The 115573-nt window shown below is 50.9% G+C and overlaps 25 protein-coding genes across 26 annotated transcripts; 11 read left to right on the top strand and 14 right to left on the bottom strand.

Moving 5' to 3' along the window:
* Window positions 1-6002: 6002 nt before the first annotated feature.
* LOC100904277 (sialin) lies at window positions 6003-7661 on the top strand. Its single transcript, XM_003743687.2, has one exon. It carries the CDS (start codon window positions 6120-6122, stop codon window positions 7659-7661), a length of 1542 nt encoding a protein of 513 aa, XP_003743735.1. The 5' UTR covers window positions 6003-6119.
* A 1913-nt stretch (window positions 7662-9574) lies between these two features.
* Window positions 9575-20102, bottom strand: LOC100904135 (uncharacterized). The gene is made up of 5 exons (XM_029111558.1): window positions 19964-20102; window positions 11887-12074; window positions 11056-11197; window positions 10669-10961; window positions 9575-9841 (listed from the first exon to the last, which is right to left on the bottom strand). Exons 1-5 carry the CDS (start codon window positions 20100-20102, stop codon window positions 9767-9769), a joined length of 837 nt encoding a protein of 278 aa, XP_028967391.1. The 3' UTR covers window positions 9575-9766.
* On the bottom strand, window positions 14425-15317 carry mRpL49 (mitochondrial ribosomal protein L49). Its single transcript, XM_003743625.2, has 2 exons — window positions 14909-15317; window positions 14425-14757 (listed from the first exon to the last, which is right to left on the bottom strand). Exons 1-2 carry the CDS (start codon window positions 15152-15154, stop codon window positions 14485-14487), a joined length of 519 nt encoding a protein of 172 aa, XP_003743673.1. The 5' UTR covers window positions 15155-15317; the 3' UTR covers window positions 14425-14484.
* A 3371-nt stretch (window positions 20103-23473) lies between the features above and the next one.
* Nox (NADPH oxidase) lies at window positions 23474-25918 on the bottom strand. The gene has a single exon (XM_018639649.1). It carries the CDS (start codon window positions 25916-25918, stop codon window positions 23474-23476), a length of 2445 nt encoding a protein of 814 aa, XP_018495165.1.
* A 3735-nt stretch (window positions 25919-29653) lies between these two features.
* On the top strand, window positions 29654-30988 carry Dhrs4 (Dehydrogenase/reductase 4). The gene is made up of 4 exons (XM_003743624.1): window positions 29654-29894; window positions 29978-30380; window positions 30479-30669; window positions 30829-30988. Exons 1-4 carry the CDS (start codon window positions 29791-29793, stop codon window positions 30941-30943), a joined length of 813 nt encoding a protein of 270 aa, XP_003743672.1. The 5' UTR covers window positions 29654-29790; the 3' UTR covers window positions 30944-30988.
* A 1337-nt stretch (window positions 30989-32325) lies between these two features.
* On the bottom strand, window positions 32326-33495 carry LOC100903988 (transcriptional repressor CTCF). Its single transcript, XM_003743685.1, has one exon. It carries the CDS (start codon window positions 33493-33495, stop codon window positions 32455-32457), a length of 1041 nt encoding a protein of 346 aa, XP_003743733.1. The 3' UTR covers window positions 32326-32454.
* A 625-nt stretch (window positions 33496-34120) lies between these two features.
* PAPLA1 (Phosphatidic Acid Phospholipase A1) lies at window positions 34121-38637 on the bottom strand. The gene is made up of 11 exons (XM_029111570.1): window positions 38616-38637; window positions 37379-37588; window positions 37073-37266; window positions 36834-36977; window positions 36405-36706; window positions 36097-36305; window positions 35685-36011; window positions 35397-35575; window positions 35008-35220; window positions 34713-34858; window positions 34121-34598 (listed from the first exon to the last, which is right to left on the bottom strand). The coding sequence occupies exons 1-11, from the start codon at window positions 38635-38637 to the stop codon at window positions 34343-34345; spliced, it is 2202 nt and encodes a 733-aa protein (XP_028967403.1). The 3' UTR covers window positions 34121-34342.
* A 634-nt stretch (window positions 38638-39271) lies between these two features.
* Window positions 39272-42463, top strand: LOC100907087 (ubiquitin domain-containing protein 1). The gene is made up of 3 exons (XM_003743623.2): window positions 39272-39365; window positions 40853-41122; window positions 41414-42463. The coding sequence occupies exons 1-3, from the start codon at window positions 39284-39286 to the stop codon at window positions 41767-41769; spliced, it is 708 nt and encodes a 235-aa protein (XP_003743671.1). The 5' UTR covers window positions 39272-39283; the 3' UTR covers window positions 41770-42463.
* Window positions 42464-43067: 604 nt separating this feature from the next.
* Window positions 43068-50294, bottom strand: LOC100906939 (astakine). Its single transcript, XM_003743622.1, has 4 exons — window positions 50217-50294; window positions 45021-45171; window positions 43595-43750; window positions 43068-43436 (listed from the first exon to the last, which is right to left on the bottom strand). The coding sequence occupies exons 2-4, from the start codon at window positions 45157-45159 to the stop codon at window positions 43291-43293; spliced, it is 441 nt and encodes a 146-aa protein (XP_003743670.1). The 5' UTR covers window positions 45160-45171; window positions 50217-50294; the 3' UTR covers window positions 43068-43290.
* A 1569-nt stretch (window positions 50295-51863) lies between these two features.
* Window positions 51864-52713, bottom strand: MED9 (mediator complex subunit 9). The gene is made up of 3 exons (XM_003743621.1): window positions 52546-52713; window positions 52195-52333; window positions 51864-52071 (listed from the first exon to the last, which is right to left on the bottom strand). The coding sequence occupies exons 1-3, from the start codon at window positions 52626-52628 to the stop codon at window positions 51967-51969; spliced, it is 327 nt and encodes a 108-aa protein (XP_003743669.1). The 5' UTR covers window positions 52629-52713; the 3' UTR covers window positions 51864-51966.
* A 393-nt stretch (window positions 52714-53106) lies between these two features.
* Window positions 53107-55941, top strand: LOC100906647 (uncharacterized). Its single transcript, XM_003743620.1, has 10 exons — window positions 53107-53220; window positions 53469-53580; window positions 53706-53802; window positions 53905-53984; window positions 54279-54462; window positions 54622-54740; window positions 54840-54966; window positions 55059-55187; window positions 55342-55455; window positions 55534-55941. Exons 1-10 carry the CDS (start codon window positions 53202-53204, stop codon window positions 55612-55614), a joined length of 1062 nt encoding a protein of 353 aa, XP_003743668.1. The 5' UTR covers window positions 53107-53201; the 3' UTR covers window positions 55615-55941.
* A 394-nt stretch (window positions 55942-56335) lies between these two features.
* Window positions 56336-58822, top strand: D2hgdh (D-2-hydroxyglutaric acid dehydrogenase). The gene is made up of 4 exons (XM_003743619.2): window positions 56336-56385; window positions 56952-57148; window positions 57265-57462; window positions 57567-58822. The coding sequence occupies exons 2-4, from the start codon at window positions 56953-56955 to the stop codon at window positions 58631-58633; spliced, it is 1461 nt and encodes a 486-aa protein (XP_003743667.1). The 5' UTR covers window positions 56336-56385; window position 56952; the 3' UTR covers window positions 58634-58822.
* Window positions 58823-59225: 403 nt separating this feature from the next.
* Window positions 59226-60053, top strand: prel (preli-like). Its single transcript, XM_003743683.1, has 3 exons — window positions 59226-59361; window positions 59494-59621; window positions 59724-60053. The coding sequence occupies exons 1-3, from the start codon at window positions 59226-59228 to the stop codon at window positions 60051-60053; spliced, it is 594 nt and encodes a 197-aa protein (XP_003743731.1).
* Window positions 60054-61725: 1672 nt separating this feature from the next.
* Window positions 61726-65633, top strand: LOC100903560 (receptor-type guanylate cyclase gcy-3). The gene is made up of 2 exons (XM_018639647.1): window positions 61726-61896; window positions 62061-65633. The coding sequence occupies exons 1-2, from the start codon at window positions 61884-61886 to the stop codon at window positions 65615-65617; spliced, it is 3570 nt and encodes a 1189-aa protein (XP_018495163.1). The 5' UTR covers window positions 61726-61883; the 3' UTR covers window positions 65618-65633.
* Window positions 65634-65652: 19 nt separating this feature from the next.
* LOC100906356 (uncharacterized) lies at window positions 65653-67389 on the bottom strand. Its single transcript, XM_003743618.2, has 3 exons — window positions 67197-67389; window positions 66700-66859; window positions 65653-66592 (listed from the first exon to the last, which is right to left on the bottom strand). The coding sequence occupies exons 1-3, from the start codon at window positions 67350-67352 to the stop codon at window positions 66396-66398; spliced, it is 513 nt and encodes a 170-aa protein (XP_003743666.1). The 5' UTR covers window positions 67353-67389; the 3' UTR covers window positions 65653-66395.
* Window positions 67390-68247: 858 nt separating this feature from the next.
* On the top strand, window positions 68248-70057 carry LOC100903417 (xyloside xylosyltransferase 1-like). Its single transcript, XM_003743681.2, is given in 6 exon segments — window positions 68248-68631; window positions 68848-69027; window positions 69139-69413; window positions 69518-69561; window positions 69564-69764; window positions 69867-70057. Coding segments are annotated over 6 exon segments (1107 nt in total). The 5' UTR covers window positions 68248-68415.
* Window positions 70058-70685: 628 nt separating this feature from the next.
* LOC100903128 (xyloside xylosyltransferase 1) lies at window positions 70686-73205 on the top strand. Its single transcript, XM_018639664.1, has 6 exons — window positions 70686-70922; window positions 71147-71311; window positions 71445-71624; window positions 71712-71986; window positions 72185-72432; window positions 72616-73205. Exons 2-6 carry the CDS (start codon window positions 71150-71152, stop codon window positions 72846-72848), a joined length of 1098 nt encoding a protein of 365 aa, XP_018495180.1. The 5' UTR covers window positions 70686-70922; window positions 71147-71149; the 3' UTR covers window positions 72849-73205.
* Xpc (DNA repair protein complementing XP-C cells homolog) lies at window positions 73085-81242 on the bottom strand. Its single transcript, XM_003743678.3, has 8 exons — window positions 79995-81242; window positions 78972-79855; window positions 78643-78834; window positions 77138-77211; window positions 76027-76943; window positions 74728-75933; window positions 73701-74584; window positions 73085-73583 (listed from the first exon to the last, which is right to left on the bottom strand). The coding sequence occupies exons 1-8, from the start codon at window positions 81132-81134 to the stop codon at window positions 73394-73396; spliced, it is 5487 nt and encodes a 1828-aa protein (XP_003743726.2). The 5' UTR covers window positions 81135-81242; the 3' UTR covers window positions 73085-73393.
* A 6-nt stretch (window positions 81243-81248) lies between these two features.
* Window positions 81249-82566, bottom strand: LOC100902841 (transcriptional regulator ATRX homolog; the record flags this gene model as incomplete). The annotated part of the gene is made up of 2 exons (XM_029111556.1): window positions 82344-82566; window positions 81249-82144 (listed from the first exon to the last, which is right to left on the bottom strand). Coding segments are annotated over exons 1-2 (972 nt in total), but the record flags the coding sequence as incomplete, so codon positions are not given.
* Window positions 82567-84797: 2231 nt separating this feature from the next.
* Window positions 84798-88067, bottom strand: LOC100902696 (uncharacterized). Its single transcript, XM_003743676.2, has 10 exons — window positions 87546-88067; window positions 86823-87312; window positions 86632-86714; window positions 86375-86472; window positions 86121-86270; window positions 85929-86003; window positions 85719-85834; window positions 85388-85609; window positions 85131-85232; window positions 84798-84918 (listed from the first exon to the last, which is right to left on the bottom strand). The coding sequence occupies exons 1-10, from the start codon at window positions 87832-87834 to the stop codon at window positions 84798-84800; spliced, it is 1746 nt and encodes a 581-aa protein (XP_003743724.1). The 5' UTR covers window positions 87835-88067.
* Window positions 88068-88088: 21 nt separating this feature from the next.
* Window positions 88089-91357, top strand: LOC100905974 (HIG1 domain family member 2A, mitochondrial). 2 transcript variants are annotated; one of them, XM_003743616.2, is made up of 3 exons: window positions 88089-88244; window positions 90829-90953; window positions 91050-91357. In XM_003743616.2, exons 2-3 carry the CDS (start codon window positions 90830-90832, stop codon window positions 91247-91249), a joined length of 324 nt encoding a protein of 107 aa, XP_003743664.1. In that variant the 5' UTR covers window positions 88089-88244; window position 90829; the 3' UTR covers window positions 91250-91357. The 2 variants fall into 2 exon arrangements, with proteins under 2 accessions (XP_003743664.1, XP_003743663.1); XM_003743615.2 differs by lacking the exon at window positions 88089-88244 and adding an exon at window positions 89377-89529.
* Window positions 91358-91584: 227 nt separating this feature from the next.
* LOC100902552 (DNA polymerase subunit gamma-1-like) lies at window positions 91585-94881 on the bottom strand. The gene has a single exon (XM_003743675.2). The coding sequence runs from the start codon at window positions 94879-94881 to the stop codon at window positions 91681-91683; it is 3201 nt and encodes a 1066-aa protein (XP_003743723.1). The 3' UTR covers window positions 91585-91680.
* A 1255-nt stretch (window positions 94882-96136) lies between these two features.
* On the bottom strand, window positions 96137-100500 carry LOC100902412 (zinc finger protein 271). Its single transcript, XM_018639644.2, has 18 exons — window positions 100414-100500; window positions 100106-100328; window positions 99913-100003; window positions 99722-99798; window positions 99365-99603; window positions 99118-99267; window positions 98885-98998; window positions 98669-98787; window positions 98484-98577; window positions 98297-98411; window positions 98119-98186; window positions 97909-98006; window positions 97652-97789; window positions 97426-97554; window positions 97039-97242; window positions 96786-96953; window positions 96459-96686; window positions 96137-96304 (listed from the first exon to the last, which is right to left on the bottom strand). Exons 2-18 carry the CDS (start codon window positions 100270-100272, stop codon window positions 96137-96139), a joined length of 2367 nt encoding a protein of 788 aa, XP_018495160.1. The 5' UTR covers window positions 100273-100328; window positions 100414-100500.
* A 2562-nt stretch (window positions 100501-103062) lies between these two features.
* On the top strand, window positions 103063-105505 carry LOC100905679 (zinc finger protein 513). Its single transcript, XM_003743614.2, has 3 exons — window positions 103063-103302; window positions 103438-103568; window positions 104424-105505. The coding sequence occupies exons 1-3, from the start codon at window positions 103144-103146 to the stop codon at window positions 104632-104634; spliced, it is 501 nt and encodes a 166-aa protein (XP_003743662.1). The 5' UTR covers window positions 103063-103143; the 3' UTR covers window positions 104635-105505.
* Window positions 105506-108943: 3438 nt separating this feature from the next.
* On the bottom strand, window positions 108944-110522 carry LOC100905534 (uncharacterized). Its single transcript, XM_003743613.2, has 4 exons — window positions 110383-110522; window positions 109869-110185; window positions 109616-109762; window positions 108944-109467 (listed from the first exon to the last, which is right to left on the bottom strand). Exons 2-4 carry the CDS (start codon window positions 110037-110039, stop codon window positions 109258-109260), a joined length of 528 nt encoding a protein of 175 aa, XP_003743661.1. The 5' UTR covers window positions 110040-110185; window positions 110383-110522; the 3' UTR covers window positions 108944-109257.
* Window positions 110523-115573: the final 5051 nt, after the last annotated feature.

The raw sequence follows: 115573 nt of genomic DNA, 5'->3' as shown, positions 1-115573 counted from the left end.
GGAACCGGTCTGCGAACTTATCAACATTCGAGTGTCTGCTCCCGGAGCAGAAACATCGTTCCAAGAAGAATTGGGCAGAGCTCGCCATATCCCAGACCTCGCTCGCGTCCGGACTCCGAACTCACGATCCGTGTTCTCGAAAATATTTTCCAGGAGCATTCCATGCCTGTGATGTGACATTCTAGATTCTAGAAGATACTTGGAGGAATGGCCCATTGAATTTCAGTTCCGTTTCCATGAGTCTTCGAGTTCAGGATAAATTCGATACTTGCGGTCGCGGGAGACGGCCGTGCTCGTTAAGTTGCCTGACTTCGATAAGGTAAGCGACCTTCGACGAGCGTCAACCGAGTCCAAGTATGTAGGAGCTCGAGTGTCCGTATGACTCGTCGTGCGTCTAGACGCCGTGCTGCCGTCTTCTTTAGCGAATGAACTTATGGATAGTCCTGAAAATCGATTGTAGCGCTTGGGATGACTTCTCTATAAATGGCAGATGTCCTTTTCAATTCACCGACCCGCAATGACGGTCTATGACGTGATGGTCACGTTGGACAAAGGCAAAGCGTGAAAACTTTCGATTACCCACTGCCCACAATGAGAGCGAGCCGACCGAAAATCTCCGATTCCGGAGAGTTGCTTCTCTTTCGGTCGAAGCACTCTTCCATGACGATCGTTGAAGGCAGCGTCCGTATGCCGGCAGAGTATTCTCTCAATTTATCCGTCCGATGGGGTCGATCAGGACCTTGAACTCGTCTGTGTCCCCTCTGGGATTTTGGCGAAACGAGACTCATAGAGAGACATCTTCAGCTAGCTCAGGATCCAGGTTGTTGTTGTTGAGTTTAGCCTGTAATCCAAGGCTTTACGGGTGACTTTTGACGACATACGTGTCACTTATCCTCCACTAATCTATCTTCTCCTGTGATTACCGGTGGATAGAGGCGTCGTAAAAGTTTTATAGTTCATGGACTTTACAAGTCAGCGCCACCGAGAAGCTTAACGAGAAAATATTATTAATCCGAGCGACAAACAAAGACGGTCCGAGAGGAAAAAGAGCTGCCAAAAAATTGTTCCGCGTACCGCATGCATTCATCGATCTACAAGGTTTATGCGTCTGCCCTTTACTTTTCTCAGCCCCGCAGAGGAAGAAGGAGAAGCCGCGATGCCAGTCGCGTTTCAAGAGCAAACAATGCGACAAGGCGGCTGAGAAGCGCAAAGCACATGTCGGAACATCCATGACCGACCGACACGCTCCTGCTCGCCATCGATCGCACGAGAAAAGCCCCGCTAGTATCCGATTCTACGTCCTCCATAGATGTTATCGCAAGAATGGAGAAAGACGCTCAGACATAGGCAGATCGGAGGCTCAGATACAGCGTCGAAGATTCCGAGCCGCTTCGAATCTGCACGCACATGGCATGCATTATGTCTCATTCGACTCCGAAGTCCCGTAGGATCCTAGTTCGAGATCTCGAAGCGAATGGGAGGTCCGGCTCGGCGACGCACGTCCCTACTCAATTACTTGGCGCGCAATCCTCGGGCACCGATGCTGAAGTCTCCTGAGAGAGTCTCAAGCGACCTGACACGGTCTCAAGGACGTCTCATGCGAAGCTACCGATCCAGCCTTGCGTAGCCGTTCATCAGTTTCTGGAGTCCTCCTCTCCGCGAGCTGAAAGACAAGATGAGAGAAATCGGGATTCTGAATCCCATCTGATCGACTTTTCTCGTCCGACCAAAACTTCAGGGGTGATAAGTCCGACGCCCACTGACGCAGATACGGCGCAGTCGCTGACAGAGTCCTAGCAATGAGGTTTCCTGTGTCTCCGAATATCTCTGGACACGGGGGAAAGTCGCCGGGTAATTTTCCTTCGGGACGGTATCCGGGTGAGATTCCAAGGGCATCGGAATTCGCGTCCGGAATGATAGCGTCGTGGATCGTGACATTATCGAAGTCTCGCGTGTCCATCGATGACGAAGGAATTCGAAGAAATCTTTTGGAGTCGAATAAGAAAGATTGCGTCGAGCGGGGGGCGGCGCGGCACCATGAAAGAGATGCTTTCGTCGGATGTGATTCGATCGACGATTCATCCTCCAATTTTCACCTCGGTGTATTTTCTTTGCGGTGGTTTGGCCGAATATGGCATCAAACGCGATGTCGGCTCTTGCATTTGATTGAAACGACATGCGTGGGGAGAGGGGCTGTCACCCCGCGATAATTTAGCTCCCGATCCCGTGAGGGAAGCATCGGAATTTCTCCCCGATATTCAAAATCAAGTTCAGAAAGCTCTAGATCTACGCAAGATGAATATTTCTGGAGATCAGTGCCAGTCTTCCGTATCGGAACTCAGAGCGCTGAATATGATCTGCTGTGACGTCATTGAAAGCGTCGCGTCGGCGAAGCGCCCACCCCTCCGTTTCAGAATTGATGACACTACGATAACTTAGTCTGCTAGTCGGGAGACTTCCCTTAACGAGGAGAGCCGTGAAGTGGATTGGAATTTCGCGTGTCCATCGATTGTGTTGGCCCGGCGGCCGCTGTCGAAATTGTCAGAGAGCGTACCGGCCTTCCGACGCGTATGCCGATGTCCTGCCGCCTTCCAGAGAATTATTATGTCCCGGAGGAGTCGGTACGACAATCCATTCCAGCGAGGGGATTACCAGCGGTTCGAAGCCTCGCGATCGGGACACGATACAAAGTCGAAGTCCGTCGAGCTCATTTCCGTTGGCCTTCGACGATGAATAGTTGAGTGGCAACTTTCACAAAAGAAGACATTTGCCCGTCCCGCCCCGATTATCGTTTTCGCTTGACGGGCGGACCCCGAGGATTCCTTTTTGGCATGATTGCCACGGATAGAATGAAATTGCGCGATTCGCAAGGGTAGCGCCCGCAATCGGTTATCTTAGACTCCCATGGAAATATAATGATTATTTTACTTGGGCCGGAGCAACAGACGGATTGGTAAAAACTAGGATTGGGAGCGAAAAGTGCTTGTCTGTGACGTTCGGAGCAGAAAGTAGTGTCGTAGCGTCGTAAAGCTGCTTACGCTAGAACAGCGACGTCACCTCATTCAAAACAGACCCGGTAGCTATCGTACCCTCCTGGTCAATGGGTATTTCGAGAGAGTAAACACATCCGATACTGTGAGTCCGAATGATCTGTGGAGTCGGTGAGCTCATTCCGATCTCAAAGGAATGTGAACTCGATCTTGAAAGCAGAATGACGTTTCTGAGCGACAGCCTCGCAGACGATGAAGTCGGCCATCCCTCTACAGTGTGTTGGGCACTGACGGGAGTCCGCTCTCTCATGTTTTTGAGCTGCCATACCGTCTCGTCGAAATGCCCAACCGCTTCCCGAATCAGTACTGACATTGGTCGTCGGATCAACTAGAGGGTTCCCGGCGATCCGGTCCCCGGTCACCCTCGGATCCGAGGACTTCCACCAGGGGATGTGGACAGGGGTCTTGAGCAGAACTCTGAAATCGACGATACATTCTTCCTAGACGGCAGTAAATACCGTAATTCCACGAGCTGTGCTGGGAGCTCTTGCGGACGCTCGTTGTTCCGATGGGATTTTACTGCGGCGATGAATGATCTCCAGCGTTCTGGGAAAACCTCAATGCGAACGGTATTCACAGCGATACCGTCGAATATCCTCGGCGAGCAGCTCGAAATGCTCCCGATGCTAGTCTCTCAATCACCAATCATGAGTTGAGGGATAGTCACCATCCTCCATCGAAGTTCCGCGATATCGAAGCCGGTCCCCTTGAGAGCCTGCGACATTTCCTGCCGTCGCGGCAATGCTTTGCGAGCACTCAGAGTTGCTGCTGTGTCTACACGAATACTCGGGAAGTTTACATTTGGATAGATGAATGCGTCTGGATGTCGCGAGGGACGCCCTCCCGTGAATCAGCCTGCCACTGTCGACCGGCATTTGAGCAACCCTCGCCAGAGCCGCGAGGAGATTCGCTCCATTGCAAGGAGAGAACAGAGATTGTGTGATTTCGAGTCGTCTACTATGTATCGCCGTTGAGGGGTTCGGAAGCGGTCATTCCCGAGTAGTCGTAACTGCCTTGGCTGCGGTGACCAAGTCGTAGACCACCGACGAACTTTGCCATCAAGGTCGAGATGAAATTTAGGGAGTTTCCGATCCAGAGAAAATAAGAGAAACGGCGTCAAGAGGGAACAGTGGGACAGATGGCCCTCAAGAGGGGTCGAGCTCGGGACACGTTAACCGAACACGAAATCAGAGAGGGGCGGCCATCGCGTTGCGCGGTAAGCCACCGGTTCGACAATGAGGTGTCATCGCTGAGCTGGGCTGGTTAGATCATGGAGCATGATCGACCTTTCTCACGAATCCCTCCGATTTTCTGTGAGAAAGTCGCATAAGGTACACATCCTGTATTTGACTTTCAAATCCGCAGTAATTTGACTCTTCTTAAGCGGCAGGTGCATAGGCGCAAGCTACTTCTCAAGATATCGATGGGAGCCGAGCCTTCATATGCCTACAAATGGGGGCCTTGAGTTTTTAATGCCACGAGCTCGGTAACCGTGAGCCTTGATCCAAATTAAGCCCGTGGCGGCTCGTACGGAGACCTTTCGTAGCTCAAAAAGTCGATAAACGAGATATATTATCACTGAATAATAATATCTCTAAGAGGGAGGGCGGAATGCAGGGAGAAACGGTCGATCGACCTTCCTCACTCGACGGACCGATGGAGGCGCGGGTCCGGCTCATTGAATTGAAGGGAAGGTGTCTCTTCTCCATAGCATCAATACTGAGCGCGGACGACTCATCCTCTGCTGACCGCAAGCCCACTCGGGAAAACTTACACCCTTAGCGCTCTCGGAGAACGCTCATAGGAGATCATGGGAAGTCGTCATCGATGGAGAAGGTGTTCGGACTTTCTGATGCGATGAGAATATTAATTCTTCTTGGTTTCGATGTAGGTAATTGATTGGTGGAATAAAGGAAGAATCTCTATCTTGGCTGTTCTCCCGAGGGATTTGAGATCGACTGTTTCTGGCCACAATGGATGAAGGAGTCGACCCGAAGTACGTTGGTTGTTTCAGACGGCTGAGCTTTCCGAACTCTCTCAAGCTCCGATCTTCAACTCCCCATCAAGAGTGGGAGGTTGATGAATGGAACGTACCTATCAGTCTCGAATCCATCTTCCTGACACGGAAACTCCTCGACGATTTCAATGGAATAAGATAGAGGAGCGAGTGGCTAGGAGAATTCTTTAGCCCTAATACAGAGAAAATCTCCCAGGGGAGGATGCCCCGCCCATCACTTTTGCTGCAATTTCTTCACACGCGGACATTGGGTCATTCGGGGAAGATCGACCACTGGAGCCGGAATTTGCAACGCTTCCCGACATTCAGCTCTAAACCGAACGCAGCGAGTGGTTTTTTTCGAGTCGACGTTGTGATGAAATTGATAGGAATCGTGACGAATATCGTGTGGCTTCAGCTGTTCCACCGAGAAGTTTGCTGCCAAATAGCCGCTAGGCAAACCACAGCACATTCTGTCGATTAGTTGCATCATTCAAATCGCTCCAACTCGAGATCTTTTCGAGATAACGTCGGACCAAGACCGCCAGCCTTGACTTTTCACCAGAAGACGACTCCCGCGCTTCCTCTGCGTCGGCTTCGCTTGGAGAAGTGACACACTCCCGTGGACGACAATCTCGAAACACCTCCGATTCCCGCGATCAGGAGCCGGTGACAACGGACGAGCCTGTGGGTGATTTGACAGAACGGCGACTGTGGAAATAAAATCAGCTACAACGTCGCGAGGTGTTACGCGTTCCCCGCCCGGAAATCATATCAGAGCGTGCTCCCGCCGGGTCGTGCAAGCGTGGCCCGAGAGATGATGTGTTTGTTATTGGAACGTAACTTCTTCTTGGAGAGAAGGAAACACCATGAATCCGTCGCGGCTCTCTCAAAAAGCTCATGAGTTGTGACTCTTGATGTGTTCTAAAATCCAAACATTCGACCTCATTGCCGTCAACCATCGAAAACCTTCATGACAATCCTGGAACAACGGAGAGGGACCCATGCAGATCTCCAGAGGTGAAACACCGTGAATCATTCAGAGAACTCACCATCGAGTTTCCCGCTGCAAAATGAAATGTTCCGCTACCCAGACCGAAAAACCGTCAGTCAGCGAGGGTTCTTCCGTGCAGTACAGGAGAGTTCTCATCGTCCTCGCATTTTTCGGTGCGGTTTGTGTTTACGCGATGCGTGTCAATATGAACGTGGTCATCGTGTCGATGGTAAATCACGAAGCGGTACGAATGGACACAAAAATGAGCGATTGCAAGTTGGCGTCGACCAATTCCGAAAGCGCAGGATTCTCGCCAAGAAATTCAACTTTCCTGAGGAACGGACCATTCGCTTGGAGTCCGAAGACCCAGGGTGTGATCCTCGGGGCATTCTTCTGGGGATACGTAATCACGCCGATCCCAGGAGGATTCATGGCCGAAAGATACGGCGGAAAATGGCTTTTCGGTTTGGGAGTTGTGCTGACCGGGATCCTGGGCATGCTGATACCGATCGTGACCACGAAATTCGGTCACGAAGGTCTCATCGGCATCCGAGCTCTTCAAGGTTTCTGTGAAGGTGTTACCTATCCCGCCCTGGAAGCACAACTAGCTTTTTGGATTCCAAAGAGTGAAAGATGCACGGCGATAACTTGCGTCCATCAAGGAGGCTTCATGGGCGTCGTTATCGGGATGTTGGTTTCAGGAAAACTGGCAGCATCGGATTTCCTCGGGGGCTGGCCCTCGGTATTCTACCTTTTCGGCGGCGTCACGATCGTTTGGTTCGTATTGTGGGTGTTGTTGACATCGGATAAGCCGGAGGATCACCGCTTCATCACAGGAAGGGAGATCGAAAAAATTCGGAACGGACTCAGCCGACAGAAAAGCGAATCCCGCCGACCGCGCCTCCCCTTGAAGAGCATCCTCTTATCCGCTCCGGTTTGGGCTTATGTTTGCACGACATTCGGTTTCTTGTACCTGCAGTACACGTTGATAACCGAGCTGCCTACTTACCTGGGCACCGTACTGCATTTCGATATCGGGAACAACGGAGTTTACTCGTCCCTGCCATATTTCGGCGCGATCGTGACGTCCGCTGTCGCAGCGATGATTTCAGATTTCTTGGTCAAACGAAGTTTACTTCGAGTGACCACAGTGCGCAAACTCTTCAACTCGATAGCCATGTTTGGCTCCTCGATTGTCCTCATGTTGGTCGTGACGGTCGCCGGTTGCGACGGCCAAATGAGTCTGATTCTATTCCTGATTGCGGGCGCAATCCGAGGTCTGGCGGAGTCCTCGACAGGACCGATCGCGATCGATATGGCCCCCGATTTCGCAGGGACGATTTTCGGCCTCACTGTTACCGTCGGAAGTTTCAGCGGTATCATCGTTCCGTATGTAAGCGGTCTTCTAACGAACGAAGTGAACTCCACTACGAATTGGTCGTATAGTTTCTACGTGGCCGGAGCTGTCGGTATTTTGAGCGGGATCGTTTTCTTGGTATTCGGTAGCGCAGACCTCCAACCATGGGCTGTCGAGCAAAACTCATCGGAGGAATGTAGAGCGGCAGAGAACGACCTTAGCCTGAGGTCTATCGGGACCGCCGAAGGAGGAGATAAAAAGTAAGCAACGAAAATCTTCCGGAGGACACTTGTTTCCAAGACATGACTCCAGAGCCACAATATCCGCCGAAGTTCCTGGGAGAAGATTCTCAAGGGCATCGAATAAGAAATTAAAAACCTGTTGCCCACGACCGGAGCTCGTGGGAAACGTCAGTTCGAAGAACCGCTGGCTTGTTGAATAAAAATGACGTCATATCGGATTTCGTGTCATTTAGTGAGCTCCCTCTGCTCAGGGCCGGAGTTTGGGGACCGCCATAGATTCTCCATATAGAACCCCGCACGCTCTCATGATGGTCCACACGAGACATTCTCGCTCTTTTCCAATGGCGCAGTCAAGTCTGGAGTTTTCTGCAAAAAGTGATCCGAGCGGGTCCCGTCGAGAAATATTTACCGATCACCGTTGCGAGGAACAGGCGGAACTTGGACTTTGTGGTTCGACCTCGTCGGCGGCGTGGATAGTTGCATAAGCCCTGCCTAGAGGCATCGATCAAGCCCAACTCGACCCCGAGATGGCCTCGGAGCCATGACAACCTTTGAATGATTGACATCAGAAGGACCAATAGGGTAACTCTCCGAGGCAGGAGAACTTCCCTCAAAAAGTTTCCGAGTATTTCCGAATCGGATCGATCTATATAATGACTCCAGTTTCAGATACCGAGAGCCTCCGTTCCCCCAAAACTCTCCTCAACATACAGCTGGGCAACCTCCGTAGGAACTGAGAAATCGGTCCCGGGTGACTCGGTCTCATAGGATGCAAAACTCGCGGTTTCAATTCGGCTAGATGAAGATGAGATAATTTCCTCGAATCCCCAACTCCTACCGCGAGCCTGACTCCGAGTATCTCGCAATCTGAGGACTCTGTGAACTGTATCCGCCGGGGCTAGGAGTCAGCTCATTCCCTCCGAAAATCCCGGAGCACTTCTCGCTGAGGCTTACCCCGAGAGCCACTCGAAGCCTTTCCCGTCACCATCCGATGCCTGGAGATGATCTCTCCGGAATGAACGTGACATCGCAAATAAGGACGGGTACCGTCCCGGATTCCCGATTCCGTCATGCTCGATTCCGAAATGTCGATTCCCAGAGGTCAGGTTGGGGGAAAAACGGGCAAACATGACCATGAGGCGACCTAAACCATACCGAAATCGGGCCGAGACACGTAAATTGGGTTAGGCCGCGATGGTCCGTTATCGATGTACCTACCGACGTCACTCGTTTCTCATTTGCGATGGCCTCGGAGGACCTTGAATACAATTACGACAACCCTAGCCTACTCTGCGGGGATCGATTTTTGATCGCTCGAGATCAAAGAGGTTTTCGGACGATTGCCGCCGACTAATTTTTCCGGTTATCCCCGCAGTTCTCTACACCGAGCATCTGTCGACTGTAAGCGCATCATCCGCACAAATTTTACGCAGATTTCGCGCGGAGCCCTCATGCATCGTCTCGGTGTCACAAGACTTCGACTGGTCTTTTTGCATGTGTACTGGCCGTTCCAACGATAGATTGACTCGCTGTAGAGTGGATTTTCGCGTGCTCATCGATTGCGGAAGCGTGCGCCCGGGGGACGTTGTAACGCCACCATTGAAATTTGCTGCTCTGATCCTGAGGCGTACGCGAATATTCGATCGAGGCCCCGACAAAAGACATCTCAAGGTAGATTCCTTCATCTGAAAGACAAGGACGCCACAGTATTCCTGCTCTGCCCTCCGATCAGGCCTCGATGGACGTTGCGGAAGATCACTGATTGAGTCTCGATAGAACTTTCGCAGCCTGTCGCGTGTACGGGGGAAGCAAATGCCCCGCTAGGCCAGACGAGAGACGAATTCTTAGCTACCTAGGAGCGGCCCGGACTACACAGATGAGGGCTTTCGATTCTGCCTACCGGAAAAGAACTGGGAATGAATTCGACCCGAAGTATCATAGACATAAATATTCATTTACCAACACGCAACACCGGTATAAACTCTTCTGAATAGAAATCTCGCGTCTCAACAACAATTACTCGCATCTTCCATCACGCTCGAATACCTCCGACGTGTGCCGATTGTACATATTCACAAACAATTATTAGACTCGCTGGTCCTCATAAACTGACTGAGCTTCGTGATTTCAAGTTATCGTCCAAACGGGTCCACTGAATTTCCGCTCAGGCACATTATTCGTCGACGTCTCGGGTGCACCGTTCTGAAATTTCAAGGGAATAATTGCCTTATCCATCCAGTCATCGCGTCTGTCCTTCTGGGTACCGAGATCGTGATCGACTACAGCATGTCCTCCCGATTGATTATCAGATCCGGAGATCCGCTCCTTCTCTTCAATCGCCTATCCATAATAATCCGCGAGTCGATATTATACAAAGCTGTTTCACCATCGAACTGATAGGGTCGAGGCTCCGACCTGAGGCCGAGACGACCTGGTGCCAACGTCCCCAAAAAAGTTAGAATACGGGATACAGTGAAATCTCCTAATAACGAACAGCGTTGCAGCGAACTTCCATTAGAAAGTATACTCTTCCCTCTCCACTTCGCTGGCTTGCCATAGAGATAATGATGGAAAACATTCGTTACAGCGACCTTTCATTGGAACGGCGAGGTTCGTTGTAACGGGATCATAGCCCTGCATATTCGGTTTGAAATGCAGGAGATCGTCGGCACATGCTATTCGACAGAGGCGCGGTTGAAGAACAAGTCGTCAGCTCAAAATGGATATCTATCGCGGGAGAATCCTATGCGCATGATATCGGGAGGAGCCACGCTCGATCATGCATTCTGTCTTACGACGAATAGAATTCCACCGCTCGATCAAGCTTCCATTACAGCAGCGAAAGTTTAATTAGCCGGGTTCTCGGAGACGCCGCGGCGCCGTATTCGTGGGTCGACTCGTCGGACCCCTAGATAGTCCCGGACCTTGAGCGTGACCTTTCGATGTTGCCTTCATGCCAGACGATATACCTATTCTCCCCGCGCTCATAAACAGTTTCAGGTCCTTAGAAAGTCTAAGAGAATGCTCACCTTCATAGAGCCGTTCATGTGAATCCCATTCCCGTTCTGAATTTGTTCGAGTATTGGGTGAACTTTCTTGCCGACGCTTGGCATCATCTTACCAGAACCCGGCACTTTCGGTGCGTCGCCCGCTCCCGAGCGACAACAGGAGCAATTCATCGGACGCGATCGGCAGAAAAACAATCGAAGTAAGCAGAAAAGGAATCCGACGCCTATCAGTGGTGGTCCGAGACCCAGGATCAGTGGTCTCGTTTCAGGACTAGTGAAGTTTCCGTAACTGGCGAATAACGTCACGGCCGAGCCTGTTAGGACGGTAAACGATGAAAATGAATAGGAAATAGAAAAATCGACCTTGCTTCAGGGGGAATCGATTCGATCCCATGGTATCGAACGTACCAGCAAATGCAAGAAGAGTGCCGACCATGATGAGGATGTCTGCACCGAATGTGTTGCGTATCAACTTGGCGGGATTGACCATGCCTTTGCTCGGATTGGTATGATTGTACCCCGATGGCAATCGCGGCACATTTATCGCTACCTGAAAAGTCAATCATCAAGCTCGAGATCAAGGAACATTATCTTCGGATGTAACTCGAGACGAAGCTGAGTGAAATGCTTGAAGCAGATCTCAAGTCCCTCGGAGTGGTGGTCGCGGCGAACGCCTGCGGGTATTTGCGGGCGAATCTGACTTTGTCTGTGATCTCATGACTTCAGAGGCTGAGCATTCACGATTCGCCACCGGGACTTGTCGTCTGATCCGAAAACTACGAAATCGCAATATCGGAGAAAGAACTTCTGGCTTCTTGAGTCGAAAGTTGTAGTTGCTTTCTCGATGGCAAGGAACAATCGGGCAAGAGGACCGTCACGTCTCGACTAGAAGCACGCGAAGTCGCACTGCTTTCGTGCTGCCAAGCCTTGTCGATCTCAATCACCACATCTATGTGGGACGCACTGTTTCCGCGCGTAACTTTCTGGAGCCATGAATTAAAAGGGATCTAGAGCAATCATGCATCGCCGATTTATCATGGACCGATTCTCCATCGGAAAGATGTATCCATGTGGCGGAAAGATGTATCCGCAATATCTTGCAGGTTTCACGAACCAAGAAATTCTTCCGCCCATGCTCGGTCGGAGAGGCCCTTCTCCGATACCTCTCTCGAACCTCTATCGAAATCGTGGGCCTCGATGGATACTCTCCGATCCGACTCCCTCATCTAGTATTCTCACCTCCGTCCAATCGCTGTTGTTGAGAGCGTCGAGGTTGACCGCGGGTGGATAGACTGGATATCTTTGCACCATAACATCTCGTAATCGTCTGGCCACCGGGGTGAGCGCACTACGGCGCATCGTCCGGAAGGACTTGACTGCCAGTTGGACGGTTGGGTTGTTGCGGAGCTTCTCTGCGTATTCCGGATCTGGAAGAAAATTGTGCGATTTGAGAACGACAACTCGAACCGTGACTGCTCGTAACGACCCGTATCTGTACAGCTGATCTGCACCGAGTTGACATTCGCTGTGCTGATATTGACGCGAATGAGGTCGAACCTTCATCTAGAGAGAAGCACTCCGGAGTCTTGGAATTTCTCAGGCTTGCTCCGCCATATCTGAGTTCCGAGAGTTTAGGAGCACTGTCTTAGCGGAATCAGCGAAAACTGACAATAAGTCTATCGGCTCCACTCTCTCATCGAGCAGGGTCCCGTTCGCTTCTTCACGGTTCCAGCGACCGCTCGGCGTGGGTCGAGATCGGTTCCACGTGAGCGAAAATTTTGTTCGAAGGATAGTTTCAGTCGTTGATATCCTCGGAGCTGTTGCAATTCAGCAGCTCGGGCCACGCGAGGAAGGCCCTCCGGATTCTTGTACTAGATGCTTCGCACCACAGGAAAGCGAGTTGTTTCTTCACTCGAGGCGACAACTGTGCAGCATGGCTCCATCGTTAGATACACAGCATTATCATCTGCGGAAAACCCACGAAGCACTGGCGGAGAATCTCTCGCGGACAGGCGCTGTCCCAACAAGAGCAAATAGCTGCGGTCGATACAGTCTTTCCAGCTGTCCTCTTTCCCTCGGTGACTGAAGTCGAGTGCGGATAGAGAATGGAGATCGCTTGTCACGTATATCACGAAGAGTCGCGAATTCATTTGGAGCAGCAGCTCGATTGCGATCCGAGCAACTTCCGTCACGTATCAGGTAGACCACGAAGCGTCGCCGCTTTTACGTTTCCGAGACGTTTGAAAGACCGCGCTGAACTAGAGAGTCACATTTTGATTCACGTGAAACCCTTGAAGGTGAAGTCCGGTCCTGAGCTGTCTGCGCCGTGCACGTAGCTCGACGGAGCGAGAATACGATCGACTTGTGACGGCTCCTTCGCGTGAACTAGCGTCCTCCATCGATCGCTTCTTGGGCTCCTGAAAGCGGCTCATGCCGGCCCGCCTCTTGGGGCCTTGACCTTGTGGCTCCTCGCCGAACCGCTCCTACACAAATAGGAACGAAGGCTTCTGGTCCCCCGCAGGGATACACGTAATTTCACCACCGGGAGGCTCTGGGGCTGCCAGCGGAGTCGAGCCAGGATAGCCAGTATCGGTGGACCGTATGGAACGAATGCTTTACTGGATGGATGAGGTGAAGTATCGGAAATCCATTTCAAGCCATAGATCATGCATCAGAGGATCTGAACGGAAATGCCGCGTGAAGTGAGCACTTGACGCGATCGAGAAAGGCACGATCGGAATCGGAGCAAGGTCCTTCTGGCCCAAACTTACTCCTGAGCGAAACGATTAGACTTGGGAATAAGAACTAGAGCGACCTCGTGCTTCTTTCGTTTCTCTGAGCGACAGATTTCTGAAGCGCCGATCCGGAAGCGAAGTCAGAGGGGCCGTTGGGAGAACAGAGAAATGAGTGCGCAGGCATGCTAATTCAAGAATTCTAATCCTTCATGTAGAAATGATAGTCAAGCCCGGAACGAAACTCCGGTCCTGCTCTAAAGTTCGGACTCGGTTTCGATGTTCATCAATCTGTCAGCCTCCCTTCCTGCGGGAGAATGCTCGACGTAAGAGCCGGGACGATTGGAGGATCAGGCGCCTGGATCACCTTAGGTACATCCTTGGAGTGCTCTATTGAACAACTTTCCGAGAGCACGTATTCAGTTGCCGAAAACGAGTCCGTGAGATACGCATCAACCTCGAATGATCCGCTAAAGTGAAAAATGAGATATTCGGCTGGAGTAGCTCTTGTCGCGATTGAAGCGGATCGAAATGATGGGTAGAGCCGCTGCGCTGCCATCGACCGACAACCTTTCGCGCATTCCGGGGACGATCTCATTCCTGGAACCTGAGAGAGTTTCGATCGACACTCCGGGGTCGGTCTCTCCGCATGATTCCATGACTTCGGGGTTGACTATTCCGCGGGATTTTGGCGTTCGTCATGGGCTCCTCATCGAAAATGCAATCCTCCCACCAGAGGAAACATCGATAATTCAACGCAATGACCGATCGACAGGTTCATCGTCCCCGAAACATACATAGAATTTTCCCCTGCGAACAGATGGCTGATCATGGAAATCCCCTGCGGCAGTCTCTCATCATATCGGATCTGATATGTCTGGTTCAATGAATCCCCTGATTGAGTTGGGAATCGAGAGCCAACAAGCTCGGGTATTTCGAGACGGGCGTGAGTGTCGGGCATCCAAGTTTGGATGAACTGCGTCCCGATAAGTCACAATTCACTTGCATTTCCCTCGATTAGATTCTGCGATGAGTAGAAAAGACGTACCAACGACTCATTTATTTGTAGCTAGCATATAATTACAAAAGAAGGTTTCAGTAAAGTCTAGAAGCCCTTCATAATCAGGAAGTCCTTCACTTCCTCCACGAGCTGTCCTTTGATGCCCACCGTTTGTGTGAGCTCATTGACCATCGTCGTGACGTCATCAGTTCCCCTAATTTGTTTGATGTGCTCTTTCAGCGCATTCCTCAGAGCCCAGGGATCGCCTTGGACTTTGCGAACGACCGTAACGTAACGCGGTCCACGGATATCGACCCTCTGGTATACCGGCAGCATATGGTTCCGCGTCCGTTGAACAAAATAAGGGAGCTCCCTTGCCTGCGAACAATAAAAGTTCTCACGGGACGTCGGAGGCGCGAATCGAAGGCTCCCTCGGGGAGATGTTCTGATAGAATACCGAAGGGAGCGTCTGAAACGATCGCTATGGCGCCGGAAAACGTGAGAGAAAATCCTGACCAAGATTCCTTACCTCTTCTCTCGTGAGCCGAACGGGCGTCCAGCCGGAAGGCCCTCCTTCTGTAGGAGATGGCGGGACTATTTTCTTCGGCATCAAACGCTCTACATGACTCCAAACATCTGGGTCGCTGACGACCTCAAACTTCGTGTAATTCGGATTATCGACATCGAATTTGTCGAGATGCTTTTCAGGGATATCCGTCGACGAAAGACGTTGTCCTGCTCTACCCAAGAACGGGAGAGCGACTCGCCTTAGCATCCTTGCCGCAGACGGTGACCGTAAATTCAGGAGTTGGAGTTTTCTGATCCGGAGGGTTGAGGAACGCCTTCCGAAATACGGGGAATAGCACGCGATCTCTTTGCTCTGAGCCGTCGGTGAGTGTTGTGAAAGAGCAAAACACCATGTGTTTACGAGAATGGTGGTCGCCATGTTTGTCGGCTTCCGTCGCCATGGGAACCGCGCACAAACCCTGGTAGCACCGAAGCGCGCCTGCGCGCGAACGGATGCGGGCGAAATCGACGCGGAAGGCGATCTTTCGCTGATTCGATTCCGTAAAATTTTAGGACTCCAAATTCTCAAGAATCTCTTTGTCACGAAAGCTGGCCTGATTATGGACGGCGAGCTCATATCGCTCCTGCGCGGCCATCGCGAACGCTTCAATGTATGTAGCCATCTCGATGAGACGATCGATTCCCCATCGGGGGAGCGGTGCACCTAGTCCAGATTGCGAACACGAGAGATCTCATGTTCAACCTGAGCAAGAGTTCAGTTATGATATTCAACGCAGAGAGGCTTGGCGAGGTAGCCCCCTGTGGAATTCAGGGGCGAGACATTGAATTTAGAGATAGTTACAAAAATCTTGGGATCCCCCTCTGTGATAAGCCGAACTACCTACCCCAACAGGAATTGAACTGGAGGAGGGAGGCGAGGAGGGCCCAACAAGAATTGCAGGCTCAATGCCTATAGACCTTCAATAGATTCGAGTTCACACGTATACAATGGAAGGCAACGGGAGTACCGAGACTCACATACGCGGATGCGGTACTAGCGTCTCGGGCTTCGAACCAAATGACGGCTGAATTCGAGAAAACTCAGACCGCAGTTGGAAAACGGGAAATGGGAATAAACGAGTATAAGGTTGCGAGCGAGCTCGAACAAGGCGACCTCGGATGGTCAACCTTCGAGTCGAGAGAAGCGCAGAGTAAAACGCGATATTTCGATATCTCGTGAGAATAAGCGCGATGGAGCCCGAACGATTGCCACGCATGATACTTTCCATGACGGCCACAACGAGGATAACAACAGCAGCGCTCAGAAGAATGCGCCACCTCAGCGACAAATACTCCTGCGAGAATAAGCTGCTGGTATACACGGAGGACCTCCAACCGAGAATGATTCTTTTCAATAGTGTTATGAAGAAAGCCATCAGAAAAAAGGTGGAAGAGCTGTGGAGAGAGGGAATAGACTCTAAACCCATCCTCGAGCTATACAGCAAGTACCTAAAGGAATGCACACAACATACGGACTATATAGAAATAGTCGAGGAAGCGCTCTGTTAGCCCCAGAAAGAGCAGGGATGCTGCCGACGAGGTCGCATAGAGCGAAATATCAACAGATCGAGCCGCACTGTATAAAATGTGGCGTAGAAGACGAGACCACTCCTCACATCATGACGGAATGGACCCCTCGCCACTTCGGCATTGGCTAGAAGATTGGGTTTAACTGAACAAAATGACGAAAATCTCATGAAAATTCGAGAAGACTGCATGAGGAATGGAGGGAAACCCGAAGGATCTGCTGAGAAATCGCCCCTGAAACAGGGTCTCATGCCTATATGTGCATATAGGACTCGAGGATCGCAATGAATACCATTACCATAACCATTACGACGAAGACCCGGAAAGGCACTCGGAGTGACGCCTTCTCCGTTTGGTAGAGCCAGAGCGTGGACATGATGCCAGCATCTTCTCCGACACGTCTCTTCAATAAATGTTTCTTATCTAACATATGACGCAGGATCCCATGATACCCCATTCGCAAGTCATGAGTTATGAATCCACATCGTGAAATTCATCGAGGAGCCATCTAGAATGGAATCGAAATCATGCCGATTGCGAGCTCCGTCCTACATGCCGATAAGGGGAATGAAGCTCCGGTATCCTCGAAAGCAAAGTCGAGATCAATGCTCGTCGGAGTCGGCTTGAGTTCCGCGAGCACCCTCTCGAAATTCACAAGGGCGAAGATCCGTCAGTTCCGAGTCGGTGCACGAAGCAAGATATAAGGGACCCGTCTGACCGAAGTTGAGGAAAAACTGGGATTCTGCCGAGCGAAGCTCAGCCAGCGCCATAAGATAGCACTCCTCGGACTAAAAGAGAATATGCTGGGTTGCCTTGAGAATCGCAGAGGAGACGTCATATCCTTCTTACCCTGCAATCGAGGCGTCCCGGTCCCTCTCGAGCCTTGGACCCTTGGAGAATGGAGCTCCTGGGAAAACTCAGGACTCACCGAATAATAGATCTATGATTCAGGTCCACGAGTCGGTGGGATCACCGGTCCGACGTCCGGAGAACGTCTGCCTCCATAGTAAGAAGAGTTCATCACCTCCTCTCGGCGAGTATGGCCGAAACGAGAGCGGAGCCGTCTTTGAACGATGAGGTGCAAATCCTGAACACTTCAATGAGCTGAGCGTAAGCCTGAGCTGATGCTATGGTTCTCAAGCGGCTGGAAATTTCGGGGTCCGATTCTGCGCCCCCGAAGTTTCCACGGAAACTTGACCATTTCTCGCTCAATCCGATTCGCCGCTGCATTGGAAAGTCCAGCATGAGGAATTTCCCGAACCTTATCGCTCCCAAGCTTCGGATCAGTTGTTCATGGATAATCAAAACTGGACAAGAGATGGGAGCTTCGCTGGAAGCGAAGACTCCGCGATCGGAGGCTCACTAATCCACCTCACTGTCGGCTCGATCGGAAAACTGTATACAAGGGACGAGTCGGACTCTTGATGTCCTGCAAGTTTTACTTCTAACTCTTACGCTCGGTGGCGTAGCGAGGGAGCAGGGAGCATACCCGGGCATTTCAACTTGGTGCGTGTTCCGGTGGACGAAATTTTCGTCTTTGACACCGACGAAAATTCAATTATTCCTAAGGGAGATTCCCGTCTCGCGGCGCTAGTCGGGTGGAATGAATCTGAAAAGGCGAGGAATCTCGGGGAACAAGGGCGCCAACTTATGTCAGAGAGGGCCGAACTTTCGGGGAAGCTCCCGTTGTGGCGTCGTTTCTCGAACACGCCAAGGGCGCCGCTCCGGCTGGGTACGCCATTGCTCACGCTCCTTCTCATTCGATGCGGATGGCCCGCGCCCGAGCGGGAGGAACGATCGCAGAGCCGACCCGAGCATTCTCTAGACTCTAGATGGTCTCTCCGGCTCCTGTTTCTAATAATCTTGATCGAAATTTTCGATGGCGTCAATCACGAATAACGACCGATTTGAGACCACATTGTACGTGTTGAAGATAACACCTCAGAGCCAGTCAAATCATGACCAACCAGCTCCGAGTCATCGATTTAATCCGCAATACTTATGGATGCTAAAAACTTCTATTAAAAACCCACTTGATGACCGACGGGATTCACCGGATGTCGCGCTGCTGCCATTTCCCCGCGATGGAATCGAACTCTCATCTGTTTCCCTGATACTGTCGAGATCGGATCTGTCTTCTACCTCTTCGGATTCGTAGAATTGCGAGAAGCCGAAGCGATTCCGATAGGATGAAATCAACTTCCGGGAGGCGATCACATCGCGCTCCGGGTAGGATCCGGATCGGCCAGAGTTTCCGTTGAAACCTCTTCTCGATGAAACTCGTACCATGGTGGCATTTCAAAGTTTATTTACAAGTCACACGTGATTCTCCGATAATGGAGCACTTGGAATGGATATCCTGCGACCACGAGGCCGGTACACCACGAATCCAGCAGCGTCAGGCAGAGCCGCACACTACAGAGGCACCGAGATGCCCTTCACCGTTTTCCGTGGAGCTCGGAGCTGCGACAGCTCCGTGAGTCTTCGGTCAACTCAAAAGCTTTCCGCAACATTGATCGCAGTTTCCGCTCCGGGTACAGGAAGTCGTTCCGTGGACCCGGAAGACGAGTCCAATGAACTAGGAGCCTGATCAAGAGGCCTGCTGAAGTCACATCGAGCTCCGAGGAATCGTGACACTAAGAGCTTCCACTGTCTTAGACAGAGCTTTGAGGGAGCGCGTCGGATCATCGATTTCCAATTACGGATCGCTCGATGCGTCGATGTCGCCGTTCTCCGTCGTGTTGTATACGAGAGTGTTGACACGACACTCCAACGAACACACGACAATGAAGGATTCCGGTTCGATAAGACGACATTCATCTCTGCATTTGTGATCACATCACGTACATTTGAAATGGAAGTTTCGGGGATTTTTTTTCGCGGATAGATGGATCATTAGATATGGCATTTCGGTGGCTGGCCGCGGGCCTGAATCCGGCACCCTACATATTCAAATCAGAGCAGCATCGATCCGGTCTGTATATGATCGGAATCATTGTCAGAGCGTACCAATGAGGGCGAAGTCTCAATGAGTCACAGTCGAGGAACGGATGAAGCATGATTTCCTGGTGGCCTATCTGGTATATTGATGTTTTTTTAAGCGTACCGTAGTCGAATACCGTAGCCATACTCTATTCGTTATCATGATCGAGGTTTCGAGTCCTCTCCGGATGTGGAGGAGATAAACTCTGCTGATCGGGCATGGTCTCAATTTCTACGTACGCAAGCCATGAAATCCTAATCGAGAGGCGAATTCTTTGTTTCTCGAAGGGGATCACATACATAGATGTATCATTTCATTAGATATAGAAATGACGAGAATCTCCGAAATCGCTGAAGAGTGTCGGGGATTGCGGTCTCCACGAATTCCGTACCCGTCTCGGTAAATCTACAGCGCTGGCGAGGATCCCCACGGAGGATAATCTCGCCCCATTGCACTAATGTCGGTCGCCTGTTGTGAGTTGGGATAGAAATAAAGCTTCGAACTCACCGAAATCATCGTCATACTTGTTGACGGGGGATTTTAAAGGTGACATCCTCGGTGACGGTAATGAACTTGCATGTGTATACGGTGAAGGTGCTGCGGTTGAAAGAGATCTCTTCGGAGAGGAGACCATCTCCGGAGGCATTTTCCTCAAGTCGTCTTCTGAAAAAAAGAGCTCACTTGACAACCGACCTTATTCGAAGCTAATGAGTTTGTATTGGTCTTGCGAGCTCGATGAGGACGAGACTTTCTTTTTCAGCTCTCCGCTTGTCACACAGCCGCATGATCATGATTCCTGAATATTTCCAGACTACATCGAGATCTTGTTCTCAACCCCCGGCTCATTTCGAAAGCCCCCGATTATAAGGCGGTGGGGACCCACACAAGTTCTGTGAATCGTGACCGCAACATAATTCCGCAAGCAGCATGAATTCATCTTGGTTTGTAGAATGAGTCCACTCGACACTGTGCTCTTGACGGATAGGGGACGATGCATAAAGCTCGTTGGGGGAGTAGGTAATCAATTTACTCAATGGATCATTTACGGGCAGTCTGAGCGCTCGCTCGCTGAGCTGGATCGATTAGCCTGACTCCCGATTTGAGTTCTGGAGGGCTGCAAACTCGACGCGACTTTTACGGAGACACATTCTGAAGATTCCGTCAAATGATGTATCGTGTTGTATCGAGTTGGAGAGTATTCGCAGGCTGGAATGAGGGGAGGATTTTCACGATCGATCAATGGTGATAGACGAAGGGCTCGTCGCAAGATGCCCCACGTCGGAACTGATGAAGAACGAGGGATCTGCCTCGGGACAGTGTCCCGCGCGTATTTTCTTCCCTGGAGATATCGTCGTCCGACGGGCATCGATTTCGAACCGATTCCACTGCTGTATCTTCCACTGTATCGATTCGGAGTCGCGAGCGTTCAAGGTCAAGGACGGCTGGGAATCGCTGTCTGAATACCGTGTGGACAGACATTCGAATAAAACAGTATAGACCCGTTTCCCGGCCGAGCAGAGAAATGGGTACGGAAGTGAAGTGCTTCTAATATTGTTCAGATCGAAAAACTTCTGCTATTCGGTAGAATGAATGCGGTCCACATGGCGGCTCGGCAGGAAGGAAGAACGATCTAGGGAAGTTTTCGTCTACCCTCCAGTGCGTTCCGATTATTTATCAGTGATCGGAAAATTGATCTCCTGTTTCGACCGGGATCTATCGAAGGGATCGGCCGAGGGCGACTGCGATCAAGGTGCATCTGCGATCTGCATGTCGTGGTCGCACTCTGGGCAAAACCCTCATTTCTTCGCAATCAGCATCGCAATCAGCTCGATGTGTATCATTCAGTCGGTTCGGAAACCCTCAAATGGGAAATCATTCCTGGGGAGTCTCGGAGTGCTCTCGGAACTCTTTATCCGATTATCTGCTCACACGGCCAACGCCGACGTGCGAAATGATTGACGTTTGAGGGGGAACATTTTCCCTGGATCGGAGGGAGGGGGTAGGCGCATCTAATCATCGCTTCATTACCTTCTCCCGCGTTCTTGAAAACATTTTGAGCCGCGTTCCGAATGAGACATCAGAGGCGAAAAAATCTTCGATGAGGTGTGGAACTGCTCCCCATTGACCCACCCTTATGGATGATTGAGTTATGCTCGGACGCACGGAGAGAAAAGTAGGGAATTATCCCGCATTGATCCTGGAGGGTAGGGGGAGAGACTGGCATCCGATCAAAAACAAATGCTCTTCGTGCTCGAAACATTGTCAAAGATCGGCGGAGTACTGCGATTTCAACTTTACAAGAAATCTGCCATATGCTGCTCGCCCTTCCATATACCCGTGGCAGCTGGAATCACATAATCAGGCATGCTATCGGTCCTTCCGGCTCCCTAGCTCGACAGCGAGGTTTCCGTCCTCTAAGATTTCCAAATGTCGTTTTATCTCGGGCGCTTCCGGGCTCCGCCGAACTTTGTCCCGGGCCAAGAGCCGTTCCCACGTTCTCGGCAAATTATAAGCTACATCCAACTAAGGTGTTCCGGAAAAAAACTTCCCACATTGAATATGTCTCCGCGTCGATCGCGCTCTCTTTTGTTTACTTGAAGAGCTTCGCGTCGGAGCGTTTCCGTTTCCGCCTGGGACAAAATGAAAGTCAGAAACCTCGTTCACGGGAAGGCCCAAGAAAATGCGAATCATTGACTCTTGGCAGCGGCGACTTTCATCCGTCTCAGATGTCAGAGCACGATGGCGGAATGAGGCTGTCCCGATCTAGTTCTGTCTGAATCGTCGCCAAAAAATCCAATCGGTGGAACGCTTCGCAAAACACCTACCATCATGGAACACACGACGATACGCTATCCAATCCTAAAATCACGTACTGGCACCGATTTGACATCCTTCAACGCGCACTGCTCTCCCGAGGAGAATTCGTGGACCGCATAAATTCTCCCCTCCCTCATGAGCACCCTCGCCAACCTTTCGTCTTATAGATCTTTAGTGACCCCACAGCCAACGGTATTTTGAAACCTCATTCGATTCTCAATGCAGGATGCGGGAGATGCGACACGACTTCACAGAATGAATTATGAACGCAATAATTGAAACTTTTTCCCAGAGGCGCTGATTCCTCGGCCGAACCAAATGAATTTGAATCGTATGCGCGCGAGACAGAGAAGGTCGCTGAATCATTTGCACGCATAGATCCTGAGCACGATTCTCGATTAAATCCAGGAAATTCTCCGAAATGCCATACGGAACTCTAAGTGTTTATGGGGAGAACGAAATGTATTCGGAGAGAGCGTCACGATAAACCGGGGCGCCCCGCTCCCTTCAATTGACAATGTCTCATGACGGTGAGTCACCAGCTCCTCTATGACGGACTCTAAGGAAACCCAAATGAGGTGGTCTCTTCCGTACGCTTTCCGCTGGAACGCGTACTCACCTTTGTTGTGAAAGAAACGCGCTCAATAGCGCGCAGCAGCACGCTCTCGTTAACGCACAGAGCAATGAATCTGACTTATAGTTCTTCTTTCATGACACGGACTCGGGTTGCGGTCGGGAAATCCGGCTCAGAGTCGGCTCCTATCCGGCGGAGTCTGCCATCTAAGATCTGCGCGCTCGAATTCGGGGCCAGATCAAAGAATGGCCGATCACTCAAGCCAGGGATGACATGCCTGTTACAACAATCTTTTATCGATTCCGCTTTTGAAGGCCATCCAAGGACCCACGCTGATGACTTCGAGGCCCCCCCTAGGAGACTTGGACCGGATCTCGGCTTCGATTCGACGATTCTGAGATTGCCAGCTCGACCGCTATCGTCCTCCCCTTCTGAGCCGCTCATCGTCTTGACTCGGACTCTTATTTACCCACACGGAAAGAATCAATCGCCTTGAGAAGTAAACGCAGGACGTTATTTATTCTTTTGAGGCTGGACGATGACCACGGTAGTTCCAGTAACCTGGCCTAAAGTAACCGAGGTCTAGCTTTCGAAAACGAACATCTCCGCAGGAATCGCGGAAAGGATCAGAAAACCTCCTCTCTGAATTCGAGCTCGTTTTTCAGGCACTTGGCGCGAAGTTCTTTCGAAAGTTTCGCAGAACCGCAGAAGAAAACGGTAGCATCTGCGTGCTCTCCTCTGACTTGGCTGAGAATCTGATCCCAGGCCGGGCGTCCGAGCTCGATGTTGCTGCGAAGCTTGTGCAATCTCGAATTCTTGCTTGCGTTCTCTTTCTCCAAGGCGATCTTCAGTAGCAGGTTATTCACGGTGACCCTTTCATCTACCGAAGTGACGTAGATTTTGATCCTGATCAAATCTTTCAGAACGTCTCCGAACCGATTCTGATTCTGCATGAGATCCTTGAGTGCAGTCTTGAACCAGGCGACCCACGTGAAATCTCGCACGATCCAAACGAAGTCGACGCGCTTCAAGGATCCCAAAGATTCCGGACAAGACGCGATGAAAACATGACCGCACTCCGTGCACTCAGTCTTCACGTCTAGGCATCGATGAATTATACTTTGGACGATTGAGAAGAATGGGGTGACACCGATTCCTGTCGCCACCAGAACGGGATGAGGAGACTGCAGAAAGTCACTCGACGGAGCTCCGTAGGGCCCGTCGATCCAAACCCTTATTTTGTCGTCCACGACCATCTCGGACTCATCCGGGACTTGGGATTTCCTCGAGGCTTCGTCCCATGGTCCTCGAGAGTCTCTGCGTCCATACTTCATCATCAGAGGGTCTCCGCGGGAGATCATTTTGGATAAACGTCTTTTCAAGCTTTCTCCGCCGCCTCTCAAGCGAACCCCGTTCGAAGCGATGCTGAAGGCCACTTGCGGACCGGCGTGCGACGCGTCGAAGCTGCGTGTGTCCGAGAAGAGGACCGTGTGTCTCCTTCGTATTGGCGACCTGGTCGACTGTGACGGACGCGGAGTCTCGCATAGCCTCCTTTCGCGAAGCTTTTTCTTATAGGCCACGTCGATCGTCTCATACAGATGTCGTGTCCATTCCCCGGCCACACGGATGTGCACAGTGAGGTCGTCGACTTCCGGTGCACTGCTGATGGTGAAAGCGTGCCACTCGTACTTCGAGATCTGGGGAATATTCAGATAGATATAATCACCGCAACGAAAACGGAAGCCTCCCGGTTTGGCAATCGTCAAGGCCACGGTGTCGCCTTTGAACAATTCTGCTCGGCTCACATGGGTACGGCCGAGCTTTCGGAAGAACCCCGTGATCTTCACGATGGAATCCAGAACGAAGAGCGAGCCAGGGATCAGCAACCAGTGCCAGAACTTGGGCGCGTGCAAGACCAGAACAATGAAGTAGACGACGTAGAGTCTGTGCGTGTTGAAGAACAGCTCGAAATGCCCGTTGCGCCGGATCGCGGGAACAGAGAAAACCACCAGGAACGCAAGCACAGCGAGCAGTATCCAGCCGGTGACGATCGGAGCCCCTCTCACCAGTCCAGTGCCGTCGAAGTTATTCGTGAACAAAATACACCAGACATCGCTCCATTCGACGGATAGGTTTATCACATTTATGGCGTGACAAACCGTGTGGGCTATCGAGCACAGAGTGATTATGTAGCCGATCATTTCATGGAAATAGATGTTGTTGTCGAGGGGCAGAAGTCGGCTCAAGCCGAGTTTTCGCGATAGGGTGATGAGATTCCGGAGCACTAGAACCAACATCATCATCGAGACGAAGTTGAGAAGCTTTCCGAAAATCTTCGCCCATAATTCCCACTCGGAGTGCAGCTGGAGGAGCCCGTTCTCGATCCGACATCTTCCCACCGATTGCGAGGAGTTCGTTGCGCGAGCCGAGGAGTGCAGACGAGTTTCGGAGAAGAACCGTTCGATCCCGAGAGCGAGCATTATCGCGGCGAATGCGAACACAGGGATGACGGTTTTGATGTTCCGTCTGTAGTAGGATGTCTTGAGTAGGAGAATTCCGCGGTCAACCTCTTGTGGCTGCTCTGGTTTCACGAACCAATCAAAAACATTGATTTTCAGGTTGAAGTGTTTGTCAGACTCAATCAACTCCTTGAAATCGATCGCTGTGAGGCCGTCTCTTTCGCCCAAAATGAGCTTCGCCCAATTCTCAAGCTTCTTGTCGCTTGAATCGATCGAGTGCAGGTCGCAGGAAATCTTCAGCAGCTGCACAATCGCGTCTTTGGTCAGAAGCTTGCTCTGGTGCGTATCGTAGAGCTCGAAAACGAAGTCAACATTTTCTTGCGGGGAGAGATTGCCGTATCTTGTGACGGCGGCCTCGAATTCGTCCTGGGTCAGATGATCCTTACCTCCAGAGAACAGGCAGAACAAACGCTCCGCCAGGTGGGGGGCCAAACCAAAAACGAGAAGCTTCTTGAACTTCTCGACATTGCACCGACCTCCATCGGCTGCTTTGGCGAATACCAGCTTCAGCTGCAGTGGCCGACTAAAATTCCGACTCCAAAACATCGCCATCCTCCGCGTTTCGAGCGCGGTATGACTGTGGTAAATAATTCCACCTCATGCTTTTTTCCCTACTGACTCTCTCCGAATGACTTAACCCTTTCTTTGGTCTCTCGTTTTCTCTGGATCCGCTTTTCCGGATCGAGTTGGACTCTAAAGGAGGGAAACCGCAGCGTTCCGTCAAGGTCCATGACGGACCCGCACGTCACGAAAATGCCCGAAAAACGAGAGTATCCCGAGAAGCCCCGAAAAAACACGGTCGACTTTAGGGAGTGTATGAAGAGCCTATCGCTGGCGGTGATTGTTACTCAGAGTTTTCTACCGCGCGATGAACACCCTCTTCCCAACGTTTGAGATGAGCGCTGATACGCAATTCGCAACTAACAATCATATACGCAATGATTTGGCGTGTGATTTAATGAACGAGGAACGCTCGCGAACTGCCCCCGCTGAGATGTCGGCCGGGGTATTATTCCGTACTGTCCGTGAGCCAAGCTTCAACGCGAAGCGCGAGAGTACAATCTTTGGTTCCCGGTTAAAGCTCTAGATTTTCGTCAGTCCGTTAGATGGCTCAGACAGCGAGCCGACTCCTCCTTCTGCGCACAGGGGACAGTACTCGAGTTTTCGCTTACTCGTGCCTTGGGCTAAGTAAGAATTCTTCTTTGCTCTAATCGAGCGCCAAGGATGGCTGATACCGATGCTACCAGACATATCACCACACATGGTCTCTCGAACAGAGCTCGAAGGATTCCGCGTGGCCCCACATCGATCGGAGGAGCCCTAAACGCATGTCTCACCAGAAATCTCGATTCGTCCTCAGGTTCGTCGAGTACTCGATCTAAAATGTTTGTCGGTCTCCGGTCCGATCATGGAGGTTTCATAATTCCAAGAGACAGACTCGTCTAGCCCTCAGATGGCGAGCGCTTCGATTTCTCCAGGAGATCGGAAGCTATTTTCGAGGTGAGAGTTTCCGAGCTCTAAAACTCGACCAGCGTCATGTCGGACAGCCTTAGTGCCACGGTTTTTACGCGCGGCAATATCAGGCTTGAATGACTTCAACGGCACTGAGGTTCGGCAGGAACGTTCCCTGCGTCCTAGAAATCCGGGAAACCCCTTTCAGCAATCCTCAGAACTCATCAACCTTTCGCATGTATGGTTCGGTGCCTTAGCGATTCCATGCTCCCTGCTGGGCTTTGCAAAAAAACGCAAATCTCATGGAGAACCGCGGTTATTCGCTGTCCCCCGTAGAGTCCTATGTTAAAGAAAACCCGCCATTGCGGTTATGAAGCGGGGTTGCAAAGCCTACTCCCTCCTCATGATATCAGGGCCCGCCCTTTTTCATTGAATGGTCAAATAGAGATTAAAATAGAATAATGTTATTGGCCTCTTCCATATCTTCTCTATAACTCGACGAGCTACACTGAGACGAACAACATCGACTCTCGATCGTCAGCCTGAGAAGAATACGAGGTCCTGAAATTCGTCTGACTCGACCGACGTGATGGAAGTCGGCCCCAGCAAATCCAGATCGAGGCCCCATCTCACCGAGGGGTCTTCAAGGGGGCGCCAATGCCAAGTACCAATGCATAACGGCGAAAACTTGATCCTTCTTGAGCTTGTTCAGCGGAGCGATGCAGCCCTGAAGTCCAAGAACTCCTTCCTCCTTAGTCTCCGGCGGCATGACAGTTAAAACATCCTCCCTGAGAAAGTTCTTGACGCATTTGCCGGAGGGACCGTCCGGATCCTGGAGAGATCCAATTATTAGCGCGTTTAGCGGAGTTTGAGAAGTCTGCGAGCAACGTACTCACCGCTGAGGAATAAACACCGTTGCGGAAGCACTGGTCGAAGTGCTTGCACACGTCGGCCGCGAGCTTGAAAACGACGCCGAGCTTCAGGGAGTGTTTCTCGATGACCGGTAAGCACGCCAGGATCATAGCCGACATCGGTTTCAGAACTAGAGTCATCTCTTCGTTGGCTTGAATTTTGAAAAACCTCCGTTTGTATCGTCACATTGTTGAACGTCGGTATTAAGAGGCGGAAAAATGAAAATGGGCGATTAATCTGGGTGAGCTCACAAGGTACAGGCCCGCAGCTCGCGCCGGTTTCGTTCGCAAGAACGCTCGCGCTCAGGAAATACAGGCTGAGAGGTAATATCCAACGGGAGTATTTCATCTCTTCACTCCAGCGAGCGCATCGGGAATGGAGCGTCTCTGGAGACAATCGATGCACGAGTCCCCGTCGCTGGTCAAACGCAGCTGCTCCTCGTTTACCTTCTACTCTTTCAAAATTATTTTTTGCAACACTCTGAGCTGTCTCGATCAACTCCTCGAAGGACGCAGTATTTCCTGCAAGAGCTTGCGCCCCGCGTAAAGTGATCATCGGAATACTCGTGGGAAACTGGCCAATCGGCTCCGAGGCTCTGGGATTCGGGGCAACGCCCTCGTCGGTCTCACCTTGTCCCGATACCCTCTCAGGGAAGGAGATGTTCCTGAACCCGTTACTGCCCAATTATCTCCGACTGAGATGATCGCTCCTCGGTTCGAGTTCCGATCGGGTCGGCCTCCCTCGACAACGATCGAGAGTCTGATTCGGAAGCATTCGTCCGAGAAAAATTCTCCATGTACACAGTCGAGCTTCACGAAGTCGTTCCCGCCTGAATCAAGGAGAACACACAGGCTGAAACTCTATATCAGAAACGTGCCCCAAGCTGAGCTTCCCCGGGCCGGTACTCACGTGAAGCTTTCAATGAAGCCATAATGATGATCACGCGAAGGTTTTTGAGGCAGATCATCGGTGGAACTTGAAGCAAGAGGACGAACCTGCGCAAACGTTCGTTACTCATCATGATTTCTCCTCAGCATCTCAAGAACTCACGGGACGGAATCGGGGAAACGGGCTCATGTCAGGGCGAATTCGCCCTCAACTCCCCCCCGTGTCGTTCATGTCGCCAGTCGCGACCTGATGAGAGCCGTAGAGGAGGGCTCAAGAGCCTCCCATCGAGCGGAACTTTCCGTTGAGAAAACTTACTTGGAGCTGCGGATGAATGTTGGGTCCTTCAGTCCCTCACATTTCTGAGCGAACAAGAGTCCCGAATCCGGTCCTGTTGGCGGGAGCTTGATAGCTGCGACGCTATGCTCATTGGCAAACAAACGCACGCAAAGCTTGGAAACTGCAAAACTGCATGTCGTACAATGCTCCCTGTGATGCTCCGGGTCATCCTTCTTACTAGCATCCGAATTGAGGTCACCGAATTTAGGTACGTACTAGGACCGAAGATCCCGAAGTGAGCTAAGCGTTGCTTCTATCACTCGATGCGGTCTCCCGAATCTTCGGCGAGCCTTTTCCATGTCTTTCATGATATCTGGGAGGCCTGAAGTTGAGGACGATGGGCGAAGATTTTTTTCCTGATTGAAGATTCGTGGCCAGGAGTTCCCTGGCGCAACAGATGACGATCATGTGCATACGGAGGAAAATCGCGGACAGGACTCTCACACGGCACGTCTGATTCGGGACTGCCTTCAGAGACCCTCGGACAGGAGCGTTGGTCAGGGAGAAGACGTCATGAGACGAATCGAACGTTAATATCATGTTTTTCTCGTACGGAGCTCTACTTTCACATGATTCCAGTGAAGCCGTTCCGAAGACCGCAGGTTGCCGGAACCGAGCAGTCTCATTGGCGCGCTGATTTGAACCATGTCCCTTTCTCCCATGCGATCGCGATGTTTGTCGTGTCTCCTCTGTGTTATCGCTCACTCGCGAGAACGGAACGTTCCGAACGGAATCGTTCTGTCACATACTTCATTTTTCCTCTGTTCCCCGGACGCTCTGTCTCCGCCGAGGGGTGTCTGTTCCTATTAATTCTACATAGACTTTTTTAGTTGAACATGTTTTCGCATGGTCGCCGGCTGACACTTCAAGCAGCCAGACACATGGGTTCAGCTGCCAAACTACAAGGGAAAGTCGCTGTGGTTACCGCCTCCACTGATGGGTGAGTTCAGGCAGGATCGCTATCGGTCCTTGACGGAGATTGCATTTGAGAGTTCGAGAGGAAAACTTCCCCCTTGTCGACAGAATCGGCTTCGCCATTGCCCGCCGTCTCGCGCAGGACGGTGCAAAAGTCGTGATTTCGTCGCGGAAGGAAGACAACGTGAACAAAGCCGTGGAGACTCTGACGAAGGAAGGCCTCACCGTGACAGGAGTACCGTGTCATGTCGGCGACGCCGATCAGCGCAAGAACCTCCTCAAGACAGCTGTTGACAAGTTCGGTGGTCTCGACATCCTCGTTAGCAATGCGGCCGTGAACCCGTCCGCTACCCAAGTACTAGACACTCCGGAGAAAGCTTGGGACAAGATTTTCGAAATCAACGTCAAAAGCGCGTTCATGTTGACGCAGGAGGCTGTGCCGCTCCTCGAGAAACGGGGACAGGGAAACATAGTCTACATTTCTTCGATCGCTGCCTACCAGGCGATGCCGGTGAGTCCACGTGACGTGCGAGGAATTTGATTGATCATCATCCTAACTGAGGAGAGGTTGAGGAGATGGTAAATATTCCCTTCCGGAATTCGCTTCAGCTCCTCGGTGCGTACTCCGTGTCCAAAACTGCTCTCTTGGGACTGACGCGAGCGGCAGCCCTGCAACTGGCGGCTTCGAAGATTCGCGTAAATTGCGTAGCACCCGGAATCATCAAGACCAAGTTCAGCCAGCTTCTCTGGGAGGATGATGGGGTCAATGACGCGATTCTGCAAACGACCCCTCTGGGAAGGTGAGACTACAGCCAGTTGTAACTTATTCTCATCGAATCCCTGAGAGGAATCCCGATCGTGAGATCTCTCATTTTGCCTCTGCCCGAATACGCGATAATCAGAAAGCTCCCGGAATAATCATTCTAAAGGCGTCCCATTCCCTTTCCATTCCGATCTAGGCTCGGAGCTCCAGAGGACATTGCGGGGGCTGTGTCGTTTCTAGTCTCGGACGACGCCGCCTACGTCACTGGCGAAACCTTGCCCGTCGCTGGTGGATACTTCTGCAAGTTGTAATGGACTCCATGCTCACTTCCTTTTGAAGCTCAGCTGTTCCGAGTATCCCCCTATAGAATAAAGCAGTAATGTCGGTCCGTCATTGTACCAAATATCGGGGTTATTTGTCTGTCAAAAGACTTCAAGTTACTTTGACTCGATGCCGAATCATTCCCGCTAGCGTAAGAAGTACTTTTCCACTCGATCAATCGCATCGTTCTCGAGTTATTCCGGAAAATTATCAAGTTTTTCTCCAGTGTTCGCTGGAAAGGAAATCCTCTCCACCACTTCTCTCCACATGATGCCACGACCGTTCCGGCGAGGCGCGCGATTCGAGAGACGTCGCAGCAGCCTACTAATTTCAGCATGATCTAATTTGATAATGATAATTTCTCCCCCTATAGAATAAAGCAGTAATATCGGTCCGGCATTGAACCAAATATCGGGGTTCTCCACTCGATCATCAGAGGAGAATCGAGAGCTACGAGATCGAACGTAATGCTTTCCAAAATTTCTTCTATAATTCTTTAGCGTATCTGATAAGCGATGCCCATATATTTCACCTGTTTCATTACTGTGCAATCATTTCTCCTGCTCCATGGGAGCGATGGGAGAGTCCGACTCTGCATCCATATATCTTTTTGAACTCCAATCAGAGTTTTCTGTCGTGAACATCTTCGACAAAAAGAACTTTGGGACTCACGCGCGGTTTGCCTACATTCTTCGAGAGATTCAGTGACAAGTACGAGAGACCTAAGCAGTGTTTTTTTGTGATCTGTGGAGTTTCGTCACGAGGCTCAGAGGTCTCCTCATTGAATTCGCCATGCCCAAGATAAGTCGGAGGCGTTGCTTCAATTCGCCCGCGAATCGACCCGTGAATAGAGATTCCAAACTGTAAGCACAGTTGTGAATGCTCATGCGTCGTGCTATCATTCAGATATCAGATAGGCATACATCGGACAAAGGGAATCTCCATATCAGATATTCCTCAGAACAATAACTGCCGATTACTCACGACAAATTCGTTCAGGCCTGCGAAAGCATCGCATCATTTTTCTCATGCTAATTCATGTGTTCATGCTCTTTGGTGTCGTACTCATTCATTGCGAATCGGTATCACGCTTTCCGTCGTAATCACTCGACAAACTCGCTCGGGCCTTGGATAGAATCGCATCCGGCGTGCGGGCAATTGAGCCGCGAGGGCGCGGAGCGCCCTCCCGGCTCGTAGTTCATAAAAATTGACCCGAGGAATTTATCGGATTTCGAAACCATGAGCTTTCGCAATAACTTTGAGAGAATTTAATTCAATGTTCATGAAAATACATCTCCCTCACGGTGATGATTGAGGTGCCCAACTTTGAGACACGCAGATCACAACTGATCATGAGTCTATGGGAATCCTCTGCCAAAATATCTGTATGTTTATTAAGTTAGATCTATACGGTGTCAATTAATTATCGAACATCCAAAAATACAGCCACCATGGCGGCGAATTATCCGACGCCGCCCTCCGTCGCCAGAGGGCGAATTTTTCAACGCGTCGACGATGTTTTCGGTGGCGCACACTCAGGAGCTGTCGTTTCGATTTCCTGCTGAACACAGCGTTGGGCTTCGAGGCCCTGGAGATCACGATGCCTTTTTTTTATGTGCATGTACACGGAACTCCGCCATCTGCCTTTGTATTCGCAAATTGAGCAGCTAAAAGGCTTCTCCTCTTGATGAGTATACTCATGCTGGGTTTTGAGATACTTATGTCGGGTGGCGAAGCTGCAGAAATCACACTTATATCTGGGCTCTTTATCGTGGCTCAACTTGTGGCTCACGATTCGATGCCGAGCCCGCGCCCGATACCCGCAAATCTCACATGCGTACGGTAGCTCCTCCGCATGAGCCTGACCCATGTGGGCGTAAAGCGTCGCTGTCGATGCGAAATTTCCCTGACACAGATAACAGGTCATTTCTCTCGGAGTGACATGAACTTTCTGCTTGTGTATCTTGACGTAGTTGCGCCGCTTACAGACATAGTCGCACTCATCGCATTTGAAGCATTTCCTGCCGTTGACCCTCACTGCCGCCGGTTGAACCGTTTCCTGCTCCGGGAGCTGCTCTTCGTTTTCATCTTCCTCTTCTTGGAGTTCTCCTTCCACAACGTAGGTCTCCACGGGTTCCTCGTCATCGTTTCGGAACAGTAAGACGTATTGTTCTCTCTGATCGCCTTCGTCGACTTGCTGTACCACCATCATAGGTTGCTCCTGTTGCCGCTTCTCCTCCTCATCGCCATCGGTCGTCTGCAGGGAGCACTCGCCGCCGTACTCAACGTTGCTGGCATTCGCGTCCGACTCGATGTTGGAGGATTCTTTGTCAGCGTCTTGGTCCCGATTCGCGTCGGCTCCGATTTCAGTCTCTTGGACACCATGAGCCGCTTCGTAAACGGTCTCCCTGACGTCCTGCACCTCCGATTGAAAATAGCCGTCGCCGTCTATGGCGTGGCCCACGGGAGGCTCTTCCTCCTCGGCTTTCGGGGCACCTCGTGCGATGATTTCTAGCGCGACTGGGCGGCTCTGGTGTCGCATAGTCCAAACGACTGGAAGCAGGAGAATGGTTTAGTCTAGTCGAATAATTACGTGACAGGGCCACACAGGACTGGAGAAGGAGGGACGGTATCTTTATTAATATCGCACGAAGACCAGCACACGATTTGCGAAGGTTGTTCCCGGAGATCCATCATGTCCACGCCGTTCCAGAAGTGATTCCGATCATGTCTGCAAGCAGAATTTACTTTAGATCGTTGGGCTAGTAGCGTCCACGCGATGAGTCGAAGCTCAGGGGATCGCTTCGATTGTATTCGAAGCTTGGGTCGAAGAATCAATCAGCGAGTACGGTTCCGTAAACTATCTAAGTTTATTATCTCATATCAACTAGTGCTCTGGATTTAAAAGGCAAGCGTCGCGCTCACAAATGCTCCGCATTCCTGTTTACACTCTCTGCCGATCCCAATATACGCTTCATAGAGATATCACTGCGTCTGATGCGACAGGAATTGCGAGGAATCCGGCGGGAATCTGATTTCTCCTCGGGTTCAATCGTCTCAGACGGGATAAGATGAGCGGACCGCCCACGAGGACTGTATTAGGTCGCGCTAGGACCCAGAGCAAAACAAGAATACAGGTTTAACATCGTAACTTGAATAATAATTTATAAGAACACCGTAAGTGCATTTCCGTAGAGCAGATAGTACCCTGAGACCACTTGGGGAGATCCCCTCCGTTCCGGAGCAGGTGAAAGTAAATAGATCGACCCCGCGGGGAAACTCTCTGTGGCATCCGGAACAGTGTCGTCCCTTTGGAGTTTTTGGAATCTCACACGTCTTGATCACAATTTCGACAACTGGCATACAAACAGCAACAGCGCTGAATGTGCTCAACTATCGGTCGAAAGAGGCTTTTGCGGAGGCTCGGGTCGCGATGAAGAGAAGTAATTGGTTATCGTCGCCACAGAGCTCCAGAAAGGTCCAACTTCTGCTTCCTTATCTCGTTCGCCGCCAGGCTCCGTCGGCGAGGTGGGCGATAATGGATAGAAAGGGATCAGTGGGGCGTATTTCGTTGCTGTGTTCGGGTGAATATTGCGAAGAGCGTAGTGCTCTTTGACCATGAGAAGTAATGTATCTTCCGACTCCCTGGAAGAACAATACCGCGGAAATTACTTCTCTTTATCATTCGTCTCCGGGGAGAAAATCGCTGAAAGCAGACAGAAACCCAAGAAGTCCCTCCTCTCCTCTGGAGAAGCTCACCAGTAACAAGCGTGACTGAAGAGCACGGACAGGTATTCGTTGAAACTTTCGAAAGGTCCTTCTTGCAGCACGTAGTCGACGCGACGACCCGAATTCAACGCCCATTCAGAAACTGCTGACAGCTTCCCTTCCGCCAAAGTCGGGTCCTCGCTCTCGATCGGAGATTCCTTCAAAGTATTAGGAATTGCGAATTCTCGTTAAGGATCGCGTGGAAGAGCTCATTCGTGCACAGTAAAAACCCTTCGGAGCGGCATTGTTCAATCACAGCGGGTAATTCCAACAAACTTGAGATTACCTGTCCGGGAGTTTCTTTCACATCAGAATCTCTTCGCTGTAACGAACTACTGAGCACAGATACGGCCCCTACAATCTTCTGCCGCACTTCGGTTGAGACTTTCTTCAGCGACTCCTTGACTTCGAGGTGGATTCTCTTGCGCCCCTTGTGGTGCGGAATTTGAGCAGGTTCAAGATTTGGCGAGGGATCGATGAGAGGTTCCATACGGTATGCCTTCGGGTGAAGGATGGGTTTGCATGGATTTCGGACAAGCTTCAGCATCGCCGGATCAGATATGATCGTGAAATCATAATTCATGTCTTCTGACTAGCGTCGCTCTCCCGGAAACCCAAACAGTCCCGCCAATGCGGCCTTCATCCACCTGTCGCGGAATCTGCGCCCGAACTTACGATTGGATCGTAGGGGTGGTAGATATTGAAGAAACGGGGACAAGTTGGCAAGCGGTAGTCCTTCCCTAGAGTTTCGTTGCCTCGGACCACGATGAACATGGCGATGGGGCTTCCCATCGCAAAGAAGCAGTCGGGCTGGAATTCCAGTTGCGGGTAGTTCACAGTGAGTTGACCCGTGCCTGAAATGAAGGTGATCGCTCATTGCGCGCCCCGCTCCTGGGAATTAGGTGATGGAGATTCCTGATCGATTTCGCCGATGACCGAGAAATGACCCCGAATCGGGCGTACCTTCGTTCCCTTGAACTAGAAATTCGGCCCTCGTGTAACTCTGCTTCCTTCGTAGAACTTTTTTTGGATATCGGTTCAAGACATTGATGATTTTCTTCACAGGTCCAACCGGTATCCCCAAGCCCAGAAGGTCAGCCTCGTTCATGAATTCCAGGGCTTTCACGTCGACTTCGTGTTTCTTCAAGATATCGATGTGGTTTCGTTCAATCGCCAGCTGATCGAAGAGCTCCTCTAGTGTCGCGGGCGTGATGGAAGTCTGGGGGGTGACCACGGGGGTTGCGGAAGCCGGTCTTTGGTGGATCAGGATGTCGTACAAAATCAGGGAGCCTGTAGATTTCTCGGCTTTAGGAATTCATTTTTTTTTCGGTAGATAGATCTCCCGGCCTCATGCCGTTACTGTTCCTCTGCGAACCTAAGCTGTGCCCGGCGAGTCCGATGGTCCCGTTGAACTTGGGGTTGCGCTTCTTGAACAAGTGGTACAGACGATTCAACTCGGATCCTACTTGATCGACTATCGTTTGGCAGTAAACAGGGGATGTGTACAGCAGAGCGTCGAGAATGGTGTCATTCAAGAATTCCCGTACTCGACTTATAGTGTTTATGGTGATTTTCTGTAGTTTCCTGTAATGGGGGACAATAAATTAATGCCCCTGCTCAAGGAGTTCATTTGACCCGCATTGGATTGCGATTGAATGTAGAGATGGAACTCTGTATACTCACTCGTCGAGACCCGTTGTCTCGCCGTGGAGTTTGCTGTGCCACGAAACGGGCAGGAACTCGACTCGACCGACTTTGCCCGTTTGAAATTGCTCCGCGAAATGATTTTGTATGAGCTGATTGCTCATCGATCGGAATTCGTCGAGACATTGTTCTACAGTGCGCATTTTGAAATCACAAACAGCCCCGATACCGTGTACGACGAAAATCAAATGATCGATCGTCTCACTCTCGCCGGCTTCGAACACTCCTTCGGCGATATTTTCCGCACCTCGCTTGACCATACGAGGACGCGGAGCAGAATCCTATAATTTGAAAGCAGATTCCGTCTTGGCGGGGAAACCGAGAGTTCTCGTTCGAATTCGAGCCCTTCCCAGTATTTATAGAGATTCATAGGTGATGAGAGCGATGGAGTGCGCGAATAAAACTCACCGAGATGTTCCCCCACTCGTCAGCAAAACCACTGGCCACTTGATGCGTCATCAAATTGGGATTAAACATCTTTACGTATTGGTTTCCTCCGATGTCTATCTGACGATTCCATTTATTCAAGTTATGACATTTCTGATACGTTTCCTGAAAAATTCGGAGAGAATCATGAAACTGGTCTAAAGCGGTCATGAAACACTGGTGTTAAGCGAGGATGGATCCTCTTCTTTCCGTGGCCTCACCTCGAGGATATGAGCAATATCTTCATCATAGGGTGTGTATTTCGTGTCGCCTTCGTTTTTGAAGAACCAACTGCATCTCCTCACGTGAATAACAACCGGCTCCTGCCAATATACAGGATACATTTTTTTCGATGATAAATCGACTTCAAACCTCCCCCCACAGACGGTGACGATGCCATCGCCCTTAACGTGCGCTGCAAGATTGAATAGACTTAGATTCTTCCTCACGGGGAAAACGGAATGAAGAGACTCTCTGTTCATCAATACGACCGGGAACCACAATAATTCGGGCTGATCGGTACCCACCATTTTCGAGCTCATTTGAATCCAGCAAAGAGAACGGTATCCACTGCTTTTCGTTCTGTTTCATGTAAAACCAGTGAGGTTTCAACGGTAGAGGTAGCGGCGATGGACCCCGGTTGGGCGCTTCAAAAGCAAGGGTGGTGGGTCGCGCAGCCGCCGCGGCCGCTGCTCCACCGCCGGCGGCTCCTTCGTGCGAAAGTATCTGTCTCACCTCTGGAATAGGATTACGGCGAAAATGAATATTCATGACATGAATGATTCCTTGAGCAAGTTATCTCATCCTCGTAGGGGAAAACTCGTTCCCCGGAATGATCAGCTGGTGTCGATTAAAGGCATTCTCCCGCCACCGCTGGACCTCAGCCAGTGGTGGTCAGAGTTTGCTTCGTACTGATGAAACACAATACGGGAGGGACTCACTTCGCCAAATGATGTTCTCACTTAAAACCAAAACCGCCACGAAGTAAATTGCTATGGTGAACCAGAACGTGTCGCACAAGAGAATGAAAATCGAATGCCGAAAAAGAGCTGACACCTCACCTTCGAGAATTGCCATCGTCGGAATCTACGTGCGACCAAGACGGTGGAGCAAAAACGGAAGATTCTACGGAAAAATTCCTCTAATCAGCTCGGCTTCGTTCTGCGATGCGCCCGGCTATTCTTCATGGGTACTGGTAGTCTCAGACGAGTAGCCAACCCGTACGGAGATGTCAACTTCGGGAAGACTTCAAAAACAGTGGCTAATCTAGCCGAGAGAGTCTCAAGCAGAGAAGGCACTAACCCTCAGCCACCGTCAACCTGAACCGGTGCCAAAGTTGCGGACGACTCACTGAGACTAGGGGTTCGACTCTACGAAGCGCCGTCCGTGATTTTCAAGAATCTCTCGGAGGAGCTCAGAATTATATCCATGTTGTGCTTTCGAACTCCAGTTTCCACCACTGCGTAGGAGCCCACCGGTGCGACGGACATCAACCGGATACTTTTCCCACTCGAATCAGAGATGACATACCATCCAGTGCGCAGAACCGAGACACTACGTCCCTCGTCCCATTCGCGGTAGATCAGAATCGACTGCGTCAGAACCTCGAGATCGCTCCCGAGCGGTTCGAAGTGGCTCCCCACAGCATGACAATAATTTTGAAATTAATTCTAATAATCCGATTCGAAACAGTCAGTCACATGCCGTTTTCAAGGCCGAGCTCGGCAGCTAAGCGTACAGGGTTTGGTAATTATAAGAGCACACCTTTCTGCGACGAACCTTCCATATTGCTCAAATTCGGTTGCATTTCATGACACAAATAGACAAACTGTCGTCAACCGCCACGGATGCGGCTGCGATCGCACGAATTCACAGCTCAGTCAGTCTCTCTGCGACAGACAGCACGAACTTTCCCACTCAGCTGCTCTGTGAAATCATAATAATTCTGGATAAGAAAAACAATTCCGCCTCCTAAACGACGGAACTGGAGACGTTCGACGGCGGCGAGCCTATTGTTTTGTTTCATTGGGAGAGGGTCTTCGCGACTTCGACCAGCATCGAATGTGCTCGACAAAATTTCGCGGTGAGCGTCGAGACGACCCCCGTATGTTATTTATACCGTGAGACTGAAGCCTCAGCATGCGATCCGGATTCGAGGAGCGCGCTTCGGAAATTCCACGAAAGAGCGTTCGCTAAGTGACGGAAGATCGCGCATGCGAACAAGGGAGGCATCTGTTTCCTCGCGACTCGCTGCTCGTATGTCTGGTGTCGTCGTCGTCGTCTGTGCGTGAAGAGTGTGTAAGTCGCTGCCGCTGCTGGTACTGCTGCTCCTTCATCCTACTGCCGATGCTTACGGGAAGGGACCCGAGTCCTCTGCAACGATGTTCCTACAGTGAAATAAGCGCTACGATGAGCGCCTAGTGCTTGCTGCAATGGGCAGTTGTTTGAGCTCTTCTAGAGATCGCTCGAGACCTTCTAGTGCCGATATCCAGATCGGTAGCGTACAATTATCTGGTAAGCAGTCGATCGGCGCGATTGAAGCGCGAGCGTATCCTGAATAGTTTGCGACCTTTAGGAAGTGACTGAGGAAAAACCCTTGACTCCACCGCAGTGGCTCTTGATGCTCAGGGTCGTGTTCTCGGGATCGACTTTTGCCCAAGAGAAAACGATACACGACGGGTGCTGCGCTCCTGCTTCCTCTCGGCTCGCAGTGGAATCTCTCGCGACAAGAATTTTAGGGTCAACAAGAAAGTTCGACCGTTTCTCCGATTTTACTTGAAAAATTCCAAGTCGAAGCAGGCAAATCGTTTGGGGAATCGGGAGAGAAATCGTTTGGGGGACGAAGAGAAATAATCCTCTAAAATAGTTCAATCTACGTCACTTTCCGATTGGGCGCGATTCGTCTCCTGCGATAATCTTTTATCACGCGCTCTAATTTATTCGTCTTATTTCTTCTCTGTTCCTGCCGCGAGGGTCAGAATCGTATACATACTTATTGTTGTTGACCTTTTCGAGCTCACTACTGGGGGCCGATTCGTTCAGCCCGAGAAATAGACGAAACGGTGATTCCTCGAGCTTTCCTTTGTATAAGCCTGTTTCCTACTCCTCGAGTAAGTTTTCCAAGAATTCTCCAGGATATACATGGAGCTTGGAGGGCGTGTGAATTTCGGAAGCGTGGATGAAATACACGATTGATACGAGCAACGACAGAATAAGTCCATCTGTCTGAAGTGCGCGCGGCAGCCGCACGAAAAAAATATATTTCGAAACAAAAATCAATGGACGCCTCAGCGATCGATCTCCTTATTCGCTTAATGCTAAGGAGCACGATATACGGATACATGAAAATCGAGCTTCAAGTTCATCAGGGAGTCGACGTGTGGGACCGAAATCGAGTTTTTCCATCTTGTAGTGTTCCGCTTCTCGAGAGGGTCTCTTACGATTGAATGGTCGGGCGAATGTCGCCACCGGATCACAGAATATTAGCGTTTTTTTTTGACGACAGCCAGGAAGAGGTCCTGTCGTGGTTGAAGGTCTTCAACATAGACTCGCAGCTGTACAGCGATCGTGTTGACGTCGCTGGTTATCTAGGAAGCCACAAGGAAACCACGACGGCAAGCAGATTCCGGTGGAGGAATGCAGTAGAACAAACGTCAAATGAATAGAATCTATTACTGAAATCGTTGCGAGTCAGCTCAGAAGTCGGTTCGTGTCGTGACCGACTTGATTGAGACTTTGGGTCGCTCCGTAAGAGCTCTCGTCTTCAAAGTGAATGGCACACGTACACGGATGCGCAGGCTGTCTGCGTGAGGGCACGCATTTCGTGAGAGAGTTTCGGAGTGCACCGAGCCATCAACGACGATGTCGGGGCATTCCCAGCGCATTGATTAGGCTATCTATTCCGCTCCGTGGCAAGTGTCTCGTCAACAATCTAAATACGTTATTTCTTTTTCTTTCTCGATTTTCCTATTCCGGTGCCTCCCTCGTTCCCCTGCGAGCAGCGATTTCGATCGGGAAAAATCAAGCCCTCCGAAATGAGCCTTTGAAGTGGAAAAGTGAAGTGCCCTTGACGGAGGGGCAATTGAGATCAAAACGGGACGAGTTCTGGGACACGGCACCAGCGTTCGATGGCCGCAGAGAAATCTGGGACGCCTTGAGAGCCGCCGCAGTGGCCTCAGAGAGCAGTGACTATTCTCTAGCTCAAGCCATAGTGGACGGAGCCAACATCTCATTGCCGAATGGGACTCTTCTGGACTGCTACGATGAGCTTGGTGAGCCGAATTTCCAATTAAATGCTTCATTGGTTTTCAGTTCGAGGTTATCCGCCGTGTCGCGCGGCACACAGGTCGTGTTTCAGCGCCTTCCGATGACAAGTAGCTTCGGAAGGGTTACGCGAGCATGACCTGTTCGCTGCATCAGACAGTTGCGATCGATCGTTGTCACTGTTTGAATCTCGTGAGGTGTTCTTGCCAGAAATTAAGACCAGCAGACTGGATCGACTGCACGGGAACAAATCGATCGAAGAGATCCGTCGTCTCTGAACATCTTTTCCCCTCCCCCAGGCAACCGTTATCAGCTACCGATATACTGTCTCTGTTCTCCGATAAATCTAGTCGAAGACTCTTCTTCTTCTATGAGCGATTCGCCATCCCCTGAAAGTGAGCCTTATCTTAGCGGCGAGGAAATTATTTTGAAAGTTCGGACATCGACGCTGGGCCCCGACCGAAAACTGAACGTGAGAACTGGAGAATCAATCCTCCATGCTAAGCGGAGACTCCAAGCATCGATCGATGTTGACACGTCTTCTCAGCGATGGTTCTTCGGCGGAAAACTGCTCCAGGACAAGCAGAAAATCAGTGATACTAAACTACAGTCAGGACACGTAGTCCAGGTCGCCATTCCTCCAGCACAGACGTGAGGAGATGAGGAAGAAATCCTCTGCCGTCTTCCCCAGGATACGGACGGACAGACGGAGCAGCAGAGGACGATGGCCGTGAGCACACCAGTGAGGGTAATCAGGAAGAGTTTGTGGTAATCGGAAAGAGTTTGTAGTAATCGGATGCCTAGATCTACGTTAAATAATGATAATAAGTTGAAGCCATTGTGTTCACATGACCTGTACCGTGATAAAATATCAGGGTATCTCCCGAGATCCGAACGCCTTGGGGATTTTGGACCCAGTTCCTGCGATTTCAGCGGGAGTCGTGTCGACGTCCATAGAGGGGTTGTCATAGTCGAGTGGAAAGGAAATCAATGAGATAGTTCAGACATCAATCTGGATCTAGGCAACTAGGGTAATGAAACTGTATTCGATCACTTGTGCCATGGAATCTCAGAGTCATCCTTGGGGGATCGATGTTGTATTTATGTTGTACAGTTATCCTTATATTACCTGAGCATTCTCAGGAATGTGAGTACTTGCGAGCGTGACTGCATGTACGGAGAATAATCAAAGATAGTCTTCTGGAGCGCGTGCGAAAGCCCAGAATGATTTATTGTCCACACCTCGAGCCTCCTCCGGGACGAGGAGCGTGAGACGGACGACTGTGTGAAGATATCTCTATTGAGTTCAATGTACAGCATCTGAATTAAAGAGAAACTCAATTTTCGGTACAATACGATGGCCTTCTTTCTGTTACCCGGAGACCACAGAATTTAGAGGTGAGTGATATCCCGAGCCCGGATGATTTTGTGGTTTCAAGGGAGACCTCGGTGGATTCATGATGGAGCTCGCCGAAATGCGCGGATCGTTGCCGAACCTCCGACTTTCTCCCATCGATACAATCCGATCGCTCGCGTGAAACTACGATTCTATACCGTCTGGGTCTCACACGAGTTCATTCAGAACCTAATAATTCATCCGCGGGGTCTCAAATATGACGCTTCCTTCAAGACAGGTGACTTTGCGTCTCGTGTATGGCCAGACGCCAATGAGGCTCGATTGCAGATGGTCGAAAAGTCTCCCTGGCAAATTCATGACCACCCAAACAGTACAAGCTTGCGACGAGGAATATCTGATTTATTTCGTAGGATCAAACCGGGAGCGAACGTCTACTACGCGAGGCCGATGCACCGAGGCTCGCTCATGCTGCCGCCTGCGTTTGCGCACCCGCTGGAACAGATCCCCTCCTCTTCTCGAACAAGACTAGTACCGATCGGACCTACCCCGGAACTCGGAGCTGTGTGGGAGAACTCCGAGAAATTCACCTTCGGGAAAATTTACGATAGGCGAGACGGCAAGTTCATCTCTATCGGTGGCAGAACGAGAAGCAGGAGGCACAACTTGTCATCACCATCACTCAATAAATAAATTGATTAGAAATCCGAGCCGAGTGTAAGTTCGAGGAGCACGCTAGATTGGGAACTGCAGTGCTCACAATACACCCGTTCACCCCATAGGAGGAGTTTCGATCCGCACTCTTATAAGCCTCCGATTGGCCTATATGTCGAATTCGGCGAAGTTATCGCTCTTCGCTCGATTGTCCAATGATTCGTAGTCGAAATCGTCGATATTGTATTTTTTGGTCGGAGCAGCGATTTTCGCCGATTCTGGCTGACACATAGCCTCTTTGCAAGCGAGACCACCTGAAAAAGAATGGAAGAGGATCAGATTTTTATCTCAGCGTAGTTCTGGGATAGTCGAGCGGATCAAGAGCCTCGCCAAGGAGCGCTGTAGCTCATCGATCCATGTTCTCAAGTTTCTTTTTTGGATTAAATGAAGAAATCTAGCTCCCGGATCCCACCTTCGCAGGGGCAAAACTGTCGGTACACTCCGAAAACATCAAAGGTCAGTCCACCAGGAAACCAGAGGATTTTGTCTTCAGGTTCGGCTCCCATCCTGCAGGTGTCTCCGACGGTCCCAAACTTCTGACAGAATGGCTGACTGAAGCGTTCCATCCCTGGAAAATATATTTTTCCTGTATGATGTAGTTGAATCACCCGCCGCTGCGATCAATGTGCTCAGAGAAATCTGAGCCGTACGACTTCGAGCTCTAGCGACTCATAAGGGTGCCTCCGACTTATTGGATCGCAGATATTCATCATTCGTGATCAGTCACTGACAATTCCACAAAAGAGAATTTTCGTGGATCACTCTAGGGATGAGCGCCTCTTCTCGACAGGAGGCTTTCAGATTCCGCTCGCACATCGCCGGCCTGGTCATTGATTGTTTTCGCGGAAGAAGCTGCTGACTGAGTGAGATCACAAGGTCGCTGATGCTGTCGATACCAACATTGATCTCCCGCATGTTCGAAGGGTGTGTTTCAGAAGCTGAAGTCTGATCCAATCGATCGACGGATGCCGGTGGTGGGATTTCCAGCTTTCATTGAACCAGGGATCATGATCAATGATCACTAATCGGTTTGGCGTTGACGCACCATACCAAACCACGCGCTGTAGGAAGCTCTGAGGGAGGTTGCTCGTTCCCATTCTGATCGTATCCCTCGCTTCTTCCCCGCGGTCTCCGAGCTCTCGAAGCTCAGAGATATACTCAGACATCTCCGATGGATTGCACCGATAAGCTTTGCTTGGACTTCGCGTCGGCGGAAGGATATAGAATGCCGGACGGCAGGAGTTCCGGTGCCTGAGGGCGGTGTCTTGAGGGAAAACCAAACCATTGGAGGATGGCGGGATGCCTCCTCTGAATTTTGTTTCCCTTACTCGTCCGATTGTTTCCTCATTCCGATTGTCGGAACGGGGAGCGGAATCCCGATACTCGGCTCATCTCGGATCGGAATCTGCAGGCTTATCGGTGAGCTTCCTATCCAGAGCTAAGGGTTCCCCTCAGCGCGTTCATGCGATGAATCGAAGAACATCCCGGGACGCAAGTCGAGGAAACGCACATGTGGCTCGCAGCACAGACTCCGATGTTCGCAAAGGAACGAGGGTAAGTCTTCCATTGCACGCCTTGAATCTCGGATCTCAATGAACTATCCTGGTGCCAGAGCTCTCCCTGCATTTCGTTGGCGGTCCGCTAGCGTAACGCTCTTCGGAACTCTTCGACAGTAGCTCACTGTGTCGGAGAGAGCGTTCCGCGCCCGATCCGGATAAGCTTATAATCACAAGTATCAAGGGATCACAACACCTCGATTCTGTGTTAGAATTCTCAGATTCAAATCGCCGATCATGATTCCCTCATTGTCGCGCCTCTATCCGCGGCATCCAGCTCACCTATCCGGCAGCAGTACCCGGGGTCGCAGTCCGAAGGCTTTCTACAACTCCGTACTTCGACATCTTCGCAAGCGGCGAACTCTAAAAAGACAGAGAGGGAGATCAATAGGAGGGAAAGTCTCTCCATCGAGCTCCGCATTTCCACGAACACCTGGAATCAAAGAAATCAGTCTCAGGGAAATATCTGCGAGGAAAGAAAGCAATCCCAAGTTATCGAACGGGAGCCTGGGTGGATAAGGTCGCGTATAATTCAAATGACACGAGTGGCTTGCTGTGGAAATCAGGAATCCACTCCCGCTATCCGGAATAGCACGGGTCATCAGCATCTGCTTATCCGAAGATTCGACGGAAAATTGCCATCCCTCATTAATTCTCGGGGTGCGGACACATAAGATTCCACTCCAGCCGTGCTTCCTTCACATGCTTCACGAGCGCAGCAATGACGACTTCCGTTTCTTTGGGAGGAATTCAATAAAACGCCACCAAGGTCGCAGCCGAGTCGAGGGTGAGAATCAATGAGATCATCGTCGATGGGATACCGACATCGTCGGGGGAGCCTGAATATCCAATATGCGGATCAGTATTGCTGCTGAACTAACGTGGTACGGGTGACCTTTCCCCCAGAAATCCAAGTTTCACCCAGACAGTTTCTGACTTGTTCCGCTACCGTATCGACCCATACCGTTATGAAACTCCCATTACGGCGGAGCGAATATTCCGTTACGCATCCGAAGACACAGAAACGCAATCAAATTTATAAATACCACCGACGTAATGAGGAACGTAAGCGAGAGCGTTATTCACTGAGGTTATTCTCTAGCTTTGATTCGCGTGCTTTCGCCGATGAGCGGTATGAGAATGCAGATGACATCGATCACTGGATCACAAGGATGACTCCTTGCAGCATTTCACAAAATGTGTGAATCACCGCGCCGCGTCCATTCCGCCGGCTCATCTCCCCGGCGTGAGGAATTTCGAAACGATTTTCTGATAACAGATGGACGATGACCACTTTGAATAATTTCCCATGAAGACTGAAATCGGTACAGCCGGTAGATTACTGTAGTTACCTAACGGGCTTTTCCAGTGATGCTAATCGACCTGGACGAAGCAGAAAAGCCGCAGCAGCCTTGAACCAATGCGAGGTCGAACTTCGACAGTCTCCATTCGACTGATCGAGTGTTCGCGCGAAAAACTCTTGGTCAAGAGCGTGATATCCATCTCGAGGGACGTCTCTGATCACAGGATATTCGCAGCTTGTATTTGTTCTTCGGTATTTTCACTCGATCCCAGCACATCATTGATCATTGCACAAATGGACGGCACCGCGCGATTGGAAATATTGAATCGCATTTGTGTTGACACGGAGCTTCGGAAAGCGGCTCTTTTCACAACCCACAACCCTAGACGAACAACATCGTCGGATTTTCAAAACACACTTGGTCGACTTAGTAATCGCTTTGAAGAGCCATTGACGAAAATCGATGCGGAACGCTTGAAATCGGGGGAACGACTCTTCACAATTCAGAGATCGGGGAGATTCCATCCAATAATGGGTCTTGGAGGAAAATTCGCGCGGTTCTTGCGGGATTTCCTCGTCGGGAATTGTGGGATCCGATCGCGGAGTCGGAATTAAAGCAATCGGGGAGCTCAAATTCCCGTGGAGACTACAACAGAAGCTTGAGCGTGAGATACTCCGGGTATCCGGGGCATTCGAACTTACTGTAAAAGGCCCGGCTCCGCGCTTCACGGGTTCGCAAGGCAGGTTTTCTGACTTCGGAACTCGCCTTCTGTTGGATCGAGGTAAGGAACTAAAGCTTAGAGGAGCATGATCCGTGTTTTTGAAGAGCTCTCCTTCCAATTGAACCAGCAGCGGGAGCACGGAATCTAGTTTGGTCCGTTCTAGATTCGAGCGATGACAGATTGGATGCTCAATCGAATAGAAGATCTTTTTCAGTTTACTCGGGACAGCAGACCTATCGCACGTCAGGGCTACCTAGATGCGGGGCTCTACAGTCTGTCAATTGTGGCTCCGAGGGAGACGTTTGTCGAATATCATCGTGATCTCCCAGCTGAGCGATCGTAACGGCAGATCTGAGAGGTGAATGAGCGTAGTGGTCTCCGGAAGTACAGAAGATCGAATTTAAGTCGCCTCACTGCAATCATGAGCTCTGCTCAAGGTGAGGAGAACGACCGGCGGAATTGACGGGTGGGAACTTCGCTGTTGACCCCCTACTTTCCACCAGATAACTTCCGGATATCCGACTTGCCACGAGCGGAACGAATTACGAATTATTAATGATGTATTGAATCCATGCCTCCATCAAGACGGAGGCGGAATGGTACATCACGATCTCAGGAAAACAACTCCTGATTGCATTACAGACCACCTCGATACCGCGACTCTAATTTTCTCTGCTCTCCCCTGCTTCGAATCGCTGAATGCTGTTGAGGGACTGCATCGGATGCAGAGACGCAACCGCTAAGATGACTTCCGGAACTTTCTTCGAGTCCCAGTCAGCGTCCCTCTCGAATCGAGAATGTATGACTTAGTTTCGGGAGTCTCGATTCCTCCGACTCGGAAGCTCTTTTCTGCCAACCAGACGAGCACCGGAAATGGATTGGTTGCCATTGAGTGTCATCGTCTATAATCCGGAGTTTTCGCGTTGCTTATAGGAAACATCTGACGTTATTGGTCAAGTCCATTCGACAGGGCTAAAAAATGTCAGCAGTCTGAAACTCGCAAGCAAGGACACCTTAGCGAATGTCATCGACGCAGTGAAAGGGTAGGCGGAGTGGGATGAGTCGCCCCATGACTCCTACGGCGATCGCCGTCGTTGTGGCGTCTGTTTATCGCAGTTTTCTCACCGTATAGCTACGCGGTCTCAAGAATAACACGATATGCCTCCCGAAGCTCACAATGCAATTAAAAATATCGGTGGATCGAGAGGGGGGGAGCCGTCTCCACGTCCATGTCGAGATGAGTCCATTCAGAAGGAACCCCTACCCCCCGTAAATCTCTGCCGGATCGAATGATCGAAGACGAGAAAACTCAGTTTTCGCGCGCATGTTGTTCCACCGTTTTCTCGATTCGTAGATCCTGAAGCGACAGAGGCGACGCCCTCTGACTACCCTGAAGACCAGTACATGGAACACTCTTGCAATCGGCTACGTCATCTCATCTTCTAGTTGTTGTTGATGCAGACATCGGCACGAAAGACTCGGCCGGCAAAAGGCTCTGCCCTCTTTCGTTCATCAGGAAAGCGGAGATGATCGTGTTCTCCTACACGACGATACGACGCACTGGATGATGCCACGATTCCCTCCGGATCAATTTGTTCGCATGGACTCGCTAAGGTCCGGATTCGATACGAGTCGTCCGGGCGGTCGATTTGCTTTTCCCGAAACAACTGTGCATCCCGCATGCTGAACAGAAATTGGCTTGCAGTCATTTCCCGATCCGTCTTCAAGTCGCGTTCCGTTCCATGCTAGCATAGCGAATCTATTCGGGAGCGCAGCCCCTGCTTATTATTTTTTATCGGAGTCGGAGATTTCCCTCCGACGCGCGACCGAGATTTGGTGGACTGATCGGAGGATATTCCCCGAGATGCGCTTTTCGTGGAAGAGCCAGGCAGTCCGCCCACACTCTCGACCTGTGTGAAGAAGACGATTTCACGGATCACGACAATTTAGATGCTCCTGCTCAAAACAGAAACTGACAAAATCGCGGTGGCGTCAGATGATTCGTCGCTCGCTGTCAAGGTTATCTTCGGACCCGATGACAGTTTTTCGCACGCGTACACCAATCCAACGATTTGAGCATTGTGCGAGCATTTCAATCCGATCATGCTGAGGAGCCAACGTCGGAAGTTCAAATCGAAACATCGATGCGACGATAGTCGAGGAAGAAGCCGACTCAATCAGGTTATAAGGAAACTGGCGAAAACAAGAAGAGGTCTGCGGTATTTTTTCGACGCTCATTTCACAATGCGTGAATTTTTCATGAGATCGCTGCAATTCTTCCGCGGCTGAACCGTCGAGCGAATTCGGTCCAGCGCTTAGATACTTTTCGCACCCGTTAATACCAGCCGTTCTCGCGGCGGATTTCTGTACTCATACTCCTCGCTCCTGTCCGCTCTGGCTCGGAGAGGATCAAGCGATTGAGCTGTCATCTACAGTCACTTTCGCGTACGGCATTCCGAGGAAAGCAAAAGCACATTTTCGTGGGATTCGATGCCAACCTGCGAAGAAACTGGAAAGCAAGATACGTACCAACACTCCCTTGCTTATCGGTTTGTGTTCAACGAAAAACATTCCAGAATGAAGTAATCGAGCATCGAGATGCCATCAGTGGACTTCACATTATTGACTTAATTTGATGACCGGTTTATCAGAAACCGGACGGGACATTGTGATCGAAGCGTCAACCGATAAGAAGACATTGGCTTCGAGCTTGTCCTACACCGAACGGCGCCAAGAAAAGATTCTCGTGACAAGTTTTTTTCTGATAGCGGCGAGTGCCGCCTTTCGCGACGTCTTCTGTCTGCGTCTGTGAGCTTCGAGGTTCCCGAGTCGAAAGAGCGCACCGCCGCTCTTTGCGAGGAGCTCTGAAGGCTCCGGATTGGCTCGGCGTTGCGAATCTGCTCGAGATTTTTCGGTGCTCAGGGAGGGAATAATTCTCCGCCTGTCCCGTTCCACAGAATGGGACGAGAGATTCGAGGCTCAAAATCGTCCGATCGGAGCGAATGAGAGAAGCTGTTGCGCGGAAACAGGACTGATTCTAGGAAAGCATTCTCTCCTGTACCGAAGATAGAAGTGGTTGGCTTCGATCGATCACTAGCGACTTGCTATTCGCATCGTAGACTTTTCTGAGGAGATTCCGTCCCATATGAGAATACCGCATCCCTGGCGAGGAAAACGCGCTCGAGCCACTGAAACACTCGTACGAAGGTGTTTTTGGAAAGAAAACCGGCCCTTCTGAACGGGATTAGCGGGCAAATAAAGTTTTTCCCTCTTCCTTTCCCCGCTGGAAAAAGTCTAATCCCTGCGGGGTCGAGAGCTGCATCTTCAAAAACCTCGCACCGAGGACTTTGGTGTCCCAGACGGACACGCTTATCGGCATCGCGACGAGGAAAGTGCAAGTCTATTAAGAGGAATTATTCTTATCGCATGCCACCAAATGAACGATTATCTTACCTCAAAACCGCTTGTTTGCGCACTTTCCTCACTCGAGTGGTAAGTCTCGGTCACTAACGAAAGGATGGGCTGCTGTCTGTTAGCGGACCAACGACCATTTGGCGCCCCGGATTTCAAGTCATGGAGAGAGTTCTCGGGGAAGTGAAATGCTTCGCGAAAGGAGGGATCGGCGAAATCTTCAACACGCACCGTGAGTCATTCGTGCGGGTCTCTGAGAATGTGCTTGCCCCCGGCCCGCAGAGTAGCATCGTCCTCCACGTATTTCAAATACCAGAATTTAGGGAAGCTGAGAGAGTTTGAGAACCATTGCCCTCTTGTGAGATGATCGAACTTGCCCACTCTCGGAAGCAACACCGATAACACCGCGTAAACGCAAAATAGCGACTGGAGGGGATTGACTGTAGGACCCGCATGGGAATGCCGCATGAATCGCCTGGAGTTTTCGGTGACTCCTCTAATATACACTTGTTCTCTATGTTTGACGCTTCTTCGACGCCAGCCTCCCTCTCTGCTAAATGTCCTTTTCAACCAACGGTCGTGGTTAAACTTCGATGGAGCCGAGCTCATGCTCCCGAGGAGATCGACGCTCGAACCGAATTTCGGTCGGTGCGAGGGATGACCTCCCCCGAAGTGTTGCTGAGTACCATGTTAATAAGACAAGCTAGGGATTCCTCGATCTCGAATCAGCATTGTCGAAGTCGGCTTTCAAGGAGCTCAATCACTCGTGGCCCCTGAGCCCGGTCCAACAGTGATTCGGAAACTTTTGCTCTGTTCGGGCTATGTCAGACCCCCTGTGAACGAGTACCCTTCACGTTGAGTCTTCAACGAAGATTTCGATTTCGATTCGCATCTCGTAGAGCGGCTCTGCTGTGGTGTGAAAGGAGCGTCTCATCCGAATTTTCTGTTCTGTAATAGACATCTGTGAAAGATTCAAGTGCACATCTTCGCCAGAGATTATATCATCATATTGTATAGGTTATGTAATACTCGCCATTCGTTCTCGAGATTGCCGAGCGAGCCTTTTTTTCTCCGTGAAATCACGGAGGCTTTCGACGGGGCGCTTACGCTGCTTCCGGGGGTGTCTTCCGATCTTTTCCGCAGCGGTCGGTGACAGCATTGCATCTATAAATTAGCTGGCCGGGCCCTTGCCTCGGGGTCGTGCAAAGAGTCCCATCGGCCTTCGATCGTCGACGTTCCGTCGCTATTGTCCACTATTCAGAGATCCGACTGCCGGATTCGGATACGGCCTTGTAGATGAAGGATCCGAATCATTCAAAGCCCCCCGATTAAACCAAGAATCCCGTCTCCCAGAGCTCCCCGCTAGAGGTTCTTCGCATCGTAGTCCTCCGGAGCGGTCTCTTGGGAACGACGGTGCCGGCGGGTCCTCTGACGTCCGGATCAATATCGGTGCAGACAAATATTTTCGCTCGCTCCTCGCTCGGCTGTTTCCCGTATGAATCGGACGGAGCGGGAAGGATGGCTCTGCAATCGGAAGATGCTCCACCTCGAGCGTCCCTGCTTCCAGGGATTCCATCATATTGTAGTCAACTCTGTAACAGGGGATTCCTCGGACAGCCATGGCAACAACTGAAAGGTCAGACACCCGCAAAATGCGTTCGACCAACGATGGAGCGATCCTTTGCTCATCAAGGTTCTTCCTTCACTATTTATTCCCCTGTGCCAAGTTCGAATTCTGTATACAGATATGTACATCAATCAATAATACAAATACAAGTCCCAGAAGTCGACGTCAGTTCATAGACCCATTGCTGTTCGGCTGCCCATTCGGTAAATCAAACAAAGCGCACATATGTTTGTAAGATGATAGTAGTCGACGCTTGTCCGTGAGCTGAGTCTGGAAATTGACGAAATATGTATCAGAGGTGGGGGACCTTCTTGGGAAGCATTCTTACCGAAAACTCCTTCGAGCGCCTATGAGGTCAATCGGGACAAACTGAAGAAAATGTTGGACACTGACCTGGAGCTGTTCTGCTTTCTCTAACTGTTCATCAGGAGACAAATCGGTGCCCTTCAAACTTTGAACGAGACTCCGAGCGTTCTCGAGCCGACTCCGCAGTTGGTTCACCTTCTCGTCGACGCTGGAGTCCCTTTCAATGCTGGAAAGAGACGCGAATCGGTCAGCATTCGCTATTCTACCGCCAGAATCGGTTTCCCTGTCCGGCGCTCATCTATTTTCGGGACTCCATGGCTCGGCCGCTGAGGTTCTTGACTGCCTTTAGATGCTCGCAGCCCCGAAAAGCTTCGATAATAATTCTTCCCTCTTTGTGGAGAACTCTTCCTTCTTATATACGGATCATGAATTACGAACCACTTGATTATGTCATAGATGGCGTGCAGAATTCCTTCTCGTGTGTCTTCCAAGACGGATATGGGATCTTCGATAGCTGACATGATCACATATGCTTCCTTAGTATGCGTACGAAAAACTTGATTAGGGAGCCGGTCACATGGACCGATCCGTTTCGAATCCTTCCTCCCGCTCGCTCGGGAGAAACACCGGCTGTTCCGACTCCCTCTTCGACTTGGGAGACTTTTACGAAATTGTAAATAAGCAAAGAGAAGTCCAAAACAGCATCGCTCGCCTGCTCCGCCCTTCCCACACGGCATGCACCGGGAACCGGAGCGTTCGTCGGCTCTCCCGAAGGAATGTGTCCCTCGGGACTCCGAGATCCGGCTTCGGAGTTGACGACTCATAAGTGTCCTTCTGGGGTCGGTTGAAGTTTACCGGTGGGTGTTCAAGAATAGCTCCTCCGAGCTTCCGAAAGAGATCCCCCAAGGCCGCGCGAACTCGCGAATTCTCTCTCTCCTCCGAAACCGCTGAAGCTTCTATGTTGATTTTGCTCCTCCCTTTGTTGACGCCGCGAATTTGAACAGTTTCAGAGATGCGCATAGCTTCGCCCATTGAAACAGCCGGAACCTGGTACTAGAAGAGGAACCTGGCGAACAGTCTGTCGAGTCGAAACAATGGGTAAAATGAGGAAAGGTATGATCATCTGATGAGCTTCTCCCTGTGCCAACTCCTGACAAACTTTTCGTGTCTTCACTTTCGTAGAGAACACCCAAATCTGAAGGGCGAAAGTCGAGCTTGGTGATGTGGAGGCCATCCTGTGCAGAACAGAACCGGTCCATTTGCTCTGAGACGTTATTCGTCGGGTTCCTCTCGGAGATCTGTGGATGGACTTACACCTACATCAAGCTATTACCTATCGTGAATGACCGTTATTGTTGCAGTGCCCGCAGTGTGCAAGGACAGTCCCCTAGCAAAATCAGCCTTTTTCCGCCGGAAGGAGTATGATATCAGCTGGCACGCGATCGCGAATTCGGTCAAGAAGAAGAAAATTGTGTAAGTCAAATCTGTGAATTCTTGCTCGATTAGAACCATCTAACGAACCTCAGAGGGGATAGGGAGGCGTCGACATCTCATCTACGAAGAGAATTAGTGAGGCCCAACGTTTTTCACATCCGTAGCCGAGATGGTCCAAGCCGACAGATAGAGAAGAAGAAGCCATGCCGAGATGTGACCAATGGAATAGCGAAGCTCAAGGCGCAAGTTCCCAATTATAAGGTTCACCGCTATAATTCGATTCTCTGGCCATTCATCTCACGATTGCGTATGAAATCTCATGTGGATTCACATAAAAAGCTAATCTGATATTCGTTCACTCAGCCTCGAGTCTCGAAAGAGGAGATGGAAGCCATGGGATGCGAACCGATCGGCATCTTGGCGAAAAACACCCTTGGCAAGAGGTAAGCTCGACGTTTCTAAGAATCCGAGGGATTCAACACTCAATCCGAAGAATATCGTCGAGATCCCCCTAGCCTCTGGAGGTCCTGTTGCTCCATCCTTATTGGAGAGCGAGCCAGGAATCTTGGATGCCTTCAATTAGGCCTGAATTATCATCGGTGTTTGCCTTCCGATCAAAGCTTTCTCTAGCGGGGTGCCGCTTGTCAGCTACCTCTCGCCTGTGCATTCTCAGACATGAACGAGATTTGCTCAATCATGTGGTAAACGTTTCCAAGATATTAAACGATTTCCTTCAGCCGCGACGGTGAGAATCGACAACTTTCGTTCTCCTTCGGCACTCTACTCAATGAGAAAACGCCGAAGCGTGGCACGCCCCTGACCCAGAGATGCGTGGTGGAAATGGGTCGGAATAAAAACAAAGAACTTGAAGAACTGGAGGAAACAGTCTCGAAAATCCGGAAAGCTGTTCAAAAAGGAACGGTGAGTGTTCGCAGAACCCGACAGAATGTGCTGACTGATGAATGCGCGCAGATAATAATGACTTATGGGCTCTGATGTTGCCGGAACTCCGAGGGATGGTATTCTCGGAGTCGAGATTCCGAGAGAAGTCGTTGAGAAATTCTTCCTTTACTCTGCCAGATGAGCGTCGAGGAAGCGCTTACCGATATCGAGGGGCTGAAGTTCCGCCGCCAATCATCGTCGAGTGCGAAATTTTTCCAGCTAGAGATGCAACTCAGGAAGCAGAAGGGAGATTCCTTGTAGGTTCTGAGGAATTTTTACTGATGTCAATTCTTCCTCCGGATTCATCCTCGTGTAGATTTATCCTTACGTCTATGCAATGATTCCCCTCGCCGCAGGGAAGCTTGCGTTGCTTGTGTTCGGGGCATTTTCGCGGCTCGGGACACCAGATCGAGGTCCCGCTTGATGAAGGAGTTGAACAATATCCTCAAGCCGATCGAAGCCGCTGGCGATCGTCAAGCGGAGGTAAGATTTCTGGGAAACATTCATGGACCCAGACCATGGGGATCATGCCTACCGTTCGAGGGGTCGATTCGAAAGTATTCAATCTCTCTCAGGCTGATATCTTCACGGATTCGGAGGACGCGGAGAGCGACCCTGGTCAGACTGGACATGAAACCTCGGAAATCTCTGAGCCTTCGCCGAGATCGACGTATACACCTGAGAGCGTCGAGATGACGCCAAACGTAGGTTCCACTCACCCAGACGATTTCCCGAACCCGAAACATAGATAGGCTCGGCATCGGCTTTTCGAGGATGACCTCTCTTTGAGAACCGGAATGCCTTGATCGATGTTCCTCGATACAATATGGGGAGAAAATCATGGGGGCTGGATTTCAGGTGCGAACCGGCAGCGCCGCCAAAACGAGACTCCGCTTCACGCCGCTACTGTCGAGCTGCCAACGGCGCAGCAATGAGACGTCCACGATCAAGAAGAAACGCACCTCTTTCAAGGTAAAACCCCGTGCGGCTTTGCCGAGGGCACCCTCGGACGCCGACAGGTATACTGATGAAAATTTCCAAATTTTCCAGCTCACACCGCTCCGTCGCTCAACCCGAGTCGCGGCTGCGCGATCGTCGCAAGCGACCAGCTACATGGCCGTCGACATCTAGAGTGCGGAACTGATCGAAACTCCATCGATTTTACCGAATCATTTTCAAGAATCGACGCTCCATGGGCCTGTAACACTCTTCCTTTCATCGCTAGATGCTCGATCCCTGCGCGTGGGATCGAATCGTTCATATACGAGTATTTATTTTTTAGACCCTAAGTGATCCGGAAATCGGGAAAATGATTCCCCGATTGGAAAAGCAGCTTTTGTTTCGCTGTTACCGTATTATCAATCTGAGTTGTTTGTGGTGAATTTCCGTTCGATCGGACTTAAATGACACGTACAGACGGAAATAAACGGGTTTCATAACTTAACACCCTGAGAGTAAGCCTGGACCATTCAATCGTTCAGCTTCCCCGACTGTTATCGAGTTGCAGCAGGAAGCCAATCGATTTTCTCGATAATCGTCGATAATTTTCTCGATAATTGAGCGAGGTCTCCGCTACCTAACCGAAAATTCGGCCTCTCTCCCGCTACCCAGCATTCCACCTGAATTTCCACGGACGGTTGGAGTGATCATCAGATTCAATTCACGTCGTTGAGCCGCGAGATTTTGTCGAACGCGGAAGCTGCTGGGGTAGTTCGCGCGTATTTTGAATTTCGCGCCGCACCGCCTGGGTCGTATGTGGAGGAGCCAGCTCATAGAAGTATTGCCGAGTTCTCGGTGTCCTTCAGCTGCGCACAGCGCGTCGACCAGTGCCGTCAGAAGGTTCTCTCTAATAGACCAGAAGGAGATAAGCAGATATACTCGAAGAAGTCTCCCCTTGCTAAGGTGAGGTTACAACCACCCCCTGACTTCGGAGCTCACGTTGAAGTCGCGCAACACTCACGATATCAAAATCAGTAATTCGGGCAGCCGCCGGACTCACCCGAATTTTCTCGATCCGTCTACTCACAATGGTCGTTTCGAACCCCAATCTCGATCCGAACCGCGAACATTCCCCATGCCTTTCCGTGGAGGCTTGTTCGATTATCGACTACCTGAAGGGTACAATCGCCTCCCGGGGCGGCTAGGAGGTTCTCGTCCAGATTCCGGCGCTTTTCACGTGCTCCCAAACACGGAGTTCTATATCTCGGGAAGTTGTCCCGGAGCGTGAGGGAATAATAACTTCGTTTCCGCTGGGGAAAACTAGCGCGGTATAGAGTCCGGCGTTATGAAGCTCTGTAGAACATCTTTGCGGTAGATTCACGTGCTCCTCCGCGAACCCGGTCCAGATCTCGCGACCGACACCGCGGGGCCGGGAGCACGCCCCACAGTTCAGTCTTCGCTCCCGCTTTCGCGATCTTGAGCAGTTCGGCAGAGTGTTTCCGAATGTTATCCTCGAAATTGGTTTCTAGCATGTGGACAACCCTACGGAGATCTATCAGTGTGTCAGCTGTTCAAAATGCTCGCGTTTCCGAAACTAGACGACCTTTCGCTATCCTTGAGGATTCGGATGTCACATTCCTCCAGAGGTTGCTGGGGAACCGCAACGTGGTTACCGACACGGATGATTTGCAGAAACACAACAACGACTGGTTGAATGTGTGTCAAGGTGATGTTCCAGATAGTGCCCCCATCGATAGAGCGATTGATCGATCGCTCGATGTCTCTCCATGGCAGTCAGCGCGTAATCCCGAACCCGATTCAAATGCCGAAACCCACTCTCAGGAAAGTCGCGGCTGGCCTTGTATCCAAGCTCAACAAATGAAGTTTCCGAAATTCTTCGGTATTGCAACTCCAGGAAGTTGGCAGTCGTCCCTCAAGGTGGGAACACCGGCCTGGTTGGCGGCAGTGTTCCGGTTTTCGATGAGATCGTTCTGAGCACCCACAAGTTGAACCGCATCCATGAAGTCGCTGAGCTCACTGGTGAGTGGGCCCTGGTTCCCCCGGGGGAAATCTCCCTCGCCTTTGATTGACCACCTCGAATTCCCATCGAAGAGAGCTTCGTTGAGCGCCATCGTATATTGCAGGGGTGGCTGTCGTGGACTCCGGCGTAGTGTTGGAAAAGCTCGACCAACACATTGCCCCAATGGGTTTCGCCGTGCCTCTCGATTTGCCCTCGAAGGGCTCCTGTCAGATCGGTGGAGCCATTTCCACGAACGCGGGTGGGGTTCGTCTGATCAAATACGGTTCGCTGCACGGCAGTGTTCTCGGGCTGGAGGCCGTGCTCGCCGACGGTACTGTCCTGCACGGGCTAAACAAAATGCGCAAAGACAACACGGGGGTCGACCTGAAGCAGCTGTTCATTGGTTCGGAGGGCATTCTGGGCGTGATCACTCAGGCGGCGTGGCTGTTAGCCCCGAGGGCCGCTTTCAACAGCGTGGCCATAGTCGGATGCGATAGTTTTGAGAACGTCCTCAAGGTTTACAAAAATGCGCGAGGCGATCTCTCCGAGTTCCTGTCCGCCCTAGAGATGTTCGATGTGGACTCTCTCAGATGCACCGAAGAGAACTTGGTCATGAAAAATCCTCTCGGCGAGTATTTTCCGTTCTACGTCTTAATCGAAGTCCAGGGTAACAATCACGGCTTCGTTGAGGAAGCTCTCCATTCCTTCGTGGAAAAAGTTCTCGACTCCGGCATGATTTCCGATGGGGTTGCCGCCAGTGACGGCAAAGGCATCCACGACCTCTGGCAGTGCCGGGAGCGGATCTCGGAATCGATCCGACTGGACGGTTATGTGTTCAAATACGACATGTCGGTCCCCCTGGAGAAATACTTGGATCTGGCAAAACTCTTGAAACCCCGGATCGACGGACTTGCCAAACGAATTTGTGTCTTTGGTCATATGGGGGATAGCAATGTACATTTGAATATCACCGCCGAGGAATACAGCGATGAATTGCTCGCTCTGATCGAGCCTTTCGTGTACGAGCAAACTGTGGAGATGGGAGGAAGTATCAGTGCAGAACACGGAATCGGGCTCCTCAAGAAAAAATATCTCCCGTTACAGCGCGACGTTCAGTGGCTCAAAACAATGCGGAGTTTGAAACACTCACTCGACAGCAATGGCATACTGAACCCGTACAAAGTGATCTAATCGCGTGATCTCTTGTTTCGATTGGTCGAAATCGTTTCGCGTACGACCCCGATTATCGTGGCCGCGTGACGCGGCAGTTTTCCTCGACTGCGGAGTTTCGAGGAGACTGCCTCAGAAACTCAGTTTTTCTCTTAACACGACTCCCAATCTCCATCGGCGGGATATCTGTATATGTTACGGCGGAAAATTCACAGAACGCTTCCAATAAACATATTTTTCTTATGGAACTGCCATCGTTCGTTTTCTGTAAACTGGGCTCGGAGACGCAGCGACCCATAATGGATATCGACGGTGATATCCCCGGAGCATGACCCAGAGATCTTTCGATCGAATGCAAAGGTGCTCAGCCAGCGAAAAAAGAGCAAATCCTGTTGACATGAATTCAACTCTCGAGACGCTCTGAATACAATCGTACTCCGCAATACTCGAATGCGGTCGAAAAATCTCCGCTCAGCTCATCGTCATGGGCGCGAGTCCGGGCTGAAAATCTTCTGTTGCGCGAAATGAGCGTGCAGTGGACCAAACTAGACCTTTCTTATGATCTTCCAGCTGGCTACGACGGCATCAAGCGAGGAACTTGAACGCGTCGAAGATGAGATATTTCTCGAATCATGACTCGTACGATTTCAAGTGGGACCAAGTCACCGCCGCATTTTGGAAGAAGTATCCCAACCCGCAATCTGGGCATGTGCTCAGCGAGGATGTCATCTTCAGACAGATAAATAATGGTCAGTATAACTCAATGCTCTATAAAAGGACTGCGTCTCTTCTCACAGCTATCCCACAAAAAGCTTCCTTCGTATGCTGGGGGTTATGATTTCGATAGTCGCGCTAACAGTTTCGTTGTTCTGCCTCGCTAGGATCTCTCGTGACGAAACGTCTGCTGACGAAAACAAACGGCATGCCTCCTCTGGCTGAACGGCTGGTCGGGAAGGTGGGGAACTCAGTCAAGATTGTCGAAGAGAGCGTTGTCGACCTGAAGAAAAAGGTTCGTTGACCTTCCCCTAAGCGATACCCTCGGGACAGGGAGTCGCGGTTCGCTCTCGCCATCACAAAGATTTGATCTGAGACCCTTTTTTCCTCCCCGCAGACTTTCACCACGTATACCAGGAACATCGGCCTGACACATGTCATGCAAGTCGAAGAGAAATGCGTATACACTCCCGACCCAACCGATTCCAGCAAAACCATGTGCGTTCGCCAGGCATGGGTGACTTCAAACCTCATGGGCGTTTCCCGAGCAGTAACGCAAATAGGGATAGCTCGCTTGAAGAAGAACGTTCACAAAGCATCGCAAGGCTTCAAATACGTGCTCGAGGATCTTTTCGGTCATGCGGCAAAGTTTCGGGAACGAGCCAAATTTGCGACAGAGATAGCGAAGTATCGGATTCCCGTCGTGAGAGCTGCTGAATCCGAGTGAGAGAACGCGAACGCTCTCTACCTCGTTGATTTTCCTAGTGAAGTACATACATGTTATCGAGCTGAAACAGCTAGATCTTCCTCCATTGCAATCGATTTGCTCTCCGAGCCAATAGATATGTCGGATCGTGAATGAGGCTACGAATGTGTTGACGTGTGAGTGCGACGAATGCTGAGCTTCTCGATTTGGTTCTTGAGCGCGTATGATAACGATAACATATAATGTTATAATTGGACGGTTGAAGCGAAAAGATGGCCTGTATATCATTTCATTCCTTAGGAGTTGGAGCTTGAAATAAAGGAGGCATACCGGTGAAGGGATTCCGAAAGTTCGTATCTTCATTTATATGTGAATGCTCTCCCGCTTTCGACAGTCGACGAAACCAGCTGCCTTCTTCCATCAAGGGATACCCCAAGGAGCCGACCACGTCGATTAGAGCGATGACTTCCCGGTCCCAATGATTCGGCTGATCTGTTAGAGGCTACCGATTCCCGATTAGTATTTTCCGAGAGCATGTCGATAGGCAAACCGTTTTCGCTCTCCGTTCCGCTTGATGGAAGCACCGATTTTGATCGGACTTTTTTTTCCTCTAAACTGGGCCAGAAGTCGCCTTCTGGCTCGGTGAAGCCCTCTGGTGGGAATCTCAGTCTTTCAAAAGGATTAAGGCAACATGCTGCAGAATTGCGTCAAATGAGAGGAGGCGTGATATCTGGCGGGCACGCAGCTTTGCAGATGAGAAAGGACGGAGCGCCACTCTCGCAGTTCCCTGGTGCGATGTCTGAGGAGAGCAACAAACAAAACCTTTCCTTATATTCTTGACGGAATGCAGGGCTCAGCGTGGCTCCGCATCCGGTCTCCTCTCGGCCAGTCGAGTTTCGGAAATCCATAATTCTGATGAACTTCCAAGGATAGGATGAATTATCCTCTCAGGATATCTCATCGTTTGATTCGACTCCACATTCGGCACTCTCAGAGAGACGATGCTTCGAGTCAGATCCTTATGAGAGACAGAGGCAATATCACGACTCCACACAGATTTCAACCTCAAGCTGTGACAGCCGAGTGCGTGAATATCATCGAATTGGCTCCGACTAAGAATAGAACTTAGAAATGCCGCTCGCCCGAGAATCGCTGGAGGAGCTATCGTTTCAAGCTTACCGTTATATCATTCGGAGCTAAAGCCTTTTGATCCTCCAAGACGATAATTCTGCAGCTTTATGAGCTTCCCAACGTCCCTCAGGGGGAATTTAGATGAATGTACCATCCTGTCTCACGTCCGTCTCGAACTCAAAAGACCCAGCGGCCTCACGCCGCACCCTGAGCAATCTCGGAAATCGCACTCTTTCGGAATAGCATACGTCTCCACCGGGCATGAGTCCTGTCTCCAGTGCAGCTTCTAAAGTCCTAGTTCTGAATCCTTTGAAACTGGAACGGCCGCGAGACGGACATGAGATGCCGTCCGAGATACCTCCGCGAACCAATGAGCTCCGACTCGGGGGTACTCGAAGATTTTGTTCATTCACTATTTTGCCAGGTTCTCCGTTCACGAAAAGTTCTAAGCGGTGACGCGGCAAGGAATCAGCTATCGCAGCCAAGCCAGGCCTCTAAGCGGGTATTAGGATAGAGCAGGATAGTCCACATCAAGAACCTCCACTAGAACGTTGGAAGAGCTGACACCATCCCTCGTCGGTGCAAGTTTGACGCTTTGCTTCGAAATCGGTTCTTCCAGAAAGAACTTGAGAGAATTGAATAAACCCAGAAGCTGTGCGAATCCCGAACAATATCACCGTGAAGTTCGACGGACCACGGGTTCCGGTGTGCCATGTCACGATGAAATTTCGAGGTACGTGTCATGATTGATTGTTCCGGTAGACACAATATGGGAGAGTATCCGATGCTCGGACTTGAGTCAGATTCAGAATCCTCCGAGCGATGCTCTGTGATCAGGCGGCGCTCGGAAGCGGGCTCCGACCCCGGTTCTGACCGCATGCTTTTCTATCTCTTCAGCGAGGTCGTTCTGCGCCGTACTGCTGGCCGCAGGTTGCATTTCGGTGTCGTACGGTGCGGAAGATGCCCGCGAAACACTGTGTTCGACGGAGGCGCAGCTCGTGGGTGGGAATGAATTGCACATCAACGACGAACCAGTCAACATCACGATCGGGGTGGGTCCCCGTCCGACCGATCAGATCCTGGCCTACATCCTGCTCTTATTCATCCACGACTACATCGGGTACCGGGTGGACATTGTGCAGCACGAGCTCACCTCGGAGGAATGGGTTGAGAAGATGAACTGCGACGTCGAGAAGCAAAACTGCACCGGAATCCCCATGATAAATATCGGAATCGTCGAAACGACCGCCCAGTTTCCGCTCTACCGAGACAAAGTCAAGAGTGCGGGCTATCTCGGGGTGAACATCAGACTTGGCTGGTTCGTCAGCACGGGGGAGGTGGACAAACCCGTATTCGGACCGAAGCCCGATCACTACAGATATTTCAAGGATGCCAACCTGACGGAAAGATTTGCTCTAAATCCATCGCTGCTCGACGGAATCACCAGGAGAGGCAAAGGAGAAGACCGATGGTGTCAGGGACCTCGCTTCAAGGAGTGTAAAAAGGGACAATACATTCCCGACCAGTGCGTGGGGAACGAAAAGTGCGCGGTTCTAGTCGCAGCGTATCCGCACGAAAACTACGACATCATCACGAAGCAAATCAAGGAGCTGAATCTTTACGTGAAAGTCGCTTGGTTGGGGAATAATTTCGAGAATCACATAAAACGGCAGGAAGACAAGAAGCCCGTCCTATTTTTCGATTACAGCACAAGTCCGATGACCCTCTTCCCCGATACGTACACCGAAGTCCTGTTCCCGTCGTGTAGCACGCTCAGTCAGGAAGTCGGCTGTACGTACCAGAACGCTAAATTGAGGAAACTCTATTGGTCTTCGCTGGAGGCCGGGGCGCCGCAGATCGTAAAACTCATCAACAACGCCTACATCCGCACGGAAGAGTTCAGGGACCTCGTCGGAAACGATGTTGCGAAGCTGCACAATAAAGAACTGCAGCAGCAGTTCGCGTGTTCCTTCATCAAAACCCAGTTGGATCTACGATGGTCCAAGGGAGTCGACGCTTTCCCCAAAATCGCCATACATGCGATTTTCCCAAAGGAGAACAGCTCCCTGATCGGTGTGACAGGCGACGCCATAAATCGGATCAATAAATATCACCTCAAAGGCGTCATCTTGGTCCAGAACGTCGTGAACGGAGAATGCAATCGAGACCTGATATTCAAACAGTACATAACCAACATCACGACCTCGCCCAATCAGATCGTCGGTGTCATCGGTCCGGACTGCAATCGCTCCCTCGAAGGTCTCATCGGCGTCGCCGCTCACTACAGACACCTTGTGTTCAGCTACATGATGGATAGCGTCATCGATGAAACGTCGAGAACACTGGATAATTTCTTCAGGATTCCGCCGGATACCAGTATGCTGGCGAAAGCCTACGTGCGGCTTATCAAGCATCAGAAGTGGCTCAATTTCGCCGCGTTCACCGACTCGTATCAGAGTTCCGGCTACATCAGAGACCTCCGTTCCTTCGCCCAGAAAGATCAGCGGACATTCGTCGGTTCATATACCTACTTGACATCGGGATCGCTCGAGGAGAGTCTTGGGAGCATGAAAGAGGAACCTCGCGCAAAAATCATAATCGGCGATTTTCCCGAAAAAGTCGCTCGAGACGTTATGTGTAAAGCCTTCCGCTTGAAAATGACCGCTGAATACGGTTATGTCTGGCTTCTGCCGTTCTGGATGAAGGAAAACTCATTCAAATACGTAAGAGGCCTTCCGTGCTCCAGAGCGGAATTGAGGAGGGCCGTTGACCATTCGCTCGTCTACAAGTTCAGAGAGCTGGCCGACGACGACTTCGTCACAACCTATGGAGATAACGTCTCCGACTGGAGGGAGTTCGTGACCAGAGACGTCAAGGACCTCGACGACAACGCTGGATTCGCCTACGATTCCGTCTGGAGCTTGGGCACTGCGTTGGGTGAGTTGGTGCGACACGAGAAGACTTTTTTGGAGAAACTGCGTAGCGTGGATCAGGTCACGAGCTCGAGGGCTCTTCGTCGATTCACGGAAAAAATCAAGAGCAGTCAATTCAGGGGCGTCACTGGAGTTGTGAAATTCGACGGGACCCACCGGCAGCCGGACGATATAATTCTCTATCAATACCTCAACGGATCGATGGAAAGAATCGGCGCTTTCCGACTGAAGCGCTCGGAGAAAGAGATGAACGAAACAGAAGACTCGAGCCTGGAGCTCAAGACAGCTATCAAGTGGTACAACGGTGTCAAGCCCACCGACGGAACGCCGCCTTGCGCCTTCCAAGCGTTGATGGACGCGTTGGGGGTATCCTGTGACGCCGCACACATAATGGCAATCAGTGGCATCATCGTCGGTACGCTCGTGTTGTTCGGTGGGGTGAGCGCCGCCTTCGCGTATCGTCACTACGAGAACAAAATGAAAGTTCTCGAACAGAATCGAAATTCGCCTTTCATCATGCTCAACGATAAGGAGCTCCCGGAGAACAGCGTGCGAATCTATCGGCTGGTCGACGAGGGTGCTTTCGGCAAGGTGTATTTCGGCGACTACACCGACGAGAACAATAAAGTCACCAAAGTCGCTGTCAAGGCAGCCAAAGACCCGAGGAACGTCAACGCGAAACTGGAACTGTTGACTGAGGCGGTGATCATGAAACGTTTTGATCACGTCAATATCCTCCGTCTCGTCGGAGTCATAAACAAGCCGGACAAGTGTCAGATCGTTACCGAACTCATGATGTACGGCAATCTGAAGAACTATCTCCAAGATCGACGTCACCTGGCGGAAACTGGAGAAATCGGCGCGCTCCACCTCACTCGCATGGCTTTGGATATCTGTAGAGGTCTTTCGTATCTCGCGAGCTTGCAACACGTCCACGGCGACCTCGCCTGTCGGAACTGCCTCGTGCACGAAAGCCTGACGATCAAAATCGCAGATTTCGGCTTCTGTAAAAATCTTGTCGACCAGGGTTACTACAGAATCGTGAGACCGGGCCCCATGCCGGTACGGTGGATGTCCCCTGAGCTTCTCAGAACGGGCGTTTATTTCGAAGAGTCCGATATTTGGAGCTTCGGGATCTGTATCTTCGAGATCATCACCTTCGGAGGGTATCCGTACCACGACCGCGACGACCAGAACGTACAGGAGTTCATCAGGGGTGGGGGCTTCCCGACGCTTCCAAGTAAAATATCAAGCGAGCTGGAAGCACTCCTCATGCGGGTTTGGGCCATACAGAAAGAGGAACGACCCGCTGCGATAGAGCTGTACGAGATTCTGACATCGAATCCCGAACTAATTCATCCGTGCATCGAGGAAGGTGCGATGATGAACGCCGAATCGTTGGAGAAGTTCTCGAGAAGTTCCCAAGGTAGCTCGACATGGACGAGCAGAAACAAAGTGCGTCGGCCGGATTCCTTCTATGTGAGCGGAGGACAGCGAGTATCCTCGATGAAAATGGTGTAGACCGATGCTCGCGTGCAGGGGATCGTGAGTGACGGAAGACGGTCTCCTTCCGTTATGCTCGTTTCGAGGCGGTGAGCTATCGAGACAAATCTGAGCTCGATGCTCCCGAGGAATCTCGGTCCGCGATCTGGGGATTCCGTGCTCCACCGAAAATGTGATATCAACCCCGAGGAGGTTTCTGAGCAGTACTGAAGCGAGCTGAGCTATGAGAAGCTGGTCCTCAGCGATAGGAATCGCAAAAGTTCCAGCTCCATTGAGTCCCTCCCTCTCTCTAGAGCGAGGGACTAAATGAGTTCTTCGGCTCCCTCCTCTCAATCAGACTATTTCCAAACTGGAGGGACTCTTCGCCCATTGCTCTGTTCGGGTGGTATTGGGGACCTCAATTATTAGTTCGGAGCGGACCTCCTTATCTCTTTCAGAGACGAATGAGGGGCGTTATCGACTCTCTGTAAATATTTTGTATCCCAGGAGGCACTCGGGGAGAGGATTTCGAATTGAGTATTGAATGAAAACTCTGAAGCGTACGGGATACGATGCTTGTTTTTCCATAAAATTCAGATACCAACATGAGTATAAATTTGTTTACAGATTACAGATATTTTCCTAGGTTCTTAACCATGAATGATTGTTCATATGACTCCTGTATCGCTCTGAGGGACGTCGCGCTCTCGCTATCGTGGAATAAACGCCAGGGGAAGTATTTTATGTACTTCACTTCTGTCTGTACCTTCAATCGTCCTTCTAGGGAAAAGCTACATCATCGTAATCATAAATAGAATCAATGATAGTGCAAGCAGCCCGCAAAGATGGTATCGCAATCTAAGTTGTTCAGGAGCTCTTGGTCTCTACTGACCCTCCCGAACATTCTACCGAAGGTGCCAAGCCTTTTGTTCCACAAGCAGTTCGCCCGTTGGCCGCACGAAGCTTCTCGTGCGACAGCCAGAGCCTTTGTTTTCTCGTAATTGAACACATCATCTGGAGGAGAGAGGTGTCTGAGTGAGGATCGTTCGAGGTTCCTTATCAACCACTTGATTCATACATGTCTCTCCGCATATTTCCTCGTCTTTGAAACTTTCACTTACTGACTAGCTCGTTCACTCCCTGGAGTCCGATCTGTTTGGTTAGAGAAAAGTCAGATGGCCAATAGTGACGCCCGTCAACAATAAACTGAGGCAGGGTAGACGCGATTCTCGAGAACCCGGCGACCACTCTACCCGTTGTCGCGCCCATCCTCACGGGACTCTGGAACGGGAATAATGAGGATAAGGAAATTATGCACAGGTCACTTCACCTATCGAGAGCCCCTATGAAACACGTAAGAAAGCGACTCGGGAGAAACGGTATCGACTCCCGGCCCCCATTTGTTTCTGGCGAGAGCCTAATTTTCCTCCGCAGGATTTCCGATTATAGAAGAGAAAAAAACAGAGAATCTAGAAAACTTGCAGAGGGAGACCTTTCTGCTCAAGAGAGGCTGATATGATGGATTCGTGATATACAGACGAAACCATACATAGATCAATTAAGTGCTGTAGCATAACAAAATGATGAGAGAGGTCTTCCGAGACTACTATTTACTAACCTCGTGCGCGACTTCGGCACCTCGCTTGGTGCGGTGCGGTTTCGGCATTCCCAGATCTTCGGTGTGATTGAATCTTGCCCGACCATCATCTCCACTCGGGAGCTGCTGGGCCAATACCGCTGTCACAATACAGAAAAAAACGACGAACGAAAACATTGCTGTTCGGGAAACTTTTTCTTTGACCTGTGAGATCCGGAACAAGCTTACAATTAGTGAGGCTCGGCTTCGAATGGAAAGTTTTGTTTGTTTTCGCCCACGCAATATGCGCGTGCTGAGATTCTCGAACGTAGTGATGCCCAGCTTGTCGATTCTCTCTTCTGGAACCCTCGCATGGACCTTGGTTCAAAATCTCAGTCAGAGGATTTCAGATCAGAGGGAGACTGTCGGCTGTCTTCGTAGATCCCGTGTCACGTGATCGAGGGATACTTCAATCCCATGGCGCAGAACATCATCATTGGACTCATTGGAGTCGCCAATCATGAGCCTCGGTTGGGATCGAGAACGTCAATCACAGCGCGAAAACCGTCGCTCCGAAGCCCTCATTGAAAATTTCGGATGAGCTCCAATAAATTCACCCTTCACGGACGGGTGCCCTCTCCAGGGAGCTGGTTCATCTTGAGCGGACAGCACACTTTTCTTTTCTCTTTCTTGACGCCGCTGACCCAAACCCTCCACTGTCAGCTCCGGTGTTTCTTCTCTCCACTTCTGACAGTGCTCCCCTGTCTTACCATCTGTCCGAAGACGTGTGTGTCTTCCCATGTTTATTTTTCTCGTTCTCCGATAGAGATGTGATGCAGTGACCACTGATGAGTTAACGAATCTCGGCTACGGATGCTGAATGCACCTAACCTGAACCGGTTTCGGTCGAAGGAACTCAGTTTCCGGAACTTAGTCCCGACTGGAGAGCAGCCGCCATTTCGTCCGAGGAAGTAATTAATCACGGTGAGCTCCGCAACGATCGCTCAATTTCATTTTGGTCCACTTTTCATGCCTTGCTCCATCGGATTCCCTCGTGTTTCAGAACAGCCGACGGAGTATCCCCTATAGAATCTCAAATGAGCGCTCGCTGTGATTTTTGAGCGTGAATCTCGGGCAGAGCTATCTATCTAGTTGGTCCCGCGGCTGCGGGTCGAGAAGACGGTCCTCAGAAAGTACACTAACCTGTGCGAGTTCCCTGGAGAATCACTGTGCTCAGACTGATAAGAATTCAGAATTGCAGATGCTAGTCAATATCCCGCGGAAGAGCAAGAACCTCTTGCTCCTAATTCTTTTCGCTCTGCTGTGGGCTGTCTTCTGGACCCAACTTTCTCCTCTCTCCCCCGCACCTCGCACAGCCGCCGGAGACCCGGTTCGCGGGAGACTCTCTATCGAGGATGCATTCAACGACTTGGAACTTCAACCCCTGCCATCGGACATAGACACCTCGTCCAATCAGGTACGCGATGCTCCGTCTATTGGGGTTCTCAGGTCGGCTTCCGATTCGCCTATCATTAGAGCTGAGCGGCGCTCAGGTCTCCGCTTGCGTTACGGACCCCCAAAAGCTCGGGAGCTGCAGCCTTTTCTCAGTCAGTCGAATCCTGGGCGGGTTCTCGGTAGTCCCCGAAGTCCTCGAATGCGAAACGACCATGACGTTATCGATCTTCTTCGACAGAGTGTCATCGATGTCATCGTATTCGCCAAATACGCGTACTCGAAAATGAAGGTACCTCGGAACCTCTACGAGACCGTACGCAGTATCCTGCAGTACGCCACTATTCCCCTGCATGTTCACATCCTGGCCGACTTACCATCCTACATACGGATAAAGCGAACGTTTCTGAAGCTCCAGGCGGTCCGTATGGAATCGAGTTTCAATAATCCGATCGAGACTATTTCCTATCGGTAGACAGAGCTTCCTATGTCGAGGGCAAGTTCAGCCTCAGGAATACAATAACTCTTCTAGGGGTCAAGAATCGCTTGTAAATATACGGTCTACGACTTGACGGAGATCGAAAGGGAGAACCAAGCAACGATCAGACTGATGCGGAAAAACTTCTTCTCGAAGAAGATCGAACGTTACGACGATGATATCTTCTTCCTCACTCCGGTCTTCCACCGAGTGTTTTCCAATCTCCAGAGAGCTATTTTCCTCGACACAGACCTCCAGTTCCGGGCAGATATCGCGTCATTGTGGCTCAAGTTCTCGGAATTCACGAAAGGGAATATCATCGGAATCGGGTTAGCGAGCCCTGAATATTCTATGACGACATCAGGATTGGGAGCTCTGAACGTGAAGCAGAACCTCGACTTCTCTGAATGAACTTCGATACCATCCGTTGCAGCCATGACCTCCAGCCCCACTACCGGTACGAATTCGCCGCTTACCGAAAAAACACAATAACACAGACGTTGGGAGCGCTAGGCCGGGGAAACAAGGCTTGAATACCGGTGTGATGCTCATGGATTTCGACCGCATGCGGAACTCGAGGATCTACAACGGCTTGCTTGTCGGAGGCGGCCTCGAAGCTCTCTGCAACAAATACGACTTCCATGGTTATCTTGGTCATCAGGATTTCTTCACTCTACTCGGTAATTCGTTTCGCTCATGACTCGTACCTGTCTTTGTCTCCTTGCGCATGGGGAATTCCGGAAACGATACCCTTTCGGACGATGAGCTTTATTTTGTTGCAGCGAACGAGTACCCCGAAATGTTCTATCTGTTGAACTGCGTTTGGAACCGCCAGCTAGACGACAGTTGGAGGGCACATTATAGGGCGGAGATTTTCGATGAATATCATCGTTGCGACGGTTTCATTAAGGTATATCACGCGAATGGAGGGAGTAGGATCCCTACGGATCAAGCTGCAAAGGATCTCAACTGACACATCTGTAAAATACTCGTTTGTCGAATAAAATCAATCCCCAGTGTAGTCCTGATTGCTGTCGCGCCCCCCCCCCCTTCCGCCCGTGATTATTGTGATTGCCCCAACAACTGATTGCATGCGAGCCTCATTCACGGTCATCACGAGTCGAGGCCGAATCAACGGTTTCTTCTATGATCTACTTCCACGTGGGGAGGTCCGAATTTTCGACGGATGGCGAACGAGTGATTTGCACTTAAAAAACTGAGGACCCATTTCCAAATTTGGATGCACCGATCAACTCTATTTCTAATTCTGAAAAATCGGGCGGGGCTCATCGCGAGCCCACGCACCGCTCGACCGATGCGCAACCAGTTCCGGGGACATCGTGATCAGCAAGCAAATATTAAGATTTGAGGACACCTGCGCGGACCCAAGCAATCTTTCTTCGAGTTCGCTTCTCATTAATAGGGACGGGAGGGCACATCCGAAGGCGAGGGCGATGCCATTGTAAATATTGGCTCCAGAGCTATTCCGAGGCACCGTGACGACTACGAATCACCTAATTCCTATGGAATGGCACCAATATCTATCCGGTCGCCAGATGGCGTGCTCTGTCCTGTTGTAATCCTGACGTCTGGTCCGCTAGATTTCAATCTGCTGTCAACTTGCGCGGCTGTTACGCGTTGCCTGTACGGTTTTGATTTCGGCGTCTTATGTAGTACACACATCGAATACGAATGGTTTCGCTCTCGGACAAGGAGCCGAACACCTCGCGATGATTGTTCTGAACGTGAGGAATGAATCGCGTCGGTGGATTCGAAGCTGAAATTAGAGAATAGTCCTTCAAGTCGTCCTATCCAGCCGAAACACCCGAACTGTGGCGGTGAGTTTCGTTGTATTGACGGTGCGGCGGGCTTTCGATGACTGTACATATGATCGGATTCGCATGGCCAGAGGGCTGGGGTGTCCCTTATGATGATGCAGCCAGCCGCACGTCGTCGATAGACACACGCCACCCCTTATAGGACAGCGGTCGGTACCGTTCTCTGTCTCGGGAGCGGCTGGTGGTTGACAGATGAAGTCCTAATCGCAGTCTTCGATTCGCAGAGTATGCGAACGGTGCACAACCGGTCTCGCAGGAGACGAGCCACGGTTGCGATCGTATTCGCCGTAGCCTCTGCTCTCGTCGCTAGCGGCTTCCTATTTGCGGTGTTAACGAATCCTCTCCACGAAGGCTACGCGAGTCCATGGCGGGGCACGACGAGCTCATCGGTGAGTGCAACCGGATTGTCTTGAACTTGCACCCCAGATGTGCATCGGGAAGGTTTCCACGGCTAGGGGAGATCATTACTGGCAGGCTTCCGATGGGATAAGGAAATCTCTCATTGCTAATGCCGATTTCCAGGGCGTCATCCAAATCATCGTCTTCGCGAAATATGCGAGTTCGAAGCCGAAGGTTGTCGATGATCTCTGCGAAACGCTGAAAAGCATCTCGAAAAACCTTTCGACGTCTCTTCACGTTCATGTCTTGGCAGACAATCGATCGTTTGGAACGATATCGGGAGCAGTCTCGTCAATAAATAAGGTTTTCTACGCTCCACCACGATATGGAGATGATTTTTCCCGCATCGGGGATCTCTCTTCTCCTCTCATTGATGCACAATGCTTACAGATGTCGAATATGGATATCCACTATACTATCTACGACTTGCGAGCGATTGGAGAAAAAGAGGAACCCATGGTGAAGCTCCTCCGGAAATACTTCTTCACCAAACCGGTCCGGAAATATGACGATGACATATTCTTCCTGACGCCGGGTTTCCATCGAATATTTTCACGCCTCGATCGAGCGATTTTTCTCGATACCGATCTCCGCTTCCACGATGACATTCGGAAGCTCTGGGACATTTTTCCGGAGTTCACCGAGGAAAACATCATCGGCATCGCGTGAGTGCAGGAGCTCTCACCGGATTCTCGCCGGCGATTACGTAATCGCATCGAGTTCTTTCTCTCGATCTGCTCTGAGCGATCGGAGCACAAGAGATCATGACCGTTGCGAGCTTTCCCGGGCGAACTCGAAACTTTTTTTTCACTGGTCTGTAAGTGTAAAGAGTCTGATAGTAGTTCCCCTCTTTCGTCAAACAGCGATGACCTTCAGCCGATGTATCGAGAGAAATTCGCCGATTACCGGGAGAAAAATCCGGAGACCGACGTGGGGAGCCCTCACCCAGGTAAACAGGGCTTCAACACCGGTGTTGTTCTGATGCATCTCGGTCGCATGCGCAACTCCTCGAAGTACAACTGGAATTTCGATGAGGATCATCTGAGATCTTTGCAAGAAAAGTACTTTTTCAACGGCGATCTTGGACATCAGGACTTCTTCACGCTCCTCGGTGAGTCCGGCCGAGGTACCTTGACACCTCCAGCATACCCGCGCACAAGCTAGCCGAGCTGAAGCATCAGCTTGGCGTCTTGTAGGTCTGGAGTCTGGAGCTTCGTGAAGGCTTACAGGATACAGGGTCTTCGACAATAATCTTTGCTGTTACCCCGTGAAAGTATTCTCCTGGAGATTTCAGGCATGGAGTATCCGGAACTTTTCTACCACCTTCACTGCTCCTGGAACCGTCAATTGGAAATGACATGGGCACTCAGAGTGTCCGAAGAATTATTCGAGAAGTATCACAGATGTGATGGATTAATCAAAGTCTATCATGCGAACGCAGGCTCCAAATTTCCTGAGGAAGATTCTCATGCAAGCTTGCAGGATAACCGGGAGGGGAATTATAGTAGGGCCCGGCGTTTGGCTTAGCTGAGTCACGAAAAGTATGTGATACTCGTCCTTTGAGAGAGGTGGTTCTGTCCTCCTTCCGGCGTTGGTGCTTCCACCGCAGACAAAGGAGACTTCCGATGGCGATAGAATGGAGCTCCTGGAGGACTCACGCGATCAAGCTAATCGCATGTCGCGTTCCAGAAAGCTCCAGCCTCCTCAGGGATATTCATTGTCGATACGACGTACCTATGTACGAACGAAGCGGTCGAATCCCATCAAAATTTTATTTTATTGAGAACAGTGAATGGAATAGATGAACACGTCTAGGCAATGGATTTAAATATTTAGGAGATTTTAGGAACGAGTCCTGCCAAGCGAGTTCGGTCTGTCGAACAAGTCAAATATCACAGCGCGCGGAATGCGGCCCTTATAACTGGGGAATCTCAAAAACCCGCTGAACGTCATGGGTGCAGTTGAAGCATAGAGGAGGTTCCTGGACTCACCGGCCGCGAAAAACAAAAGCCTCGAGTCTTCCCCTCATCGATATTTACCAATACATGCGAAAGCGATGAGGGTCTTTGTCCTCACTCCTGATCGAGTTTGTTCTTGTATTTCTTCTTCATGCGTATGTCCCAGATGACCTTTTTGATCAATTTCCTCCAGTTCTTCTGAGCGCGCTTCTGGATCCTCTCTCGCCTCTTATGGCGGTCCTCGCGCTGCCGCTCATTCCATGCCTCCTCCAGGAGTTCTTGGTTCTCGACACAGACCACAAATCTGCGAAAGTGAAAACTCTACGTTAGCCGGATCACGAGCGAGATGCTCACGATCAAAGAGAAGGTACATACATATATCCCCTCGAGAATGGAACATTTGAGTAAAGATTTGATTTACCCTTCGAGAACTGGATGACAGCCTCTCCCTACACCGTCAAAACCGATCACGGCCGGGACGCAGTCAACCTCCAACTCAGCCGCGATCCGTGGGAGGCCTGGCAGTTTAAGGTGAACGGTACCTATTGGCAGCATGTCCGGATGGAAAAGTTCCACATTTCCGAACTTGTTTCGCGGCACAACTCCATTCTCAGCCACGGGAGGCTTGAAGGGCTCAGTTTGCCATTCGCCGTAAACTTCGAGCGGCAGATCCCTCATGAAACTCTCGGTCTGCTTGTTCCACTTCGGCCTGGCCTTGACCACACTGTACGGTTCTTCGCCTTCTTTTACCTGCCGTGCAGACCTGTGCCAGGTGTCCTTCGAGCGGAGAGTGTGCACGCACTCTCTCGGATAAACCGGCTCGTTCCTCACGTATCCGAGCACGGGCGGTTCCCTCGGATAAAAAGCTTCGAACTTGAGCAAATGCCGCGTCAGAGCGTACTTGGGATGATTTTTGAATTGCGAGATTATTTTAGGTATTCCGTGTTGCTCGTGCAGATCCGCAACCTCCTGCTGTTCCTCGACTTGCTCTGCTTCTTTGGGCGCGTATCGAGCCAAAACCTCGTCGAAGAATTTCGCGTCACTCCTCAAGGACTTGATTTTGTTGAGCCAATCGGCGTTGTATTTGGGACTCAAATCCAACATACAACCCTGGTTATCGATCCCGATCAGAGAAGCAACCGGCTGTTCCAGGTGGGGTGTTAGCTCATGTGGATCTTCCATTACACTGAAGTCATCGATGTCGATCGGTCGCCAGCGTTTCTTGTCCGAAAGATAGACCTCGATGAAGTAGTCGGCGATACCGTAATCTGTGTCGGATGTCTTCGATTTGGATCCGAGCTCCACCTGGAAGAGAGAATCAAAGTTCGAGTATGGCATTGTAGTACATGGCATAAGGGATGTTCCCCGTTGACCTATCACCGATTGCGTCCGTTTCCACCAGCGGAGGGGGCTTTTGCTCCGCACGAAGACTGTGCCGGAATACTCACGATTCCTCCGTCTTTGATCCTCAGCAGGGGGGCTTTGTGGGGCAGTAAGTGGTACGAGAGGCAGAGTCTCGTTCGGATCTCGCTCGCTCGAAGCAGGACCAATAATCCGAACAGGTAAACGATGTTGCACGACGTGATTTTCTTCATCAAGAATTTCGTGAGATTGGCCTTGAGCATTTTGGGATTGAAAACCTTGTCAGATTCTTTCAGCTCGAAAGACGATTTGTAGAATAATAAAATTTGCTTGACAACTTGAGAATCTTTCTGGCGTTTTCCAGGAATGGCAATAGTTGGAGGCACTCGTGACAAGCCGTAGGCTCTCACGAATTCGTCGTTCAGGATGGAGTTGAGTATCCGTTGGTGACCAAGGAGAGCCAACAAGTGCACTCTGTGAGCAAGCAGATACGTTGTTTTACGTTTACGATTTATGAGTCTGATCATCCTCTGCTCCATGCTGAGACGCTTCGTTTCCGGGAGGAAATCTTCATTCTGAAGAACCACGGTCACGTTCTCGGGGCGCTGATAGTTCGGATCTCTCTCTCCCACAACCTCCCAGTCTTCTTCTTCGGATCCAGATGAGTTCTCTTCTCCGGACTCTTCTTTGACTTCTTTCTTCTTTGTGCTCTTCTTCTTTACCTTCTCCTTCTTGATCTTTGCCTCTGCTCTCTTCGGCTTGTCGACTTTCGATTTCTCGGCCTTGGCATTTTTCGCTCTCTTCTCGGATTTAATGGAGGACGTAAGGTCTTTGTCGAAATTTTCACCCGGTTCGACCTTGACCGATGAACTTATTTCGGCCTTGACGTCGTCATCAGAGCTGTCGTCCGACATCTCGTCCACTTCTTCGTGTTCTTTGAGCATGGACATGATGAGAAGCTTCTTGTCACCTTCATTTTCGGGGTGCTGGTCCGAGGCACCAACAGGCTCGTCTTCTTCCTTGATTGGTACTGCCGTCGGTGAATCGTCCTGAGACTCCTCCTCGCTGTCATCGTTGTCGTCCATCTGCTTTGCCAACTCTAGAAGTCTCATTTCGTAGCGCGAGGATACGATAGGGTCCTTCTTCTCATTTGATTTCGGTTTCGGGGCCTTACGGGGCTTCATGAAGGTTTTTCTCGGGAGGGAACTGTTATTCGATTTCATCTTCTTCGTCGGCTTGGTCGTTTTCGGAGCGACATCCGACTCATCAGACGACGACAGGGATCGCTTTGCCTTCTGAGAGGCTTTCTTCGTCTTTGAACTTGTGCTTCTCCTCTTCGATTTCTTCTCGACGAAGTCCTCATCGTCCTCGTCATCGTCCTCAACCTTTAGCTTTGATTTGATGCTCAGAGCTTCCCTCGGCTCACCTCGCCGGCTCCTGAAGGCGAATTCTTTGCTTGAGGGGATGCTGGTCTTCGACATCGAAGAGGACTCTCTTGGAGCTTTGATGGGAATTTCGTCTTTGACACGCCTGGACTCGCCGATCTGCTTCGAGGGTTTCCCGCTCTTCACGCCCCTCCTGGGACCTTTGGAAGACCCCCCGGTAGATGGAGGATGACTGGGAGCGGCTTCCGTGATTCCCCCATCGTCGGATTCTCTCTCTGCTTCGGGAGGCAGAAAATCCTCGTCGTCGTTATCTGAAAGGTCTTCTTCGGATTCCTCATCGGATTCTTCGTCGGAGTCTCCTTTAGGAATTACCGTTTTCACAATCGTTAGCGGAGCTCTCGACGCTCTTTTTGGTCTCGCACTAAGGCTCGCGTTCTCCTCGATTTCTTCGTTCTTCTTTGAGGTTCTCTCCTTCCCGCTCTCCCGTTTCGGAGATTTTATCTGGCTGCCGGCTTCCGTCGCCGCGCCAGTTTTTTTCCCACCACGTTTCTGCGAGTCTACGACGTCTGTCCCGGATGCGACCTTCTTCAGTGCGTTCGTCCAAGAAGGCTTCTCGCTCCGGCTCCTATTCTGCGGGAGACTTTCCCCATCTGACTTCATCGCGGAGGCCTTCCCGCTACGTCGCGGAGCCCTCTGCTCATTCTTCTCGGTCACTGCAGGCTGATCGGGTTGTGACACTGTCGGTTTCCTGGACACTCTCCTCTTCTTGGTTTCAGTCTCTTCCGAATCTTGCGCTTGCTGAGGTTGCTGCTGTTTTCTTTTCAATGGGGCACGTTTGGCTGGGGTCTTCCGTGGCTCCTCGTCTGGGCACAGATCCACTCCACTATCGCTGGTGCACTTCATTTTCACTGAGCGAGCTGGAATTAGAATACTGAGGTAATTATCAGAGGCGACGCGTGGATCTCCAGCGGGGGCCCGACACGTGGGAGATGGATGCTGTCACTCGATCCGTACTCTCTGTGGACAATACCCAAGAGAACGATGCAATCGTCAGCATGAGCCGGTTTCGAATCCCATCTTTGAAATCACTCTCCGGACCCTTTGTGCTCACCCGGCTCCGTACGATTCTTCTCGGCTCCAATCGCTAGAGGCCTCCCGTTCTCGATGTCTTCGGAGTCTTTCACCCTTCTGGACCGCGTTCTCACACCAGGCATACTTTGACTGACGCACTTCCCGGCGCTCGGAGCCGCTGATGCGAAGTAGTTCTCTCGGTGATCAAAGTCCTTCGCTCATTTAGTGAGAGAGCGCGCGCAAAAACATCATCTGTTTTCTGGTGGACCCGAGTGAAGCTTCTCTACCGCTCCGTGTACCTGGCTTCCGCGGACCCATCGCTGACCGTATTTAGGGACATCTCTTCACTTAGCTCATGGAGAGCAGAATTTTCCATTCTCAGTGATTGGAGCGCTGAACGGGAGTCGGCTCCAGGGATTCTCTATCATCGCTCCACGGGAAGCTCCAAATTCTGTGTGGGTCGCCTTTCGATCGCCGAGAGTATTTCGAAGTTCTGGCGGGAAAATCCAGTGTAGACCTTCTCCCGCACAAAAGCCCAGGAGAAGAACTGGAGGACCCGTCACCCTTATGCACCGATGACATCATCCGCCTCGCGAACTTATGCTCTCGTTCCCGGAATGGAAATCAAAAAAATGAGATGGATCGAGATTAGGAAGTCTTTCGAGCGCTCAGAAAATTAAAAGGCCTGGAAAGTTGCCTCCTCGCTCGAGTCATGAAGCGGAGGTACATATGTATGTACATCCTATTCATTCAGCGAGCTGCTCCTCTTTCTCTGGGGAAGAGCTCGGCATGGAGCATTTCGGTTTCTATCCTTTTTCGACTGATGAGTAGAGTTCCTACATCTCGGATAATTCATGCTTTCATCGTGTTCGGTAGAGCATAGACCGATCACCACATCCACGAGTGGATCGCCGTAGATGAATTTCTACCACAATCGTAGAGCGTAGGGAAGGCTGCAATGAGAATGCTGCACTCGAATCGATGCCTATCCAAACCTCAGAAAAAAGACCGTTTCGGATTTCTACAGCTGAGCCTCCGCAAAACTGGGTGAGACCACGGTCGTTCTCCCGAACGTCTTCGCTAAATCGGTTTCGCTCTTCTCAATCGAAATCGACTGTCACGCTGACCGAATTTCTCGCGGTCCTCCCCCCACTCAGCTCAATCTCGCGCGGGAGCCGGAGAAGCTCGACATTCGCGGAAGCTCATCCTTGCAGAGCATCTGGTGAGCAATACGTGGGAGAATCGCGGCTACAATACGCCGATGATTTCTCTAGAATGTAGCAGCGATCGACCTCGTTTCTTCCCATTCGAGTTTATTATAGGCGAAGTTGAGAACACATTTTAGGAGCTAAGTTTTAAAATCCACTTTGAGAGCACAAATATCACCATGAGAAGTGCTTATCGATGTCACATTTGGAATCTACAAGTGTGCCGAAAGCGCGATCTATTTGTGGGACCGTCAGAGAGGAGTTTCGGCCAATATCACCGCGCTGGTGTTTCGAAGTGAATCAGATTCGAGCGAGCTCGGAAGAAATTCATTTGGACTTCTTTTCCTGATCGAGATTGTCCTTGTACTTCTTCTTGAGCCGCATGTCCCATATCACTTTCTTGATCATCATCTTCCAGTTCTTTATAGCCCTGGTTCGTATTCTCTCTCGTCGAGTGTGCCGATCCTCGTGTTGACGTTCCTGCCAAGCCTTCTCCAGCGTCTCTTTGTCTTCGGCGCAAACACAATACCTGAGGGGGGAAAAGACGATCAAGTTAAATCAGTTCCAGGCACAGTTTCTGCCAGCTGGTACACTCCAGCCTTCTTCTCCTTGGAAGAGCTTCTGGTTTGCCTTTCTCGAAGCATTCACTCGATTTCAATCACTTACCCTCTGTAGAGCGCGTGGAAAGCTCTCCCGATACCTTGGAAACCAACAACGCACGGAGCGCAATCCAACTCGAGATCGGCGGCGACCTTGTTCAAACCTGGCAGCTCCAGGTAAACTGTGCCTATCGGTAGCATGTCCGGATGGAACAAATCAACATTACCGTAGTTGTTGCGGGGGATCTTCCCATCGACCGCGACCGGTGGTTTGAAAGGCCCGGTTTGCCATTCACCGAAAACGTCCATCATGAGGCCGGTGACCCATTTGTTCTTCTTCCGGTCAAATTTGGGCTTCGCCTTCATCTCGCCGTACGGTACCTCACCGTCCTTCACAGTCCGAGCGTTCCGATACCACTGATCTCGGGATCGAAGAGGTTTCACGGCCTCTCGAGGGTAAATGGCTTCGCCCCTGAACTCGCCTAATATCGGCGGATCTGGAGGGTAGAAAGTTTCGTGTTTGAGCATGTGCCGTTTCAGAGCGTACTTCGGGTGCTTTCTGTACTCCGAAAACGTCGTCGGGAACTTTTCTTGATCGTGCTTCTTTGCCACTTCCTCCTGTTCATCGATTTGATCTTCCTCGTTAGGAGCGTAGCGCGCAAGAGCCTCTTCGAAGAATTTCGGATCCACACGGAGGGTGTTCTTCTTGTTCAGCCAATCCGCATTGTATTTCGGACTAAGGTCAACCATGTGACCGTCCCCGTCCGCGCCGATCAGGTGAGATATCGGCTCTTCGAGATGGGGCGAGAGGTCTTGGAAACTTTCGAAGACTTCATGGCTCTCGATATCGATGGGACGCCACCGTTTCTTGCTCGGGACGTAGACTTCAACAAAATAGTCCTCGATCCCGGTCTCCGTGCTGAGAGCTCTCGTTTTAGAGCCCACCTCGTACTGTGGATAAGAAAATTATTAGGTCGATGATACCTCATCATGAGCTCCCGTCGCGTTGGGGGAAGAATCGCATCGATGGGGTGAGGCGTGGCATTGGCTCCGATATGAATCGTAAAATATCAAGAGCGAATCTACTTACCAATTCTCCGTCCTTGATCCGCAGCTGCGGCGCTCTGTGTGGCATCAGACGATAGGAGAGACAAATCCTCGAGCGAAGTCCATTGATTCTGAACAGGGTGACGAGACCGAAGAGATACGTGATGTTACAGTCTGTTTTCTGATGCGCGAAAAGCTTCAAGAGCTTGCTCTTGAGCTTCCTAGGCGCGAAGCCCTCAGAAGATGGCTTTATCGAGAACTTCGCCTTATAAAAGGCGAGGAGTCGTGGTATGATATTCGCCTCGCTCCGTGTCTTGCCGGGCATCGCAAGGGTGGCGGGCAGCCTCGAAATCGCGAACGCTCTAACGAAGTCGTTCTCCACAATCGAGTTCAGCCATCGGTGGTATGCCATCAGACTCAGAAGATGCACTCTATGGGAGTAAAGGGCGGCGCTCCGGCGTCGACGATTGATCAGACGAACCATCCGCTGTTCCATTGTCAAGCCTTTCTTACCATCCGAGACGAAATCTTCAGCCTGAAGAACGACAGTTACGTTGTCGGGCCGCTTATAATTCGGATCTCGGACCGCGGCATTCTCCACCACCTCCCAATTTTCCTCTTCCGAATCGGAAGATTCCTCGACTTTCTCGATTTTGAGTGTTTCCTCTATCTTGGCTTTTCCTTTCCTCGCGGCGGACTTCTTAACGGGTTCCTCGACCTTGGGTTCAGTTTTCTCAGTCTTGACCTCGACCTTCTCGGGTTTCACTTCCGGTTTCTTCCTCCTACCCGACCGCCGTTCAACCTTCGTCTCTGGTTGTTCGGCTTTCGTTTCACTCGAAGCTTTACCATGATGGGTTTTTTTTTCGCTTTTCGCCGGTGCGTCCTTCTCGTCTTCGGAGCTCCCGTCGGACATCTCCTCCGCTGGCTCGTGCTCCTTGAGCATCGACAGGATGAGATCCGTCTTAGCGGCTTCTGGTTTGACTTCGGTCGCTTCTTCGTCGCCTTCTTTTCGCTCACCTTCGGCGTTCTCTTCAGCTTCTCCATCGACATCTTCTTCACCGTCCTTACCCTCATCCATGCGCTTCGCCAACCTCAGGAGGCTCATCTCGAATAGGGAGAATCCGGCGACTGCTTTCTCCTGAGCGGTTCCCTCCTTGGGCACCGGGAGCTTCTTCGGTTTCATGAATGTCTTCTTATTTTTGACAGGAACTTTCTTGGACTTGGTCGGCTTCGCCTTCTTGGGGGCTAGCAACGAATCGTCTGAGTCCGCGGACGATGATCTCTTCTTCTTGCTCCTCGATGACGGTGTTCCCTTGACAGCTCTCGACTGTTTCCGGTTCCTGCTGCGGCGAGCTGGCGATTCCTCGTCATCCTCTGACTCTGATGCACTCTCCTCAGACGAACTTGGCAGAGTAGCGGTCTTGGGCTTCGATGTGAGCCCCGTTCCCGAAGACGCGCCTTCGGGTTTCTCCGGTTGAGCGTCCGGCTTTTTAACCGGGGAAACTCCAGGAGGTGCGGACATGTCGACGTCTAGCAAGAATTGACGGATCTTATCGCTACGGGTCAGCTCCTTCGGCTTCGTCCTCCTCCGTGTGGCGATTATCTTGGGCTCGGGCTCGACGTCTGGAGCAAACTCTTCTCCGTCGGATTTATCCGACTCGGGCAGAACGAAGTCATCGTCATCATTATCTGAAAAGTCGGTTTCGGACTCCTCGTCGGGATCGAACTCCACCATTTCGGCGACGACTTTGCGAGCATTTCGTCTGCCTCTCGAACTCGGGGCATTTTCCTGATCCACGGAAGGCTCCTGCTCCACTACAGTCGATTTGTTGTCCTCTTTGAGAGGACGCTTCAGACCCATTGGCTTGAGACCTACGCGCTTGAGACCCATCGGCTTGGGTTTCTCCGCTTCCATTTCCGGACTCTCCGGACAGGCTTCCTCGACTTTCGACCTTTTCCCCCTTGTGCTCCTGATTTTTGGTGATTCTTCAGCTTTCTCGATCTCTACGACGTTGCTTCGTCTGGTCACCCTTCTTTTTTTCGTGTCTTGCTGCGGCTCTGGTTCTTCGTCTTGCTCTGCCTGTTTCCGCTTCGCGGTTCGACGCCTGCCGGGAGGCACCAGAGCATTTTCGCGGGAATCTTCATCGACGAAATCGGTGCTGTCAACTTCTTTCTTCCTCGTTGGTCGTCTCGCTAGAGGAGCAAAAAGTGTGAAGGAGGAGGGTCCGAAAATATAGTCTCAGATGAGAGCTAACCACATTGACTAACATTGAGCTAACTACGAGCTAGCTGCGATATCGAACCACGGCTTGGTGCCCTCGTTCCGAAGAAATTTGCTCAGAATCGAACTCCAGATTCTTACAATGCTTCCTGAGACTGAAGGAAATCTTACATTTGCGAGCACCGGTTGACTGCAGCTGATCATTCTTGGTCTCCAGCCTCTTCGATCGAGTTCGCACGAGTGACATCTTTGTTCTTTGTGGTGGCTGAGATTGTTTTCTAAGACGGGCTGATTCCTCAGGCAAGTGTATCACATCCTTTCATTCGGCTAGGACTCACGAGGTGTAGCGCGCGAAAGAGACTCAGCTAGCTTTCGACGAAAAACAGGAGAGGAGTTTCTTCAGTGTTGCTCTGTTGGCGGGATCCGGTTGGCGCCAAAGCGCTCCAAAATTCAAATGTATCGGCACTCACTCTCGGCGAAGGGGGAATCATCATCTGTAGGCCGTTGCCGGCCGGAGGTAGACTACTGGGAAGAAAACTTCACCTTATGTATTGATATGATGCGAGAAACGGATCGCAAACCGCTCAGATACAGACGTCTCAGGGAACGAGGCTCGTGTACGGAACAGACCATGGGAACGATCGACCATTAGGAGCGATTCCGGTTCTTTCATCGGAGCGGAGACAGCCGACGAGGTTTCCAAATTGAAACGGGCTTTGCTTCCCATGTCTGGAAGACACTTCTCAGGTGGAAAGCTTTCACTCGCGGAATCGTAGGTCCCTGAAGGTCGGGAGCTCACACGCGATCCCCGGTCCGGATGCTGCGTGCTTCTGGTAGAGCCACTACACAGGCTCCAAGCCTGTTAAGCTGTCCCTCAAGTCCCCGTAGTAGTCTTGCAGAGAGTATGCTGTCACCAAGAGGGCTGCTGACATATACATACGTCTATATATCATCTCTGTATTGACCGTCAGACCGCGGGACCCAAAATCTGCAGTGCCCTTCCGAGGTGCTGGGTTTGTTCATTTCGAGCTACGCATCGCAACGCATCGTTCAACCTAACCCCCTTTGACTGCATTTCAACAAATCATTTCACACACGGAGCATAGGATTCCCACAGCGATGTCGGCCGTCTGCTGGAAATCCAAGTCTTCGATCTGATCGCAGCAGGCGATAGCTTCAGGGTAGATTTTATCCGTCAAGGTTTTTCAATCGATGCTGCTCGCCGGCATGGTGTCCGATAAGCGTCAATGTTCCCACAGGACCAAGATATAGACTAGCCGCGAGAATCCAAGAACACAGTCATTGATTTTCTTGATCTATTGTTTCGATGTTACCCTTCCGTAGGGTATGACAGTTCTACAGAGACGAGCCGCGACGCAGTAAAATCTCACAGTTCTCCCGAAAACGACCACAGGCGGCCGATCACGATTGAGGGTTCTGGCAAGGCATTTAGAGACGTCAATTCCGATTCGAGTTGCCTGAATACCACTGTCGGTCGCATGTGGCCGAGGCAGACGTCGAACCTGATGCGCCTCGCAAGAGTCGCACTGACGATGGAGCCAGTCAGGAGGAATAGAGTCAGCAACATGTCCTCGAGCTGGAAGGGAGATCTATGGAAGCTGGACGAAGCGAGGTGCCGATCGGAGCAAATATGGATTCTCGATCGGGTTCGCTATTTCGTCGGCGAATCGATCGCAATCTGTCACAGACACAAGTATATCCGAGAATCAGATTGCCTATCATGTGATAATTATGGAACCAATGAACGAGGATCCATTGCTTGCCGCGTCATCATGGAACAGTTGTGCGCTTCCCCTCAAACACTTCGACGGATGAGCGGAGTGTGTGAGTAATTCAAGATGAGCGGCCGTTCCCGGTACCTGAGGGATACGCAAGCGGACCGGAGAGGAGAAATGAATGCGCCCGTGGTATGTCTGCAAGGGATCGCAGCTCTGCGGGAACAAGTCACGAAACGAAGCGCTAGTCGCGGTATAATGATCATCCGTGATCGACCGTGGTGCATTGTCTTCGTTATGCATCTCAGGGAGCTCGGGCCGATCCGAGTCGCCTGGAATGCCACCTTCAGTCGGATGCGGCCGGCCGACGCGAATGCCGTAGTGTCCGGCCTCAGGGTTCCTCGCGCTATTCGCCTACCTACGAGGACTGGGAGAGGAGAGAAAATATGCATCTCTGAGCCGGAGGGGCTGTGTATGATATCCGAGGAATAATCAACATGTACGAATCTCAACCTGGTAGAGAGAAGATGATAGCGGATGAACGATCGACTCGCATGACTCATTCGAGGAGACGACGAAATACATCGAGGTAGTCAATCCAACGCCGGAATCGAGTGTCGATCCAGAGGAAGCAATTGAATACAACTCAAAGCGCTATCCAATAGCAGAATTTATTCGACGGTATCAAATAAAGTAGCGACTTCCCGAGACGGGAGACAGAATTTTGGACGAAGCATACGTCAGGGGATTCTTCGCTCGGGCAAGCTCAGTCAATCTCGCAGATTTTCCTTTTTGTGGATTGACGAACCCCACGGGTGCGAAGTCGCTGCGCGAGAGAATTGATGACAAATATCGCGAAGGGTACCGAAGTCGGAGGTTCGGCGCCACGCTAGAAGAGGGACTCATTGTTCGGAGCATAGTGCTGAGTGCCGACATGGACCACCATCTCTTCCCGGAGGCCGCATGTGAACTCACAACTCTTGCATTGAAAATGCGTATCCATATGCCTCCTGGGGGGAATCTCGATCAGATTAAGCTCGTCCGATCTCTTCTCCGGAGAAACTCAGATCACTTGTACTACTTTGACTGAGTGAAGCCAGCCAGGAGCTGATCTGGCTCTGAATCTCGATCCGAACTAGACGTGGCTTAGACTGAATTTTCAGCATCTCTATGGAATAGACTCTGGATCGGAGGTTCGCGAGACGGTGCTATGGGAGCTCACCTGAAGTGGATTTGGAGTTGTTCCAAAGCGTCATCCATATCCGTAGAATACGAGCATAGACCACATCTCAAGAACAATGAGCCGCTATCGTCTCTGACGCCTCTGAAGAAACACGTTGGAAAAGATTAGATCTCATGTTTTTGCTTCGGCGGAAGGAATGGGCCTCAGATTTCAAGAAGCTCGAATGAATAGAGTGTATAGGATAGACATATGGGAGAAGAAAAAAAAACGAAGAACAATATTTACATTGAACGAACCTGCAGTTAGACAGAGCGGACAAGTACTCTGATTTCTTGCAAACTTCGAAGAAGTTCTCGAACTCTTCGGTGTCTCCGGACTGCCACGAGATAGATTCGAGGCCTGAATTGACCGGGTCATCTTCGAAAAGCTCTGGGAACAATTGTGGCAGAGACTCTCCGGCTGGCTGTATATTCGACTGCATCGACTCTTCGGCCGACTGCATCGTAGGTTCCGATGTTCTGAAATGGCCGAAAATGATCAGGAACGCGACAGCTTTTCGAAATCGAGGCTTGCTATCGCTCGAGTGGTCTGCATTCTTCCCGCCCCACATAAGTTCTCCGAACTCACTCGGCTTGAGTCTGGGCCGCCGGAGAATCCTCGGTGAAAGCGTTCTCCTCGGTAACAGTGTCGTCGCCCTTCGTATCTGGGACCTTGATGGTCGAAGAAGCCAAGGCCACAGTCAACTATAGAACAGAATTTTCCGCAGTCAGATGCCTGCGCGTCATTGCAGAAATTCCTTAAACGGCTAATTGTCTCTAGCCAGCAAGAGTCACTCACCCCATCGACTCCGGGAGCCCTCTCAGCTGTGCCTTCTACTGATTCTGAACCTGCGCGCACCGCTCTCAACAAAACCTGAAAAGGGGGGAAAAATTCTATGTATCTGGAGAGGGCGGTGTAGAGATGTTGGTGTTCAATACGAATCTGAATCTAGAAGCGATGCGTGAGGGACCGTATTCCCCATGAACTGACCTCGCGTCCGTCCTCTGTTTGGCACTCCAGAACTATCTCGTCACCAGGACTGAGCAAGGCTTTCAAGTTATTGAAATTTGAGTCGGCCTGGAGATGGTAGACTTCATGATTGTCCCCTTCATTAGAGGCGGACCCACCTTCTTGCTCACGCTGTAAAGACGGGATTGGGAGCTGGAGGGCCGAGGGATGGAGAGACATGCGGGCGTGCTGATATCGGATTGAGAGACGGATTAATTCGGAAGCGTCATATTCACCTCTTGCACGAGTATGATGCGATTCACATCTTCCTGGGCTTCGACTTTCTGTGAGCAACCCCCTCTTGAGGCGCAACCACATTGTGTGCAAGGTTCCACTGGAACCAGGAATGTCGCTCGTATATTCTTCCCATTTTTCGGAACTCGCATCTCTTGCCCCGAGCGTTCATCTCCGAGCGAGAGAGAGGCCGGGGATGGAAGACCCGCAAACGTCCGAAAAAAGGCGAAACCCAAAAAAAAACCAAAATTAGACTCACCCTCAGTGTTGAGACCTTGAGCCATGTTCATGAAGTCTCTTTTCACGTCAAACTGCAACGTTTGCATCGGATCAACGTTCGACCTGTGGGAAGCGATCGTCAAGAAGGGCGGGAACTCACAGCTCAGAATCTCTTATGCCTCTCTGAATCCTCCCATCCAACGCTGCAGCAATGAGTTTTATTGAACTTGCCAAAGCTGCATGTTGGTATCGTCGATTCTCTGAGGCGCCATCTGGGAATTCCAGGCGTTCGCGCTCTCATCAACCCGATTCTGCATTGTGGAGGCGAACTCAGCAGACATAGCTTGCGGCGTTTGAACCGAAGATCTATAAGACGCCCAATCCGCAGAGGCTCTCTGGTTCTCGTACGCTTGACCTCTTTCGAATTGCTCGTTTTGCGACGGCATTGCCTCTTGAACCATTGCGTGCGTTTGCTGATGGAAATCGTCCGACCGCATAGGCATCTGGTTCACGTCGAAATACTGCTCATATACCGGACGCTCATGAGGGAGCGGTCTCGCGACAACATTATACTGCAGAGCTGGATACATATACGGAGTCTGTTCTCGTCGAGCAGCTGAGCGATTCCGGGACGCTCCAGAACTACCGGGCGCACCGTCGGGGACCAGACGGATCTGATGATGATTTTTGGATTCGTGGTAGATCATCCCGGTCATGTGTTCTGAAATCGATATCGATTCGTATCCGAAACAGCGAGATGAGTCATGAGTTTTCAAAAAATTATCCAGCTCGGTGTCGATCCTTCCACGCTCTCCATAACATTCATCTCTCGGGGCGGAGTATACCGATCATCGCTCCGGTCGTGGGTACCGAAAACTAGGCCAAAGACAACGGATCATGACTTGAAGATTTTTTCAGAGCTCGAACACTTTCATGTTCTGAGCGGAAAAATACCTTGCTGATGGTGTCGTGCGAGTTGCTCTTTGTTCATACCAGCGAACATACAGAGAGTGCAAATGTAAGGCTGTCTACATCGCGGATCCGGAAGAGTAGGTCCCCGAGCCGTTGGGGTCTTGCGTCGTTGCCTCGAACCTTTCACCGGCCGAGCTTTGTTGTCCCGTAGTTGGTAATTGTGCACTTGAGACAGGTGAATCTTCAAACCTTTCTGAGTAATCGACGAGAAGAAGCAGTTTTTATACCAGCATTTCAGGTTGGGGCCTGAACAATCCATTATGCTCGGCATCTTGGTACACTTGTCTGTGGAGTCTGCTAGGAAGATGTCGAGTCCCTTGTTTCTTCACGCCGACGAGCCCGAAATTCCTCGGAAAAACGCCCGGACTGACACTGTCGGTGCTCTGCGGAGAACACTCGCTCGTTCAGAGAAGGTTTTCCGAGATACACAACAATGAAATTTCTTGCGTTGCGCGTTTTGAGTAGCGCGTTCCTTGCTCAATGTGACGTGTGCGCTTGTGCGCGACCAAAGACATCGAGTGGCCGACCGGCGGGCGGGGACACTCGGGTGGCCCGAGATCGGCGCGCTACAGTGCGCGCAAAGCGGAGCGCGAACTTTTTTCAAAAATTACCCCGAGAGCGCCAAAATTCAGAAGGTGATTGAGAAATCGTCGGATCACACGTGAAACGAAGGTCATTCAGGTAAATCCTATCCTTCTAGACTCGAACGGACCAGGGAAGTGTTCTAGCCGCGCATTTGAGCGATCTGTCGTTGGAGACTTCTCCGATCCGGCGGGCGAGACTCCCGAACCGGGAATTCGCGCGGGAACCCGGAGTCGACGGCTGCGAGGGAGAGCTACCTCGTGGAAATCCATCCGGAGCCCCGGCGGCTGACTGAAATGACGCGAAACTCCGGGGTTTGAGGTCAATTGCCGAAACACTCGTGGGGTCTCCCCCACTCCCTACTCTATCGCAGCTCGCTGTCGTCGATGCCTCCGATGTTCCAAATTAGCTCCGAACTAATCATGACCGCACGGGGTCCGATCGGAACGATTTTGCATTGGCTGCTCGATCGGGTCCATCAGCAATCCACCGATGGATGGCTGATTCGAGGAGCTTTTGCCGCCTTGTTTGCCTCTGAATCGCGAGCACTCAGAAGTCTCGTTCGAGCAGCGCGCATATCGAAGTGTCAGTGTTGTGCTTTGGTTTCTTATCTCGGCGGTCGCTGAAATCGCAGCCGGAAAAGCGTCGAGATGCGCGGGTACGAAACCCTGTCCCCTCGGATCCCGGACAGTGACAATGAGGGCCAGTCCGAAACATCCGAGAACTTTGCCGCGCGCAGAGCCGTCACTTGGGGCAGCAGAGCGCTGGCTGATCATGCGAAGAATCCCCCCCATCAATCGCGGCGAATCCCTGCCCCACGTTTGCTTCTTGTGTGCTATGCCTTCATCCCCGAGGGACTCAGGCCGCGGCTCAATCTAGTCCGAGCTGCATCGAGGATCTCACACTCACTCAGTGGATCATGGCTCTCTACGATAGAGCCGAAGAGTTTCAAACCGAACGATAACGACGCGACCTCGGGGAGCGTCCGATCAGCGTCGAGGTTGGCATAGCCTCGCATGTTCCGGCTTCGGATAAATATAGGGAGGACCAAAGGCGAGCGGACAGAAGTTTTCGAACGACGGCCCCACCCTGCTCGAGCTGTGGGGAAGCCTTCCAGGCCTTTGACTTCAGGCGACAGGGCGCTCTGGGGAGACCGCCTGAAAGTATCGTCAGCCGCAAGCAAAGATCATACTCATCAGCGCTCGAGGGTTCACTGTCAACAGATGTAGACACAAATCAGAGTAAACAGTCGCAGTTCAGAGTTGAAATCCGTGAGGAAGTCTCGCTATACAGAGCAATCCGAACCTAACTGAGGGAGACTCCGGAAGAGCGGGCATTGTGTGACAAGAAGGCCTCTTGGAGAGCCGCTTCACCGACGAGCGAGGTGAGTGAATTAGATCCTATCGCGTATCCTTGACTTTCACTCGTTGTGTCCCACAAGAAGACCGAAAGCGCGAAGAAGCTGTCTTGAAGCTGATCTTTTTTTCCAATTCAACGTCTCGGTGAGTATATACATATAAGGTAGCGAGGAGCAAATCAGCCGAGTCCTCAGAATCGGGCAGAGAAGCTGACAATGCTGTTTGACAATGGGTGAATGCTGTGAGGGCCGATGCACAGGTTGAGGCTCGCAGGTTACATTTCGAGGAGCTCTCCTCACAATTCAGTGAACCTGAGCGTTCCGGAGCTCTTTCGGCGATCCGGAAAACAATATCGTTCTCTTCTGATTGATTCGAAAGGGATGCTTGAATGTCATCAGAGATGTGAATGGACGAGCTTGATGCGAACTGACGAGAACTTTATTTTCCAGTTCCCATGATGAAGGAGGAGCCTTTTGGCTTACCACCGAAATGCGAGCAGCTTATCAGTAAATGCTGTCAACTGGAATCAGAGAACGCTTTGCTGGCATATAAACTGAAAAAACTCAACAAACTCGAGAAGCGTCTCATGCAGGATAACGCCTTCATACAACGGAGATTGAAAGATCATGTACAGAAAGGTCATATACCGTGCTTGGAGAGTAGGAGAGCAAATGGACACGTCGAATCTGATTGGAAAGAGGCGAAAGTCGTTGGGACGTGATACTGTGTCCTACTTGTGATAGAATCTAAATTTGTACATTTTGTTTAATAAACTTGCATCGCGACGAAGTCTCCTCCTGTCTTCCGGCTCAAATATTGGATTGCGCTATATGCTCCTAGAAGTTCTCTGAGATTCGTAGTTCAGTCGGGATCTTCCTCCCTCAACGGGGAAAAGATCTCTTTTATCAGGGAGCCCATTCAAGGCGTCGGAGCTCCGAGGAGCCCCACGACTCCATTCTATTCGACGACCTCCCCGTCCGAGACGTGCGAACGAGGGATGTGCGCGTATTCTCACTGGGAGCCGGTTCGGGACCGGGCCATCTCCTGGCTTAAGTTCCGCGATGGCTACTGTTCTTTACGCATTTCGGAGTTCGGATATCGACAGAGGCTCTAGCCGCTCCCCCATGCGGTACGCCTACGCCTCCTGGCGAAGGAATCCAGTTCGACTCGAATCAGCTCGACTCGATAGATAGATAGATAGATAGATAGATAGATAGATAGATAGATAGATAGATAGATAGATAGATAGATAGATAGATAGATATGTATGTACAATGGCACAGCGCATGGGAGGTTTTCTAAAATCGCGCCGATTATCTTCTTAGAATGCCAGAAGTTGATCCATCGTATGAGGAGCTCGAATGGGTGACCGTCAAACACTTGGATGAACCCCGGGAGAGATTCGCAGATGCGAAGAGGAAATTTCGAGAAAATCCTTTCCTACCAATAGGTGAGCTCTCACTTAGGAAACAGGATTCCCTCGCGTGAGGATGAGCCAATGCCAGGGGTGGATATCCTCATGATTGACTTCGATAATTCCTTTCAGGACTACTCGGCACCACGCTGTGTTTGGCATTCGGTTTACGAGCAATGATGCAGGGAAATCGAGCGCAGTCCCAATTGATGATGCGAGGCCGAGTCCTGGCTCAAGGGGCAACTGTGGCTGCCCTAGTTTTCGGTTTCGTGATCAAATCCCAAAAAGACCTGAAGAAGATGGCCGCCACTGCTGAAAAGAAGAGCGAATAATCGTCTGACTTCGTTTCTCAGATATCGAGGATAATCGAAAAAACTGTTTCCTCCCCACGCTGTCGGTTATAGAAAATACGCCGCCTACCAATAAACTTAATGTGCTAGTAGCCGATGTTCCCCCTCCATCTTAGAGGAAGAGTGTGCTCGAATGGCTCATTCAGCTCTGAGCTGCGCGAGAGGAAACGAGGACCCCATGCCAGGGGAGTCGAGATATTTCCGAACAACGGCGACCACCCTAGTTCGCCGACTCTGTTCGGGTCTCGGGGTAGTGGAGCTACACCCACGACGACGTGAGAAGAATGCAGCTTTCTTCCTTGGTTTTCCTATTTCCATCAGGATCAACGTTTATCAAAAGACGGGTACTCTCCACACGGAAATTACATCGACGAGTCTGCACAAAACCATCAAGACGTCGTATATACAATTTTCTAGGACTCCTGCACCTGAGTTATTACATTATCATCGGGTTTCCCGGACCCCGCTAATCTATCTATGACCTCATATATATTCAATTTCTCTCCGGGAGCGATACCATAGGTTTCGCGGAGCCCTCGAGGATTGGATGGCGTAACGCAGTCATCCTCCACGTCTTGCCGCAAAACCCGATCGACTGTCACGTGGGGACAAAAGGCTACCGCATAAGGAAGATCGTCCAAGCCGACTCGTTCCGCGAAAAATGACCGCACGAACAAATTCGAGATATGGAGCGTGAGCGCAGCTTTGTAGCGATGCTCAGAAGCGACCATGTACTTTACCTCGTTGTTTGCCGTGAGGACGAGTCGCCCTTCGATATCGAATTCATTGAATAGATCTCTCGTAGACAAGAGAATCAGGTGCTGGAAATCCGCCGCGGAACTTTGAAGCACCCAATTCATTCTGGCCATGGCGTACTTCGAATTGTATAAGACAGCCGGTTCCAAAGCTCTCGTCAGCCCTGCCGAGAGGAATGGCGTCGCGGGTCGGCTTTCGGAGGCTATTTGTTCCAACCTATTGAAGAAATGCGACTCCGAGCCTCCCGTCCAGAGCTTAGTTTCAAACCAACTCTTTCCGTTTGCGAACGTGAGCGCTCGTTGGTATGGGCCCACGGCTCTGACGCTCACGGGTTTGCTCTTCGTTACCGGCCATTGCCGTTCGCCCTTCGTGAGCTTGACCAAATCCTTGGTCCGGAGGAAAGCTTCCGCGTTGCTCATGTTCGGCATGAGTTCCATCAGGATCTTCGTGAGCAGGCCCTGACCCCCGCCGTGCAGTCTTACGAGATCGAGGATTTTCGCTTGTTTTTCTGTGCAGTCGATAATCCGGGCGGTCTCCTGATGAAGTCCGCGGTCGCAGAGCAGCCCCCCATGGATAACCCTCCAGCCGAGCGCCGTCGAGCCGTGCATTTTCGCGCAATCGGCATCTCCCAGGAGCGCGGCGATCCAGAGCTCTTTGGAATCAGGGCTGTCCCCTACGAAATGGAAGCCCTCCGGTGCTTGGACCATGGCCTTGAATTCGGAGCCGATGCGATCCTTAGCCGCATGGCTCGTTGTCGACCACGTTCTGTCCACGGGTTTCCGGTATATTGTGCCAGCTGGCAGAATTCGAGGTAGGATCGCACCTTGATTCTCCGAATTCCAGACCGCCACCTGATCTGAGATTCGGTTACGAACAGTCTTCCAATACGAAGTGTGTTTCATAATGTCGAGTAACTCGGCTATATCTTCCGGGTTGCGGGAGCTCATCCTGGTGCCCCAGTATTTTTCGATAGTCGACCGACTCATGGGGGAGCCCGCGTTGTAAGCGCTGCCCGGACTCCTGGGAAGTTTCTTAAACCTGACGCCTCTCAGTCCGATATCGAATGTAGTCTGCGGATAGTTCGTCTTGAGTTTGGTCTTCTCTGAAGTTGTTGAGTAACGCTCGGCTTCCTGGGACACATCTTTCCAGTCGTTGTCCAATTTCGAAAAGTCGCCGAGGTCGGAGAACTTTTCCTCGGCCTCCTCAGGTCCCGGTGCGCTGCTGGGACTTTCATCTGTTTGCTCTCGTGCGCGGTGCTCATCGATCAATTTCAGGTACGATTCCAGCGGGAAAAATCCACCTTTTCCCTCGGTAGGGCTCTCCCTTGAGCTCGCGTCCCCATCGGAAGACCAAGTCGGGTGGTCGGGCTCAGCTGGGATCAGATATCCCCAGCCCAGTTCGCTGTGGTAATGCACTGGGTATCCGTCCCAGGTGATTCTCAGCAGCTTCGGGACACATCTCTTCCGGATGGAGAAGCTCCACGACTCGGATTCCCAGGCCGGATGTCGAGCTTCCTCGGAATCCTGCTTCTCGTTCAGATCTCTGAACCATTTCGGTTTCCGAACTTGACTGCTTTGGGATTCATCGTTGTTTGCGCTCGCACCCTCGGAACCTCCGATGCCCGCTGCAGATTTCGTTTCGCGCGTCGACCAATCCAGGTCCCAGAGCCAAGGATCCGATCTGTAGGAGTCTCCTTCGAGCATCGCACACGTCTCGTTGGCGATTCGATTAAGGATAGCCGAGCTTCTGGAATCGAGCTCATCGTAGATCTTTCCGCAGTTGTCCAGGTATTTCCTCCAGTTCTCGTTTATTGGAAGGTAGGCTGTGAGAGTTTCTAGGACGCCGAAAAACGTAGCCGGATGCGCGAACTTTTCTCGAAACATGGGTAGCAGCTTGCAGAGCACGTTCCTCGTCGCCAGCACATCCAGGACGCAGTACCTCATTAGGTGTTGGAAATCTTTTCGTACGTCGTCCGAAGTTCCGGTCACGAAAGTGTCTCTCGCCGACTTCTCGAGCTCTCTGTTGCAATACAGGCGGTACACGTCCCCCAGATTGTTCAGAGACGACACGGCGTTCCATTTGATATTTGGGGGTGGTCTGAAAGTGTCAGCGGATATTTGCTGTTTCTTGAGTTTTTCCTCGTAAGCGGCTCTTTTCTTCTTGAGCGACATCGTCATAATTTTCTGCTCGCTCGTTTGGCCGGACACACAGACGTGCATCGACAGGGTATCCAAGAAACGAGTTCCCGTAGTTTCCAATGAGTACTGCTCCCTGATATAGCTCCGATCAAAACCCACATTGTGACCAATAATCACTTGGTGCTTCTTCGAGCCGGCTCTGTCCATCGGAATGAGCGCGTCGGGAGTTACGACATCGACCCGATGGTCACGACCCTCCACCAATGCGGGTGAGCACCACGTATACCAATGTTTCGCGCTGAGAGCCACGGCCATCGCTGGAAGACCGCCCTCGGTGACAACAGTCTCCACATCGAAAACCACGGCATCCTCTCTCGGTGCCCTGACACATCTGAATTTCTTGCCGTCTTCTGAATAACGTACCCATCCTGATTTGAAAGCGAATTCTTCGGGGATTGGTGGGACGCTGGACTGGATGAGCGCGTCGACGGCTGAGATATAGGGTCTGATGTACTTATCGCCGACATTTTGGAAATGTTCCGAGATGGATTTTCCGTTCAAGGGAGGGATTTCGATCTCGGCGTCCGGGAGTCTCGGGGCTTCGAGATCGTAAACTCCGTGATTCTTCAATTGTTCGATACTGCTAGCGATTTTCTCAGCCTCGACCGGTTTCCCCTTGTGCCTCGGGAAAACTGTCTGCAAGAGTCGAGGGGGCAGCATCTGGACACCGACAGGATTTATGCGATGCGGGGTGCTCGCATCCCGAATACTTCGGGACGTGAGTGAGCTCCCGACCCGGAGCCGGCATCTCAGCACTGTCTTCGGATAAAGAGTGAACATTGAGCAGCCTCTCCTCTTCCACTCATTCAATGCAGTCGAATCTGCTACTGGACACTCATCAGGCCAGCTCGGCTGCTAGGCGTTCTGTGATCAGCGGAACTCATTCAAGCCGGGGAAGCGTGTTCGATTCGAGTGAGCGGCACGCGCATTGCGGAAAATCAGCTGTTCGGAGGAAAACAACGGACAGGAATTCGGCTGCTTCTCGCCGCGTAAACAGACCAATCCAATCAGGGCGAGGGTCGGGGAAATGCGCGAACCCGGGGCCCATGATTGATGGAACGAGACCGATAGAAAAGAGGATCATATCAGGGCGCCGCACCCATCATGCATCGAAATCGTCAGCCTCTATACTTGCGAAATCCTCTCCTCATTCTATTCTTCACCGTGATTCGCCTCTATGGGCCATTACTCGAGCTTCCATGAGACCGGACATCCGGAGCCTAGCTGCACGGTTGAGAAGGATTTCATAGGCTCAACCACGTACATGCCACATCATGGTCCGAGACTCGGAGAAGTTTTTATGTCACCGTGGAAAACCAAAAGCGTCTTGAATTCAACTTTGCGAAAGAGTCTGAATACCGCACGTAATATCGCAATCTTCGGTCATATCGAAGCTCTAATTATTACTTATGATTAGCTCCGGTTCCGCTTTGCGCATCCAATGCGGATCTGCATGGCCATTACTGACCTTGCTTCGAGCGTTATGGGCGCTAGTTCGACGCATGCCCATCCCTGTTTTTTGGTGAAACCTCGGACCGTAGGCGACCGGAGTCCAGTACTTCGAGGGGTAGACCGGAGGAAATAGAGGCACAAGACAAATCCCGAAAAGTCTGATGCTTTATTCATCCCGAGAAAGTTGATCGAAATCAGGTTTACTACGCTGCTCATACTCCGCAACCAGGAGTTCCGCAGAACTTTCGGAGAGTGTTCAGAATAGCCATTCCGGTAGATAGGAGCGGTCTTTCTTGGGCGAGGTCATGCGATATACCAGTCCGGAAACTTTCGACTCTCCCCTCAAGCCTCTCATTGCTTCCTTCTGGTGTGTCTTTACCGGGCAGATCCCGACATCGACACGAAATTAAAACGGAGCGTGAAAGCCGTCCTCGGAACGCTGTGAACCCTCTCCGTTGAGCGTTCAGATTACGGAGGAGTCTACCTCCATGACGTCGGCTATTTCGGCCAAGTCGAGTAGATCCGAAGAGGAGGCGATTAGAACGTCAGTGACTCTCGTCGATGTCGGAAGCTCTGGGCATGCTGCCGGGGTTTCGTCAAAGACAGGCGAAGCTCCCCCTTTCCTCGAATCCTGGAAACAAAGAGAGGGTCGTTCTCTATACCCTGACACCGATCCTCCACTAGCAACGATTCGGTGGAAACGAAGAGATCTTCTCCGTTTTCTAGGGTTTTATGCTCTCATCACAGAAAACTCCTTCTTTGGAGTTCCGGAGAATTCCACCCACCTCTCGCTGTTCTGATATTATATGCTCTCTCAACATGTGTCTCGAAAGCGATGATGCCAGTGTGAAGGATTTGCAGCAGTTCGAGCAGGAGAAGGGTTTGAGACCTTCATGAAATCGGAGGTGTATCCTGAACAGATGGGAACTACCGAATCTCATCTCACACAACGTGCATGTTTTCCGCGGCTTCCGGAGACGACACATGGTGTAGATGTGCAGACGCAAGTCGACCTGGAAATCGAGTTCGAAGGCATGAGCGATACTTCACTAGTGAGATTCCTGCGCTTCCTCCCGACGCGTACTCAGTCCAGATCTGAGCCGAAGTCTTACCCGGCGTTTGAAGGTCCGGGAGCACAACGGGCAATGGAAAGATTTGAAGTGTCTATGGGTCGAAACTCTGTGTTTCCGCAGCAGAGCTTCATCGATGAAGTCCTGGCTGCATAGTTCACATCGGAATTTCTCATCCACCGGAATGTTGTGGGCGATCGACTTATGGTTCTGGGAAAGGAAAAGGAGCGCATTAGAATGAATAGCCCATTTGCGGGGGGAGGGAAGATTTATCCCGAGAAGAAGTCTATCGAACCTCCAGAGCGTGCTGATTCTCATAAAGCTTTTGGCACATCTCGCAGATGTGTCCCGTCGAGTTCCGGTGCACGTCCTGGTGAATCTCGAAACTCGAATCGTCCACGAACACCCTCGGACATTGGGGGCAATTGAGGGTCGTCTCTGATGTCAGAGCGTGTTGATGTCGCACGTGCTTAAGAGCTTGGAAACGCTCCAAGAAACCCTGTTCAAAACAGAGCCATGAATGGCGGAATCATTCGCGCATCCCGGCTCGTATATCTCTAGATACCAATTCAAGTTTGCCGCTACAAGATACGTATACCCATTCATGTACATATTATAGAATATTAGAGTGCCATGAGATATACATATTTTTTCACTAGATATGTCGAGTCCGGAGACTCACTTTCCCGCAAACTTCACAAGTGAATGGCCAAATCCCTGTATGACTGACGCGGTGGCGAATGAAACTTTTCCTCGAGTACGTCGTCATCGAGCAATACTCGCACGCGTAATATTTCATCGTGGGCCCGATCTGGAAGCAAATATGGGAGATTGGTCAACATCCTGGCCCTGAGGGGGGAGGGGGGTCCGGAGGCGAATGCTGGATAATGGAAGCAATGGATTCTCACGCTGCCGTCCGGTAGAATCGCTTGACCCTGTTCGTTGACGCTCGGTACCACTTTGTGCCCGTTCAAGAGGTGTTGTAGAAGTTCTCGGGAGGTCAGGAATGTCCGCTCACAGAGATTACATGAGAAAAGCTTGTCGCCCTGCGGATGATCATTGGAGATTTCGAAATTGAAGAAAGAAATTCTGACGAGAAACCGGAAATTTACATGTATATAATACAGATATCAGCTACCGGCGTCACAGAGAACCCACAACTCACCCGTAGATGAACTCTACGCTCATGTCGAATTTTCTGAACTGACAAGGCGAACGTTTTATCGCATACTGAGCAAGGGTACCGCTCCATGCCGTGCTTAGCTGCCGAATCAAGAAGTCGATGAGAAAATATAGAGCAACTTCCTGAAAACTACAAATCTTCCGCCGGAGGTCCCCGAACCGCACAGGAATTCAATGTGAGTGTGGGACATACCTTTCACATGGTATCGCAGAGCTGATTTGGTAGCGTAGCCTTCGTTGCACACTCCGCACCGAATCAGTCTAAGGGATATGCAGATGAACGATTATTAAACGGGAGCGATCAGATATCACTCGTGACTCGCGAGAATAATCTGGAGAAATATTGGGGAATGGCGTTCTGGTTATCTCACCTCGTTGGCGATTCGCTCTCAGGGTGCACAGCTCGCATGTGATCTCGCAGAGACTTCGGGGAGGAGAAGAACTTCGAGCAGAGAACGCAAACCGGTCGTTTCCCGCAATCGTTGCCTGAAGGGGAGTGGCGTCGCGCTGGAGAATCCTCTAGAACTGACCCGAATAAAGCCCGCTTGTTTTACTCACTTTTCGAGAGCATGTGGTTGAGGTATCTCTTTTCCATGCAGAATTTCTTCGCACAATTCGGACATTCAAAGGATCTCAGACGTTCGAGATGTTCCTAGATGGCGGAAATAAGATTCAAATCTTGGACAATAGGTACGGCACGGAGGACGATGGCAAGAACAATTTTTTATCGAGACGCTGCGCACCATCTTGCAATGGGAAAGTAAATCCACGGGCTCATTGTACGTCGCTGGGCAGTATTGGCAACCGAATTTCTTTTGATCCGGCGAAACGGAGGCGGCTCCGATGGCGGACGAAAAATGTACTGCAATGTCGACTTCAATTAGTTCTGAGGAGGGGTGGCCGACACTTTCGCAGGAAATTCGGTGAACTTCAGATTGAGGCAATCCGACATAATTTACCACTGTGTCTCTCCAGGATGTGACTGCGCAAGAGGGCCGGAGTGAGGAAAACCCGATCACATTGTGGACATCGGTCGTTCAGCAGATCCGGATGCATTTTCAGGAGGTGTGCGTCTGCGGAGCGAGTTCGATTTTCAATTTTCTATTCTATTCTCCTACGAGGGAGTATTTCCGGAATCTACTGGAGCTCCTCTCGATGCGCCCCCGCCCCCCTATCATAGACTACAACTCACCGAGTTTCGTCCTCGCGTTGAAAAGTTCACCACAACGCGAGCAGATGATCAGGTCCGCTTTATTTTGATCGATAGGCTGTTTGCGCTCCTCCAGAAGACGTCGAACAGTCACGGGACCCTCTGTTTTCTGAACGAGAATATGCGACTCATCTGAAAAGTCAATAACGAGTCCGTTGTGCGCAATCCACCGGAAACTCGATGATAATGTGGAATTCATGGAAGCTTGAAGATTCTTCCCGTCACTCACTCATGCTCCGGTCATCCATCAATGGTATCTTCCGCTCGGACACGTGTTTCCTCCGGTGACTCGCAAGCCCTTTCACGGAGCTGAATGTCATTTCGCACTGATCACAGCGCGCGACATATCGATCGAGCTGTTTCTCGACTTTCTGCTCGTGCAGTTGGAGATGTTCTTTGAAAGATGCGAGAGTGCTGAAGGGAATCTCGCAGTGTGAACACGACAGCGTGCCGTCAGCGATATGCTCTCTGAAAAAAGTTCGCCTTCAGGAAGTCTGCTGCGAACTCATCCGATACTTGGGCAATACGCAGCTTTCCGGTTGTGTCCCGTATTCGGAAAGGGATCGTCAAGCTCCCTGGAACTCACCGATAGTGAACTCTCAGATTCTGCAGGTCCGCAGCCGTCGATCGGCAAGCGGCGCACTCGAGTGAATCCTCAGGAATCTGCGGAAAAAGACTCTAATCGATGCTTGCTCGCTCGCATCCATCCATTCATTTTAGGGAACCCCTTCTATACTTCGATCAGCCGTCCGACATGCCTCCAGGCTTGAACCACACCTTGACAATGCTGAGTTCCTGCGCTTCCACCGGAGCGTCGAAACCCCCGACCTCGAGTCGTAACGATGGAGTGGAGCCAACTGGTCTGAAACTGCACAACCCGTCCTTGACATGGAACCCAATCGGATTTACTCTCTCAAGCAGAAGATATCGAGAGCTGAACTGAATTCGTCGGAACGATAATGATATGAACCTTTCATGGAGAAGATGTGCGCGAAGGATGTCTTTGACGAAATTGGACTCCCCGTCACACTCATCGACGACTATTAGAACCTGACTCCTGGCCGGCAGGCCTTCTCTGAGGGACAATCGAAACACCCCTGAATTCCGCTGGAGACAAATCTTGATGTTCGCCCCCATGTTCTTGACCTGCGACCCGCCGGAGCGACATAAACTTCTGAGGCGGAGGAATTCGTCTGAAATTTTTTTGTGTATCCCTCGAACGAGTTCCGGTGGTGATAGTCGGTCGACTTGAAGGCAAAATCGGATCTGAAGCCTTACCGGATCTCCGAGGTTAAAACCATGAAGATTTGGAAGGAACAGCCACAAATATCCTTGCAAGCGAAAACATTTTCCCGACATCCAGAGGTTTTTTTCAGAAAGGTTTCTCCATTGGGAACATGCGGACGGAACCGAATGTGCGACTGCATCCGGGAGTCATAGCCCTCGGCCAAGTTCTAGCGGGACCGGGAGGATTTTCGGGACGGATATCAACGCAGTGAGCTCCTGTCCATCTCGTCGCCCGTCATCGTTCCATTCTATGCATCCGATCGCAGCAGCTGAAGCAAGCTGAGAGCAAAGTTATGACGTGAGCGCGAAAGCCAGTGCGACGGTACAGCCCTCTCGTGTATGGTCACGCGTAGGCTCGTCAAGGCGTATGATCGTCCGTATGTGACTTCTCAGGGGACTGCATGGGGGGAGATACATTGGAATAAAATTCCCTTTACGAATCCGGCGACAGGAGAGTGAAAACAATGATTCCAATGATCTCTGCTGATAGCTCCGAATGACTTCAGCGGCCCTGCGCTCTGTTTTTTTTCGAACATACGGTCAATCCATGGTCGAAGGGCCTGTATGATAAGCCTCGTCCGAATCAGCTTCGGTTTACGCCTGAACTACACCGGATAACGATCATTTCACAGTCGAATCAGAACATCAGAACGGATTTCATCTGAAGACTTGATCAGATTGGGTCAGGGCTGGATCCCAGACTCCATCATTAGGACTTGATGACAAGGCTTTCGTCCCTTCTTGCCCGATGCGCTGAGCCCCCGCGGCCCGCGAGTCAGTCGCAGTCACATCGTGGGTGTTCAGTCCATTCTTTTCGGCATAAACAGAGGTGGCACGCCACATGATCTAATTTCAGAGAGAGCGGACATCGCGGTCTCCTCGTCTCCTCCTTAGGAGGGACAGTACCCTCTCAGCCGGCGCCCTGTCGGATCCTCATTCTCGGATCGCCAGGAGATTCTAACCTGGCCGTCATGTTTTCCGGGAAAGTCCTTTTTCGCAACTGAAAAACGTGTATGCCTCTCTCCGAGGAAAAGGATCGACGCGCCTCGTCTTTTTTCCCAAAAAGAGCCGGGTCGCGCCCGTGCTCAAGTGAACGGCGACTAATTATAGTCACGGAATACCCTCCTTCTCTGCAGTGCCCACCCGACCAAGGTTTTTGGTAAGCCGCCATGCTGTGGCCCAATCGTAGGGAAAACGGAGAAATTTTCCGTCCTTCCGTTTCGGGACAAAAAGCATATCAGATCGCACAGAAAGGTGACCGGATGTTGGGAAGGGTGACAGGGCGATTAAGCTACCAAGGAAGCCTCGTCGATCGGGTTCTACGATTGCCGCGGTCCCACTCCGAGAATAGAGGTTGAATTGGCCCAATTCTTTCCATATTCTCCCGTCGCCCTTGAGTTTTTCTTTGCGAGCCAGACTCCTCTCCGTTATCGAGATTTCCATCTGACGGCCTCTGACTGACACAGAGCCACATATGTACCTGCCGCATTGCTTTCTTCCACAGCTGCTAGTCCCACAGATGATGGTCTACTTTCAGCTAGAGAGAGGTTGCCCTTCCCGCCGCCTGCTCATTGTGTTTGCACTTGACTCATCGCTCCGAGGAGAAGCTTCACAGAAAAAATAATCCGTGACCAGAAATCATATGAAATGATTTATCGAACATCGCTCCGTGTAAGGATCACGAAGTCCGTGGAGATCGGGGCATGTCGAGAGGTCCGGTACGCGGGGATCGATCCCGGAAAACGAAAATACCGATCCTCGAAGCTTCTATGAGGAGAGAAGTGCGCGGCGAAGTCTACCGTTAGCTAACGGTCCGGGTGGAGGCCTGGGCCGTTGAGCGCGAACCCAGGAGTTCTCGACCTGTGTGCATTTACGTCCGTGTTGAACCCGAGTTTCTGTGTTGGAGTCGTGTCTCTCCAGGAATTCGCCGGAATCCCAGTTCGTTTTCCGCTTCTGCCCATGGAGCTCGTATCGACGTGTCTCTCGCGAGCACCTCAGCAGCTGACCGCAACGGCTGAACGAACAGGGACATCTGATCGCGCGGATGAATTCTCCTTCGGTAGAGCGATTATGATTCACGGAGCAACCCAAGTCAAGAAATGATGTGATGTCGGCTCCAGCTCGAAATCCGGCTACTGATGACGGTGTACTCTCGCCAAGAACAGTATCTCTCAAGATTCCTCCCTTTGGTTATCCGCCGAGATTGCTTGTGTTGTTCTGGATAGATGACTAAGTCGACTCGAGGGAGTCAGCACGACCCATTGATTGGAGAATAAGAGTTTCGGGAAACGGATGCGGTGTCAGTTTCGGGCAGGATTTTGACGTCTTTATATACCTGCTCCTCGTGAGTCTCGTGAGCGGCTATCTATCGTCACGTGAAGCTTCCACAGAACCCTTCCGACTGAGGGACTCTCGTTGCATAGTTGGTCCTATGCCTGTCGGGACAGGAAACTCGGCTTTTAAACTATGACTCCAGCAGAGTATAGTGGAGTGATTGTGGGGTACATGCTTCGAAAGCTTCCGGAATTAGTCAGTAAGAAATCTTTCTCCTTCCAGACGGAAGTATTCTGGATTCAAATCGACTAAGTCAGAAAGCATGAGGATGAGAACTCTCCAAATGTCAACAATTGAGCGATATTTATTCTCGCTGAGCCTTCCTGCGAAATAAATTCACGCGGTCTCGCTGCGGGTTACGTTCATGAGTTCGAGAAAAGTCCACAGATGATCTATGGTGTCACTGTCTGGGGAGGGACCCGCTCGGAGGCTGATTGGGTTTTCCATGCGACTGATTCCGTTCTCTCTTCATCCTCAGATTGGCTTGTTCCTGATGACGATTGCATCCAGATCAAGACCGAAAGGCCAGATTCTCCTGCGGATGAGGTCAGTCTTGTTGTCTAGAGTTCTAGAGGCCAGAGGGACATATCACATCGATCTGTACTGAACAGTGACTTCCACGGAGGCGAAACTACCTCTGACGTGTGAATCGAGCCAACCAATCCTAATTTTTTCGAACAGTTGTCCGCAGCTGACGCTGGTGAAGGAGGCGAGGGCACCCAGAAGCCCACTCTGGATGCGACCATGGCCTCAAACGGGATATTCTACTGCAACAAGTGTGCTTATTCCACCCGCAGCACCCAAACACTGAGGTTAGTGTCTCTTCGAGAAAACGAAGCAGGCTGGACTCGAATGACGTGAAATGTCCCGAGCGTGTCAGCTTGAGCGGAACACTTCCGCCTCGCGCGAGCTCCCAAGCATGGACACGAGCGAGGTTCTACCATCGGATCGAGGTGAACCGTTCTGTGAGGAGCGCCTATCCGATGAAATGTTGTTCGCCTTCTCCGACTTGTGGTCTTTCGTTGATGGTAGGAGCCGGCGGCTCCGCAAGAAACTCCGACGCCTAGCCCCAGCCAATCCTGTGGGTGCTTTGACTCTATCCGAAGCTCTGTCAGCGTACCGGGAAGACATGCTCAATTGTATTAATAGACAGAAGAATGCATTTCTGAGGCTTATGAACCTCCTCGATGTTGTCGGTGAAGGAAACTCGGAACGGATTGGTGAAGTTTCCTCCTGTCGGGGCTCCCAAACTGGGATCAAGCCCAGTCTCAGATTGCCGAAGAGCTTACGTTCCGTCGCGGCGATGGAGAGGATGCTTTGTGCGTCTTCGGAGACTCCCTCGTGTTCGCCTGAGCCAGAATCATTTCTGCAAGAGCCGAAGATAAGCCCCGCGGGAACTGAGCGAGCGCGCGATGATTCATCCATCCGACTTGAAGTACCACACCGCGAATATCATCAATCATGACATCGTCCGGCATGTTGGGTCTTAGAAATAAAAAAAAAGTTTTTGCCATATAAGACGTTTTGGAAAAAGGAAACCCCAGATCGGAAACCCTTCGAGACCTCCGTGTTCTAAGACGGAGCATCTCTCACGGACGGAGCATTCGAAGACTCCGTGCCCTCATTCCTTCTCAAAGACGCCTCTAACCCCCCGGATAATGTTCCAGGTATCACATGTACAAGCACCAGCCGCAGGTGAAGAAACCGTTTCAGTGTCCGTTCTGCCCTTTCAACGCGTACATGAGATCCCATCTTGGCAATCATCTCCTAATCCATACGGGCGAGAGACCGCAGCCATGCCCGAAATGCCCTTATCGGGCCAGAGAAAAGACCGCTTTGAAGAGGCATCTCCGCGCGAAACACGGCGTGTTCTCGTGAGAGCTCCTGCGGACTCCCCGAATGAACCCGTGGTATACTCGTGCATTATTTCGACATGGAAGCGAAGGAAGCAGAGAGACGATCACAGCTCACCCGTGGTGAACGAGTCGGCTGAGAAGTCGCAGAAGACTGGCGCACGACCAACATATCGGCTGGAGCGAAAGAGCTGAAGAAGGGGTCTGAGATATCCCTGCGGTAGTGGGCGATCCTTGAAGACCTTCAGATATCACCTTCGGCTGTTCATCAGACCTACTTACGCCTGGACCCGTCATAAGGATTCGAGAGACTGCATTGGAATGCAATCGGTGTTACAGTTCTTCCGAAGCCGAGGAATGATCCGAAGTCTTCCCGGCCTCACAAGTCGTTCGCTTTCTCGGCCTTGAATACGAGCAGAACCCGAAGTTCTCTGTTATCTAGGGGAGAAAGGTGTCATCTGATCCGGATATTTGTCGTGTGAGCGGTCGCAGTTAGCGGTCGCTCCACGAATTTACTTATCATGACCGTGCTAGTCATTTAGCGACCAAAGATTAGTTCTTTAATCCGGATTCCCTCGAAGTTACAATCATTTTACATGAATGTGAGGATCGCATCGAGGTGAGTATGTGGCAAGACATTATTTCTAATCGCAAGACGGCCATATCGTGCTGCTTCGCGGGATGTGAGCAGCATGTTCGCTTCATCTGCCCGGGATGAGAGTTTTGTATGTCTGTTGTGCGTGAGGACACAAGGAATTGCTAGTCAAGAGAATGAAGCCCGATTAGCGAGTGGGAATCACCAAAGGATTATTTTTAAGAAAATGAGATCTATCGTTCTGAAGAGTGAAGAAAGTCATTAATATACAAAAATTAATAAATCCATGTGAAGGTTGGGAGGAGACTGATTTCTTCATGGCTTGACGTCCCATGAGCACTCGATCTGGAAACAATTGCTCTTCCCGGCCGCTGATCAGGGAGACGGAAAAGGAGCACTTTCTCCGAAGTCGAGGACAGGCATCGGACGTTGAACCGCGCGACGATCGCAGACAGTTTCCGTCGGGCTTCAAGTCGAAGTCTGGGCACTAGTTCCGCCTACTCTGTTCATGCTAATTTCACTAAGTCAGCAAAAGATGTTCCGTCGTCCATGGTGCAATAATCGTGTTTGCCGTCTCTCCGCTGGCTGGAGTCCACTTCACTCCACCCACCCGGATGGCCGGAGCGAGGCGTCCCAGCCGTACTCCGCTGGCAGGTTCGCATTTCAGCTCGAGGCCGGAACTGAGAGCTCTGCGAACGAAATGGCAGACATCCTCAACGAAGACGTGATTTCCCTCGAGGACTTCTCTCGTTCGAGACCGCTCTCGCGGAAGTCAAGCGGTTTGCCCGCGATCTTCCTCGCCCCCCCACCATCATCGTTTCGTGCTCTCGACGTACTATTGAAAATTGTCGGAGTGTGGCTCGTCGATGGACCTCTACAGGTGTGGCAGACCGCTCTGAAAGTGATCTCGGGATTAGCCGTAACCATCATCATCTCCTCAATGTGTTTTTTCATGACTCTGGAGATTGTCACTATGAAACAGGAGAGCAAAGACTCTTCGGCTGACATCGCGACCGTGCTCTTGAAACTCTGCGACGCGGCCGCCCACGTACGATGCAACTATTCCCTGTGGAAATTCGAGAAGAAACTCGCCAAATTGTTCCAAGGAATATCGTCGTGGAGGTTTTACAAACGGGACTTTTTCTTGCTGGCCTTCTTGTGTGCTTCAATTCTGGTGACTATAATTCGCACGAGTCTGATTTACAAATCCACCCATGCAAACAACACGCTCGCCGCTTTCCTCGAGGAGGATATCTACCAGATCGGCGCCTACATGAGCTACGCTCCCGTTCAGCTCATATGGCATTACGCGATGATCCTCTACCTCATACTGACTTGGTCGATTATCGATGAAGTAGGCGAAACTACGGCGCAGCTAGCGAGAGAGATCACGTTCAACGACTACATCGACTACAACCGGCTGTGTCTGCAATCGATGCGTTTCCGCGCGACAATCAGAACGAAAATTTCCACCCTGAATCAAATCTTCTCGTTCCTGGTGCTGGTTCTGCACTTGCGGATCTTCATGTCGGTTCTGACTTCGCTGCGAGAAATCGTCGCCAAGAGCTACCTCGAGGGTTACGCATGGATTCTCGAAACTCTGTTCCTGTTGTGCGGAATCACCGCCTATTCATGGACCAGCAGTCGACTGATGAGGACCTTCCACGCCTCGGCCGATGATATTGAGCTTTTACTGGTCAAGAGAAACAACTGCAATTTCCCAATGATTGCCGAGGTGAAGAAAATTCTCGATTTCGACCCATCGAGAGACGCTCTCACCATATGGGATTCGTTCATTTTCTCCAAGGGAACAACTGTCACCATACTGGTTGGTATGTTCTCGTTGATCGCCATAATCCTTCAATTCGACCAGGAGTTCCGAACACAGCTCGAACACCCAGCTCCGCAGCTGGAAACGGTTCTCTTAGCGATCAATGGCACGGATTTCAACGGTACGGCCTCCGGTTGATGTAAAAAGTAGGTACGTGATATTCTGTCCGAAATGTGGGGAAATTAATTCTATATCCCCCGAACGAAATCTTGACTCAATAAAGGTAGCGTCGGCCCGGGAAAAAATCAATGGGCAAGTTTTTTCCCCTCTCCCTAATGATTTCCGGAGCTCATCGAGCGAAGACACACCTCCGGATTCGCCTCGTACTCGTTTATTCATCGTTAGTATTCATATTCATCGGAGTAAGTACACTGATAGTGTATTTTTGATTCCTCTCTCATCTTTTCGGTTCCTTGAGGGATCTCGTGAACTCGTGATCGAATTGGAGCACGATTCCCACGAAGGATACAATACCTCCGAAAAAAGTAACAACAGATGCATGGCAAAGCACAAATGAGTCCCATATTAGAAGAGCATCGCGCGTGACATCGAAACTCAGAATCCTTCCGATCTCTGAGATCATCAGAACGTTTTTCGGCGCCTCCTCAACCATTGCCGACTTGAAGCGGTCGACCGAGTCCCGCAACGCGTTTTGAAGACTAGTTCCCCCCCAGGACAGAATGAAAATCTCCGCTGAGAAGTGGATCAGAGCGATCGCGGCTGCAGCGAGTTCGAAGGGTCCTGCTTTTTGTTGAGCTCGGAAGAATATGCTGATCGAATAGAGCAGTAATTTGGCGTAGTGGAACAGCAGCATTTTCGAGAAGACCCGATTGATGATTGCCACCCGGGCTCGGAAGTCGGCTTTGAGGGTGAAGGCCCGATGACACATTTTTTTCAGGTCGTGTCCGTTTTCACCGTTCAGGAGGACGATTCCGCAATGAGCGATTTTCTCGGGGAAAGCCTTCACCTGGTCGATGAGTTCCATGACGAGTACCACGTACAGGCTCAAGGAGAGGTTCCACATCACTCTCAGCGGGGTCATGACGGCACTGTAGTGCAGAACTCTGAAACAGTAGCTCACAGGACGGAAATAGCACCTAGCGAAGCGCAGAGAAGCTACAGCTGCAGTCAACGAGATAGAGAGCACAATTGACACCGTCAGAGCTCTTTTGTGTTTCTGAAGGGTTTGAGTTTTCAATCTGCGGAACGTAATTCCCAGCACTCGTTCATTAGTGCGCAGCTCGTACACCAGGTAGATATGCGAGAAGAACTCCAAGATTTGAAGAGGGAGGCGAGCGAGCTCCGTTGAAGTTTTCTGTTGCTTCCTCTCTGAGCTCGACTCCACCAGTCGCGCCATGTATCTTGACATGTAGAACACTAGGCTTATGCAGCATATCATCAACACGACCGTGGAAATTCTCCTGTAGCATTGATGCCAGGATTCGGCTCGCCCGAGAAATATTCCGAGGAAGCCAAAACAGCGACGCAAAATCATAGTCGTCTGTTTCGACTCGCGACACTCTCGTGGTTTCCCAATCGCCGTCGACGGACCAGCGGAACGCTCCGCCGCCGAGCGCATGGTCGAGACTCGTTTCGGCCGAGTCTCATTACGGGAAACCGAATCAAGGGAAAGGGTGCGAACGACCGGAGCTTGTCGTGGTGCAGACGAAAAAAAATCCTGTTCTCGATCCAGGACGCGAGCCTGCCAATTCAATCAACCGAGAGCATCCACCGGAGTCCTGCTTATCCTTCGGCATCGTGCTTGATGGGAGGAGTGTCTCCCAGATAAGCGTCGAAACTCGGCCGTGTTCCCCCGATTGGTCTCGCGAGACTCACAGAGAAACGGAAGCTCTTTCTCGATAGCGTACCGAAGTTCGGAAGGGAAGAAAAATTGAAAATCTGCGCCTCGGCTGATTCATTGGGGGAGCTCATTTATTCCTTCCGAAGAATCACAGATAGGCAGCGTTGTTTTTGCGAGCGACGATCCACCACCGAGATCGGGCATCACAACGGAAACCTTCGGAGTCCAAAGGAATCACTAGAGTTGGTCCCCATAACACACAGACTAATACCCTTCCAGGTCTGCCCTTTGGTGGTGATATACAGTATTATGTACATATGAACAGGGATCATTCCATGCTGCGTGCTCATTGCCGAGTCGAAATTTTGCGGTACAAATACTTTTGAAAAATTCAGTCGATGTTTGATCTCAAATGAAAAAGTCATTGCGACTTTCTCGCGAGGTGCCGCTCGTAGATCTTCTCTGCACCCGGGTACCTCATGTCGCAATGTTTTTCCTGCGAAAGTTTTCCGCTCTCCACGTTTCTCTTGCTCCCAACGTGGATTAGAGCGAGTCCGATGATGATGATGACGCTCCCCAAAGCCCAGACCAAGGTGAGACGTTCTCCGAAAAATGACTGTCCGAAAATGGCCTGGAGAAAAATAACTCGGATGAGTATCTGACGGAGCGGCTGAGAGCTTTGCGAAGGAGTTTTCAAACTGCTTCGATGATCGGGGTCTGAATAATTCGGTTCCGAACAAAACATCGGAACATGCATGAGGACGACCGTTATCGCTTACAGAGCAGAAGAAGTTCGCCGCGAGGTTGACAACGGTCACTTCGACAGTCGAGGAGCTTGACCGGAGAGCTTTCGTGAAGATGGTCCACATCAGAGCATTGCAGGCTATCATCGACAATAGGAAGCCTCCTCTCACCAATGACAGGATCTGTAAGAGGAGAGGAGCTCCGAATTATGGATACTCGGAATTTCGGAATGAAGCACCTCGCTTCTCGCTTCCGCCAAGGAATTATCTTCAGAGAAAAGACACTCACGCTTTCACACAAATAGAAGGCTTCGATCTGTGTCGTTTCGAACCAAGCCGAGAGGACGGTTTGACACATCGCTGCGGCGCGATCGCTCGCCATGCCGAGTTTACCGAGTACACTCGAAAGGGATGCAAGAAAACCAGACAAAAGGGAGAAAACAAGACTCCGAGACGCCATGGTCTGTGAGATTCCGGTGCTTCTCAGGACGGCTCTCCGAAATTCAACTCATGTCATGATGGATTCCTCATTGCAATAGCTGTATCCGAGCTCGAAGGTAGATGCTTTACACTTGGGACTCCATCTTGATGAAAGGCGGTGAAAACCTGCGTCGGGGGGAGCATGTTCTTCCTTTACAGAGATATGTGCTTGGCTCTCGACTGGAGGTCTTCTAGAGACTCCACAATCGAGTTATCGAATTCCTTAAGCAGCCCCCGCCACCCTCCTCCTTGATTACCCGCTACTCTGGGGGTCTTGAGACATCTCTCGCTCAGCTCATGTTGAATCCTCCTCATGTTCGTACCTTTTGCCAATCCGCAAAGAAACCGGTGACCCTTCGCAAAGATTAGAGTTCAGCCCGGAGACATACGGGAGACGCACGCATACGAGAACCCGGTAAGGACCTAGAGCTGACGGCCGTAGAACACGAAATCTGCCAACATATGATCGAAGGAAATGATGCTGGTGATCTTTACCTGAGGATGGATCGAGTTCCGGCCTCCTTTTCATGATCAGTCATTGTTCTTACTTCTCATGGTAGCAGCTGGCCAATCTTCTGGGGACATAGGATGGCGTTATGGCGTGGGTGAAATCCGGATGAAGAAGCAAAGTCGCTGCGATTTTCGAGAGACGAGTTCGCCGAGCGAGATTCCCGGGTAGGTAGCTAAGTTTTGAACTGCAATGCTCAAGGCCGGGATCTCGATAGCGAACGGGAATATCAAGTATTGGGCCCGTGATCCCGGCTACGCTCTCGACTTCAAACGAATGATAATCGATGCTGAAATTTTCGGTGCGAGCGCCAAGGCATTCGCCTTCATGGCAATGGATACCTGAAGCTATAGTCTCGATAGGTGGATCGTTATGATTGAAGCTCCGAGCGCTCGATAGACATTCTAATCCTCCTTCCAGAGCTGGCCGCCAACAGTCTTAGGCTGCGCCGCTGAATGTTGACCGGCATATTTTTTTGCATTAGTCTCCGATGGCCTGAAGACTCATCAGTGATGACTGACTGAGTTCCCGGAGATGGCGCCATCGGCTTACATATCGATCTCTGTAGGCAGCAGCTCGACGCTTTGGTATAAACCTACCTTTCGCGCCGTTGCGGAACTTCTGCCCGAGATCGAGCCGCTGCTGACGACGCTGCTCATAATTCCGGGTCGAAATTGGCGATTCCCATTCCTCCAAAGACACATACCCCCTTGTATTCATATAATGTTGTGTGAATAAAGAGCTATGAAAACCAGGAAATTTCGGAAATTTCCATTTATTCTGGTCCTTTTGACTCACAACAGGTTCCCGATCTACACCACCCAAGTTAACACTCAATCAATCCTCATTCTATCTAGAGATGAATAAATCAAATGAGGGGACTCCGAAGAGCCCCACCGACTTGTCCTTTCCATGACGCGGCTTGGAACAGGTGATATGCCTCCACTTGAGGGAGATGCAAAACGAATGCTTGCGTCGACATGGAAGATAGAGAAATCGAAGAGCGGGACTGAATCCACTTCCGAATGACCCGTCCGCATCGTTACACTCCTTCTCGAGAAAACGTGTTAATGCACCGCTGTTTTTCAGCGACGGACGATGCCGACGAACTCGATCTTCGTTCGTCGACACGCCGCATTGGACAGTAAGAAAATCTATATAAAGATGAGGGGTGAGAGCACGGAAGGGTCTTCAACCCTCTGTCTTCTGAAGACCAGCTGCAGAATTTTTCTAAGGGAAAAAAACCCCGTTTCTCAGTGACATATCTACATTGCTATAATGGCAGCGGGGGACATCAACGAGGATGCGTGCGGAATCCTGCAAGGAAAACTTAATTAATTTACATCTTGTTGTGTTTGAAAACGTTTCACATACTCGTCTCGAGATCCCTCCGCCTCAAACCCTAGTTATTCAGATTCCCTTCTTCCAGACGGACGGGTACATCTCATGACCGTCAGGCGCCTCTCGAAGACGATACGGATCCAAAATCCGCGATTCTCATAAAAATCATACGAGCTCCATTCATTTTTGGCATGCACAGTCGACGCCGACTTACAATATGCTTCGCTAACGTTCCCACCAATCATGACCGATTTCGTTGATGTCATTGTGCGGCATCGGCATCATATGCTGTTTCATCCGATTCAGCTGACCGAAATAACCCATGTTGCCATAATATCCGTACTCTGCATTATGGTACGATGGATGCTGCACCGGCGGTAGATAATGGTACCCTGGAAAGCGAGATAGTAGGATTCGGAGACTAGATCTTCCCCGACAAGTCGTCAGGCGTCGATTACTCCAAGGATAGTCCAGTCCCTTGTACCCGGAGCCTCACGAGAATGATTTGATTTTCGCCATACTCAGGGACTTGTGACGCATTGACTGGTATTTGCTCACCTTTCGGGACTCGATCCTGGTGTCCAGGATAATAAATCACTTGTTTGACAGGGTGTCTTCCCACAGGCGGTAGCGGCAAAGGCGGAACTGGGAACGGGGAAAGCGGAGACCTCACAATGCCGTATCCCACGATGCCCATGCCGCCGGCGGCCGCAGCTCCCAATATCGGGCCGAGATGAGGGCCGATGTGTTTTGTGATTTTGTAGATGTGCTCTGCAAAAATGAATTTCTCTTTGAAAACGCTTGCACAACTCTGATCAAGTGGGAGCATTGTCTTTTACATTCGATGGCTGTTCGGAATCAGTTAGATTCCTTCCACTCCGCTGACTCCGGACGGTGACGCGGAACCGAGTCCGATCAAAATTCATGGCCGTTCCACTGAGAACAATACTTCCGACGATGTCAGGTATGAGATGGCGTGAACGCATAGATGCGGAGAAATTGACGCGGTTTTATACACTGTGATTGCGGTCGCTCGTTTCGTTTTCGTTTCGGTTATGTCTCAACGCGGAATCTGTCTGTCTAGACATTTTTTCTAAGTTTGATAGAGCATTCTTTCGCGTCGTACGACCCTATGGGGTGGTGGGTTCCAGACCAATCATTCCCTCCACGATCCAATTGTCAGGAGTTCAGATTCAACATATTGATCTTGAGAATGTAGTAGAATATCCAGACGATGGGAGCTTCCGGAGAGGTTGCCTGAGGGAACTAAAAACTCCTTCGGTACCAAATTTGATCGCCCGCCAGCTTGGCGACGTCGAACAACCGATCACGATGATCGTGGAGAGGCAACGGAGCAAATCTGAATGCACCATTTTTCCGAGGTGAGCATTCTTCCTCGATTACCTCGTTTTAAGCGTGAACTTTTCAAAGGCAATAATGCGAACGATCTTACGAAGAATGTCGAGGGGATGTCGCAACGGGCGCACCACGCGAAGCAGAATCGACGGCATCCCAAACTTTCCGGCTTTAACTTAAACATGCTCTTGGCGGAAAGTGTTGTTGACATGTGAAGTCGCCACCTTCTATGAATACGCGGGAGCGGAACAAAAACGAGAGAAAATGACTCGTGTCTCGACTAGCGGGCGAATGGACTATTATCGAGGCTCATTCCGGATTCGTGGAAGATATCACGATGAATAATATGATCGCAACGTCGGCGCCGCAGCCTCGCGTTTCCTATGGGGAACGGCCGCTCGGTCGATTAGCGGCTATCAGAAGTTAACGGTGCTGACGCCTCGTTTCTGGCCGGCTGCCCCAGGAGTCGTCGCGGTTGATGAGCGGATCACGCAAACGAGTCATCAAGATACGATGTCGCGATACAGAATGTCCCTGCTCCGATTTCTGGCCGGAGCCATTCGGCCGCTGTTTACGTGAACCGAGGAGACAGTGTCTGGTGAGTACTAGGCGGGGGCACGAGAATGTCGCCTGTCTATCGTGGTGAGTCTGCACTGCCAATCGTTTTGTTTACTGAGAAGACGCGGGGGAGAAGATTCTGTGAAAAATAAGCCGGAGAAGACACTTCGCGAAACATGCGATAGCTTCACCGGCTGGTGGTGGTGCGGGTCCCTTGGCTTGTCAACGATGACGAAATCGATCGTTTTGCACAGCGACAACAACCGCTGGACTGGAACCGACACCGATTTGAACTTCGGAATGTCACACTGACGTCCGTTTTAGCGTTGGCCGAATTGAGTGTGAAAGCGTTCCGATCCAGCCAGCTCGATGTATGATGGGTCCGGACCCGGCCAAACTACCCCATGCATTAGGAAATCGTCGGATCGAGGTGTCGGTCGCGCCGATCGCGTTTCCCAATTGCTCGTTACGGTCCTTAAAAAAATGAGGAGAAGTCAATAAAATCGACGATTACCAGTCATCCTACGGGTGATCAATGTCCCACGACACGTGTACGTCGCGTATCGAGCCCCAGCGGACCGATCGAGGGACCAGACCAAGGGACGCGCATTTGCGTAAGGAACCTTCATCAAGGCTATCGATGCGGAGACTTATACGAATCCGAGACGAAAAAAAAAGATTCGTACGGACACTTATCGACCCTCAGCAGTGTAATGCAAGCAGCCGTTCCTGATTATTATACGAGAGTTATCACGACTCCCCGCCGAAGGTCCGCTGAAGTGCAGGTGATCACTGCGCCAAGTCATTGAGTCAAGACGACCAACTAAAAACACGATTGTACGATCGGTCTTCATCTCTTTTTCTTTACGCTCGATTTTCGAGGCAAGCTTCCTGTTTTTCTTTTCATTACATAATTATCCGAGCAGTGCGTGTAAAACACTTGCTGCTGCTGCTTCTGCCGAATCCCCTATGCGCTTTACCGTTCGGGGAATTTATTCGTCGTGCCAGCATCTTCAATGGTTGTGAAAGTCAAGCAGCCAGTCAAGCAGCCAGCTAGCTGGAAAGCAAACCAAGCATGATCCGGCGTCTTGCGATCGCCGGCTACAATGCGGGGCGAACGATACCCGGAGGAATTGATTTCGCCGAAGAATCATTATCAATTCGAGAAATGCCATGGCGGGCCTTACATCCAGGCTGGTCAGTATGCCAGCGAGAGAAAAGTGAAGTCGTGGCAGTAGCGGACGATTTTTTTGCTTTTTCTTTCTTGCAATTTATGTCATAATTGAAGATTTCCCGAAGCCCAGGCGCTGACCACAGAGGCTCTAGCTCCTCATGTTTCATTTCTCCGAAGAGGAAAACGCCTCAACAACAGTGTAGGTAATTAGCGAAATGTCGACAATTCAGCTTGTGTCCGCCGTTTCACTTTCACTTTTAGGCAACGTCTCCGTTGCTGTTAATTTTCGTCTTCCCCTTCCGGGAGCCGGTCAGAGCGTTCTACGGTGGGACAAGTCGAGAAGGGTGCACACACCATTTCCGAGTCCCAATGTCTCGATCCGGAGCAGGAGGCTCACAGAGTCCCGGCTGGGGGACTCCGCTCTGGATCGCTCGTCTGGACGACTCCGTCATCGAAGTTTTTCAAATTAGTTCGAGCAACCTCCCGAAAAAGAAACGAATCTCGAAAGACTCTCGAGAGGTCCGCTCCGTCTGGCAGTCGACTCATCTTGTCCTTCCCGTTAAGACCCCGGGTATTT

Source organism: Galendromus occidentalis, unplaced genomic scaffold (genome assembly GCF_000255335.2).
Source record: "Galendromus occidentalis unplaced genomic scaffold, Mocc_1.1 scf7180000077450, whole genome shotgun sequence".
Classification (NCBI taxonomy): domain Eukaryota; kingdom Metazoa; phylum Arthropoda; class Arachnida; order Mesostigmata; family Phytoseiidae; genus Galendromus; species Galendromus occidentalis.
This window is presented reverse-complemented; position numbering and strand designations above follow the sequence as displayed.

Coding starts and splice junctions, on each gene's coding strand:
- LOC100906647 (XM_003743620.1), top strand. Junction 54,967..55,058: donor CTGGCGATCGTCAAGCGGAG/GTAAGATTTCTG, acceptor AATCTCTCTCAG/GCTGATATCTTCACGGATTC. Junction 55,456..55,533: donor AGAAACGCACCTCTTTCAAG/GTAAAACCCCGT, acceptor CAAATTTTCCAG/CTCACACCGCTCCGTCGCTC.
- LOC100903988 (XM_003743685.1), bottom strand. CDS start 33,495: ATGCGACACCAGAGCCGCCCAGTCGCGCTAGAAATCATCGCACGAGGT.
- LOC100903128 (XM_018639664.1), top strand. CDS start 71,150: ATGCGAACGGTGCACAACCGGTCTCGCAGGAGACGAGCCACGGTTGCG. Junction 71,625..71,711: donor CAGTCTCGTCAATAAATAAG/GTTTTCTACGCT, acceptor CAATGCTTACAG/ATGTCGAATATGGATATCCA. Junction 71,987..72,184: donor GAAAACATCATCGGCATCGC/GTGAGTGCAGGA, acceptor TTCGTCAAACAG/CGATGACCTTCAGCCGATGT.
- LOC100904277 (XM_003743687.2), top strand. CDS start 6,120: ATGAAATGTTCCGCTACCCAGACCGAAAAACCGTCAGTCAGCGAGGGT.
- Nox (XM_018639649.1), bottom strand. CDS start 25,918: ATGGCGATGTTTTGGAGTCGGAATTTTAGTCGGCCACTGCAGCTGAAG.
- LOC100905974 (XM_003743616.2), top strand. CDS start 90,830: ATGCCAGAAGTTGATCCATCGTATGAGGAGCTCGAATGGGTGACCGTC. Junction 90,954..91,049: donor AAATCCTTTCCTACCAATAG/GTGAGCTCTCAC, acceptor AATTCCTTTCAG/GACTACTCGGCACCACGCTG.
- prel (XM_003743683.1), top strand. CDS start 59,226: ATGAGATATTTCTCGAATCATGACTCGTACGATTTCAAGTGGGACCAA. Junction 59,362..59,493: donor CTTCAGACAGATAAATAATG/GTCAGTATAACT, acceptor CTGCCTCGCTAG/GATCTCTCGTGACGAAACGT. Junction 59,622..59,723: donor TTGTCGACCTGAAGAAAAAG/GTTCGTTGACCT, acceptor TCCTCCCCGCAG/ACTTTCACCACGTATACCAG.
- Xpc (XM_003743678.3), bottom strand. CDS start 81,134: ATGAAACCGAAGAAGCTCCCGGTGCCCAAGGAGGGAACCGCTCAGGAG. Junction 77,212..78,642: donor AATCTCGATCAGGAAAAGAA/GTCCAAATGAAT, acceptor GCGGTCCAGAAG/GGTGAAAGACTCCGAAGACA. Junction 74,585..74,727: donor GGATCAAAGACGGAGGAATC/GTGAGTATTCCG, acceptor TCTCTCTTCCAG/GTGGAGCTCGGATCCAAATC.
- LOC100902552 (XM_003743675.2), bottom strand. CDS start 94,881: ATGCTGCCCCCTCGACTCTTGCAGACAGTTTTCCCGAGGCACAAGGGG.
- LOC100902412 (XM_018639644.2), bottom strand. CDS start 100,272: ATGGGGGCGAACATCAAGATTTGTCTCCAGCGGAATTCAGGGGTGTTT. Junction 98,187..98,296: donor GAGAGCGAATCGCCAACGAG/GTGAGATAACCA, acceptor CATATCCCTTAG/ACTGATTCGGTGCGGAGTGT. Junction 97,790..97,908: donor AGCGTAGAGTTCATCTACGG/GTGAGTTGTGGG, acceptor GATCATCCGCAG/GGCGACAAGCTTTTCTCATG.
- D2hgdh (XM_003743619.2), top strand. CDS start 56,953: ATGTGGACAACCCTACGGAGATCTATCAGTGTGTCAGCTGTTCAAAAT. Junction 57,149..57,264: donor CTGGTTGAATGTGTGTCAAG/GTGATGTTCCAG, acceptor ACCCACTCTCAG/GAAAGTCGCGGCTGGCCTTG. Junction 57,463..57,566: donor TGAAGTCGCTGAGCTCACTG/GTGAGTGGGCCC, acceptor CGTATATTGCAG/GGGTGGCTGTCGTGGACTCC.
- LOC100906356 (XM_003743618.2), bottom strand. CDS start 67,352: ATGTTTTCGTTCGTCGTTTTTTTCTGTATTGTGACAGCGGTATTGGCC. Junction 66,860..67,196: donor GTGCCGAAGTCGCGCACGAG/GTTAGTAAATAG, acceptor TTCCCGTTCCAG/AGTCCCGTGAGGATGGGCGC. Junction 66,593..66,699: donor GGGAGTGAACGAGCTAGTCA/GTAAGTGAAAGT, acceptor TCTCTCCTCCAG/ATGATGTGTTCAATTACGAG.
- LOC100906939 (XM_003743622.1), bottom strand. CDS start 45,159: ATGCGGAGCTCGATGGAGAGACTTTCCCTCCTATTGATCTCCCTCTCT. Junction 43,751..45,020: donor CGGGTACTGCTGCCGGATAG/GTGAGCTGGATG, acceptor TATATTTTCCAG/GGATGGAACGCTTCAGTCAG. Junction 43,437..43,594: donor ACAGTTTTGCCCCTGCGAAG/GTGGGATCCGGG, acceptor ATTCTTTTTCAG/GTGGTCTCGCTTGCAAAGAG.
- LOC100905534 (XM_003743613.2), bottom strand. CDS start 110,039: ATGGCGTCTCGGAGTCTTGTTTTCTCCCTTTTGTCTGGTTTTCTTGCA. Junction 109,763..109,868: donor CCTTCTATTTGTGTGAAAGC/GTGAGTGTCTTT, acceptor CTCCTCTTACAG/ATCCTGTCATTGGTGAGAGG. Junction 109,468..109,615: donor CGGCGAACTTCTTCTGCTCT/GTAAGCGATAAC, acceptor ATTTTTCTCCAG/GCCATTTTCGGACAGTCATT.
- PAPLA1 (XM_029111570.1), bottom strand. CDS start 38,637: ATGGAAGGTTCGTCGCAGAAAG. Junction 37,589..38,615: donor GGAAGGTTCGTCGCAGAAAG/GTGTGCTCTTAT, acceptor ATCCTATTCCAG/AGGTGAGACAGATACTTTCG. Junction 34,859..35,007: donor TGAAAGAAACTCCCGGACAG/GTAATCTCAAGT, acceptor ATCGAGAGCGAG/GACCCGACTTTGGCGGAAGG.
- LOC100902696 (XM_003743676.2), bottom strand. CDS start 87,834: ATGCCGAGCATAATGGATTGTTCAGGCCCCAACCTGAAATGCTGGTAT. Junction 86,715..86,822: donor GATACCAACATGCAGCTTTG/GCAAGTTCAATA, acceptor CGCTTCCCACAG/GTCGAACGTTGATCCGATGC. Junction 84,919..85,130: donor CAACTCCAAATCCACTTCAG/GTGAGCTCCCAT, acceptor GATTCCCCCCAG/GAGGCATATGGATACGCATT.
- LOC100904135 (XM_029111558.1), bottom strand. CDS start 20,102: ATGCCTCCGGAGATGGTCTCCTCTCCGAAGAGATCTCTTTCAACCGCA. Junction 12,075..19,963: donor CAAGTATGACGATGATTTCG/GTGAGTTCGAAG, acceptor ATTTTCTTCCAG/ATCCGGAATACGCAGAGAAG. Junction 10,962..11,055: donor CACTCTTCTTGCATTTGCTG/GTACGTTCGATA, acceptor CCGTCCTAACAG/GCTCGGCCGTGACGTTATTC.
- Dhrs4 (XM_003743624.1), top strand. CDS start 29,791: ATGTTTTCGCATGGTCGCCGGCTGACACTTCAAGCAGCCAGACACATG. Junction 29,895..29,977: donor GTTACCGCCTCCACTGATGG/GTGAGTTCAGGC, acceptor CCTTGTCGACAG/AATCGGCTTCGCCATTGCCC. Junction 30,381..30,478: donor CTGCCTACCAGGCGATGCCG/GTGAGTCCACGT, acceptor AATTCGCTTCAG/CTCCTCGGTGCGTACTCCGT.
- LOC100905679 (XM_003743614.2), top strand. CDS start 103,144: ATGATCTATGGTGTCACTGTCTGGGGAGGGACCCGCTCGGAGGCTGAT. Junction 103,303..103,437: donor CAGATTCTCCTGCGGATGAG/GTCAGTCTTGTT, acceptor TTTTTCGAACAG/TTGTCCGCAGCTGACGCTGG. Junction 103,569..104,423: donor CGCAGCACCCAAACACTGAG/GTTAGTGTCTCT, acceptor ATAATGTTCCAG/GTATCACATGTACAAGCACC.
- LOC100907087 (XM_003743623.2), top strand. CDS start 39,284: ATGGGCAGTTGTTTGAGCTCTTCTAGAGATCGCTCGAGACCTTCTAGT. Junction 39,366..40,852: donor CGGTAGCGTACAATTATCTG/GTAAGCAGTCGA, acceptor CCCTGCGAGCAG/CGATTTCGATCGGGAAAAAT. Junction 41,123..41,413: donor GGACTGCTACGATGAGCTTG/GTGAGCCGAATT, acceptor CCCCTCCCCCAG/GCAACCGTTATCAGCTACCG.
- MED9 (XM_003743621.1), bottom strand. CDS start 52,628: ATGTCAGCTATCGAAGATCCCATATCCGTCTTGGAAGACACACGAGAA. Junction 52,334..52,545: donor ATCTATGACATAATCAAGTG/GTTCGTAATTCA, acceptor GTCTCTTTCCAG/CATTGAAAGGGACTCCAGCG. Junction 52,072..52,194: donor AGAAAGCAGAACAGCTCCAG/GTCAGTGTCCAA, acceptor GTCAATTTCCAG/ACTCAGCTCACGGACAAGCG.
- mRpL49 (XM_003743625.2), bottom strand. CDS start 15,154: ATGCTAAGGCGAGTCGCTCTCCCGTTCTTGGGTAGAGCAGGACAACGT. Junction 14,758..14,908: donor TTCGGCTCACGAGAGAAGAG/GTAAGGAATCTT, acceptor TATTGTTCGCAG/GCAAGGGAGCTCCCTTATTT.